Raw genomic sequence first — 144179 nt, 5'->3', positions numbered from 1 at the left:
ATGCCCCCTTTCAATGCAGTGACCAGCGTACATGCCCCCTTTCAATGCAGTGACCAGCGTACATGCCCCCTTTCAATGCAGTGACCAGCGTACATGCCCCCTTTCAATGCAGTGACCAGCGTACATGCCCCCTTTCAATGCAGTGACCAGCGTACATGCCCCTTTCAATGCAGTGACCAGCGTACATGCCCCCTTTCAATGCAGTGACCAGCGTACATGCCCCCTTTCAATGCAGTGACCAGCGTACATGCCCCCTTTCAATGCAGTGACCAGCGTACATGCCCCCTTTCAATGCAGTGACCAGCGTACATGCCCCCTTTCAATGCAGTGACCAGCGTACATGCCCCCTTTCAATGCAGTGACCAGCGTACATGCCCCCTTTCAATGCAGTGACCAGCGTACATGCCCCCTTTCAATGCAGTGACCAGCGTACATGCCCCCTTTCAATGCAGTGACCAGCGTACATGCCCCCTTTCAATGCAGTGACCAGCGTACATGCCCCTTTCAATGCAGTGACCAGCGTACATGCCCCCTTTCAATGCAGTGACCAGCGTACATGCCCCCTTTCAATGCAGTGACCAGCGTACATGCCCCCTTTCAATGCAGTGACCAGCGTACATGCCCCCTTTCAATGCAGTGACCAGCGTACATGCCCCTTTCAATGCAGTGACCAGCGTACATGCCCCCTTTCAATGCAGTGACCAGCGTACATGCCCCCTTTCAATGCAGTGACCAGCGTACATGCCCCTTTCAATGCAGTGACCAGCGTACATGCCCCCTTTCAATGCAGTGACCAGCGTACATGCCCCTTTCAATGCAGTGACCAGCGTACATGCCCCTTTCAATGCAGTGACCAGCGTACATGCCCCCTTTCAATGCAGTGACCAGCGTACATGCCCCCTTTCAATGCAGTGACCAGCGTACATGCCCCCTTTCAATGCAGTGACCAGCGTACATGCCCCCTTTCAATGCAGTGACCAGCGTACATGCCCCCTTTCAATGCAGTGACCAGCGTACATGCCCCCTTTCAATGCAGTGACCAGCGTACATGCCCCCTTTCAATGCAGTGACCAGCGTACATGCCCCTTTCAATGCAGTGACCAGCGTACATGCCCCCTTTCAATGCAGTGACCAGCGTACATGCCCCCTTTCAATGCAGTGACCAGCGTACATGCCCCCTTTCAATGCAGTGACCAGCGTACATGCCCCCTTTCAATGCAGTGACCAGCGTACATGCCCCTTTCAATGCAGTGACCAGCGTACATGCCCCTTTCAATGCAGTGACCAGCGTACATGCCCCTTTCAATGCAGTGACCAGCGTACATGCCCCCTTTCAATGCAGTGACCAGCGTACCTGCCCCCTTCAATGCAGTGACCAGCGTACATGCCCCCTTTCAATGCAGTGACCAGCGTACATGCCCCTTTCAATGCAGTGACCAGCGTACATGCCCCCTTTCAATGCAGTGACCAGCGTACATGCCCCCTTTCAATGCAGTGACCAGCGTACATGCCCCCTTTCAATGCAGTGACCAGCGTACATGCCCCCTTTCAAAGCAGTGACCAGCGTACATGCCCCCTTTCAATGCAGTGACCAGCGTACATGCCCCCTTTCAATGCAGTGGCCAGCGTACATGCCCCCTTTCAATGCAGTGACCAGCGTACATGCCCCCTTTCAATGCAGTGACCAGCGTACATGCCCCCTTTCAATGCAGTGACCAGCGTACATGCCCCCTTTCAATGCAGTGACCAGCGTACATGCCCCCTTTCAATGCAGTGACCAGCGTACATGCCCCCTTTCAATGCAGTGACCAGCGTACATGCCCCCTTTCAATGCAGTGACCAGCGTACATGCCCCTTTCAATGCAGTGACCAGCGTACATGCCCCCTTTCAATGCAGTGACCAGCGTACATGCCCCCTTTCAATGCAGTGACCAGCGTACATGCCCCCTTTCAATGCAGTGACCAGCGTACATGCCCCCTTTCAATGCAGTGACCAGCGTACATGCCCCCTTTCAATGCAGTGACCAGCGTACATGCCCCCTTTCAATGCAGTGACCAGCGTACATGCCCCCTTTCAATGCAGTGACCAGCGTACATGCCCCCTTTCAATGCAGTGACCAGCGTACATGCCCCCTTTCAATGCAGTGACCAGCGTACATGCCCCCTTTCAATGCAGTGACCAGCGTACATGCCCCTTTCAATGCAGTGACCAGCGTACATGCCCCCTTTCAATGCAGTGACCAGCATACATGCCCCCTTTCAATGCAGTGACCAGCGTACATGCCCCCTTTCAATGCAGTGACCAGCGTACATGCCCCTTTCAATGCAGTGACCAGCGTACATGCCCCCTTTCAATGCAGTGACCAGCGTACATGCCCCTTTCAATGCAGTGACCAGCGTACATGCCCCCTTTCAATGCAGTGACCAGCGTACATGCCCCCTTTCAATGCAGTGACCAGCGTACATGCCCCTTTCAATGCAGTGACCAGCGTACATGCCCCCTTTCAATGCAGTGACCAGCGTACATGCCCCCTTTCAATGCAGTGACCAGCGTACATGCCCCCTTTCAATGCAGTGACCAGCGTACATGCCCCCTTTCAATGCAGTGACCAGCGTACATGCCCCTTTCAATGCAGTGACCAGCGTACATGCCCCCTTTCAATGCAGTGACCAGCGTACATGCCCCCTTTCAATGCAGTGACCACCGTACATGCCCCTTTCAATGCAGTGACCAGCGTACATGCCCCCTTTCAATGCAGTGACCAGCGTACATGCCCCCTTTCAATGCAGTGACCAGCGTACATGCCCCCTTTCAATGCAGTGACCAGCGTACATGCCCCCTTTCAATGCAGTGACCAGCGTACATGCCCCCTTTCAATGCAGTGACCAGCGTACATGCCCCTTTCAATGCAGTGACCAGCGTACATGCCCCCTTTCAATGCAGTGACCAGCGTACATGCCCCCTTTCAATGCAGTGACCAGCGTACATGCCCCCTTTCAATGCAGTGACCAGCGTACATGCCCCTTTCAATGCAGTGACCAGCGTACATGCCCCCTTTCAATGCAGTGACCAGCGTACATGCCCCCTTTCAATGCAGTGACCAGCGTACATTCCCCCTTTCAATGCAGTGACCAGCGTACATGCCCCCTTTCAATGTAGTGACCAGCGTACATGCCCCCTTCAATGTAGTGACCAGCGTACATGTCCCTTTCAATGTAGTGACCAGCATACATGCCCCTTTCAATGTAGTGACCAGCGTACATGCCCCTTTCAATGTAGTGACCAGCGTACATGCCCCCTTCAATGTAGTGACCAGCGTACATGCCCCCTTCAATGTAGTGACCAGCGTACATGCCCCCTTCAATGTAGTGACCAGCGTACATGCCCCCTTTCAATTTAGCAACCAGCGTACATGCCCCTTTCAATGTAGCGACCAGCGTACATGCCCCTTTCAATGCAGAGACCAGCGTGCCGTGCGTGCCCCCTTCAATGCAGTGTGCCGCCCCCCCCTGACCAGTGCACTTACCTGGAGCCCTGGAGCAGTCCCGGAGTCGGCTTCTCTTCAGTCCCCCGGCGGCGTGTCTCCTCGGGTCCTCCCGTCTCCTCCTCGGCCAATGGCATGGGGTTTGCCTTGCGGCCAATCAGGAAGCGCGTATCGCTCCCTGATTGGCCAGGAGGAGGATCCGTGTGACAATAGCGAATTTTCATTCGCTATTGTCACACAATGGGTGGGCTCGGGACGCACTGCTCGGCGCCCCGGGTCCACCCTTTGCATTGCCTCTGGCTCTAATCAGGTGATGCAAAAAAAAAAAAGCCCCATTGAACTCCATGCGTCCGGCGCCCCTGCATGTAGATTAGGGGGCCGGATGCATGGATAGGGGGGGGCGGCGCCCCCAACGAACCGGCCGCCACTGTATATAGATGATTTTTACACTGTTTTCAGATATTTATTTATGCACTATAATTTAAATGCACTTTATTGAAGGAGAGCGCTGCACTTGTTTGTGGCTACATATAGGAGATTGTTTAGTCAGAGTGAAACGTGTGTGCAGGCATCTTAAAGGAGATTGTACTATCAGATTGTAAAGAAGAAGGTACAATCCGATTGTAATGTGTGTAGTCAGTTTTATAAGATCTAATTTTACTGGGCTTCAGTAGATTACTGTGAACTGGGCTGCCTTACTGAATAAGCTCATACATACTGTAGTCCATGGGAACTCTTTAAATGCTGTTCCAGATGTTGGTGCCAGAATCTTTAATCTGCCCCAACCAATTCAGGCCACGGCAGCTGACGGAAAACAGAAGGTAACTGACAGTTCTACTATGAATGCGAATGGCACATTACATAGACATTGGCTCATTATTCCAACTGTGATCATGTCAGGCTGCCTGCTGAGCACCTGGATAGACTCAGGCCTTGTTCCAGAACCACGCTCTGTGGGAATTCCATAGATAGATAATCAATAGATAGATAGATAGATAGATAGATAGATAGATAGATAGATAGATAGATAGATAGATAGATAGATAGATAGATAGATAGATAGATAGATAGATAGATAGATAGAAAAGATAAATACCGGTAGATATATATTGATAGAGAGAGAGATTGATAAAATAGTGTTAATAGTGATAGTAAAAAATAGCACAGAGATAGATAGATAGATAGATAGATAGATAGATAGATAGATAGATAGATAGATAGATAGATAGATAGATAGATAGATAGATAGATAGATAGATAGATAGATAGATAGATAGATAGATAGATAGATAGATAGATAGATAGATAGATAGACAATACATGGAGAGATTTAAAGATAGGTAGGTAGATTACATATTTTTGGTTTATCTGTTACTTGGGGAACTGACAATAATATTATTATAGATTGTTGTTATTATTCTCTTTGCAGTGAAATCCCTTCCTCACATTGGAGTAGAGGAATGGGCCCTCTGTACATTGGGGAAGTGTGCAGTCATAGGACGTGCACTCTGTGTACTCACTATCTCATGGTCACCCACCCACCAGTGTGCTTCATGTTTCTGTGAAATGTGAATCACCTCCCTTGATGGAGGGGGAACTCCTCTCTGAGGCTGGTTATGGGTTTTGAAATATAAATAAACTGTAGGTTGTACTGCCCACAGCAATTTGATTTCATCATGTCTATAGAGTAAGAGAAAGGGAAAAAAATGACTGCTTGCACAGATTTTAAATTACAATCATTGCAACAGGAGAAATGAGACCTCATAGAGGAAGGGATAGAACATTTTGTATGAATAAATCAGGCACAAATAAGCATTACCAAATTACATTTTGAGATTGAAAAAGTACTGCTTGCTTGCCCCAAATTAGAAAAACACTGCTGCTGCAGAATCCATCATGTCATCTAAAGCCATGGCAAGGACAACAAGTTCTGTCTACCAGTAACCTTGTGGACGTTTCACACCATTAAAGCCTAAGTTTAGCTAAAATAAAAAACAGAACAATTAGCACAAGGACATAACTTAAAGACAGTAGGATCGGTCCTTCTTTGTCCTGCCCCTGCAATCTTCTGGTGCCATAGGGGTAAATACAACTAAGAGACTCTCATAGGCTCTCATAAGAGCCTATCTATCTTAAGTAATGTCCATGTGTATTGCTGAGTCTTTAAGCACCCCACAAGGACTGTTTGGCTGGTGACCCTAGTGACCTCCGGGCTACTTTTCTGCAAAGCCAGGGCTCTCAGGATCGCCCTACCAAGGAGTCTCAGGAAAAGGGTGGCTACGCTTTGGAGACACAAAAACAATACTGCAAGAGGTCAGGGTTGAGGCGGAGGTCGAGGCAGGCAAGGCAATACCATGAGCAAGCATCAGTAATGGGGATGGAAGATACCGGCAGAGTCAGGCAACCTGGGTCAGTAATAACCAAGGCAGAACAGTGATAATTTCATGATATAGGTAGCTGCCAGGAAAGCACCATCCACCATAGGGGAATGAGTTTAGGGTACTTGACTAAGGTATTAAATATGGCTTTTTATAACAACTGCTTTACCAATACACTTTATACACTTTATACAATTTAAGATAAAAACCACATACAACAGGTTTGAGTTAATTGGCTATAGTAGCCTTTTATTAACCAAAACATAAATCACTAATAATAACAATAAATAACATACATGAACACATAGTGCATAAGAGCCGGTTCACACTACAGTACTCCGACTTGGGACACGACTTGTGTGCCCTCAAGTCGCCCCAAGTCTCTTGTCATCACAAGTTCAATGTAAATGAATGAGAGCCGTCTTAATATGCACTACTGAAGTCGCTCCGACTTCAGAAAAGGTTCCTGTACTACTTCAAAGCGACTTCTATCCGACTTGTGCACATAGACTTCAATGGGAGTTGCCTCTAAGTCGGATCCTTATCTTATTGACTTGTTATCAGACTTTCCAGGAAGAAGAAAAAGATTAGCCAGGCATTCCCCACAGACAAAGTCGCCTGTCATTTAAGTCTCTTCAAAGTAGTGCACAAGTCTCTTTCAAGTCTCTTCCAAGTCGCTTACAAGTCTCTAAACAAGTCTCTTCAAAGTCACTCTTAAGTCGCTCCTTCATGGGGTGACTTTTTGGTCGTGGTAGTGTGAACCGGCTCTAAAGAATGGAGCCACAAGGTCCTAATAGGCATCAAAACCAAAGGACAGTACCTGCGTTTCACTTCTCAGGTCTCCAGCCGCAAAACCACCGGCTCGGAGACAACTCGCAGATACACATCCCACCACCAGGGAGCCATACCTCCAACGGGTCCCTACACCGAAACCTTTTTGAGCCCATATTAACCTAAAAAGGACCTTGCACCCCACTAAACTCAAAACCAACTTCTCACCACCTCAGATACCCAACACAGCATAACCACCAAATCTAGGGTGGGAAGATGTTCCTTGCTGTCTCCCCTCCAATGGAGGACCACCCCCTTTTGTTAGCACCCTACTTCCTCCCAAACTCCTCCCTTCCCAAACTTTTCTCCAATCCACTTAATTCTTTCTACCTAAATATCTTACAACCTTAACTTTCCCTTTAACCCCTGTCATGCCGGCCCTTCGTTTTACTTATTTAACTCACACTGGTTCGCATAAAAACTGCCTGTAAAATGCCTATGAATTATTGGACCGTTTTTTCTGCACTTTTGCAGCATTTGCAGTGTGTTTTTTAAAGGACAGGTGACTCAAATACTGCACCAAAACGCTTAGCGTGTGCGTGTGCGTTTTTGAGACAGTTCCCATTCATTTTAATAGTGGGGAAGGGTCTTTGGTGCTTATGTTTTAACTCCCCAAACATGCTCCAAAAATGCTGAAAGCAGGCATTTTTATACCGCATTGGAAGCGCATTGCCCCAGCGTGAACACATTCATAGATTTTAAAGGGAAGCATTTTTCTTGAGCTTTTCAGTCGCTTTTTGTTTTAACACAAAAGTGCTTGAAAAACTCCTCAGTGTAAAAGCAGCTACATACCCACCTTCGCCTTCATGAATGCCTAGAATCAGGGACGCACGCTAACACAAGAGCACCTGCGCACTCATGCACATGTGCACAACACAATCAACCATAGCTGAAAGACCACAAACCAGTACGCGCAGGTGACACACTGCACATGGACCAGACAGATCAGACCCCTGGATGTACTGACATAGTTCCTAGAGGTAAAATAATATTTTCCCATCAACTTATGATTGACTTTCTGTTCCTAAAAAAACACCGCTCACACAATTCCTCAGCTCAGCATTACCTAAGTCCCCTGCAGGACACCTTGGCTCCAATTAATTGGTGAGCTGACACTTGATCTGAATGTTAATATCAAAAGATGAATCTGTATTTGTGATTAAACCCTGTCTCCTGTAGCAGCCCATCATTCTATTGAGTCCCATCCTTCAAGAATTTTCATAAGCTCCCCTAGGGCTCAAGATAAATTGCAGTTTTGAGTGATTCAGCAATTTCTATATTTTGTAGCATTGGAAGAGAGCCGTTGCTGATAGTAGCCATTAACCAGCTGCTTTTTAATTGAAACAAAAAACACTGAATATGTATTTATTTATTTAATGTGAGAAATTAGGATCTCTAAAAGAGCAGAAGACACAGCTTCAAACATATAAAAGGCTCAGTCTACCCAAAACTGATATTTGTGCGTTTTCTGGATGCTGTAGAGTTAAGGCATCTCACGGTTTCCTATAGTTCAGGATTCTATTGGTAATATCTGAGTTCTGCTCAACTGCTTTGCTCATTATGCAAAGTGGATCCCACCATCCCTATACTGAGTTTCCAGGCCTACACACCTGCTCTGCACTATATGAGGTTCTTCTACCATCCATGCACTGGAGTTCCTGGCTCTGCCCACTATTAAGGGTTTCCACCATCCACCAGAGTTCCACACACCTGCTGGAAGGTCTACACACCTGCTGTCCTTATTATGAGGGGTTCCCACCAACCCTGTGCTAAGTCCCTGGGTCTGCACCCCTGCTATGCCTATTATGAGGGGTTCGTTCCCAGAGCCATAACCTGCTGTGCCATTATGGGGGGTTCCCATACTCCTTACCCTGTGTTTCTGACTCTTTACACCTGCAATGTACATTAGGCTACTAGGAGTCTTTTTTTTTTTGCAGCAGGACAATTTTAATGAGCATGGCTAGGCCTACATTTCCTAGAGACAAGCAACACAGGCTGGGGCTTTACTACAAGAATTAAGATATTGCACAAGATGCAACAGTGCAAAAGAAGACACAAAGACAGTTTTAATCCGGGATAATATGCCTAACTGGTGTATGCCTAACTTATATTTTATCTACGGAGATAGGGCGGTGCGGAGAATGTGAATGATATAATACAAGGTAGTTTGGGTTCACACTGATCATGCACTTTTTTTTTTATTTCAAACAATGCAGTGAAATGCTTAACTTAAACATCCCAAACTGAAAAAACAAATAATTGAAAGTGCTCAAATACCACACTGATTGTCCAAAGAGCTAGCAACCACAAGTATAGATTCATAACTGACTCTAATTTCTCACCATGCAGTTTATCAGTTTCCAATACACTGACACTATAGATGCACTGTGTCCCCCCTCCCCTAAAGGAGTCTGGCTTATCCAAAATGTATTGGCTCTTCTAAGCCTGTAGGCCTTGGTTCAAAGGCCATGCAGTGCATTATGGTTCCACAAAAATATCTCAGAATCTGCACAAAAATCTACCAAACCCGTGAATCTCCATACAGCAGGATTCACCTCAAACCCATGATAGTAGTGAACCTGAATCTCATTCCTATTCAAGAAGTGCAAAACTTATTGACCCGGCCAATAATCCAATGAGCTTCTAACATCCTGCAGTGATATTCCAAGCAGCCTTATCAGCCCAGTTCATTTTCTCCTCCATGAACTACAGAACACCTCCTCCCTATGTAATGGAGATGAGAAGAGGGGTAGGAGTGTGAGGTCAAAATCAGTAAAGCAGCCTAGAGTGACAATCTTGCCCCTCTATAGTGCAGAAAGTGGGCATTGCCACCTTTACCCTAGGTTTACACTGCGTGTGTCTGCGGGTGTGGGAATAGCTGCAATTTTGCGGAAACGCAGGCACGGCAGCCAATTGAAATGAATGGACTGCCGTGCCTGCACAAACGCAGCCCGCAAACACGCAGAGATGTGAACCTAGAGTAGAAATGGAAGTGTTTTTTTCTTAGGATCGCTAGGTGAATATAAGAAAAAAAAAAAAAACCAAATGCAACCACCACATGTAAGGACTGGTAAACCACAATAGATTCTATTTTTGCTCTTGGATTAAGATAGGAAGTTGCCCTTTGCCATTCAAAACTGAAAAATACATCAATACTATAATTACATTGCCCAGTGAAAGGAACTTGACATCTAAAATCAAAACTTTGCAAAATTCAACTCCTCATTATCGAATGACCGTTTTCCTCCACAAACAGCACAGACTGAAGGGGACATTTTGGTAATAGCATTACAGAAATGTCACTTTCTCTTATTGATAAATAAAATCCATCATCTGTGAGGTGAAAAGATGGAGAATTATCAGCAACAGACTCTCCATCCCTCTGCGCAGATCCTCCCCACCTCCCCTCCATGTCATTAATGTGTAAAACGTGCAGTTGAGACCGCCGTCATTAGCACCATGCTGGGTCAGCGCACCTCGAACTTCGCGGCTGACATCGCTGGCTGTCTGCTGATTTTGATGCGGAACAAGGTCTGCTCAAACAAGATCACTTCAATCTTTTGTTTTATTGGCATTGTAACTATTGCTGTCACGTTTCAGAGAGAAACAATGTAGACTCCAGTGTATGTATTCGCTAAAGAATTGCTACACATACTAAAAAGTTCAACTCCAGCCTTCCCTTCAAGTAGAGCTATAGACAAAACTTTTTATTTTCATTTTGGATAGAGTAAGGCCCCTTTCACACAGGCGGACCGTTCAGATCCGCCTGTCCGTTTTTTTGGCGGATCTGAACGGATGCCCCATGCATCTCTATGGGGCATCGGATATCAGCGGAGACATGTCCGCTGATATCCGATCCGATCCATCAAATCTGGACGGATGGAAACCCTATTTTCCATTCGTCCAGCGGATCGGATGGGATCGGATGAGATCGGATGAGAGCGGACAGGCGGTCCGTTCCCATCCAATTCCCCTATAGAGAAGAGCGGGGACCTGACAGCTCTGTCTCTGCACACAGCGCGGAGACAGAACAGCCATCCGCCTGCTCAGCGGGGGATCGGCGGATCAATCCCCCGCTGAGAAAAATGGAGTCCGCTGACAGACTCCCCTGTGTGAAAGGGGCCTTAGGGAGGGTTATAATTGTCAGGTTTTTGTTCTTTTGTCATCTATGTCCCATTGGGGAGATTTCCCTTCACTTCCTGTCCCATAGATTGTAAGCTCTAACGAGCAGGGCCCTCTGATTCCTCCTGTATTGAATTGTACTGTAACTGTATTATCTTCCCCACACTGTAAAGATCTGCGCAAACTGTTGGCGCTATATAAAACCTGTATAATAATAATAGCCAAAACAGGAAGTAAGATAAAGTCTCCCTAAAGTGAGGGATTCCCGGTGTTCCGTGAAAAAAACCCTACCCGTGAAAAATCCCTACCCTCGTACTTCCGGTGCACCTATGTCATGGAACAGCTGAACAGCTTACCAGTGCGCATGCTCACTGCTCCGGAGGGTAAGGAATTTTCACGGGTAGGGTTTTTTAACGTTACACCGCATCAGCTGTTGCCGCGCATACATGAAATCATCTCCGCTGCAACGTGAAATCATCTCCACTCCTACCCCTGTGACTTCCCTGATCTCAGCTCCTAAATGTAAAAGCGGCGGTGGGCCTATGAAAATATAAATCACAGAGCCGAGATCTCCGTGATTTATATTTTCATACACCCGCCACTTTTACATTTAGTAGCCGAGATCAGGGAAGACACAGGGGTAGGAGCGGAGATGATTTCATGTTGCAGCGGAGATGTTTTAATGTACCCGCGGCAACAGCTGATGCGGTGTAACGTTACATAACACTACCCCGTGAAAATTCCCTACCCTCCGGAGCTGTGAGCATGCGCACTGGTAAGCTGCTTAGCTGTTCCATGACGTAGGTCAACAGGAAGTGACGAGGGTAGGGAATTTTCACGAGGTAGGGTTTTTTAACGTTACACCGGTGTTCTGTGAGAATAGTGAACCCATCAGATTAGGTAATGGAAGTATAGCACTACTCCCAAGGGAGCTGCTGGTTATGGGTTCCCCTGGGTTACCATTAGCAACAGTAGAACAATCTGGCATTTTCCAAGTGTTTTTACCTCAGACAAGAATCAGTCCAGTTTCTTGGACTGGTTTTTATGTTTTATTAGGAGCTTGGATAGGAGAAGGGATGAGTGGGATACTCCAACTGAACAAAACTATGCACAATAGGCAGGGACGACTTGAGTAAATGCCGGTTAACGCTGGTTACCCTTGGTATGCACGATACTGTTTTTCCCAAAGTCCTCTGCCCAGCAGCTCCACTGGTCAGCACACTGGATCCTCTGCAGCCCAGCTCCACTCCTGGTCTCTAGGCCGACCGCCTGAACCACCTTCCTCACTCTGCAGGAGGAGAGACAGTCGTCCACCTCCTCCTGGGACTTTGTTCCCGCCAAAAGACCCTGTCAGATGCTCCCACCCTATTTATGGCCAATCCCAGGATGTATTGCCACATGCCCTCCCACTGGGACTGCCCGGAAACAGGATGTGTCACTGGCTGGGTTTCCTCCACTGTCCAACAAGCTCCCTCATTGGATACAGTGGGGACACTCCCTCAGACCCAGTGACTCACACCTGGAAACATGTGACAGGCAAAACTAACAGATCAGCTCCCCTGATAAGCAGCAGGAGCCAAATAGATGATTTTACCTAGCACCCGTCTAGGAGGGTGCTACAGAAGTAACGTTCCGTCAGCTGCGCATGCATTCCACCGCTACCAGGTTTGGAAACCTGACAGAACACCTGCAATCAGAAAGGGGCAGCGGACATCTTACTACACCCAGCTTCGTCTTGAATTTTAGAGTAATTTTAGCAATAAAGTGAGCGTATATAAATAAATACAGTATCTTCACATCTGTGATGCTGTTTCGATGTTACATTTTGAAAAAATCTGGAAGCCAGCAGTAGGAAGGTGGTGGAGGCCATGTTGGTACACCCCACACTGCTCAGCGCTAAACCTCTAGGGCGGCTTTCAAAATGAAACATCCAAACAGCATCACAGATGTCAATATACTCAATGTATTTATTGCTTTATTGCTAAAATTACTCTGAAATTCAAGACATAGCTGGGTGTAGTAAGATGTCCGCTGCCTTCTTCTGACTGCAGGTGTTTTCTCAGATTAGCAAACCTGGTCACCAAACAAATGTCCCCACTGGAATATTTATCCTCTATTATTGTTCCGATGACAACCCAAAATATGGGATTTTCTTGAACTTTCACTTTGAATGATAATGATAAACAGGACAAATAGAGAGGGTCATTCTCCCTTGCGGGGTCAGAGGTAGCAATAAAAACCTGCCAGGTATTCTAATCTATCTCCACTAAACTAAAAATGTTTTCTCCTTTAGTTATACTTTTAGAGCTCCTCTCCCACATGGAAATTGCTTCCTTTATTTCACTGCACACTGTGAGCATCTCACAATGTAGCATTAGATGCTGCAGCAAGTCAGATACAGCCCACCAAATGTCCTGGCTTGAGGACGTCCAGTTCCATCTAGCTCTTTCCTCCTCAGCCAACTGTCTCTGGGCAACCACTTTCATTTATTGGGTTTAGGGTGTTAACTAGGGAGGTCTGCATGCAAATATGCCTAGGCACTCCCACTCCTCCAGACTGACATCCACCCTACAACACTCTTGCCATGCCAGGATGGTGACTGCAAGGTGGACAAGTACAGATCCCGGAACTATGCTGGGGACATCCCGCCATTTAATATAAATATAAACCAAATCACTAGAATCTCATATAAGCTTTACCATGGTAAACTATTTTCAAAAGTCATTTTTATGGCCCACTGTTGTCACCATTAGAAAACCAGCACTGAAAATGTCATGCAGCCATCGCTGGAGGGCATGTGAGCAGGAAGTGGTTGCAAAAAACTGCATGAGATCTGCAGTGCTAAAATGTAACAAAATGTATTGATCAGGTCTGCCTGTCAGTTTTGCCTGTCAGTTTTTCCAGGCAGATTGATCAGAAGGTGCATGCATTCCGATTGACAGGCCTGTGTCTACTTACACCCGCCTACCTCCAGGACCAATCTGGTCCGCTACAAAAAAACAGAAGATGACTCCATCCTCTTTTGTTTAGGCGAAGCGGATTGGAGGCAGCCAGGTGTAAACAGACAGCAGTCTATTTACTCCCTGGCCACCCATAAAGTGCAGCAGGCTCTGTCCACATCCACTCTGCAGGACTCGATGTCCTCTGGCACCCGCTAATCCTTCGGTACAGAGGGAGAACGGCGATCTGCCCATGTAAACAAGGCAGATCGCCGTTCTGTCAGTACAGAAGGCATGGATCCTGTGAAAAAGTGTCTGATTTGTCTACCGCAATATCACAATCCCACTATAAGTCGCTGATCGCCGCCATCACTAGTTAAAAATAAAGTTAAAAAAAAAATACAAATATTCCATAGTTTATAGATGCTATAACTTTGCGCAAACCAATCAATATACGCTTATTGGGATTTTTTTTTACCAATAATATGTAGCAGAATACATATTGGCTTAAATTTATGAAGAAATTCATTTTTTTCAAATTTTTTATTGGAGGTGTTTTATAGCAGAAAGTAAAAAATATATATTTTTTTTCAAAATTGTCAGTATTTGTTTGTTTATAACGCAAAAATAAAAACAGCGGCAGTGATCAGATACCACCAAAAGTAAGCTTGGCTGCGCAATTGTCTACAACAAAAAACTAAGAGAAAGATGGGGCTTTGTATGGGCAATTGGAGAGAGGATGATCACAATTATCACATCACACCATATAATTAATTAAAATTGCTCTCTTTATTGAACAGACATATATATATATATATAAATATAAAAAAGACAAAAAACAAAATATACTGTAACTACATAGAAAGACCGAATAAAAGCAAAACGCATATGTAGAAATATATTCCCATGGGGAATGCTGATACAGTGTAACTCATTAGATGTTACGGTTTTTAGATAGCATGGTCTAGGGTCCCCAGAAACTGACGCGTTTCGCAACAGGGCTTCCTCAGGGCCAGAGAGACCAAGGCAGACCAATATTTCCAGCTGTGATAGAGACCTTGGCAGGCACATGCGTTGAGGGGCATATGTAGAAATATATTCCCATGGGGAATGCTGATACAGTGTATCTCATTAGATGTTACGGTCTCTAGATAGCACGGTCTAGGGTCCCCAGCAAGCCGACGCGTTTCGCAACAGGGCTTCCTCAGGGCCAAAGAGACCAAGGCAGACCGATATTTCCAGCTGTGATAGAGACCTTGGCAGACACATGTGTTGAGGAGTAGATGTATGCAGGCAGATATATGCAAGAGGTTATATGCAAAAGAATAACTGCAAATATGTCGATTTTGGGGGAGAATTCATAGTCAGTAAGAAAATGGGGTGTTTGGTGTCTCAGGCCAAGGTAGTGGGACTTTTAGGGCAAGTAATAATATTACTACAAGTAAAAAAATATATAGTATCGGATTTATTCCGTTGTACATAAAGCATAATGATATATACATACATTCCAATAAGGTGGAGATATGTGTTTTGGGTATAGGCCCAATGTGATAAAGATAGAAAAAGAAGAACGATTCGAGGGAATCTGTGACATGTGTGATAGTTTGTGACAAAACTAGGGATAATGATCTCTGTGTTTCCTGTGTAGTCCAGGAAGTGGTGGTTCACAGAGTCCATCCCTGAATCTGACGCGTTTCGGCTTTCTTTTAGCCTTTCTCAAAGATTTTTGTCACCCAGCTGAAATATATAAAATCAATAACATATCTGTTATTGTAAATATTCATGTAGATTTAAAATACTGGAGTTTTAGTATAAGGTATTTAGGTACATACACTATGGAACTTTGTTTCAACAGACCATTCTCTGTGTCCTCTGAGCCTGCAGCAAGGAGTCGTGGGGTACCTCTGTCTGGAAGGATATGTGAGTGTAAGTACTATTTTAGATATTGATAGCCTGAAGTTACTCAATAATTACCATTTACTCACGCATTCAATATAGGTATTCATATATAGATGGCTTGGTGGTAATCCAGCAATATCCTGCGTGATCCTTTTCTAAAATAATCATAATATATATATATGTATGTAAGAAGGGTTTTTTCCACAATAATAGTATTTGTTTATTTGTGCGGAGTTTTGTATCCGCCTGGACCAACTTACATTTGGTAGATTTTGGAGGATTGCAGGATGGAAGATTCCAATGCCGCGAATAGGTTTGCAGCCTTGCTTCAATATGCCATTCTAAAGGAATTATAGATAATATAATTCCTATTTTATACATTGGTGGTCAGTGGTGAGTATTTTATTAAAAGTGACTTTGAAGGCTTATGGATCCATGAGGTCCATTTAAAAACTTACATTTGAGCAGGTATGGTCCCACTACTTTTGCCTGAGACACCAAACACCCCATTTTCTTGTTTGAAATAGGGACGAAGGCAAAACCTACTCCTACTATCTAGAGAAAAAAAACCCCCACCCCCTCGAATTCATAGTCAGTATCCTCTCAAAATTATCACGGGAACCCCAAGATTACAGGCACCAGATACGTTCCTCATCTAATATTACATCAAAGTAAATGGGGTCTCACGCAATTGTCAGTCAAAGTAAAATAGTGCCTTATTGCAAAAAATGGCCTGGTCAGGATGGGGGGCAAATCTTCCGGAGTGCAAGTGGTTAATAAAAATCATCTCTCCACTTCTTCTACTGCACAATGCCTATTGGGATCTGTAGTGTAAGGAGTCTATTCGTCCCATTATTTGTCGTCTCAAACTAGAACTCCCAAGATTCTCAGTGCTCTGCATAGAAGTCTATGGGCTTGCTTGGCTTTAGCTCTCCCCTGCTGGCCAGAGGAGAATGGTGCAGCATAACATCAGTATCTAAGTAGAGTAGAGGGAGAAAATAATAAAAGGCAATGTCTCCTTCTCCATATTGCTGTAGCCAAGCACCTGGCTACATATACATCTATTTAAAGTTATATTAAAGGCAAGTTTTTTTTTTAGTTCAATCTTACTTTATTGAAAAAGTTAACAATACAGTCTTGTACACATGTATTACAAGCAATAGGTATCAAACGTAATAGAACATATGGAAAGTATGATCAAATGTTAAAACATGCTCATAAAGCAGATCAAAAGTCAGTAGACATGTGAAACATAGAAAAACATGACAATTATAAATATACAGAGTACCAACGTCAACATCATGGGTGTCATGTAGAGTATCATGGGAGCATGTACGCAAAGGAGTGAAAGAATGGAGATAGAAAGGGGGACTGAAGGACTGGGGATAAGAAACACTACAACCAGGCTATGAGGTGTTGGCATCCGAACAACCTTCTGCCCGATAGATAAACTCAGAGGAGTAGCAGAACCTGGACCATGAAGTCAAGTAGAGAGAAAACTGCTCGTCCTTACCAGTTTCCTGAGCCAACAGACATTCCAGGTCCCTGAAATGGTCCATTTCTGTAGCCCAATCCCCCAGGGAAGGCATGGTTGTTGATCTTCAGTGCTGGGGAATCACTACTCCGGCCGCAGCCAGGAAGTGTGGCAGTACATCTTTCTTTACGGATTTGAAAGTTCCAGGAAACTTAGACTAACAGGTAACTTCAGGTGAGGGTTAAGTAGAGGTGGCCATCAGCTTGCAGTATTTTTCGAAGATTCGGTGCCTAAATTCCTTTATAGGAGGGCAATCCCACCAGAAGTGGAGCATGGTACCTCTGGAAACCAGGCACTGTCAACAGGTATCTGGTAATGTCGGGTTGAAGTGGTGTATAGTTTAAGGACATCTGAACCCTCTTGTCACCAGCTTGAACTCTTTTTCCTGAGTCTTAGTGTCTAGGGAGAGCGTATGTGTCAAAATAAAGCATTTTTTCCAATTCAGAGGACCATGTGAAATGCGGAAGGTCAGGAGAAGAAGCATTTAACAATAAGGAGTAAAGTTGGGAAACCACGTGTGTTGGAGGGTCTGCCTGCAAAAGCATAGCCTCAAATCCAGTTGGTTCAGAAGGTAGGTTTTTAAATAACAAACATGTCACGTTTACCTGCTGTGTGCAGTGGTTTTGCACAAAGCAGCCCCAATCCTCCTCTTCTGGGGTCCCCAGCTGATGCTCCTGGCCCCACCCTCCTGCCAAGTGCCCCCAGAGCAAGTTCTTTGCACCCAAGCAGGCTTCCTCCTGAGCCACTGCTCTGCGTGTCCATTCACACACAGAACCGTGGCTCAGCCCCGTCCCCTCCCTCTCCTTATTGGCTCACTGACCGTGATTGACAGAAGTGGGAACCAATGGCTCCCACTGCTATCTCAGCCAATGAGAAGGGAGAGTTCCCGGGAAGCAGAGGCTCTCCTGCACATCACTGGATCGCGATAGGGCTCAGGTGATTATTAGAGGGGGGGGGGGCGCAGCATAGAATGCATGAAGGTAAAAAACCTTAAGCTTTTAAAACTACTTTAAGCACTCATAATTAAAGAAAAGGGAAGTGGGTGCCTCATTCCACCTCACTATACCAGTAATAGAAGTATGACTTTATAAATTTCATCAGCTAAATGTTTTTTTGTAAAACACTTATACGGTTGAGCAACAGGAAGTTTTCTGGCCTTTGGTAACAGTCCTTTTCATAGATTGCAATCTCCCTATGGAGTTTATGAAAAAGGATATGACCCTTATGAAAAATGATATGACCCTTAGGGTCCTTTCACACGGGCGGTCCGTATATCCGTTTTTCATCCCATTTTTTTGCGGATGAAAAACGGACATAATGCATGTCAATGGGATTGCGGATGTCAGCGGATGACCATCCGCTAACATCCGATCTGCGTCCTTTCCAATCTGGCAATATCTTCCCACTGAACTGTGCCTGGTCAGCCTCCCAGTGTTGAAAATGAACTCAGTACTAGGCGTGAATGAGGCACCTTTAACAAAGTTGATTTAGCTGCAAAATTGCCAATTTCACTATCAATGCCGCAAAAAACTCTTATTTTTGGTCATGGAACTACAAAGATGAAATTTGCTTGAAAAATTATTTTTTGGTGTATATCTTCGATTGTCATTTGTGTATTCTATAAATCACTATTCACAGCACTGTCCCTTTCCTGCTGCCACAAATACAATATATACCTTGAATGGACAGAAAAAAAAAACTTTGCAAAAAAATCTGCAAAACAAATGTCCCAATGCAGTCCAAATTTATTTTTATTAATTTAATAATAATAATAGATTTTGAATAATTTAATTCATACATTTTTTTGGACTACATTGGGACATTTGTTTTGCGGATTTTTTTGCACAAAGTATTTTTTTGTCTATTCAAAGTATATATTGTATTTCTGGCAGCATGATAGGGAAAGTGCTGCAAACAGTCATTTACAGTTCTAACATCGGACATTAGTACAGCGATCTCCCCCCCCCCCCCCTTCCCCGCTGAGCTGTTGTGTTCTGACAGTGGGACGGCAGCTCCAGCACAACAATTCGATCAACGCTCTCGGAAGCCGGCCATGTGGTTGGGTTCTGTCGGACCAGCTGCCAAGCACACGGGCTAAATGTCGCCTGGCATTGAACGGGCCGATGGCCGATATTGCCTGGCATTCGGCCCGTGTGTATGGGGCTTTAGGTATGATTCATTTGGAATCACGGATCACAATCTCAGCAGGAGATATCAATAAGTGTTCCAGAGAGGAACAGTGTTTACTAGCTTACATCACATGCCATGTGCTTTATTAACCTACTGTTCTCCAGGGGTATAACAATAGCAGGACACATTAGCAAAATCATCTGTTCTAGTCAATTTGTCCTTGCATTATTGCTAATGCATTCTTACACAGTCACGTTGTCTCTTTTTCCCTGAAATAATTGAAGAATTTTCCTCCTATCACTTTGAATTTGGCAAACTTGGAAAATAAGGTGAGAAAAATTCTTGATGCTCCTTCTTGATGACTTTTACCTATCAAAAGTATTTTTAATTCCCACCCAGCGGGAAATTTCAGCATGAAACAGAATTATTTGGGGAAGAGCCGAGGGAAACGGTGACAGGGAGATTCTAAAATCCGGTTATCACTTCCCACACACCTACTGGCATCATTCTCCCCGGGAAAAACTGGAACGCTTCACTCTGTGGGGATTTAATGTGACGTTATTTTATGATCATTTTATAACGATAATCTCGCGTCGGTTTGAGCCACCAGAACTGCTTATATCCTTGTGCCCAAATCCTTAAAGCTGAACTCCAGGCAAACAGCTCAATACACAGATGGAATGCATATGTGGGAGCTGGTTTACCAACCAAGGGTTTGTATTTCTGTTTTACCAGTCCTGTGGTTACACTGCTCTGTACAACACAGCCCTGTCTGGCAAAGCAGGAGACGTTTTTTTTTCTCTGCTGCAGACCTATAGGTCTTCTCCTTCCCCTGCCTGTGACTGGATAGGAGAAGCAGCGCACTAGGGAGCTCATCTCTCTGTCATTCTGCTATCCCCTCCTATCAGCATGTTCCGTGTTAGCTCATGGGATCAGCAGCACAACTGATTGGCTCTTTGTGCTGCTTCTCCTTCCCTCCCTCTGAGCTCTGCTGTATAGGGACTGCAAGAAGCTGATACCAGGTACTTTCACTGCTATCATTTGTAAAATACATTTAATGATGTGTTAATTAACGCATTAGAAAGAATAAAGTTAAGATGCCTAATTTGCATTCTTGTCCCAGGTCATTGACTAAGAAGTATTAAGGCCACTGGATCAACATGATGATTAGGCAACATTTTCAGAAGGAAGAGGGGTTAGCAATGGTGACCTTCCTAGTCATTCAGTATAGGATTTCTATAAAGTAGAACTCTGGGCAACTGTTAAAAGAAACACACCACGTGGCACCTACACACCAGGCCACTTCAAGCGGACCATACAATGAAAAAATACATGAGCAGAGATGACTTCAGTGAAAACTGCATTTCAAAACTGTTAGTAAACTTTTACTAAAGTTACCTGAAAATCCATAGTATTCCTGTACTTTTCAAGCTTGGACTCAACTTTCCCACCTCACGCCTATCTATTGGCTCTTCGGGACAGCCACACAATGGATAGGCTTAGGAGGAGAAAGGAGGCGTGCGTAAGTTTTACATTTATATAAAAATATCTGTATATAATTTCAGGATTTATGTCTTTTTATTACCTGATCGGTTTACAATAAAGGTAACCTCTGCTTTTAGAGGTTTCCTCGCATGCTCAGTTGGAACTGTCAGTTTTTGTAACGTAAATGGTAGGCAGCAGTCTCTGCCAAAAATGGCCTTGGGCAACCCATGAATGTATACCTACTAACAGTGAAGCGTTTTTTTATATAAATTACCAAATGTAAACTCAGACAATGAAGGGGAAAATAAGACTTGACATAGGACAGGTAACAAGGGAGTAAAAACAATGGAACAGTATTAAAATATAGTACCATGTTTATTACATAGTTGCATTTGGTAGTAGCAACTATATAAATATGTATATATATTAATATAAAAAATTGGGTTCCTAAATGTATAAAAAGGGAGGATATTTGGACTTTGCATGAGGCAATTGACGAATAAATGAATCAAATATCAATATTTTTTTATATCATATTTACAGTTTTTATTTCATGTCATCATTAACTATTATATTACATATCACCATTTATGGTTTGCCTATTGATGTATATTAGGGAGGAACAACACATAATATGGAGACGCTGCACACCCCAATGTGACTGAAGAAAAAGAAGAGAAGGGCCCCCAGGGGTTTTTAAGCAGCATAAATTGGTGTGACTATGAGTATATAAAAAATTCCATCTGTATTGAAAAATTTATAAAATAGATTAAAAATTCAGAAGCATAAGCTATGAGCTCTGGTTACAAAGGAGCATATCAATGGTCATACATTGCTAAAAAGCAAGAATCAAAATCACAGATCATCACATTTCGTAGAGAGGACACCGACGCGTTTCGACCTGTACAGTAAGGTCTTCTTCAGGGAGTATGTGATGTCATATTGGTGATGAATGGCTAATGACCAGAGAACATTTCCATGGCTAATGGATCCTCCCCAGAAAAAAGGTTTTTTTTCCATACTCCTACAAGGGCGGACAGGGACATGCATTGGACTACAAGGAGTCACACATATGGCCCGCCATGTCGGGACAAGGCAGCCGCATTGTCTCTATTTCAGAAATGTGCTGGTAAAATTTTGCAGCACGGAGGTATGGGAAGCATGACCCTATCTACCAGCGTTCCAAGAGAGGTGAATGTACCTATTGATGTATTGGACACTGGAAGGTTCTGCTGTAGTATTTTATGTGTACATATATGAAATGTTCCTTACCCATGTACATATATGAACTATAACATTTTACCTATACATGTATGGTACTGCTGATACTTTTTGTAAATATGTAATAACCATGTTGTAACCTATTTTGATTCATTTATTCATCAATTGCCTCATGCAAAGTCCCAATATCCCCCCTTTTTATACATTTTGGAACCCAATTTTTTATATTGATATATACACATGTATATAGTTGCCACTACCAAATGCAACTATGTAATAAACATGGTACTATATTTTAATACTGTTCCATTGTTTTTACTCCCTTGTTACCTGTCCTATGTCAAGTCTTTTTTTCCCCTTCATTGTCTAGAATAGGGATGGAGATGCCTGTTTTACATGCACCTCATATAAAGTCCCCCCTTCCCCCTTCCCCCCCCCCCTTTCTCCTTTTTTTGTATACAAAACGTGCATATAAACAAGAAAGATCATAAATTAATAAATTACACAATCATAAATCATGTGCAAGAAAAAAAAGTAAAAAAAACGTGAAAACAATCTCATATATCATCCAATTAGATTGTAAGTAAAAAAATGTGAGAACAGTCCCATATGTCATCAAATTAAATTATTATTGTAAGTTTCTAGAAAAAACGTGAAAACAATCCCATATACCATCCAATTAGGTTGTTGGTAAAAAAAAAGTGTGAGAACAGTCTCATACTGTATATCTACCAATTAGATTTTAAGTGTCCAAAATAAAAGAACACCACCACAGCTCATGTGCCACAAGTAATGTTAGGTCTTCCACAGTATCAGTACACTGTGTATATGCATGCTGTGAATAGACAGTGTCTCTGTGCATTGTGACTGTTACTCCTTTTTATTCCTTTATAAAAAAAAAGTCACTGACTGCTTATGGCTTCTTTCACACGGTCCGCCTCCGCAGGCGGATCCGTGTTGCTCAGCGGGGATCAATCCGCGATCCCCGCTGAGCCGGGCGGATGACAGCTCCGTCTCCGCTTGCAGAGCGGAGAGGGAGGTGTCTCAGCACCCGCTGCCCTCTATGGGGGATCGGAGGAGAGCGGACCGCTTGTCCGCTCTCATCAGATCCGCTCCGCTCCGATTACTGAACGGATGGAAAAATAGGGTTTCCATCCGTCCAGATTTCAGCACAGGATCGGATGCGGATGGCAGCGGGTGTCAGCGGAGGTGTCTCCGCTGACACCCGCTGCCCCATAGAGCTGCATGGAGGATCCGATCAGATCCGCCTAAAAAACTGACAGGCGGATCTGATCGGACCGCCCGTGTGAAAGAGCCCTATGTCTTCCTTTCCTCCCCTTCCTGCAGGCTGCAGCCACTGCTGGGGCGTTAGATCATTGTCAGGATGTGGGGGGCAACTGGGGTGCTGGTAAACTTATCATGATTACCAGCCTCTACCTCAATAAATATAGTGAGTGATCGGTACTGATCACTCCTGTGTTCATTCATCACTGAAACATAGCTTACTCGTTTACTGTGAATGATTAGGAAGCTTGTGCGAGATTGCGTTTACCTGCACGGGGAAGCACAGCTGTTCTATGCATCCCCGTGCAGGCAGTCACAGTAATAAATTGATAAAATCAGTAGCACCTTTTATTTTGTTTCTACGGGTCATGTGCTTTCAGAAAATGTATGCTTTGGGGGGTCTTTTACAAACTCTGAAAGATATAAATGAAAAATTATAACCCTAATATTTTTAGACTAAATTGCTAATTTACAGTTTTGTGTATCTTTGATTTTTACGCAAAAAGGCCCACATAAATATTTACAAATATTTGTTATTTATTAATACAATTTTAGCTTTTATATTTAGTGGGAATTTAAGCAGAGTTTTGTACGTTTTGCTGTGTTTGTGTCCCCTAAAAAAGGATTTTAGTGTATTCTTATTTTGATAAACATGTTCGCAAATATCACAGGACCTAAATAATCCTGACTCCTTCACTCTATATTTCTTGGACATTACATAGTCCTAACCAAAGTGTTTATTATCTTAACCTCCCTGGCGGTATGATTCTTTTGGATTTTAGGTGCTGAAAGCGGTACCATTATTTTGCATGTAATTCTTGTGAATGAGCAGCCCAAACCAACTGTATACATTTATTATATATATTATATATATATATATATATATATATATATATATATATATGTATGTATACATATATTATGTATACATATATTATATATATATATATATATACGTGTGTATATATATATATATATATATATATATATATATATATATATATATATATGTATATATATATATGTATATATAATGTATACAGTTGGTTTGGGCTGCTCATTCACAAGAATTACGTATATATTTATATATATATATATATATACATATATATGTATATGTGTATATATATATATATATATATATATATATATGTATATGTGTATATATATACGTGTATATATATATATATATACATATATTTACATAAAAAGTACAGTAAAACTGCAGGAAAGGGCACTGGGGGGCAATGTAATGTGATTTTATTTTATTTTGAACGGTATCAGTGTGTTTGGTGCATTTTACATTTGAATTTGCCGCCGGTTCCACCCCCCGGCGGACGTCACGTCACCGGAGACGGAAGCCGGGGCTCGCAGACGATCGGGAGGAAGCTCCGCCGCTGCACACCGCTCGCAGTCTTCGCTGGATCACGGAGAAAAGGTAAGTAAAACCTCCTCCAGCATCCAGCGATCTTCTTAGCGCTACCCCGAGTGTGACTCGGGGGTTACCGCTTTTGGCACTAAAATCTTACCCCGAGTCACACTCGGGAATACCGCTAGGAAGGTTAACAGTTGCTGGTTTTAATGAAGTTCTTCTTTAACCTCTTAATGACTCCCCGGCGTAGTTTTAGGTTTTAGTTTTAGGAGGTCGGCTCTTTCCCGTGAAACTACATAACTGTATGTCGCTTTGCGGAACTGCTAGCGGGGGGCATGCGCCCATTTGCCACAGGGGATGCCGATCAGCAGGTCCAGTGGCTGCGATTGCCGCTGGGCACCCACAAACGCTCCTCGTGGAGACAGAACAGCAGTTTGCCATTGTAAACACGGCAGACCGCTGTTCTGTCAGTTATGAACACAGGGATACAGTATTCCTCTTATTTAGGAACACAGGTCTCTGTGTTCATGCAGAAAGCCTATCCCCCACAATTAGAAAGCACCCACACATTTTACCCTTTGATTGCCCCTGGTGTTGACCCCTTCCCTGCCAGTGTCATTAGTACAGTAACAGTGCATATTTTTAGCACTGATTACTGTAGTATTGTCACCGGTCCCCCCAAAAGTGTCAAACATGTCAGTTAGGTGTCTGATCTGTCCGCCGCAATGTCGCAGTCCTGGTAAAAATCGCCACCATAACTAGTAAAAAATAAATAAATAAATAAAAATGACATAAATCTTTCTCCTAGTTTGTAGACGCGATAACTTTTGCGCAAACCAATCAATATACACTAATTGGAATTTTTTTTACCAAAAAATTGTGGCAGAATACAAATTGGCCTAAAATGATGAAAATTTTGGATTTTAAATTTTTTTTATTGGGAATGTTGTATAGCAGAAAGTAAAAAAATTTTTTTTTTTTTCAGAAATGTCGCTATTTTTTTGTTTATAGCACACAAAATAAAAATTGCACAGGTGATCAAAGGTGAGGAAAGCTCTATTTGTGGGGAAAGAAAAGGACATCAATTTTTTTTGGGTACAGCGTCGCATGACCGCACAATTGTCAGTTAAAGAGGAAGTAAACCCTCCTCTGCAACTTATACCTATAGGTAAGCCTATGATGAGGCTTACCTATAGGTACTGTAAATATCTCCTAAACATGTACCGTTTAGGAGATATTTACCTTACATGCAGCCAGTGACGTCACTGGCGCATGCGCTCTGAAGGAACGGCCGCTGGTGCCGTTCCTTCAGAGCCCCGTGCCGTGACCGTCGGCTCCCGCGCGCGTGCGTGGGAGTGACATCACCGCGGCTCCGGCCAATCAGATGGCCGGATGCCGCAATCCCAGAAGACGGGCGACTGGACATGTCGCCCGTCATACAGGTAAGCGGGCTGCACGGCGGGGGCTCGTTCTAAGGTAAGTATTTCATAATGAGCTAGTATGCAATGTTTCTGTTTATGTGTTTCTCTTTCAGGCTGCAAAAAAAAAAAAATCTATGGGTTTACAACCTCTTTAAAGTAATGCAGTGCCGTATCGCAAAAAATGGCCTGGTCATAAAGGGAGTAGATCCTTCCAGTCCAGAAGTGGTTAAGGTTATCTCAGTCAGGCAAAATGATATATTTTTGTGTGCAAAAAATGTTTATTCAAATTTTTGTTTCTTAAAATGATCCCTTTGTTCTGGGCTTTATGTGTGTCTGTGAGGCTGTCAGTTGTGGTATAGTAATTAGGAGTATTTTGTGGGTACGAGGGCTGTGGCATATGTGTAGAGTGTATATAAGGACTAGGCTCAGATTATGTTTAATAATGACCACCATTTGCCATTGGACTTGTCTTCTGCTCAGTCCTAGGGTTTCTCAAGTCCTTCATAATACCAGGCATGCTCACAATTTTGTCACACTGTTTTGACTTTTTCATTGTAAAGCCAGGCAGATTACTGGTTATGGGCATGGTTATTTTTTACTTATTGTTTATATTTTTTAAATATTAATTCGCTTAAAGCAGAGTTCTGGCCACAAAAAAAAATTTTCAATAAAAATACCCCCCGGGACAGTCAGGGCTAGTACATTCCACAACTGATAGCCTCTGTACTGTTCCGGTTCGCACTTACCTGAAAGAAGAAATACTTACCTTTAAAATTTCTTCTCCATCGTTGCCATCTCGGATGTGGGCAGCTGAAGCCAGTGCTATCCTCTTCTGCGTCCTCTTCTCCCAGAATCCGCTCGTCACTTCCGGTGCGGCGCCGCATTCCTCCACAGCTTCTGGGCATGCTCAAAAGCTGTTTAGCAGGGAATGCGGTGCCGCACCGGAAGTGACGAGTGGGGCCGGTCCTGGCGCATTGATTCCTGGGATCGATGACGTTCAGCTCCCAGGAATCATTGCAAACCGGAAGAGACGGCGCGGGCCGCAGCCGCCGAGGGAGGAAGTGGAAGAAAGGTGAGTATATTTTTCTACAATAACAAGGTAAGTAAAAAAAAAAAATCGTAACTATCCATTTCTTTTTCAGGGGACAAATAGGAAGCTGATGGCCACAAAATCGACTACTGTCATATTTCAGGTTGTCAGTAAAAAAATTCACCCTGTCTGTAAATTTTCCATGTTTTGTTAGTGCAAAAAGTTGTGGGGGGTTGGCGACCCTGTTGGGAAGAAACCGAGCGGGAGCCAAACGGCCACACAAAGCAATTGGCCCCACAACTTCCAGGCATCTTTATTTTACTATGTAACCAGCAGGCACTACACAAAGCCACTGAAAGTAGTAACCACACCCAATTTTTTGGGTGTTTGGTGCATTTTCATGCTTCATGGGTCTTTTATAGAAGGGAGAGAAAAAATGCATTAAAAACACATGTACATTAATTTCTTATGCATTTTTACATGCATTTTCCATGAGCTGCCGCTGAAGTATATGGGACCAAAAACTTAATATACTGCACCAAAAGAAGTACCTACACTGCACCATGCTGCTTTGATATGTATGGGCACCATACAGAATAATTTGATTTAAATTTTTGCACATGGTAGCTCAATTACAGACACAGGAAAAATCACATTAGTGATTATGCCCCGTACACACGCACCGATTGTTGGCCGACCTATCGGCCGTCTTTTGTCCAGTGTTGTTGTGTTGGTTGAAATGTGCTCTAGACTGCACACGAATTTTGTCGGCCAACAACAACCAACTGCAGAAGTGATGTCATGTTCTGGTCTACTTTTCGTGTGTTTTTTCTTCTCTGAGCAAGCCCAGTCTTGCTCAACTGATTTTTGTCGGCCGAAATCTGTACTGACTGAGGAACAATTGGCCGTTCTGCTGACGGCCAACAAAAATTTTATTGCATGCACACCAGATTTTGTTCGGCGAAAAGTCGCAGTCGGTTGTCGGAATCATCATACTAACAAGCCGATAATCGGCCGATCGGGCGGCGGCCGAATATTCACGGCCAACAATCGGTATGTGTGTACGAGGCTTTGGACTCAGTTTAGATCACATTCAATCAAATTGAGTTGATCAGGGTGCACAATTATCAATTGTTTTGCATCGATTGGCATCACCGAGATGCTTTGTTCATGAATACGATCATATCAAGGTGAAAACAACGATGTGATTGATAATTTATGATGTAAGCTAAAATTGTATCCTAAAGTATAACTAAAGGCATACATTTATCCATAGCAGCATACATGTGACAGCAGCCCCGCCTACTTCTGCCCACAGGACCAGTGTGTAGCTATAAAGTGTTAACACCCACACAACAGCCCATTGCAAACAGTCATTAGCTAGCCTTAACAGCTATACCTAGTTCCTTAGAAACCAACAATGGTAGAAGGCTCCAGCGGACATTTGCCTTGTGGTTCCAAAAGTTAATTCTAAGGTTCCACTGAAAGTAATTGCTGTACGTTCCTCCAGCAGCATCTGAACATCTTGGGCACCTTGTACAGAGGTGTCAGCTCAGAACACAGGCAGGACAGCCAATCAGGTTATATTATGGCTCATTTTTTCATCACTACTGATGGGCTTAGTAGTCCTCACCACAGCTGTCTTTGGCGTGAAGCCAGTAACTTACTTATTTTCTTATGATAGAATTTGCTGAATCTTCCCACCCACCCTGGTAGCTAGTTATTAATCTTTTGCATGTATGCTGCCATGGAGGCACCAGGAAAACAGAAAATTGTATCATACTTACTGTAATTTTCTTTTCCTGATGCCTATCCATGGCAGCATAGTGAACCCACCAGTTTGTTCCTAGCGATGAATAGGGAATTGGCTGTTGTGTGGGTGTTAACTTGTTATAGCTATGCACTGGTCCTGTGGGCAGAAGTAGGCGGGGCTACTATCACATGCATGCTGCCATGGATAGGCACCAGGAAAAGAAAATTACGGTAAGTATGATACAATTCTCTTTTTTTTTCTTTTGGATAGAGTGGAGAGGGATTAGAAAACATTCCTTGTTATTGCTGTGCGTGCCTCCATTAAGGAGATTCACCCTCTCTATTTGTCCTGTTTATCATTTTTATTGAAAGCGACAGTAAAACAAAATCCTACATTTTAGGTTGTCCCCAGAAAAGTAATAGAGGGGAATTTTCAATTCGAGACACTAGTTCTGTTGACCTGGGGGTCCCAAAGGAATTTCTTGAATTTTCAGGGATTTCCCCACACTTCTTGTTTGGCTATGGAACAGGAAGTGAAAGGAAATCTACGCAATGGGACACAGATGGAGAAAAGAAATCTGACAGGGGTTATAACTAGTGATCGACCGATATCCTTTTTTTAATGCCGATACCGATATTTTGGTCATCGGATATTTCAGACATGTAAAAAAGTTTTTCTTTTAATTTTTTTTTTTTTACCAGGTAGTCCTTGTGGAGGGATCTGGGGGTCTAAAAGACACAAAACCCCTTCTTGGCACTGAAAAGCATTCAAAACGTCAAGTATGGCTGTTTTGAATGCTGTCAGTTTTTTGAATGTGGCGCAGAGTACCCGGAAGTGATGTCATGACATTACTTCCAGGTTTTTTACATGGAGACCCGATCAGAGCCGAATGTGGCTTTGATCGGGTCTTCGGTGGCCATGCAGGTAGGATGCCCGGGTCTCCCGGTGGGACCGGAGACCCGGGCGAGCTGCGGAGGGCTGCGGGAGGGGGGGACGTCCCCTCCCGCTCCTTGTAATGACAGCCGAGCGGCTTCTCAGCCGCATCGGTTGTCATTACAAGACAGCCGACCGTCTGCTATGGACGCCAGTACCAGGGTGATGCCTCTAGCTGCAGGCATCACTCCAGTACATGCACTTTCCCGAAATATCGGCAATATCGGTAACCTCAGGGGCCGATTCCGATAAATCGGGGAAAGTGCATATCGGCCCCCGATATATCGGTGGTGCCGATAATTGGTCGATCCCTAGTTATAACCCTTCCTTAAGCTATCCAAAATAAAATAAAAAAAGTTTTGTCTATAGTTCTACTTTAACTATCAAAGAAAATCCACAATTGAATCTTAACTAATAATCATAACCCACTTCCCCGTGTGGCATATCGATCAAATGGGTTGTCGACTATAGTTACATTTTTCCTAGAGACTGATTGGAAAGAAATCGATCATTTATCAAACTGTGTATGGCCACCATTAATGTGGGAATGGGATGTCCAACAAGCTCATTTTAGGTGTGATGGTCAGGTAGTAAGGTGTGGCATGGGAGGAGGTGAAGCTGAAGCCTATCTGATACACATTGAGCTGGACTTCTTTCCAGTGTGCGCTTCTATCCTTTTATTTCACAGTTTGTCTATAGAGTGAGACAGACCCCTTTCAAGTTGGCACTCGGCAGTGTTTGGAATCACTGGATTGAGGACAGCGGAACTTTGGGGTTTTAATGCCATTTAAATTCCTTTATAATTTGGGGAGTAACGTTGCTGAAGAACAGTGCAGCAGTGTGAGAGCAGCCGTGTCCTCGATCCTTATAAAGCAGTCCAATAATTGGGTATATGGTGTGATAAGACATTATTGTGAGCAGTTTGCTTTTAATAAATTGGCAGCTGGGTTATTACACATCCTGGTGTGGGGGCCTGTTTGCGTATTTGATTATGTACGTGCATCTAATAACACGCTCAGCGTACATAGGCCTGTGGTGTTTGTTTTGAAGTGTCGGAGCTTAATATATGATTATTTCAGGGAGGACCCAGCTGCCAGCTTCATCACCCACCCTCTGCGTGATGGCAATTTGTGTGCAGTCAGTTCCTGTCTGGCCCCAGTGCTCAGAAAGGCCTCAGGGTGCTGAGCTGTTCGGGAACATTTCCTTGGGCCTACTGAAATATTTAAGCCTTGCTTGTCACGTTTTGGTATTCTGCATTTCATTAGCCCCTGCCGAGCCCTGCGTTCATTCCTGTCACACAGCCGAACGGGAAGCTATTTTCTCACTGGGCCCTGGCAGGTTGGCACTCAGCTAACCCCTCAAAGCCCCCCTTTGGTTCCCTCGCCTATAAGTGGCATTTAAGGGCTGAAGAATCTGCTCCAAATGCTTTCCATATTAGTTCAGCCCCGTGATTCCCAAATACCAGGATCCCTTCATGGCTTGCAGGCAGCCAGGGTGTGCACGAGAGAGAGAGAGAGAGAGAGAAGAAAGAAGACGAGACAGTGAGAGAGAAAGAAAGAGAGAGAGAAAGACAAAGAGACAGGAAAAAAGAGGAAGAAAGAAGATATAAAAAAATAAGAAAAAGATAAAGTAAGACGAAGAGACGGTGAGAGAGAGAGACAGCCAGTGACAGACAGAGGAAGAAAAAGACAGCAAGAGACAGGGAGAGAATCAGAGAAGGAAGAAAAAAACAGCAAGAGACAGGGAGAGAGAAAGAAAAAAGAGAGAGAAAGACAGATAAATAGACAAGGAAAAGGAGGAAGAAAAAAGAAAAGACAAGAAGATAAAGAAAAATAAGAAAAAGAGAAAGAAAGACAAACAGACAGAGAGAGAGAGACAGCCAGTGACAAGGATAGACAGGGAAAGAAAAAGACAGCAAGAGACAGGGAGAGAATCAGAGAAAGAAGAAGAAACAGCAAGAGAAAGGGAGAGAAATAGAAGAAAGAGAGAGAGAGGCAGTGAGAGATAAAGTGGTCAGAAGGAGAGAAGGAAAAAAGAAAGAGACAGACAGTACAAGAGATAGGTGAGGGAAAAGATCCGAGAGAGTAAATAAAAAGGGGGGAAGATAGCAAGAGAGAGGAGAAAGAGATAAAAGAAAGGAATGAGGAGAGGAGAGACAAAGTAAGGGGAGATAGGTGAAATAGAGGAAAAAAGGCGTCAGAGTGGAAAGAGAGGGATAGTAGAGAGAGCAAAAAAGCAAAGAAAAATAGGAAAAAAGAGTGAAAGAGAAAAGAGAGGAAAAGTAACAGGAGCAAAAGAGAGCGAGAGAAAAAAGGAGAGGGGTGAGAGAGAAAACAAGGGGCTGTGATAGCAAATAAGAGGAGAGAGAGATAACATCAATAGAGAGAAAGGGGAGAGAGAGAGAAAAGTAGAAGAGAGAGCTGAGAAAGGGAGAAAAGAGAGTGAAAAAAGAGAGGGCGAGAAAAGAAGAGAGGGGGTGTGCGATAGGGAGAGGTAAGGTAGAGACAGCAGAGAGAGAGAGTAGGAGATAAGGTGAGAGAGATACAGAAAAGAGTGGAGAGAGAAAGAGAGAGTGAAAGAGAGAGTAAAAGAGAGAGTGACAGAAAGAGTGGAGAGACATAGAGAAGGAGGAAAGGGAGCAGGGAGAGAGGAGGGAAGAGAGCGTGAGTGGGACAAGAGAGGGATAGGGAGGGAGGGAGACAGTGAGTGTGGGAGATAGAAATAGAAAGGGAAGAGGGTGAGAGGAGAGAGAGAGAAAGAGACACCAGTCCAGCTTGATTTCACGCACACAGCATCCAAATGGGAGCGGACAACAAACACAAGCCATCCCCAGCCAGCCAAGAGCAGCCGGCGAAGGGCCAAGGAGAAGGCCAGGACAAGAAAGCCGACCAGAAAAAGCAGAAAAAAGAGAAGAAAGTCGCCAAGGCCGGACAGCAGGATGATGCGCACACTTGCTGCGGCTGCCGCTTCCCTCTTTTGGTGGCCCTGCTCCAGCTGACCCTCGGCGTGTCCGTCGCCATAGTGGCCTTCATCATGGCAGCGAACTGCTCCTCATTACTAGTCAGAGACACCCCACACTGGGCCGGGATTATTGTAAGCAAATCTGGTTGCTGCATGATCCAGCAGGCAATAACCCCATGTGCATGTCACGCTCACTTAACCTCTTCTGCACCAGCGCACTAACAAGGATGTGCAGGGTGGTGGGCCGCCTCAGGATCGGGGTGGAGTGGTGGTTGGTGGGGAGAGGGGGGGGCACAGATAACCGAGGGGCCTACGAGCAAAAAGATTAGGTGACGCACCCGGTTACCCTTTGCAGCGTTGAGTAGCCCCGCTTCTGCAAATTGAAGTGGAAAATGTCCCAGACGCTTTGCAATTAGCAAGCGGATGGTGTGTGCCGTTACTAAGGCAACCAAATTTAAAGAGCCAGCCGGGGACCCCGCTGTGCATCGCAATTCAATATTTTCTTGGCTAGACAACAGCTGCGAAAGGGGTTAATCGTGACATCCATTGTGAGCCTGAGAGCCCTGCAATTCTGGGAATACCCATCACCCTATCCCCGTCCATTGTGCTCCGACACGAGCGTCTGCTAACCCTTTCACTGCCACATGCCCAGTCTCATGCCTCTGTCAGTGTTACCCAACATTTCAAGGGACCTTTCCCGATTCCAAAGATTTGTCCCTCAAAATCTTGTCTCTGGAAGGGGGCCTATTTATAAAAAGTAGAAACAGTCAGATTGACGCTTTTTGGCTTTAAATGTTAATATTTAATTTTTGATTACAAAAGCTTAATCAACAGTTTTGCCTGTCTTTTTAATCACTTTATTTGTAACTTTAATATTTAACCCAATTTTTTTTCTTTTGTTCCGTTAATTAATATTAAACCCCATTTATTTTCTTTTGTTACGGTAATTAATATTAAACCCCATTTATTTTCTTTTGTTATGTTAATTAGTATTAAACCCCAGTTTTTTATTTTGTTACGTTAATTAATATTAATCCCCAATTTTTTCTTTTATTTCGTTAATTAATATTAAACCCCATTTTTTGTCTTTTATTCCATTAATTTCAATGTGTATATAAAGACAGTGAATTTGGGACTTTGGTCACAAAAATAGCATTCCACTTTTAAATGGCAGGCGTGAGTGCTTGAAATGTGATCCTGGCTTCTTTTTTTAAAGCCTAACTCCAGCTAAAACTTTTTTAGCTTTGGATAGAACAGGAAAGGGTTAGAAGGCTCAAGTCTTTCAGTTGCTGTATGCCGCTTTTCAGTTTCAAGTCAAGTTTTTTTATTGCCATCTGTGGAGGTTTCCCCTCACTTCCAATCTAGACAAAAGTTTGGGAAATGTCTGCAAACCATGTTTTTACCAAAGTAGGGAAGGGTTTGAACTTCTAGCGATGTTTTTGTAACAGTGGCAAGCGCTCCTCCATTTCTTGCATAACAAGGACAGGAAGTGGTGGGAAATCTCCTAAGTAGGGGGTCACAAACAAAAAAGCTGAACTCTGGGCAAAAAACCTTTTAATATACATTGTGAATACCAAATGCCTTTACAAATCCAGATATTTTCTTATTAAAGTAGCAGTCGTGTCATTACTGTACTGTATGTGTCCTGTTCAGAGATTAGAGGTGCGGGTGGAACCCAGCAGGCCCCACTCTCTACAGTCTGCCTGCAGAAAACTACAGAGGGGACAGAGACAAGACCAGTCATCCTGCACAAGGAGAGAGAGCAGCAGTGACTGGTCTTTATTACAGGAAGCTCCTGCACAGAAAACGGAAAATTGTATACTCACCTTTCCATAATTTTCCTTTCCTGGTGCATCTTCATGGCAGCATACAATGGGGTTGTGGCTCCGCCCCCATTGTATGCTGCCATGATGTGCTAGGAAAATGGAAAATTGTATACTCACCTTTCCATAATTTTCCTTTCCTGGTGCATCTTCATGGCAGCATACAATGGGGTTGTGGCTCCGCCCCCATTGTATGCTGCCATGATGCGCTAGGAAAATGGAAAATTGTATACTCACCTTTCCATAATTTTCCTTTCCTGGTGCATCTTCATGGCAGCATACAATGGGGTTGTTGCTCCGCCCCTATTGTATGCTGCCATGATGCGCTAGGAAAATGGAAAATTGTATACTCACCTTTCCATAATTTTCCTTTCCTGGTGCATCTTCATGGCAGCATACAATGGGGTTGTTGCTCCGCACCCATTGTATGCTGCCATGATGCACTAGGAAAATGGAAAATTGTATACTCACCTTTCCATAATTTTCCTTTCCTGGTGCATTTTCATGGCAGCATACAATGGGGCGGAGCCACAACCCCATCGTATGCTGCCACGATGCGCCAGGAAACAAAGTTTAGCGCTGGATGACTGCACAGCTCTGAGAAAATTTTCCAAAGAACACCAAGATATACCACATGAGCCTCTTGTATTTAAATAATATTTGCTTATCCCAGGGTTCAGCTTTACCTTTTCCAACTGTGTCCAAGACTAAAAAGAAAGGCTTTATAATAACTTTGCTCATTTTGCAATTTTTGTTCCTAAGAGGCTTTTATAATATGCACTAATTCCTATTCAACACTTTTTTCATTGAATTAACTTTTCATTTTTTTTAGAACTTCAAGTCATAGCTTTATAAATCGCAGGGAATAAACTGGTCAAAAGCCCCGAGAGGCAGGGAGCTACAAAACAGAATCTGATCCCAAATGCTTTTTAACCACTTACAGACCATCCGCCGTACTTTTACGGCGGCAGGTCTGCTCTGTCCTGCAAAGCGATGTACCTGTATGTCGCTTCGTAAGACAGCTAGTGGGGGCGCGCACGCTGCCGGAGGCGTGTGCACGCGCTGATTGGCCACAAGGGGAGCCAATCAGTGGGTCCGACGGACGCGATGTCCCTCGGGCACCGGTGATCGCGCCCCGATGTATACACGGCAGACCGCCGTTCTGTCAGTGATGAACACAGGGATCCTGTGTTCCTCCTATTTAGGAACACAGGTCTCTGTGTTCATCCAGCAAGTTCATCCCCGAAACAGTTAGAAAGCATTCCCTAGGGACACACTTAACCCTTTGCACGCCCCCAGTGTTAAGCCCTTCCCTGCCAGTGTCATTAGTATAGTAACAGTGCATATTTTTAGCACTAAGTACTGTAGTAATGTCACTCATCCAAAAGTGCAAGTTAAGTGTCTGATCTGTTCTCTGCAATGTCGCAGTCCCGCTAAAAATCGCTAAACGCCGGTATTACTAGTAAATAAATAAATAAAAATAAATCTTTCCCCTAGTTTGTAGACGCAATAGCTTTTTCGCAAACCAATCAATATACACTTAATTAAGATTTTGTATACCAAAAATATGTAGAAGAATACATATTGGCCTAAAATGATGAAAAAATTTGACTTTTAAATTTTTTAAATGGAAATGTTTTATAGCAGAAAGTAAAAAATATTGTTTTTCTTTTTTTCAGAATTGTCGCTATTTTTTTGTTTATAGCGCAAAAAATAAAAATCGTAGAGGTGATCACCAAAAGGAAGCTCTATTTGTGGGAAAACAAGGTCATCAATTTTATTTGGCTACAGTGTCGTATGACTGCGTAATTGTCAGTTGAAATAACGCAGTGCCGTATCGCAAAAAAATGTCCTGGTCATTAAGGAGGTAAAACCTTCAGTGGTTAAAATCGGCCCCCAAAAAGGTTCCAGGTTCCTTGCTTGATCACCCTTACAATAAAATGTATGTTTTTTTTTTTAATGTTATATCAAGTTCCTGCTGTCTTCATTGTCTTGGCTTTTTATATTAAAGCAGAACTCCAGTTCAAAATAACAAGATAGAAGTTAGTAGCTCATTAAAAGAAAAAATAACAAGACAACTTTGTTGCTCTATTCACCCTCAAAGCAGAGATTCCCCCCACTATACTATTTTATTTCTGCTGCCAGCATCAGTCAGCCCACACAGGTCACCCCGGGCCTACCGTAGCCTGTGACTGGACAGTGAAAGGAGAAGCAGCACAGCGATTAGCTCGTGTCTCTGTCACTCTGCTCTCTCCTCCTTTTAGCATGCTTCTTTTTAACACATCAACTGACTGACTCCTTGTACTGCTTCTTCCTCTCACTCTCTAACCCTCCTGAACAGGGACTAACCGAGGTCAAATTCAGGTTGTTAAGCTGTTTGCATTAAAAAATACATTTAATGATGTATCCATGAAAACAGAGCTGCATTAATTTGTGTATTTTATGTCTGCCTACAGTTCAGCTTTAATATACTACTAGAGTGGTGCTTGAAACTGCATGCCGCTGTTTTCTATGGCAGGCCCGTAAGTGTTTTTCTGAGAAAAATGACTTGAGCAATAAACTGCCATGTTACACGAAGAGAGCAAGGAGTAAAATAGTTTGTTCTTAAAGAAACAAATTGTAGTTTCAGATGCAGTGGGGAAGGGTTCCAATCCCAGTCAGGTTTTCATCACTCTCTGTGTCCCTACTGGGCAGATTCACCTCTCAGTTTGCCCTCTGTCCAAAATGATGGGAAATACAAAATTTTGCAATTTTTCAATTAGGACACCTGTTCCAGTGACAACTTTGGAAAGATTCTCCCTACTTCCTGTTGTGTCTTCAGAATAGAAAATGAACAGAAATGTCCCCATATAGTTCTCATACAGTAAAAAAAAAAAAAAAAAAAAACACCTGATTGGCATTCTAAACAGTTGCTAATCTATCAAAAACTAAAAGAAAGGTTTTTGGCTGTAGATATACTTAAAGGACAGTAAAGGCCCGTACACACGTACCGATTGTCGGCCGTAAATATTCGGCCAACGTCCGATCGGCCGATTGTCGGCTTGTTAGTATGATGCTTCCGACAACCGACTGCGACTTTTCGGCTGAACAGAATCTGGTGTGCATGCTATAAAATTTTTGTAGGCCAACAAAGAACGGCCGATTGTTCGTCAGTCAGTACAGATTTCGGCCGACAAAAAGCAGATGAGCAAGACTGGGCATGCTCAGAGAAGAAAAAACACACGGAAAGTTAACCATCACATGACATCACTTCTGCAGTCGGTTGTTGTTGGCCGACAAAATTCATGTGCAGTCTTTAGCACTTTTCAACCTACACGACAGCACCGGACAAAAGACGGCCGAACGGTCGGCCGACAATCGGTGCGTGTGTACGGGCAATCAATCAGAATTTATCTTGCTCTGGCCTGACTTCAGAAGACTGAATTGTGGCTTGTTGCTGTGGGTTATCATACCTAAAAATTTGCACTGTGCCAGTTGGGTCCCTGGATAATATTAAAAAATGCTGGCAGGTGTGAACTACCAATCAGGTCCAGCTGTCCAGCTGAATCCAGACAGCTTTCTCAACTTTTAATCTTATTGGTGACTGAAAAGCCATTATTAATCACAGTTCCTTCAACCCTCATACACAAAATGATCTGAGAAAAACAGCCATTGCCCATAACAGCCAATCAAATTCATCCATTAATGCATCCCGCACACTATGGGAAAATAAAGAGAGTATCTTATTGGTTACTGTTGACATTATTAAAAACAGTAATGGCTTCAGTACCTTCTGAAGACTCAACTCAGAACAAAGTTTCAAAATGTGTTCTAATTTTACTGGGACTTCACCCACCGCATTTTTTCTCCATGTTAGCAACTCTGACGCCAGAGGCAGCCAGGAACCTAACATTTTCTGAAGGAAGTCAGCAGTAGCAGCCTATGCATTTTCAATATCAATACAGCTAACTGATAAGTTGCCAGGCTAAATCTAATTTTCATGGTCACGTGTGAATTTGGAAACTTTGTCCCTGGAAATGCTGTCCTAAAATGTGACTGGTTCTGCAATAAAATTCCCCTTTTTCACAGCTAAATACACAGTCATCCCATCACTCTCTGCCAAAATGAATAGCCATCAGGGTGACATTACTATTAGTAGTACAATGTGAATGCACCAGTGCCATTGGTCCATAGAAGTACAAAATGCCCCTGTGTTGGTGGTCATTGGGAAGAATGATGCCTCATCTCGAGCTTCATTGAAAGGAATGGTGCCTCAGGCATCAGTTAGAGGAATGGTGCCCCTTAGGTATCTGTCAGAGGAATAATGCTCCAGTGTTGGTGTTAGTGAGAAGAATGCCGCCCCATTGGTATCAGTGAATGAAGGGGTGCCCCGTTGGCCTCAGTTAGGGGAATGTTGTTCATTGTTGGTGTCAGTGAGAAGAATGGTGCCCCATTGGTTTCAATCAGAGGATTGTTGCTCATTCTTGGTGTCGGTGAGAGGAATGGTATCCCATTGTTGATGTAATTGAGATGAATGGAGTCTCAACGTTGTAATTGGAAGGAATGGTGCCCTACTGGTTTCAGTCACTGGAATAGTGTCCCATAGTTAGGACACTTAATTTTTGGTGTCAGAAGAATGGTGCCCTATTGGTGTCAGCAGGGTGGGGGCACAATGGGGGCTTCAGCAGCTCTGTTCCGTCACTGACAGAAGTGACTGCAGTGTCACTTCTGTCAGAACGAGTAGGCATCTCAATAGCTTCTGGAGGAAGGATTATGCAACCAGCTGTTGGCGGAAGAGAGCCGACACCTACTCAGAAAATACCTTGGTTTCAGTGTGATGCTGCAAGAAAGTGAAGCCCTTATATGATATATCACATGACCAAAAACGGGAAGAAGGACAAGCTGCCTTCACACCTGACGGGCATAATGCTGGGAAAGAAATATGACGTGAATGAGTACACAGAGCGTGGGAGGGGAGCAACTTAACCCTACACCTCCACTCTCCTCCTCAGAACCCCCCACCAGGAGACTCATAGCCTCCTACCACCCATAGAGCCCCATTGCTACCCTTCCTCATTTAGAGGCCCCTGGGTCCTTTAGTTCCATGCACCCTACAGAACCTACATCCCACTGACACAGATGCCAAAGCAGTCCCTTTTCAAACTGTCACCATCAACACAGGGAATTTTTTTTTCTTTCAGTAACACCACCAAAACAGGGACATTTTTTGCTTCCAGTGACACTACGGACACAGGGAGATTTTTTCCTTCTGGTGACACAACTGATGCAGAGACATTTGTTCCTACCAATGACACCACCAAAGTTGAGAAATTGTTTCCTTTCAGTGATACCACAGACACAGGGACATTTTTTCCTTTCAATGACACCACCAAAGTAGGAACATTTTTTCTTTTTATTGACTGATGCAGCCGCCATTTTTTCTTTCAGTGACACTCCTAATAGAGAGATATTTTTCCTTCCAGGGACACGACAGATGCTGGGACATTTCTTTCTTTCACCATTGTTAGCCCTATATTTGGGCACTGATTAACAACTTTTCAGTTTGCTGCAGTGCACCACAACAATTAGAGTAATTTCAGCACATGCCAGAAACATTAGATACATTTCAACACCCGCCTCTCATAGCTTCACCTCCTCCACCTCGGAGGTGGTGGTGGGGGGCGGTGCAGATTACCATCTTTACTGGGGGCACTGGATGACCTTGCCCTGTTGTTGGTATCAGTGAGTGGAATATGTCCCATTGGTGTCAGTGAGAGGAAAGCTACCCATCAGTGTCAGCAAGAGGAATGGTGTCCCATTTTTGGTGTCAGCGAAAGGAATGCTGCTTCATTGTTGGTGTCAGCAGGAGGAATCATTTTCATTGTTGGTGTCAGTGGGTAGAATAGTTTCCAGTTGTTGGGGCTATGAGAAGATTAGCGCCCCATGTTTTGTGTCATAAAGGTGTCAGCAAATTAGTAGATTTTTGAATGAATGTTTGTAAGAAAATTCATACAAATATTCATACAAGGTTCTTTTTACATTCGGTTACTGGGTAAATGACACTCGAAAATACTTTAAAATGTATTTACTTTTAACATTCACTTCGGGGAACAAATGTAATTTCCCGTATACAAAGCACATACACTGTTAGAAATTCATTTGAAAAAAATGTTCCATCCTGTTCTGATTCAAATTTTCTCCTTACTACGGTCAAAAATGTGCGTTAATTTGACGCTGTATGATTAAAAAAACCAGAGGAACGTTCTTAAAATTAAACATTTCTAATGAAATTCTAATAGTGTATAGCAAAATTAACTTCCCTTTTATTGGTTTCAGTGGGTAATGTGACCCCATCCCAATATTGATGTTTTGTGACTACTTAAATACACTCCATGTTCCATACTGCTCCTCCACTGGCTGGGTGACAGGATCACAGGGTACGACGAGACCACTGTACACAAGAAAGATGCATTACTTAGTCTCTTGAGTTCCAGTGCCCAGAAAATGCTGCCAATCTGCATTTAACACTTCATTTGGACAATCAATGAGAAGACTCTGCATGTAGGGCCTGGTGTATGGTTTATTGGGCCTCTGTTCTAACCCCTCCTCGCTCTATCCAAGATAACATGAAACTTTTTACCTATAAGTTTACTTGTTTAAAGCATTCCTGGACTTTATTTTTTGTTCTCATTGTTGACATGGGTGTCTTCTTGCTTGGGCAATTGTTTCTTTTGTTGTATGATCAGAACTGTCATGAGTCCATTAGCTAAGAAAATATTGGAAACCACCGTAGTGGCTTTCGTGAGGAAACCTGGAGTGGCAACATTTGTATTGTTTTTCAGTTCTGCTATTAGTCATGAGCTCATCTAAAATTTTAAATTTTGTGGTCAGAAAAGGTCACCAAAAATAGGGCATATCAGTCATAATGATTTTAAAATGTGCTGGAAAATATTTATGAATCGATGATCAATTTCTGACATTGTCAATTTCGCATGTCAAATCGAATCAATGTGAACGTGGGCAGAGGGACGCACAGACCTCTACAGGCTAGACGATGGCACCCTGACTGCCATTAGTTATCAGGATGAAATCCTTGGACCCATTGTCAGACCCTACGCTGGTGCAGTTGGTCCTGGGTTCCTCCTGGACAATGCCCGGCCTCATGTGGTGAGAGTATGCAGCCAGTTCCTGAAAGGATAAAGAAATTGATACTATTAAATGACCCCCATGCTCTCCTGACCTAAATCCAAAAGAACACCTATGGGACAGGTTGCTCTTCAGTCTTTTCAGGAGCTCAGTGATGCCCTGGTCCAGATCTGGGTGGAAATCCCCCAGGGACACCAGCCGTCGTCTCATTAGGAGCATGCCCCGAAATTGTCAGGCATGCATACAAGCACGAAGGGGGCCATACAAGTACCATTTTACCGAGTTGCTGCAATAAAATTCCAGCAAAATGGACTAGCCTGCTGCATCATTTTTTTTCACTTTGATTTTTGGGGTGTCTTTGAATTCAGCCCTCTGTAGGTTGATAATTTTCATTTCCATCAAACGTTCTGGCATCCTTTCTATCCTAACACATTACCCAGTCCATATCAGTATAGGATGTGTTTTCCAAGTGTTCCTTTAATTTTTTTGAGCAGTGTATATATATCTATATATACATATAGATATATATATCTATCTATACAGTATATAGATATAGATATATTCATCTATATATATAAATATATATATATATATATGTGTGTGTATATATATATATATATATATATACTGTATACTGCATACTGCACAATGTATGTGTATATATATGTATATATATATATATATATATATATAGTATCTAACAGAAGTGAGTACGCCCCTAATATTTTTTAAAATATTTTATTATATCTTTTCATGTGAAAATACTGAAGAAATTACGCTTTGCTAAAATGTAAAGTAGTGAGTGTACATCTTGTATAACATTGTAAATTTGCTGTCCGCTCAAAATAACTCAACACACAGCCATTAATTTTTAAACCGCTGGCAACAAAAGTGAGAACACCCCTAAGTGGAAATTTAAAAATTGAGCCCAAAGTGTCAATATTTTGTGTGGCCACCATTATTTTTCAGCACTGCCTTAACCCCCTTGGGCATGGAGTTCACCAGAGCTTCACAGGTTGCCACTGGATTCCTCTTCCACTCCTCCATGACAACATCACAGATCTGGTGGATGTTAGAGACCTTGCGCTCCTCCACCTTCCATTTGAGGATGCCCCACAGATGCTCAATAGGGTTTAGGTCTGGAGACATGCTTGGCCAGTCCATCACTTTTACCCTCAGCTTCTTCTTTAGCAAGGCAGTGGCCATCTTGGAGGTATGTTTGGGGTCGTTATCATGTTGGAATACTGCCCTGCAGCCCAGTCTCTGAAGTCATGCTCTGCTTCAGTATGTCACAGTACATGTTGGCATTCATGGTTCCCTCAATGAACTGCAGCTCCCCGGTGCCAACAGCACTCATGCAGCCCTCACTTTTGTTAGATACTGTATATACTGTATCCCTCTCTCTATATATACTGTATCCCTCTCTCTGTATACTGTATTTCCCTCTCTCTATATACCGTATCTCTCTTTCTCTATATACTGTATTTCCCTCTCTCTATATATACTGTATCTCCCTCTCTCTTTATACAGTATCCCCCTCTCTCTATATACTGTTTTTCCCTCTCTCTATATACTGTATCTCTCTATATATATATACTGTATCTCCTTCTCTCTATATACTGTATTTCCCTCTTTCTATATACTGTATCTCCCTCTCTCTCTCTATACTGTATTTCCCTTTCTCTATATTCTGTATCTCCCTCTCTCTATATACTGTATTTCCCTCTCTATATATACTGTATCTCCCTCTCACTTTATACTGTATCTCCCTCTCTATACTGTATTTCCCTCTCTATACACTGTATCTCACTCTCTCTATATACTGTATCTCCCTCTCTATACTGTATTTCCCTCTCTCTATATACTGTATCCCTCTCTCTATATACTGTATCTCCCTCTCGCTATATACTGTATCCCTTTCTCTATATACTGTATCTCCCTCTCTCTATATACGGTATTCCCCTCTCTCTATATACTGTATCTCCCTCTCTCTATATACTGTATTCCCCTCTCTCTATATACTGTATCTCCCTCTCTCTATATACTGTATTCCCCTCTCTCTCTCTCTCTCTCTTTCTCTATATATATATATATATATATACATATATATATATTGTACTTCCCTCTCTATGTATAGAAGATCTATCTCTTTCTCTCTCTTTTGGGACCCCCTGGTGCTCTCTCTGTACCTCAAGAATATGGTTCTGTCTCTACGCCAGTCATCTGTAGTATCTCTGCAGGCTGCAGCCAATGGTCAGTCATGGTGTGGCCCCTGAAGCTCCTCCCCGAGTGTCAGTCTGGACCCCACCCCCTCCCTGCTTCTTTCTTCCATTCAGCAGAGCGGCCAGCACAGCCATGTGTGTACAATCACTGTGCGCCACTCGGGAGGATCAGGGCTGAATCAGCACTGCAGGGGGAGGAAAGCAGTGACCGCTGCCCAGGCCTGCAATCCCGGGATAAAAACAGGGACAGACTTGGTCCGGGGATAGTGTCCTCAGTTCGGGGACTCTGCCCTCGTCTGGTTACCCTATGCTACACTGTTTTGGGCATTTTATAGCAACCTAATAAAGTAATAAAAAAAAAAAGCCAAGGCCATGTGACCAGAGCCACTGTGATCCTGAGGGCACAAAAAACTCCAGGTCATAAACAGAGTTTATTTCATGTCGGGTTGGTCAGCTGATATTGTCAGGCTGTTGCTGGCTCTTCTTCAACCTCCGTGCTAATTTCACTACAGATTGGCGTGAGATCTGCTTAAGGGAGTTGGCAGATTCATGGCACCAGATCCCTGCCCATCCCTGCACTGCAATTTGTACCCTGACCCTTAATCTCTAATAATACGCCGTGTGTCAGTGCCTCGAAAGCTAAATTTAAATTACAAGGAAAAGTGCTAACTAAAATGTAACAGTTAAAGGGAAACAATGGAGTATATTTAAAGTATATCTAAACCCAAGACTGAAACTTGTAATATATTGCACATTATCAGTTCTTAAAATGGTGGTTGCATTAGTTTACTTTTTATTTCAAAATTTTTTTTTCTTTAATTTTACCTTGTGATTTTTCCCCTACTCCTGTGACCAGCCAGCCAACTCCTGTGAACAGCCATTGGCTAAGAGCGCTGATCGAATGCCGATCGGCAGAGCTTTTTTCGGTCATGCCCCTTTGACAGAATTGGATTTAATAAAGTTATCAATGGTAATGCACAAGGTGGTTGCGCATCACCAAATCTTAGCCATCCAGCCATTTATTCTTAGGACGAGTCACATTGCGTCCAAGCTGGAGCAGATCAGTTTTGCTTGATGTTTCGTATTAAAGTGAGTATCCATTTGGCTTTGTGGATTTAGTAAAGTTATCAATGGTTATGCACAAGGTGGTTGCGCCCTCCTGTGTGCTTTTCGCAGTTTGTATGGAAGACTTCATTGTCAGTGAAGGGCTTACCCTTGATTGGCATTGTAAAAGGAGGAGAGATTGAAGATCTCCTTTGGGTTGAGTGCTGAAGTGTTTTTCTGGATCACCAAATCTTATTTCAAACCTGGTGATACTAGCAGTCAGAGGCAGCAGTGCCTTAGATGATCTCACACTGTAAATATACTGTCCAGCTGCTCAAGGCACAGGATGTACACAAATAGTGCTCTTGCACAAGCATATGGACGCACAGAATAAATTACAGCTCTTATGGTGCCCAGGAGTCAGAGCTGCAATGTATTTTTGCCCATAGACATGCATGACAAAAAGAGTTTATGCAGCTATATATCCAAAAACGCAGGCACTTGCATACAGTCATATTTTTTTAAAACAGAGCTGTCGAGGGGAGCTGCCTGCAGAAAACTAGAGGAGTGGGTGGAGACAAGACCAGTTCACCCTGCACAAGGATGGAAAGCAGCAGTGACCGGTCTTTATTATAGGGAGCTCCTACACGAAGGCAAAGTTTCACAGTGGAATACTGTGCAGATCCACAAAGCACACCAAGACTCAAATAAGAGTATACGTTTCTTGTCTTTGGACAACATTTGCAGATTTGAAGGTCAGATTTAATGCAGAGTGCCTTAACGCATGACGCTATGTTGAGTTAAAACATGTTTGTACATTGTCTGATTGGGCCCTCAACCCAATGGAGCCCATCCAACTATAAATTGTAACAAGCTCTCATTTTTTTGAATTTTTGATCAAGGTGTCACTGACAGGCTGGAGAGTGACTTAGAAACATTTGTGATTACAGTGGATCTTGTTCTGTTATGCCTGTACAGGCTAATGAAGTATCAATTGCACCAAGTGAAAGATGTTCCAATTTTACTGGAAGTCATATTGTCTTTCTACAGCTGTCTACAGTTATCTACAATGGACAGTGTGGAATGTTACCCCTGTGTGCTGCCATTCCCCAACCCCTACATGCCCTGTATATCTATTGTGGTTAAATTAATATCCCACTTTTAAATTAGAGTTCTTTACCTCGAGATAAGTTGCAAAATTTATGAAGTTGCAAAACGTTCCCCTTGTGGTCAACACACATCCGTTTATTTTTTATGTTTTGCGACACGATGACACTATTGGATAAAAATAGTTTCTAATTATAGGTCATCTTCTGATCCTTATTGATAGCTATTTTTTTTTTTTTTAGGCTGTCTACCTGTCTGTTTGGGAAGTATGTGAATCAAGTAGATAGAGGTAGGGTATGTGCTGCACACTGAGATTCATCTTAGAATATCTTTAAAAGTTCACAATGTATGCACTTCTCGGTCATGTAAACACTGTGATTGGCTGTCAAAATGATCACTTGATCAAGAGCCAACCCTACCAGCTCTCAGTCATAAGCAGTGACAGGGACTTGTTGGTGATAGGGCTGGGGATGCCAAGTGTGCACACTCCCAGCACAAACAAGGGGCTCTAGCTTTATGCAAATACAGTATCTCACAAAAGTGAGAACACCCCTCACATTTTTGTAAATATTTTTTTACACCTTATAATGTGACAACACTGAAGAAATTACACTTTTCTACAATGTAAAGTAGTGAGTAGTAGTAGTGAGTGCTTAAATAACAGTTCAAATTTGCTGTCCCCTCAAAATAACTGAACACACAGCCATTAATGTCTAAACCGCTGGCAACAAAAGTGAGTACACCTCTAAGTCACAATGTCCAAATTGGGCCCAAAGTGTCAATATTTTGTATGGCCACCATTATTTTCCAGCACTGCCTTAACCCTCTTGGGCATGGAGTTCACTAGAGCTTTACAGGTTGCCACTGGAGTCCTCTTGCACTCCTCCATGATAAGATCACGGAGCTAGTGGATGTTAGAGACCTTGGGCTCCTCCACCTTCCATTTGAGGATGTACCACAGATGCTCAATAGGGTTTAGGTCTAGGGACATGCTTGGCCCGTCCATCACCTTTACCCTCAGCTTCTTTAGCAAGTCAGTGGTCGTCTTGGAGGTGTGTTTGGGGTCGTTCTCATGTTGGAATACTGCCCTGTGGCCCAGAGAGGATCATGCTCTGCTTCAGTATGTCACAGTACACGTTGGCATTCATGGTTCTCTCAATGAACTGTAGCTCCCCAGTGCCAGCAGCCCCAGACCATGACACCCCCACCTCCATGCTTGACTGTAGGCAAAACACACTTGTCTTTGTACTTCTCGTCTTTAGAAGAGGCTACCTTCTGGGACGACAGCCATGCAGACCAATTTGATGCAGTGTGCGGCGTATGGCCTGAGCACTTACAGGCTGACCCCCCACCCCTTTAACCTCTGCAGCATTGCTGACAGCACTCATATGTCTATTTCCCACAGACAACCTCTGTATATGACGTGCACTCAACTTCTTTGGTCGACCATGGCGAGGCCTGTTCTGAGTAGAACCTGTCCTGTTAAACCACTATATGGTCTTGGCCCCCCTGCTGCAGCTCAGTTTTAGGGTCTTGGCAATCTTCTTATAACCTAGGGCCTAGGCCATCTTTATATAGAGCAACATTTCTTTTTTTTAGATCCTCAGAGAGTTCTTTGCCATGAGGTGCCATGTTGAACTTCCAGTGATCAGTATGAGAGAACGCGAGCGATAACACCAAATTTAACACACCTGCTCCCCATTCACACCTGAGACCTTGTAACACCAATGAGTCACTTAACATCGGGGAGGGAAAAAGGCTAATTGGGCTCAATTGGGACATTTTCACTTAGGGGTGTACTCACTTTTGTTGCCAGCGATTTAGACATTAATGGCTGTGTGTTGAGTTATTTTGAGGGGACAACAAATTTACACTGTTAGTGTCGGTTCACACTACCGCGACTTGTCAGGCGACTGGTCAGCCTGACAAGTCGCGGTCCATTCTGTGCTACGGGAACCATTCTAATAGGAGCAACTAAAGTCGCTCCGACTTAGAAAATAGTTCCTGTACTACTTCGGGGCGACATCGGAGCGACTTGGATTGACTTCCATTATGTGAAGTCCGTGCAAGTCGCGCCGAAGTCGCGGCGCACGCAACTTCACAGGTCACCCCCGAAGTCGTGCCGCGGTAGTGTGAACCGGCACTTATACAAGCTGTACACTCACTACTTTACATTGTAGCAACATGTAAAGTGTTGTCACATGAAAAGATATAATAAAATATTTACGAAAATGTGAGGGGTGATATTGACTTTTGTGAGAAACTGTAGGTATGTGGCACCTTGGCGGTATTGCTGACTACCATGCTGCCGCATATATATGCATTCGGCCAGCATTTCGATTAAAGTAGATGTACACACTAACTCTGTGGTTGTCAAATTATGAAGTATAGGGGGCTCAACTCAGAGGAAATGGTCAGAGACTGCGAACATTCAACAGGTATGAATGGAGACTGAAGATACACTACAGGAGACAATCAGACCCTGGGGATATGTAATATATGACTGCTAGAGATCCTGATCATATAGCTTCTTTTCAGGTGAATACTCTCACCACTGACTGCTGGGGTCTGTAGAGGGCCAAGTGCCAAATGGACGCACAAAGACCCTAATTGAATGACACTTGGTTTGCTAGAGAACTGTGAGTTGTAAACAAATTTAAACATTATTATTGACAGAAATACTTGTTTTCACTACTGTTCATCCTTTGTTGCATCTCACTGCTGTTGATCTTCTGAAGCCTCTTTGTAGCCACTTTGTTTACATGCATGCCAACGATGGCTGCGTATAATTTCTCAGGATGATTTTTCCGAGGGTGACCACTGTAGGACATGCCTGTGTAATGTGTGTTGAAACAGCTGTACTGTATGTGTTTATGGACCCCCTCAGCGCATGGCTTGCTATGGGGGCACACGCAGTAGAACAGCCTTTTTTCAACCAGGGTGGTGCCTTGGCAAATTGCCTAAAAATTGCCAAAAATATTGTATACAAGACGGCGGGTGGATGAAGCCTGCCTTTTAGTTACACAAAGCCACAGGTTTTCATTGTGCACCATTACCATCTACTAGCTGCTGACCTCCTAACAACCAATGACATCATCAGTTGATAGGGAGGATGTCAGTCGCCTGTATAGCATCATTGTATGACCCTCCCCCGCCTCTCTCCATCAGCTTTGGGGGTCACATTAGCTGAGTGATGGAGAATAACTGAGGAAGAAGAGAAACACAGGAAAACTAGTCAGTACCAGTTTGCACCTCTAATATTGGGTCTCCTACATGTGTGGATGTTGCTGCATTATGTAAATTATTAGAATAGTTTTTACATTTTAGGACGGTGTGCCTCGAGATTGTCCATAATTTTAAAGAGTGTCTTGACTGAAAAAAAGTTGAGAAACACTGCAGTAGAGGATGAACGGAGAGTGTCGGCTGGAGATTCCAGGGATGGAGGTAAAGGGCCACTCTGTGCAATACCCTTGCACAGAGCAGGTCAGTATGACCTCTATTTTTAGTTTAAAGCAAAAAGATATTTGACTTTAATATAACTTTAAAAAGCAATGTTACATCAAAGTAAATCTAACTCTAATTACTTGAAGCAGAACTTTATCCAAAAAAATGTAATGTTCTTTAGTAAGGAACATGCATTCCATATTAATAATTATGCTACCAAAATTAATGTGCGCTGTAAATTGCCGTCAGCATTGCTCCTGTTTCCTCTTGCTGGAGGCCACCATTTTGCTGAAGCCCAGAGCCCCTGAACAGTAGTAAATCATAAAGGAACTAAACACATTGATATAATGGTTTTAATGGTTCAGTTACATTGCTGGAATGCTGGGATTGCTAACTGTAACATTTGCTTGTGTCCTCATCAAGTGGCGGGTGTGATAACTAATCACATGTACAGTAGCATGGGAGTTGCAGATCAAACAGAAGCCGCTTTCTTAGGCTGACAAGGATAGGAGGGTTATTTAATTCTGCTTTAAGGCTGTCAGCAGATCAGCCTCTACAAACTCAGCAGTACCTAGAAATGGGGAGCAACCAATCATGTGCAGAGCAGGGTGAAACAGCGTACTACTGGATTTTAAACAGTTATTTTTAATGTTTTACACAGCTATACCTGCAAAAGAAGCCAGCCTAAAGTGATCTAGCAGGACTTTTTTTTCTGACTAAAGTTCCACTTTAAGTAGGAGAGAGGAGAAAACCTTATACTCACCTTATGCTCCGTACACTCCACCAGCAAACAGACTTCCAGTACAGTTGTACAGACTCTTCTGTACTGAATGTCATACATGCAAATTGTTTATGATACACAGTGATTTAGCAAAATGTAAACCAGATTGGATTTAGATTTATTTCAAGGCTGTTTTTTTTCTTGTTTGCTGTTGAGGACAATGTTCTTCCAGAGGTGCAAACTTAACTCATAAAAAACGTGAAGGCAAGGCTCCTTCACCAACTTGTGGTGTGTGACTTTCAATACCTTCCTGCATTTACCAAACCCTCAATCCTTCCACCGTTCTATACACCCTCCTTGCGGCTCCCCGGGGGAGCCTGAGTGTTTATTTCTTTCTATCCAGCAGAGTAAGAATTTGAAATGGTGTCATACAGAGAGATGTCTAAACACTGACAAACTTGTGACATTTGGACACATGACAGGACTTTAAATTTGCTTGAATCTGACAGATTTCTGCAGTGGGCAGAGTACAACACAATAACATTTGTCAGAGGAAAACTTCATTTTAAATTTAGAATGTAGACAAATCTGAACAATTGATTTAATTATGCAGGCTCCTACACTTCATAGTAGTATGCAGGAAAATTGTACAATCAGATTGTATAATGTATTGTGCACTTTAAAAATTAACCACATAGCATTGGGCAGCTGACTAGATATAGGGGACTGCATATAATACTCTGCAATAGTAATGCAGAAGATTGTCGGACTCTGTGGACATACTAGAGAAGTTGGTCAAATATTAAGGACATTACTGGTGATGGTGAGAGACTGGGGACATAACTACAGGAGATGTACAAAGATGGTGGACATACTAAAGACTTAGCTACCTGAGATGGTCAGAGGCTGGGGACATACTAAAGGAAATGGTCAGATGCTCCTGGCTTGCTACAGGAAATGGTGAGGGACTAGAGGCAAGCTACAGGAGATGGGCAGAGGCTGTGGGCATAGAGCGCCATAGACTGTGGACATCCTACAGGAGTTGGACAGAAATTGTGAACACTCTACAGGTGGAGAGAGGCTGGGGACTTATTAGAGGAGATGGCTTGAAACTGTAAACATCCTATTGGAGATGGTCAGAGACTGCAGAAATACTACAGGAGATTGTAAAGGCTGTGGATATTCTACAGGAGATGGTCAGAGACTGTGGGCATAGTATAGGAGATGGACAGAAACTGTGAACATTCTATGGCAGGTGGTCAGAGACTGTGGACTTACTACAAGAAATGGCTAGAAATGGTCTAGAGATGGTCAGAGACTGGGGACTTAGTACAGGAGATGGACATAAACTGTAAGCATCCTATTGGAGGTGGTCAGAGACTGCAGACATACTACAGGAGATTGTCATAGTCTCTAAACATTCAACAGGAGATGGTCAGAAACTGTGGGCATACTACAGGAAATTGTCATAGTCTGTGGGCATTCTATAGGAGTCAGGGACATACTACAGAAAATGGACAGAAACCATAACCATTCAGGAGGTGGTCAGAGACTGAAGACATACTACAGGAGATTGTCATAGTCTGTGGACAATCTATAGGAGATGGTCAGAGACTGTGGGCATACTACAGAAAATGGACAGAAACCATAACCATTCAGGAGGTGGTCAGAGACTGCAGACATACTACAGGAGATTGTCATAGTCTGTGGACAATCTATAGGAGATGGTCAGAGACTGCGGGCATACTACAGGAAATGGACAGAAATCATAACCATTATACAGGAGGTGGTGAGAGACTGCAGACATACTACAGGGGATTGTCATATTCTGTGGACTTTCTAAAAGAGATGGTCAGAGACCGAGGGCATACTACAGTAGATGAACATGAAATTGTAAACATCCCATAGGAGATGGCCGGAGACAGCAGACATAATACTGGAGATGGTCATAGGTTGTGGACATCCTGCAGGTGGTCAGAGACCATGAACATTCTACAGGAGATGGTCAGAGATTGTGGACATCCTACAAGAGATAATTAGAGACTAAAGACATAGAACAAGTGATGGTCAGAGATTGCAGACATACTACAGGAGATGGTCAGAGACTGTAACACACTAGGAGACCGGGGACATGTTATATAAGACTGCTAGAGATCATTGCCTTTGCAGTGCCTTTACACATCAATGCGCTCACTTATAGCCGCTGATTAGTGGGTACCACCGGTCCTATTGTACATTGCCCGGGCCAGCATGGTGACTCGGTTAGCAGGGGGAATCGAATGTGGGCAGGTAGGGGGAACCAATTGCCCTGTATGGCTCTCTTTGCAGCAGCTAAAAGCCGGGTTCTCCTCCTCTACCCCCTGCTAGATTTCAGCTGCTGCAGAGAGAGTTATAGAGGTTGCAGGTTGGGCCTCCCCCCGTCGCACTGATCACCCTTTCTGTTCACCATCCTCCTCCTCCTGCTGCCCAGGCCCCCCTGCCCCCACCCACAGCTCTTCTGGCTTCACTTCTCTCACTCTTGCTGGCTGCTGCAGGTGCACAGGGGGGTATTTTAGGATTTCAGGGAGGACAGCGATAAGAGGCTAGTAAAAATGCCCCTTGCTTTCCTGAATGAACACAATGAGTGATCAATGCCAATCACTCACTGTGTTCGTTCATAATAAAATCATAATAAACTGTGGTTACTGCCTACTATGCTTCAGTTTGTGAATAAACATGAGTCTCTTTCCAGAGTGCTTTCTGTTAATTCACTGTCCAGTGCAGCTGAGGCTGCAGAGAAAGGGACTGAGGAATTAATGTCGTCAGTCCCTTTCTCTGTTTCAAAAAAGAGACAGTAGGGGTCTGTTTAGACCACTGATACTTAACCAAAGCCCCCTTCCCATAGACCTTAATAAAAAATAAATAAAAATAATTTAAAGGAAATTGTAATAAAAAAAATAAAAAAAACGAATTTAGAAAATAAGGGCTCATTTACACACGTTCTCTGGCTCATACAGTGTGAATGAGCGCTTTGTGCAGCTGCAGCCACCTGTTATTCTAGCCCCAAATGCACACCATTTGTGCTCAGGGCCATATACCTATAAGCCCCATTCACACTGGGGCGACGCTACTTCGGACCGCGACCTCCGAGGTCGCGGTGCGAGCAGCGCGCCGCGACCTCGGAACGGCCGCCACGGACTTCATAACATTGAAGTCTATGGCGGTCGCCTCCTGGTCGCCCCAAAGAAGCTCCCGGACCCTTTTTCTGAGTCGGAGCGACTTGTGTCGCTCCTATCAGAACGGGTCGGCAGCTTCCCTATGGGAGGCGACCTGCGGCGACCTGTGAGGCGACCAGGTCGCCTCACAGGTCGCCCCAGTGTGAACGGGGGCTAAAAGACCTCATTCACACTCAGAGCTTTATTTATTAACACAATACAGCTTTGTCTTAGCAGGGTTTTTTTAAGTTCTATTGTGTTGTGATTTTAGTGTTTTTTCTTAGAAAAAATATCTATCATTTTGAATTCTTTAGGTGATCCAGAGAAAAAAGGAGGGTAAAATGCCTGGAGAGACCCATATAAGTGTAGTAGTGTACAGGTTATGGCTAAAATCCGAGTATTATTGGTGTGTATCCTCACATTTGAGATATTGCAAGAGGCCAGGTTGTGAATCAAGCAACTTATTTTCAGGCTTGTGGAGAACATATCTGTATGATCAAGTACTAAGCAGTAGGGTAAAAGTATCGGTGCCGATGCAGAGTATTTTCACGAGTACTTTGCGGTGCGATCTACGTCCATATAAAATGAAGGGGTGCAAATCGCAATGCAAAGAATCGCATGCAATTTGAACAGGAATGCTGGGCAATTTCTGTTTGAATCACATGTGGTTTCCCGCACTGCTCTGGTGTGATTCCAGGCGGAAATCACCATGACAAACAAGGCAACACACAGGAGCAGTGGGGAATCAGCATGTGATTCGGACAGGAATTGCTTTGCATTCCTGTTTAAATTGCATGTGATTATTTGCAGTGTGATTCATTTTGTATGGACACAAATTACATTGCAAAGTATCGATACTTGGTATCAGTGTGTACTTGAACGAAAGTATCAGTACTCATACTCGCCGATAAACAAACGGTATCGGTACAACCCTACTGAGCAGTATTGGGATTCTGGTAGATAACAGAGATAGAGGTTAGGAGATTCTCCCTGTGGTGGAAGAAGAAACTTTGAAGTATTCTATTGAGAAGGTAGTTATTTATTGTCAAACCACTAAATAAAAAATTTAAAGTGAAAAATAAAATAAAATGCATGCAGATGACAGGCTAATCGAATATCATTTATGAGTTATGCAGCATTAGTACTGATCGCTATTGTCCCTTTTTAGAATATATAACTTACATAAAAACAATGTTTGGTATAAACAAGGTAACTGAATAAATCGATAGCTATAAATAATAAATAATCAAATAAATAATTCATTCATTGGCTATGGGAGTGAGGCACAATGTACATGTCATTGCAGATGTTGAATGAATCTGATAGAGAATGAGAAAGATGATACTTCAGATGTGCATGAAATTTGAGTTTGATAGTTGTGAGTGAAAAAAAAAGGAAGTATTCCAGTGAAAATAAATGATCCAAACAGTGGTAAAGGCTAATATTCGAAAGATAATAAAAGTTATTTTTGGTTATGAAAAATGGTGAGGTGATATGAAAAATGGTGAGGGGGTGCTTGCGTTCCAGCAGGCTTAACCACTTAAGCCCCGGAAGATTTTACCCCCTTTCTGACCAGGCCCTATTTTGCGATTCGGCACTGCGTGACTTTAACGGACAATTGCGCGGTCGCGCGATGCTGTACCTAAACGAATTTGATGTCCTTTTTTTCCCACAAACAGAGCTTTCTTTTGGTGGTATTTGATCACCTGTGCGATTTTTTGATCATGCGCTATAAACAAAAAAAGAGCGACAATTTTGAAAAAATAACAATATTTTTCACATTTTTTTATATGAAATTCCCCAAAAAAAATGTAAAAATCAAAATGTTTTAACATTTTTGGCCAATTTGTTTTCTGCTACATATGTTTGGTAAAAAAAAAATCACAATAAGCGTTTTTTTATTGGTTTGCGCAAAAGTTATTGCGTTTACTAACTAAGGAAAAGATTTTTGTCATTTTTGTTGTTTTTTTTTTTTAACGAGTAATGGCGGCGATCTGCGATTTTTTTTTGCGGGACTGCGACATTGCGGCGGACAGATCGGACCCTTGACTGACATTTTTGACACTTTTGGGGTTACCAGTGACATTACTACAGTAATCAGTGCTATACATATGCACTGTTACTGTAAAAATGACACTGGCAGGGAAGGGGTTAACTTTATTGGGGAAGGAGGGGTTAAGTGTGTCCCTAGGGGCGTGTTTCTAACTGTGCAGGGATGTGGCTTTACATGTAACAGCAGAGATCTACGGTCCTACATAGCAGGACCGTATGATCTCTGCTGTTACACAGGGAAGAATGACAGGCGGCTTTGTTTACATTAGCCGCCTGCCTTTCTCCCTTCACAGCGGACGATTGCGAGTGACCGGCGGACATCGGGTCCACCGGTCACTCGCGCAGAGGTGTCCGTGAACGAGCGGGGGCGGGAGCGCGCATCCGGCGGCTCGTGCTCGCCCCCTATTGGCTCACAGGCTAGTGACGTTGATGACATTGACAATGAACTTCTTGAATTTGCCCCCTTTGTGTTTGTTAAACATACAACTGAAAGTGTGTGCTTATACCTGCTTGAAAAATTAAAGAAATACCCTTAGATCCAGGCTGAAATCCTTTGAGCCGCTAACTTTCTGTCTTTTCTTCAGCATAATCTCAACTCATCTTATTAGCCCTGCCTAAGGCTGTCTAAGTCCTACAGAACATCTCCCCCTGTATGCTATGGAGATTATTATTATTATACAGGATTTATATAGCGCCAACAGTTTGCGCAGCGCTTTACAACATGAGGGCAGACAGTACAGTTACAATACAATTCAATACAGGAGGAATCAGATGGTCCTGCTCATTAGAGTTTACAATCTAGGAGGAAGGGTCAAGTGATATAAAATGAAATAACGGTGGGGGGGAGGAGCTGATGGAGAAAATTAAAGTACAGTTGGTAGGTGAAGGCAGGATAGGCTTCTCTGAAGAGATGGGTTTCCAGGGATCGTCTAAAAGCAAACAGAGTAAGAGACAAATGGACAGATTGGGGAAGGGAGTTCCATAGGATGGGAGCGGCTTGGGAGAAGTCCTGAAGGCGAGAATACGAGGAGGTGGCAAGGGAGCTTGAGAGCAGGAGGTCTTGGGAGGAACAAAAAATTAGTAGGTTGGTATTTTGGGACTAGGCTAGTGATGTAGCTGGGGGCACAGTTGTGAATGGCTTTGTAAGTTATTGCTAGTATTTTGAATCTAAAACAGTTGTAAAGGCAAAAGGTTTTATATCTTAATGCATTCTATGCATTAAGATAAAAAGCCTTCTGTGTGTAGCAGCCCCCCTAATACTTAACTGAGCCCCCTCTCTATCCAGTGATGTCCACGGGTCCCTGTCCTGATTGGCTGGGACACAGCAGCGGCAACATTGGCTCCCGCTGCTGTCAAAGTCAGTTAGCCAATCAGAAGAGAGAGGGGGTGGGGCTGAATGGCAGCTCTGTGTCTGAATGGACACACAGGGCTGCAGCTCGGTTTGGGTGCCCTCGACAGTTTGGAGAGGCCAGGAGCACAGAAGAGGGACCCGAGAAGGGGAGGATCCAGGCTGCCCTGTGCATTGCACAGAGAAGGTAAGTATAACATGTTTGTGTTATTAAAAATAAAAAAGCGCAAGACTTTACAATTACTTTAATTAGTTGGGTGAGCAGGAGCCAATGGTGGCATTGACATAGGGGAGTAGCAGACACTGAGCGGTTGGTCAGGTGGATGAGCCTGGCAGTAGCATTCATAATAAACTGAAGAGAGGATAGCCTATGTAAAGGTAAATCAATGAGAAGGGAGTTTCAGTAGTCAAGGCGGGAGATGACCAGGAAGTAAATTGGGAGTTTAGTGGTGTCATTGTTTAGAAAGGAACGTGTTTTGGAGATGTTTCCGAGGTTGGGGCGGCATGATTTGGACAGTGATTGAACGTGGAGCCGAAAGGATAGTTTAGAGTCCAGGAATACACCAAGAACCCTGGCATGCGGTGATGGGCTGATAGTTGTGCTATTGATCTTCACAGAGAGATCAGGGGAAGGGGCTCATAAGGGAGGATAAATTATGAGCTCGGTTTTGGATAGCTTGAGTTTGAAGAAGTGGTGTGACATCCAGACTGATATGTCTGTTAATAAATTAGTGATATGTGAGAAGACTGAAGGAGTGAGCTGAGGGAGATGAAGAAAGGGGTGGTGTTCTATAGCCCTAACATGTCTTTGGGTGACAGCACTGCTCCTCCATGGACAGTACAGTGAGTGAGCATTATCGCCCTGTGTAAGGCCAGGTGAAAATAAAGCACAAAACCCTGAAATAAAATAATTGAATGTAGCCAGGACATCCAGGGATTGGTGAGGTTCTTGGGTTTCACTTTAAGATGCAGAGCACGCATTCCAATGCCTGTGCTATTTCTGGTTTGTTGCGTTCCAGCAACCACGCATGTGGTTACAGGTGCAATCTGTATTAGACTACGAGGGCTGCAATTGACAGGATGGTTTATATCAGACCAGACACGAGGAAGTGAAAAGTAAAATGGATAATTAAAGTAACTAAATAAATAAAACTGGAAGTGCATAAAACACAGATATTTGTATATTAAAGGGGAAGTATTTTTGTGATAGTAGCAACTTTGTGCATGGTGCCAGTCATAATGTTATTGAAAGACAAAAACACAAAGTACATATTATGTAATAAAATGAGCACATAAAACCCATGATACTGAGAGAAAACATTAAAAATTGGTACTATAAAATAAAGAGACCTGATAAAATAACAGAATGTAATAAAAAAACATAGCAAAATATAATAAAACTTTGATGAAGATTATGTATACAGAATAATGAGCATGAAACCATGAATATTTAAGGCTCTGAGATCTATGTGTTCTATTGGGGTTACCGTCAGTCATTTTCCAGAAAAAAGAAAAAAGAAAAAAGTTTATGAAAAAGAGCATCATTTATGGAATTACTATATTTGTTTTCTATTTCTATTTCACATTTGTTTGTCATTCCTTCTGCATATTGGAGGCCATATGGGCATTCCAACAGATACCATTTATAGTCAGTGTCACAAGCCGCAAAGAAACAAATTTAATAATTTGATATGTTGGGTATCTATTTACTCGGCCTTTATTGTTTAAAAAAAAAGGGTAATTTATTGTGTTTTTGTGCCCACTTGAATTAACTTTAGTGTGTTTTTACTGAAATGTTGTGTTTCCTAGACCTTTGCTGTAATATCATGTGACATAAAAAATTGGAACTACCACGATTTCTTTCTCTAGGGTGTCTGCTTTTAGAAAATATAAAATGGGTGTTTTATGTAATCTTCAGGTCTAGAATGATTTTTTAAACTTGTGTACAAAAATGGCTCTGGTAGTGAAAGGGTTAAAAGATAAGTTCACCTTCAGCAACATGTTACATGTTCCGCCTGTTTTTAGAGTGGAACATGTTTCCGCTCCTGCAGTGTCTCTTTGTGTGACAGCAGTACAGGGAGAAGTTCCCAGTACCAGCTGTCACCTTTTGAAAAGAGTACTGTGAATGAATCAACTATAAGTACCGACATCCTTGGTAGCTGTCAGCTTGTAGTTCTAAATAAACACCTACGGCACTGTTGAGCGCTGTGGTAGTTCAGTGATTCCTCCTGCTAGTGTGAAACAGCCTGGCTGTATGATGTAAGATGTATAGGCAGACAGATTATACTGACAGTCTGCAGGAGTCCTGCATTGCACCAGCCTTCTGCAATGCTTTCCAGGATCCTAAAAAAAAAAAAAAAAGCACATTTTTTTACCTGCAAAAAATGTGCATTTATTTTTTATTTTTTAACCACTTACTGCAAATCGACGTAGACCTATGTCGGCTGCAATAAGTGGCTGTACCAGGGTGATGCCTGCAGCTAGAGGCATCATCCCGGTACCATTTTTTAGAGCCGGTGGTCGGCTTTCAGGCGGTACAGACCGATGTGGCTCAGGAGCAGCTCGATCGTTACCCCAGGTCTCCCGTCCCACCGGGACAGCTGGTTTGATTCCCGATCAACAGCTGGTTGGATTCCCGATCAAAGCCGGATTTGGCTTTGATTGGGTCTCCGATGACGTAACCCGGAGGCGGCATCCATGACATCACGTTCGAGTTACTCGGCTGCTAAAGGCGCCGAATTTAAAAAGTAACTGTATTCAAAAATGCAATTTTCGGCATTTTGAATACATTGAAGTGCAGTAGAGTGGTCTAGGGTCTTTTAGACCCCCTATCCCTCCATAAAGAGTACCTGTCACTGCCTATTGCTGTAACAAGGGATGTTTACATTTAAAAAAACCTGTGCTAAAATTAAAAAAATAAATAAAATAAATAGGAAAAAAAAATGTAACCGCCCCTGTCGCTTTGAGCTCGCACACGAAAGAAAGCGTATACGGAAGTCACGCCTGCAAATTAAATCGCTGTTTAAACCACATATGTGAAGTATCGCCGCTATCGCCAGAGTGAGAGCAATAATTTAAAAAAAGAGCTACTCTGTAACTCTAAACTGGCAACCGTTAAAAATGTTTAAAGCATCTCCTATGGAGATTTTTATTGACCGTAGTTTGTTGTCATTCCGCTGGTGTGCGCAAATTTAAACGGTAACATGTTGGGTATCTATTTACTTGGCGTGACTTCATCTTTTACAATATACAAACAAATGGGCTAACTTTACTGTTTCATTTTTTTAAATGCAGTGAAATGTAATTTTTCCCAAAAAAAAATTTGTTTGAAAGACCACTGCGCAAATACCGCGTCACAAAAAATATTGCAATGACCACCATTTAATTCTCCAGAGTCTTTGCTATATATATATAGATATAGATATAAATATAGATATATATATATACACACATTATATATATGTATATATATATATATATATATATATATATATATATATATATATATATATATATATATATATATATAATGTTTGGAGGGTTCTAAGTAATTTTCTAGCAAAAAATACTGATTTTAACTTGTAAACCACATGTGTCAGAAATGGGCTCGTTCCTTCAGTGGCTAAAGGTGAACTTATGCTTAAGGCCCCTTTCACACAAGGGAGTCCGTCGGCGGACTCCGTTTATCTCAGCGGGGGATCGCTGAGCAGGCGGGTGGCAGCTCTGTCTCCGCGCTGTGTGCAGATTTAGAGCTGTTAGGTCCCTGCTGTTCTCTATGGGGGAATCGGAAAGGGAACGGACCACCTGTCTGTTCTCATCCGATCCCATTCGATCCGATCCGCTGGACGAATGGAAAATAGTGTTTCCATCCGTCCAGATTTGATGGACCGGATCGGATGTCAGCAGACATGTCTCCGCTGACATCCGATGCCTCATAGAGATGCATGGGGCATCCGTTCAGATCCGCCTGAAAAATTGACAGGCGGATCTGAACGGTCCGCTAGTGTGAAAGGGGCCTTAATTGAGCAGACACCGAAGCTTGATTTGACCCAGGTGCTTCCATGTGTGAGGGTAACCTAAAGGAATAGAGTTGTTTTTTTTTTTTTTTTATTAGGGCCAGTAACTCATTTACTCACTCAGCAGATGCTCCTGTACTAAGAGCTAAGAGAGCCCGAGACTCCCCTTTCCTGACGAGCACCTAATTGGTGCTTGTCACACTGCAAGGTCTCTCCCCTTCCTGCTAGTTCCCAGGCTCGATGCTGAAGATAGGCAGGGAGGTGAATAGGAGATAAAGAAGACAATATTTTTAAAAATTTACGTTTAAGCTGCCATTAAGCCCTTTTTGTTTTTAAAATCCCCAGGAATTCCTAAAAGCACCTCAGATATAAATACAGTCTTGATTAAAATTTTTTTTTTTTATTAGGACAAATAGATTGTCATGAGGAACAAGTAGATTGGGACCCAGAATTAGTCCCTTGGACAAGTTTTTTTTTTTTTAACTTTCCATACCCCTGGGTATATTTTAGTGTTGTTTGACAATAATGCCTACTTTCACCAGATAAAGCTTCAAAACTTCTGCTTTCACCATGTATTCCACTGCTGACCTAACTTCCATTCTTTTGAGGTAAAACCTCTCTCTCTAAAGCACAGAAGATTGTCAGTGACAAGAGTTAGTCATAGACAAAGGATGTACTTCTGGGGATATTCCAAGGCTACTAACACTGTACAGAGGTGGTCAGAGACTGGGGACTTTCTACAGGAGATGGTTGTAGAATGGGGACATAATACAGGAGATTTAGTACTGGAGATGGTCAGAAACTGGTGATATTCTACGGGAAATGGTCGTAGACTAGGGAAATTCTACAGGTGATGGCCATAAACTGGGAACATTGTACAGGAAATGGTCATAGCTGGGGACGTAATACAGGAGATGGTCATAGAATGGGGACATTATGCAGGAGATTTAGTACAGGAGATTGTCATTGACTGGGGACATTGTACAGGAGATGGTCATAGACTGGGGGCTTAATACAGGAGATGATTAGAAATGTTTGGCATACTACAGTAGATGGTCATGGGGATGTAGTCTGGGGATGTAGTACTGGAGATGGTCAGAGAAGATGGATATACTATATGAGATGGTCGGAAACTGTGGACATATTATAGAAGATGGTCAGAGTATGAGGAGATACCACAGAAGATGATCACATATCAAAGATGGTCAGAGAATGGAGACAACATTAGTGTGCTTGGCAACTGGACATGTGCTGCTGGAGATGGAGACCTGGGAAATGTTACTTAAGACCGCTAGAGATCACTGCCACTGCAGCCCATTTAGATATCTTTGCACCCACTGCTGACTGGTCGAACCAAGGGTTACACAATAAGTATCAAAATTACACCTGCAACCTTAGGCAACTGGTTAGACACCAGGGCCTTGGAACCATCAACATCAGTCCCTGCCTTGGATGCAGCAAGTGGAAATCAATGTGCTCAAATGAGACTGCTGATAACATTAGGTCACTACTGAGTGATATCAGTAAAGTTCAGGTCATAGGCCCAGTTCACACTGCCGCGACTTCAAAGTCACGCAACTTTGAAGCCAGTTTCCCAGCACGACTTTGGCATGACTTGCCTAAGACTTCTTTAACAGAAGTCAATGCAAGTCATGCTGAAGTTGCACCAAAAGTAGTGCAGTAACTTTTTCAAAGTAAGAGCGATTTAAGTTGCTCCTATTAGAACGGTTCCATTGCACTTAATGGGGCGCGACTTGTCATGCGTCTTGTGCTCTCAAAGTCAAAGCGCATGTAGCACCAGTGTTACCGGGGCCATAAAGTGGATTTTTTGTAAATATTTGTAGCATAAGAGGACTCAGAAACAGGACAACGCTGTGCAGAATTAAACTCTTTCTGACACTTGTATCAACTTGTTGTTAACCTGTTTTTGGTGGCTGGTTGGCTATGAAGTCCAAGAAATAGCAAGTGTCTATAAAGTGGACATAGCATTAGATATACAGTATTTGTGCATTGATAAATTCTTAGGAAAATTCCTACGACAATTTTTAGAACATTCTCTTGGAATATTTGAATGTCATTCAAAAGATTTTGTTTGCGTTTAACCTTTGATTTTGGAAACAATAGACTTTACCGACCGAATACCACACACTGATAGAAATTTGTTGGTTCGCGAAAAATTTTCCATTCTGCTTTGAATTTTTTTGCTATTGGCGTTGAAAATAAACATTGATTTGATCCACTGATTAGAAAAACAAACACACTTTTTAGAACTTTTTTTTCTTAAGAATGTTTTTCTAAATTCTTATCTTAAGAAATTCTTACCTTCTTACCTTACCTTCAGTTTGCACATCTGCCTTCAAAATACTGATGGTAACCTCCCAAAATACCGTTAGATCACATGACTAAACATGATAGAATGGAGACACCATAAGTGTACTTTCACTGATCACAATTCTAGGAGTTGCTGAACAGCCATAACAAGTTCATTAGGATCAGGAAGGACTGTGACTAAAAAAACAAAATGTGCCTTTTGTAATGATTTACAGATATTTACATTTTTTTTTACAGAATTGTATTAATGTTTTAGCATTTATCTCCACTAAAAGTACAAAAAAAAAAAAAAAGAGAAGTACAGGGTGCACAGTGAGAGTGTGATGGGCAGAAAATGAGTACAAGGTGACGGGGAGTTTTAAGTGAAATCGTTCTTTATTGACGGGAAAATGTCTTTCTCGCTCCGAGTCACATTTATCGCCTTTACGAGCTGTTTTCAGGACATGTGCCGGAGACGGCGCTTCTCATAGATGAAGCTTTTGTCGAGTCCTCATGTCAACAACATAATGAACAGTGAAAGAAACAGATTCAAAGCCGTGTGATTGTCACAAGACCTGCCAGTGATGGCTTTGATGTTTCGGCAAATAACAGCCGAAGACAAGTATATTTGGAGTGCTAAAAAGTCTAATATTAGTCTATTTGTTGTGTTTTGTGCTTCACCTAGGACATTTAGGGACATACTTAAAGGGAGAAGCAAAAAAGAAAATTCTTCTCATTCATTTCTACCCGCCAAAGAGCCTAAATGTAAAATCTTCTCTTTTTTGCAGTGTATCTAAAGCCAAAACATTTTCTGTACTTATGGATAGAGTATAGAAACGGTTAGGATCCCATCAGAGTTTTTTGTTTTTCCATCTTTACTTCCTGTCTCAGAGACACACAGAGGAAGTAGTAAATGTCTTTACCACTTGCCTACTTGGCACCCCCCTTCCTGCCCAGGCCAGTTTTTAGCTTTCAGCGCTGTCGTACTTTAAATGACAATTGCCCGGTCATGCAACACTGCACCCATAACACATTTTTATAATTTCTTTTTTTGCACAAATAGAGCTTTTAGCACTGGGTTGTTTATTTTTTGCTGAATAATTAAAAAAAGACCGACAATTTTGAAAAAAATATTTTTTTTGTTTAAATTAGTTTGTTATAAAACTTTGCAAAAAGGTAATTTGATAGGTGGCACTGATGGGCACTGATAGGTGGCACTGATAGGCGGCACTAAAGGGCACTGATAGGCAGCACTAATGGGCACTAATATGCAGCACTTATAGGTGACACTGATGGGGAGGCACTCATAAGCACTGATTGGCAGCACTGGTGGGCACCGTAGAGACTGCACTAATAATCAGGACACTGATCAACAGTGCCCTGATTATCAGTGTAGATGTCCCATTCATACAAGCCGGTTTTCGTCTATACTCTCCTCACGCTGTCAGCGTGAGGAAAGGAATGCCGATAAACAGCTTGTGTTTACATTGTGATCAGCTATGATTGGACACAGCTGATCACAAGATAAAGAGGAGCTAATTGGCTCTTTACCCTGATCTGTGACCAGCTGTGTCCGGAGGATGTCATATGACGCCATGCCAGAACTGGCCAGTCATGCTGTAGCTGTCATTCGGCTATAGTGCAGTCGGCAAGTGGTTAAAGCAAAGGGTTGTCCCCTCTTAGACAGTTGTCACCAGAGCAAGTGTCCCGGTTCGAAAAGCATACATTATTGGAAGCTTATTGTCTACTTATCAACATTATGATCTTGAACCCCAGGACACTGTTAACCCCACCCATGGACCATATTTCTTTCACCCACTTTATAGGTGGGCATGTCTGAATATTGTCCACTTTATGGGTTTGTCCTGTCTGAACCCCGCATCTTAGTATACAGGGACCATCTATCACGCCCACTTTACTGGACTTTACTAAATATGCAGGGTTGGCCAACTCCTAGCACCATTTCTCACAAGTAATGCCTTTTGTGTTATTATGCATGTGCAGTAACTCAAATATGGCTGATGCTGCAATTGTAGGACATAGCATCGATGGGACAGAAGGCCAAGATGCAGGACGGTTTTGGTATGTTTGGCAGAATTGACATGTATGTATGTGAAAACTCAAATTTCTGTGTTCCCATTACTTTGTGGACTGGAAACAATGGTCACCAGGACAGATAGAGAGGGTAAATCTCCCTGGGAGGTACAGACAGTAACAAACTTCTAAAAAGGTTGTAACCTTTCCTTACTTCATCTAGAGCTAAGAAAAACGTTTTAACTTTACATACACTTTAACCTCTTATTGACTTGTGACCATGGCATGACCAGCAAGCTTGGATGTCCTTCTATAGGGGACCCATGCTCCACATACTGACATCTAAATAAACAATGTAGCATTAATAAATTAGACTGACAGCCAAAGTTGATAAATTTTATTGTTTGAAATAGATTTAACAGATTGAACGAACAATTGCGAACAAATAAAAATCAGTCAAAAACAGAAACCCTATTAATCAATTTATTAGAAATTGATCAGATTGTGATTTCAATAAATCGTTTACCAAGCGGTCCTTTAAATTACTTGTTTTTAATTGGGGAATGGTCAGATCACTCCGCATATGGTCAGCTTTCATTGGCCTCAATTTTCCTACCACAAATAGTATGGGTTTGGTGCCATCTGGGTGGAGCACAGTGTTCCAATTTCTTTCTTTCTACCATCTTGAGAGGTGAATGAAACATGATTTGCCTTCCTAACTTTTTTTGCTTTTTCGGTCAATTTTGTTGTTGATGTGATTGTTTTGTCAAATTTCTGAATTTGTCACAAGGGAGTCAGCAGACTGGCAACACGAGAGGGGTCATTTTGGTTCACAAATTATCATCAGAAAAATGTGTGTTCTTTGTACATAGGGCGGGGTTGTAGTTTAACCAAGAATATCCAGGATCCCGGACGTGTGAACTGTAAACACGCCGTCGAGGTTTGCCTTAAAGGGCACATATCACAGAGGCATAATTCTACAGCATGATTAAAGTCAATGTGTTTGTTAAAGTTCACAGAGAAGCATTTACCCACTTCAGGAAGCTATCTCAACAGAAGGCATGTGCTGCAGACATAAAGAATAGGTATACCAAACAGACCCTTGAGAGACCCACCACACAATAATATATACAGTAGGTATCCATCATAGGATTTAAATATCAAAGAACTGAAGCTCTGATCACTGGGTAATATCATAATCAGTCCCAAACTAGGGCTTCCACATATGCACTACAGGTAAAAGCACAGAAAAATCAAGTAGTTTTAAATGCTTATATTATTTTAAAATTATTATTATTTTATTATTAAACTAGTTTGCGCTACAAGAAATCCTTAGGCTACACTGTAGCAGTGATACAGCCGGAGGTGGAACTGAGGCTTTCCACGTAAAAATCTCTCCCCTAGTTAGTATTTGGCTGTACTCCTGATAATGTCAGAATGATGAAACACGTAGGGCGGAGCTCATGGCTCAGAAGAGAGAATGTGGAATTCTTTGTGCTACTGGCTTAAGTTGATTTTCTCTCAGTGCAGCTAGGCCGTGGACTTGGGACCTGAGGGGAGGTGGCGGCTTGGCACTATGATGCGCCTGCTACTAAGACATGTGAATGTGAATGCATAGATGTTTTAAATCAATACATTTTTAATGTGGTCTACACTATGAGGCTTTTTTCTCTTTGTTGATCGGAACTCGACTGTGTGCTGTTTGTTATCAAATCCATTAACCACTTACCGTCGCTGCATATTTACGTCGACAGTGTGGCTCTCCCAGGCAAAATCACGTTAATAGGCGTCATCTGCCTAGGAGGCCACTAGGGGGCGAGTGCGTGTGTCAGGCGGCTCCAATTGCCATCTGACACCCCCGCTGACAGGGAAGGACAGACGGCTGATGTAAACACAGCCGTCCGTCCTTCTCCCTGCAATGATCACAGAGACCATGCAATCCTGCTTTATAGGATCGCATGTCTCTATGATCATTTCAAAAGCCCAACCCCTACACAGTTAGAATTACTTCCCTAGGCTTACATTTAACCCCTTGATCACCAATAGTATTAACCCCTTCCCTGCCAATGGCATTATTACAGAAACAATGCATATTTTTAGCACTGATTACTGTAGTAATGTTACTGGTACCCCCAAAAGTGTCAAAAATGTCAGTTAGGGGTCCGATCTGTCCGCGGCAATGTCGCAGTCCCGCAAAAAATCACCGCTATTACTAGTAAAAAAAAAAAAAACAATAAAAATGACATAAATCTTTCCTGTAGTTAGTAAACGCAAAAAATTTTGTGCAAACCAATTTAAAATACGATTATTGCCATTTTTTTTTTTACCAAAAATAAGTAGCAGAAAACAAATTGGCCTAAAATGTTAAAGAATTTAGATTTTTAAATTTTTTTGGGAATGTTATGTAGCAGAGTGTGAAAAATATTGTTTTTTTTTTTTTTTCAAAATTGTTGCTATTTTTGTTTATAGCGCAAAAAATAAAAATTGCACAGGTGATCAAATACCACCAAAAGAAAGCTCTATTTGTGGGAAAAAAGGACGTCAATTTCCTTTGGGTACAGCGTCGCACGACCGCGGAATTGTCCATTAAAATAACGCAGTGTCGAATCGCAAAATAGAGCCTGGTCATTAAGCAGCAAAATCTTCCGGTCTTAAAGTGGTTAATCAAACACAGTGGCAGTTGTTGATCCAGATTTCAGGTTATATAAAGCTCCAGTTGCCCTAATATATTAGAGCCCCTTTGGGAGGTGAGCAAACACCCTTGGGGCTGGGGGTCCATGGTGGTGGCTCTCATTGTTGTTTCAGATTTGAAGTTGCACAATTGTTCTGGACACTCTAATTGGACGTTTTGTTTTGTTTTAGGCACTGGAGATGTGGTCATAGACTTTATTGTAGTTTGCACTATTTAGAGGAGTGGATTGTTCCTTTAAGCTATCTTTTTTCCTTTCAGGTCAGTGTGGTGGCCATTTTAGGCTTGATATTGCTCTGCCTCCCCTATCAGCCGGATGAGAAGACATCTGGGCAGTTTGCCTTAAAGGTAAGAAGAATCCAAATGATTCATCCTGTAATAAAAAAAAGAACTTGATATGATTCGTGCATGTTAAAGGTTTGCTGAGTAAGCTAAAGCTGACCTCCAGGCAAACAGCTACATACACCATCAAAATATATACAGTATATGAAAGGTATTTTTCTTGGCAAAGGGTTTGTGTTTTTATCCATCCAGTCCTGAGATTTGAAAAGCCCTGCCATACAGCAGAATCTGGAAACCTGAACTGCAGTTAAAGAAGAACTGCGGTCTGCTCACATAATTTAATAATAAAAACATATTTGCCATTCTGAAGCTTCCCTCCAACCATTTTGCACATTATTTTATATATACTGTGATTCTGTACTTGCCAAATATGCTGCAGAAATCTTCCTCCACTAAGTCTGGCTGTAGCCATTTTAACTGTGGGCAGCTGAAGCTGCGGACTGTTCACTTCCTGGATTTACACAGAGGCACACACACATATATACATATATATACAGGCACACATACATATATATACTGTGTATATATTTATATATTTATATATATATATATATATATATATATATATATGCACAGTATCTCACAAAAGTGAGTTCACCCCTCACATTTTTGTAAATATTTTATTATACCTTTTTACGTGACAACACTGAAGAAATTACACTTTGCTACAATGTAAAGTAGTGAGTGTACAGCTTGTATAACAGTGTAAATTTGCTGTCTTCTCAAAATAACTCAACACACAGATATTAATGTCTAAACTGCTGGCAACAAAAGTGAGTACACCCCTAAGGGCAAATGTCCAAATTGGGCCCAAAGTCTCAATATTTTGTGTGTCCACCATTATTTTCCAGCACTGCCTTAACCCTCTTGGGCATGGAGTTCACCAGAGCTTCACAGGTTGCCGGAGTCCTCTTCCACTCCTCCATGATGACATCAGGAAGCTGGTGGATGTTAGAGACCTTGCGCTCCTCCACCTTCCATTTGAGGATGTTCATTAGGGTTTAGGTCTGGAGACATGCTTGGCCAGTCCATCACCTTTACCCTCAGCTTCTTTAGCAAAGTCACTGTACTGCAACTCAGTTTTAGGGTCTTGAAAATCTTCTTATAGCCTAGGCCATCTTGATGTAGAGCAAGAATTCTTTTTTTCAGATCCCCAGAGAGTTCTTTGCTATGAGGTGCCATGTTGAACTTCCAGTGACCAGTATGAGAGAGCGAGAGCGATAACACCAAATTTAAAACACCTGCTCCCCATTCACACCTGAGACCTTGTAACACTAACAAGTCACATGACACCAGGGAGGGAAAATAGCTAATTGATGCTATATTAGATATTTTCACTTAGGGTTGTACTCACTTTTGACGCCAGCGGTTTAGTCATTAACCGCTTGCCGACCGCCGCACGACTATTTACTGCGGCGGTCAGCCCCTCACAGGCAAAGCGACGTAGTACTACGTCGCTAGCCTGTGAGGGTCTCAGGAGCGAGCGCGCGCCGCCGCAGGCACGCTCCCGCGTGGTCACGAGCCCCCCCCCCCTGCGCGTGTGACCGGCGGACCCGATCGTCCGCCGGTCACTCACGATCGTCGGTGGAGAGGGAGAAAGGCAGGCGGCTAATGTAAACAAGCCGCCTGTCATTCTCCACTGTGTAGAAATAGTGATCATACGGTTCTACTATGTAGGACCGTTGATCCCTGTTCCTACACCTCAAGCCACAGCCAATCACAGTTAGAATTATGCCCCTAGGGACACACATAGCCCCTCCCTCTCAAAAAAAGTTAACCCCTTTACTGCCAGTGTAATTTTACAATAACAGTGCATATTTATAACACTGATTACTGTAGTAATGTCACTGGTAACCCCAAAAGTGTCAAAAATGTCAGTCAAGGGTCCGATCTGTCCGCCGCAATATCGCAGTCCAGCAAAAAAAATCGCAGATCGCCGCCATTATGCGTTAAAAAAAAAAACAACAAAAATGACAAAAATCTTTCCCTTTGTTAGTAAACGCGATAACTTTTGCGCAAACCAATCAAAATACGCTTTTTGCGATTTTTTTTTACCAAACATATGTAGCATAAAACAAATTGGCTGAAAATGTTAAAAAATGTTGATTTTTACAGTTTTTGGGGGGGAATTTCATATAAAAAAATGTGAAAAATATTGTTATTTTTGCAAAATTGTCGCTCTTTTTTTGTTTATAGCGCATGATCAAAAAATCGCAGAGGTGATCAAATACCACCAAAAGAAAGCTCTGTTTGTGAGAAAAAAAGGACGTCAAATTCGTTTAGGTACAGGGTTGCACGACCGCGCAATTGTCCGTTAAATTCACGCAGTGCCGAATCGCAAAATAGGCCCTGGTCAGGAAGGGGGTAAAATCTTCCGGGGCTTATGTGGTTAATGACTGTTTGTTGAGTTATTTTGAGGGGACAGCAAATTTGCACTGATAGTGCCGGTTCACACTGATCCGACTTGTCAGGCAACTTGCACTATTTTTTTGCAAAGTCGGAGCGACTTGCATTGACTTCCATTATGGGAAGTCGTTGCAAGCCCAGCAGAAGTCGCGGTGCACGGGCGACTTAATTAGTCGCCCGAAGTCGGGGCAACTTTGAGTCGGATCAGTGTGAACCAACACTTATACAAGCTGTACACTCACTACTTTACAGTGTCATTTCTTCAGTGTTGTCACATGAAAAGATATAATAAAATATTTACAAAAATGTGAGGGGTGTACTCACTTTTGTGAGATACTGTGTATATATATACACACACAGACAGACAGACACACATGCACAACTGCTTGCCTGCACATTTTTTCTTTATGGGTCTCTGCAATCTTCTGTTATTTCCACCCTTATCCAGCCCCCTCCAGCTCTGCAGCTCTCATTGGTTCTCCTATGCCTCACCCCTCCTACCTTGCTGGCAAACTCTCACCGGAGTTAGAGAGAGAGCTGTGCATGATGTCATTAGCCTGGGCTTTTTACCAGACAATAAAGAGGAAGTTGGCTGTATAAGGTATTTACTGACAGAAAGAAAATGTTTTACTATCCAAAGTTAAACCAACAAGGGCCAGTGTTGGGGGTAACTAGTTACAAAGTAACTGATTACAGTAACTACATTACTTTTTTTGGTAACTAAGTAAAGTAACTAGTTACATTACTAATATTGGTAACTACACTACTTTACTAGGCTATAGGAGGTAATTACACTACTTTACTAGGCTATAGGAACGCGCTTTCCTGCGTTACCCAAGCCGTGCGATACAATCGTTATTTCGAAGAACAGAGAGGGATGAAGTTTATGACTTTTTGTTGCACTTTATGTTTTATTCTGTTTTTTCAGGTTTTGTTCTCATGTTTCCCAAAGCCTGTGTTTATACAATAAACTCTATGCAGAAAGAGTGCCATGTATCTTCTTCTACAAGGTCAATTAAGAAAGAGAAAAGTAAAGTAATAAGTAGTGAAGTTACTTTTCAAATGCAGTAACTAGTAAAGTAATCTCATTACAATTTACAGAAGTAACTAGTAACTAGTAACTAGTTAAATTTTTTGAGTAACTACCCCAACACTGACAAGGGCAGAGGATTTAATAGATGGAAAGATGAAAAAAATTACTGAAGGTCGGCTTTAGGAAACACAGCTTGGTCACTTGCCCACCCCCAGCCTGTGATTGGTCAGTGAAGAAGCAGCAACAGACTGATAAGTGCATCTCTCTACTTACTCCTGTCAATATATTACTTGTCAACACAGATGAATGTAGAACACCTAATCGACCTCAAGTACTGGCAACCCCCCCCCCCCCCTCCTTTCCTAGTCCAGGTGCTGCCAAATTCAGTTACCTACACTTGCTGCATTGGAAATACATTTATTGATTAAAAAAGTTACTTTTTTCATGTTGGGGTCGAGTTTAGCTTGCAAAAAATGCACTGATCATATTATTGCAAACTGCAGGATCTTAGTATAAACAGCAGGCAAACAGCTAAAGAAATACTTAGATGTACTGTATATGCTGTTGTACCTGCCAAAGGATTTCTATTTTTTCCTATGCAGTCCTGAGATTTACACTGCTCTGCCACACAGCACATCCCTGCCTGGCAGGGAAGAAGCTAGGAGTTTTCTCTGATGCAATTTAGCAACACTTACATTTGTAAGCAGCACATTCACATACTGCTTGCAATAATAAAAAAAAAATTACACTGCACAAAATTAAAGAAACACTTTGAAAACACATCAGATCTCAATGGGGAAAAATATCATGCTGGGATATCTATACTGATATGGACTGGGTAAAGTGTTAGGAACGAAAAGATGCCACATCGTTTGATGGAAATTAAAATTATCATCCTACAAAGTGCTGAATTCAAAGATGCCCCAAAAATCAAAGTGAAAAATGATGCAGCAGCCTATTCAATTTTGCTGAAATGTCATTGCAGCAACTCAAAATGGTCCTCAGTAGTTTGTGTGTATGCATGCAAGACAATGTCGGGGCATGCTCCTAATGAGATGACGGATGGTGTCCTGTGGTATTTCCTCCCAGATCTGGACCAGGGCATCACTGAGCTCCTGAACAGACTGAGGTGCAACCTGGCCGCGTCGGATGGACCAAAGCCTAATGTCCCAGAGGTGTTCTATTGAATTTAGGTCAGGCGAGCATGGGGGCCATTTAATGATATTATTTCTTTCATCCTCCAGGAATTGGCTGCATATACTCGCCACATGAGCCTGGGCATTGTCATGCACCAGGAGGAACCCAGGACCCACTTGAGCTGCATCCATTTGTGACTTTTGGATCAGCCTGGAGTTCATCTTCAAAGCAGTATTAAGACCAAAAGAAAATATTTTTTATGTTGCAGTTTGCCCTTTCTTAGATGTTGTGGCTGCATTTGTTGTTTTTAGCCTTTTTGCAATATTTTTATCTTGTAGATTTGTTAGTCTGGCCAGTGTGGTCTCATGCACAGGGCTGTACAACATGCAGAGCCTATATAATAATGACAACCCTAGAACCAGCTGCTGTACACAGCCATCCATTGTTGTAAATTAGAAGAGGTGGCTATATGCAGTTGTACACTGGGGGCTATGTGCACTGGGAGCTATGTGCACTGGGCGATATGTGAACTGGGCACTATGTGCACTGGGGGCTATGTGCACTGGGCGCTATGTGCACTGGGCGCTATGTGCACTGGGTTCTATGTGCTCTGGGTGCTATGTGCACTGGGAGCTATGTGCACTGGGAGCTATGTGCACTGGGGGCTATGTGCACTGGGAGCTATGTGCACTGGGTGCTATGTGCACTGGGCTCTATGTGCACTGGGTTCTATGTGCTCTGGGCGCTATGTGCACTGGGGGCTATGTGCACTGGGAGCTATGTGCACTGGGGGCTATGTGCACTGGGTTTTATGTGCTCTGGGTGCTATGTGCACTGGGTGCTATGTGCACTGGGCTCTATGTGCACTGGGTTCTATGTGCTCTGGGCACTATGTGCACTGGGAGCTATGTGCACTGGGCACTATGTGCACTGGGGGCTATGTGCACTGGGCGCTATGTGCACTGGGCTCTATGAGCTCTGGGCGCTATGTGCACTGGGAGCTATGTGCACTGGGGGCTATGTGCACTGGGCGCTATGTGCACTGGGAGCTATGTGCACTGGGGGCTATGTGCACTGGGCGCTATGTGCACTGGGTTCTATGTGCTCTGGGCGCTATGTGCACTGGGCGCTATGTGCACTGGGCTCTATGTGCACTGGGTTCTATGTGCTCTGGGCGCTATGTGCACTGGGTTCTATGTGCTCTGGGCGCTATGTGCACTGGGCGCTATGTGCACTAGGGGCTATGTGCACTGGGGGCTATGTGCACTGGGGGGCTATGTGCACTGGGGGGCTATGTGCACTGGGGGCTATGTGCACTGGGGGCTATGTGCACTGGGGGGCTATGTGCACTGGGGGCTATGTGCACTGGGGGCTATGTGCACTGGGGGGCTATGTGCACTGGGCGCTATGTGCACTGGGGGCTATGTGCACTGGGGGCTATGTGCACTGGGGGGCTATGTGCACTGGGGGGCTATGTGCACTGGGGGCTATGTGCACTGGGGACATGCGCACTGACACATGCTCCGAAGAGTACAGATCTCCCACTGACTGCAATTCATTTTTTTCTAGCAGCAAAAACCCAACTCAGGGTGATCCTATAGCTGCTACAAATCACATGGGCCTTAAACCAAACATTCACTTTTTAGCTGGTAACACAAGGCAGGCTTCAACACTGTATAAACTGATTTTTTTTCTTTCTCTCTTTCTGCTTAGTTTAAATCACAGTTTTATTATTGAGTTATTGTTGACAGTCCATGCTCTCTGTATCCAGAAGGCACTTCCCAAGGAGAACAATAATATAAAGCTCCATTTATGATCGTATTATTACATTTTTGTGCTTCCATTTCCAGTTTATTGAGCTAAGTGAGTATATTGGTTTTTCTTTTATAGTGATTAGCAAATCTTCTTGCTGGTATTGTATTCAACCCTTCAATCTTCAAATTCTCATGGTGGGTCTGTATCATGAAACCCCCTCCCACACTTATGGGCCATACACACAATGAGATTATCAGACGAATGATCGTCCTTTTTTTTTTTGCATGCTAATCTCAGATCAAAACTGAAGAGTTCCCAAAAATTACGAAAATTCTCATATGACGGAAAAAAAATTTGATGTAATGTGTTGTAGTGTATTGTATTTTCCAGGGCTTTTTGTGAATATGTGCAGGTACTCCCCTCTTCTGAGTCACCCCTTGTCTCCACTCCCTACCAACCTCAGAGTGCTGTCCTTGGGTTCCACCCTCTACCACCTCCCAGTATCCCCCCTTTTAGATAATACAGAACCAAGTATCATGTTGTGGTTCTAGGTCATTTGTATAGAATTTGTTAATGATAACTAGAAAAGCAGTAAAGTAGATCCCCTGGAATTAGCAACAATAGACCCCCCAACAATAGACCCCCCTAGCAACAATAAATCTTCCCCTGCAACAATAGAAAAAAACAGTATAATAGATCCCCTGCAATCATCAGCAACAATAGACCCCCAATAACAATAACCCCCCAACAACAATAAATCCTCCCCTGCCACAATCGCCCCCCCCCCCAATAAATCCTCCACTGCAACAATAGACCCCCCAACAGCAATAGCCCCCCAGCAACAATAGATCCCCCAGCAGCCAGCATCAATAGGCCCTTCAGTTCACCCCACTGACCCCAGCACCCCTTTGCCATTGCATACATTCAGACTGGAGGTGCCGGAACTGCGTTCCCCTGTGTTCCTGCTGAAAAGAAAGCCCTGGTATTTTCGAACGACAGCTGTACTGATTAACTGCTTCAATACCGGCCACTTTCACCCCTTCCTGCCCAGGCCAAATTTCAGCTTTCAACGTTGTCACACTTTGAATGACAATTGCGCGGTCATGCTACACTGTATCCAAATGAAAGTTTTATCATTTTTTCACACAAATAGAGCTTTCTTTTGGTGGTATTTACCAAAAATAATAATTTTTTTAATAAAAATGTATTTATCACCACTGGGTTTTTTATTTTTTGCTAAAAAAAACTAACAATGACTGAAAATTATAAAAAAAAAAAAAAAGTTTTTCTTATTTACATTTTTAGGCTAAAATGTTATTTTCTTAGTTTGTGTCAAATGTTTTCACTGATGTGTGCTGATGAAGTGGCACTGATGGGCTGCGCTGATGGGCACTGATGTGGCGGCACTGAAGGGCACTAATTAGGTGTCACTGATGAGGAGGCACTGATAGGTGTCACTGAAATGTAGCACTGATGAGCACTTATAGGAGGCACTGATGGGCAGCACTAACGGGCAGCACTAATGGGCATTAATGGGCCGCACTGAAGGGCAGCACTGGTGAGCAGGCACTGAGAGGCAGCACTGATTGGTGTCACTGATGAGCACTGATTGGTGTCACTGATGGGCACAGACTGGCATCACTTGCTGGACACTATACTCTCCAGATCCTTGTTCCACTGAAAAAACGGCACTCTCCCACAGTCCACAATTGAAAACTGCTGGAGCATGGGGGTGCCAGACTGGTCTTGTGCTAGGAGGATCGGAAGTTTAGGTAAGTTTAGGTAAGTATATCTCCTTTCTCCTCTCCTCTGGCCAAAAACAAGCAGGTAACACCACGCAGTGCGGGCACAGCCATACTGCATGGGAAAAGGCAGTTCCCAAAGATATTGTAAAATCAGATTTATGAACCTAATGATGACAGGGTGCTCCCAAATTGCTTTATGCCTATTGACCCATTTAGTTGGTGACCAGAAGTCACATGAGCATAGACAAGGCAGTAATCAAGCTACTCAGGGATCCAGTGTTATCTGTACGTGAGTGAAGGTTTTCCCCTGGGAGAGTGAATTGGCATATTTGGGTCAGTGCCACACCTAGTAAAGATGCTAGAGGATCAGGATGACAAGACAGGGAACAATCAGCTATTTCACTTGCGACAGGTTTGCATGAAAAAAAAAAAAAAATCTCCTGTCAACTAAATTAATTTTATGGTGTTCCTTTATTATCTCATTAAATAAATCTTTAATCTACCAAGCGGTATTAAAATATCCCCTCGGGGGCACTGAAATGAAGTGATTTGTAAGTAAACCAGTTGACCAAAAAATGTCACCTTTGTAATAAAACCTTATCCGAGAAGTAATTTTCAGGCCAAAATGTGATTTATACATGTTTTATGTCCTAAAACATTATTAACCCATTTGGAATTTTGCAGTGCTAAACTGTAGGAGGGGTGGGAAATATTTTTATAGAGTGCGGTATTCACTCCATACCATTTAAGGACAATATGACTTAATAAATTCCCGCATAGTACGGAACATAAGAACATTATGAATTTTCTATTGTATTGTGCAGGCTGTGCCACTACTCTACCACTAGGGGCTTGTTAATTACCTGAACTTTGATAAAAACCTTAAAGAGGAAGTAAAGCTTCCTCTGTAACTTGTACCTATAGTTAGGCCTATGATAAGGCTTACCTATAGGTACTTTAAATATTTCCTAAACACGCACCGTTTAGAAGATATTTACTTTGCATGCAGCCAGTGACATCACTGGCGCATGTTCTCTGAAGGAACGGCTGCCCGTGCCGTTCCTTCAATGCCCTGTGCCGTGAATGGTGGCTCCCGTGCACATGTATGGGAATGACATCATCGCAGCTCCGGCCAGTCAGATGGTCGGAGGACACGAACCTGGAAGGAAGATGGGTTAACATGTCGGCCGTGTAAGTGTTGTGCGGACGGCGCTGGAGGGGCTTCGATTTAAGGTATTTCATAATGAGCTAGTATGCGATGTATACTAGCTCATTATGCCTTTGCCTTTCAGGTTTTTATTTTTTTAATTTGTTTTTGGGAGGTCTATAACCTCTTTAAGCCTAGTACATACTAGTAGTTTTTTTTGCGTTCAACCCAGCAGGGACCCCAAACCCCCCCCCCCCCCCCCCCACCAGCCAAAACACTTTGTTTAGTGCTCTTACTTATTGGCTGAGAGCGCTGATTGGGAGCGGGTCCGCAGACCTTTTTCAGTCATGCCCCTTCAACAGAAGCCGGTATTCTATCAGAATACCGCTACCCATCAGAAAATGCAACGGAAGTGACATTGTGAACAAAATAGCTTATTGTGCATGCGCTATGCATTCCAAAATGGCCGCTATGCATTTCAACAGGTTTCCTAATCTGCCAGAACATGAAGGCAGCAGCGGACATTTTCTTACACCCAGGCAAGTCTTCAATTTCACACTTATTTTAGCAGTAAACTCACCTTATATACTAAAATAGACTATTTCACCATGACCAAGTGAAATACTCCATTTCAGTATATAATCAGTTTGGTGTTGAGCAGTGTACCAAGATGGCCGTCACCACCTTCTGCTTGCAGGCTTGTCGCTGTATTTACTATGATATTAATAATACTATAATGATAAAAATGTAGTACTGTATTTCAGTATAAAATAAGTGGGTGTAAGAAAATGTCCACTGCTGCCTTCGTGTTTTGTCAGATTAGGAAACCTAGTGGAATGCATAGCAGCCATGTTGGAAGGCATGGCCCATGAGCAGTAAGCATTTTTTGCTCAGAAGGTCACTTCTGTTACATTTTCTGATGGGTTGCAGTATTCTGGCAGGACTCTAGCCCAGCTGCAGTACAGACGGGCTGAATGTCATAAGAAGGGCTTTAGTCTACCCATATAACACAGCCGGGGGTGCTTACAATGGTCAGCTTTTATTCATTTGGTTTATAGCTTTTTCCAAAAGAAAGTAAAAAACTGTTGTTGTAACCACTTAAAAAGTGTTAGTATTTTGTCTGTTATAAGCTACATGTCCATCCAAGACTTCAGTTGGGTATATACAGTGCCTTGCAAAAGTATTCGGCCCCCTTGAACTTTTCCAACTTTTGCCACATTTCAGGCTTCAAACATAAAGATATAAAACTGTAATTTTTTTTGTGCAGAATCAACAACAAGTGGGACACAATCATGAAGTGGAACAAAATTTATTGGATATTTCAAACTTTTTTAACAAACAAAAAACTGAAAAATTGGGCGTGCAAAATTATTCAGCCCCCTTAAGTTAATACTTTGTAGCGCCACCTTTTGCTGCGATTACAGCTGTAAGTCTCTTTGGGTATGTCTCTATCAGTTTTGCACATCGAGAGACTGAAATTTTTGCCCATTCCTCCTTGCAAAACAGCTCAAGCTCAGTGAGGTTGGATGGAGAGCGTTTGTGAACAGCAGTTTTCAGTTCTTTCCACAGATTCTCGATTGGATTCAGGTCTGGACTTTGACTTGGCCATTCTAACACCTGGATATGTTTATTTGTGATCCATTCCATTGTAGATTTTGCTTTATGTTTTGGATCATTGTTTTGTTGGAAGACAAATCTTCGTCCCAGTGTCAGGTCTTTTGCAGACTCCATCAGGTTTTCTTCCAGAATGGTCCTGTATTTGGCTCCATCCATCTTCCCATCAATTTTAACCATCTTCCCTGTCCCTGCTGAAGAAAAGCAGGCCTGAACCATGATGCTGCCACCACCATGTTTGACAGTGGGGATGGTGTGTTCAGGGTGATGAGCTGTGTTGCTTTTACGCCAAACATAACGTTTTGCATTGTTGCCGAAAAGTTCGATTTTGGTTTCATCTGACCAGAGCACCTTCTTCCACATTTTTGGTGTGTCTCCCAGGTGGCTTGTAGCAAACTTTAAACAACACTTTTTATGGCTTTCTTCTGGCCACTCTTCCATAAAGGCCAGATTTGTGCAGTATACGACTGTTTGTTGTCCTGTGGACAGAGTCTCCCACCTCAGCTGTAGATCTCTGCAGTTCATCCAGAGTGATCTTGGCTGCATCTCTGATCAGTCTTCTCCTTGTATGAGCTGAAAGTTTAAAGGGACGGCCAGGTCTTCGTAGATTTGCAGTGGTCTGATACTCCTTCCATTTCAATATTATCGCTTGCACAGTGCTCCTTGGGATGTTTAAAGCTTGGGAAATCTTTTTGTATCCAAATCCGGCTTTAAACTTCTCCACAACAGTATCTCGGACCTGCCTGGTGTAGTCCTTGTCCTTTATGATGCTCTCTGCACTTTAAACGGACCTCAGAGACTATCACAGTGCAGGTGCATTTATACAGAGACTTGATTACACACAGATGGATTCTATTTATCATCATTAGTCATTTGAGTCAACATTGGATCATTCAGAGATCCTCACTGAACTTCTGGAGAGAGTTTGCTGCACTGAAAGTAAAGGGGCTGAATAATTTTGCACGCCCAATTTTTCAGTTTTTTTATTTGTTAAAAAAGCTTGAAATACGCAATAAATTTTGTTCCACTTCATGATCGTGTCCCACTTGTTGTTGATTCTTCACAAAAAATTACAGTTTTATATCTTTATGTTTGAAGCCTGAAATGTGGCAAAAGGTCGAAAAGTTCAAGGGGGCCGAATACTTTCACAAGGCACTGTACTAGTAAAATTTACAAAAATTCTTAGAAAAATGTGTATGAACTTTTTGATACAAGTGAATGTCATTTGAAAGTAGTTCAATAGATTTTGTTTGCTTTTAACATTCTATTTTGAATTAAAGAAAACCACATACAGAAAATACATTTCCATTGCGCTCCTTCAAATTTTCTCGTCACTGCGATCGAAAACTAACATTGATTTGACCCCAATAATGATTAAAAAAATTAACATACGTTCTTATGATGAAAAATGTTGAACTGAGTTCTACCAGTGTGAAACCCAGCTTAACTTGCACAAACCAGACAATGTTGCAGTGTGATTTTACTGCATCGTCACTCTATTGTAGGACATAAAAAGTAATGGCAGGATCAACCAGTAATAAAATTATGTTACAGGGGGACTTAGAAAAACAAAAATGGCTTTATTAAAGTGCCTAACCCTATGTTAGTTTTTTAAATAAATTTTTTATTTATTTAAGACTTCAGATAGGCGTACATAAGTAGTTCAATGTCATTAAAGTGTTACTAAACCCTTGTTTTTAATGTACATAAAAATAACAAACATGTTATACTTACCTGCTCTGTGCAATGGTTTTTCACAGAGCAGCCCAGATCCTCCTCTTCTCGGGTCCCTGGCCAGCGATCCTGGCCCTTCCCTCCTGTCGGGTGCCCCCACAGCAAGCAGCTTGCTGTGGGGGCACCCAAGCAGGAGTGCTCCCTAGACACGACTCTGTGTGTCCATTCACACACACAGAGCCGCGACTCTGTCTCCTGATTGGCTCACTGGCTGTGATTGACAGCAGTGGGAGCGAATGGCTTCCACTGCTTCCAAAAGCTAATCAGGAGTGCGAGTCCCCGGAGAAGCAAGGCTCTCCTGGACATCGCTGAATCGAGAGGCGGCTCAGGTAAGTATTGTGGGGGGGCTCCTGCACACAGAGGGTATTTTACCTTCATGCATTGAATGCATGAAGGTAAAAAAAAACCTTGTGCCTTTACAACCACTTTAAATGTAAAGTGGTATACCAAGTAATAGTCTAAATATTATGACATATGTTTTCACACCTATATTTAAATAAAACACACCTGGAAAACCCAGGTGACTATGTTTTACCCTTTTACCATTTAGCCTTGCACATCAGAAAATTTAGGTTTTCTTCATATATGATGGGCATAAGGTTTGGGGAGGTCGATGGAATACATAACCACTCAGTGGAAACGAGGCAATAGATAATCTTAAGTTAGAGATGGTTCTCCATCGAGCTCCATGAAGTGGCATCTGGCTATCTGGAGGGAGAGGGTATTGGGATAATAAGAAAGGAGGGGGGTGCAGGGCCTGTGGAGTTGGGTAGGGGGTTTAAAGAGGGTGGAAGAGATGGCTAGTTAGCAGTTGTAAACGGGTCAAGGGTAAATTGGGTGGCTGACATTTCTAGGGTCGAGCTGTGGAATATAGTGAGATGGTGGTCGTATCATCACCTTCTACTCGGAAGTAGGTGTAATGTATTCTGTTTAAACACAAACTCCAGCCAGTAGAACCATGTAAGTGCAAAGGCTTCTTTGGCAGCACAGTGGCTAAGTGGTTAGCACTTTCACCCAGCAGCAAGCACTAGGGTTGTGGGTTTGAGTACCAATCACGGCACTGCCTGGAGTTTGCATGTTATGCCTGTGTCTGTTTCCTCCCACACTCCAAAGACATGCTGGTAAGTAAATTGGCCCTAGTATGAATGTGAGTTAGGGACCTTGAATTGTAAGCTCTTGGAGGGCAGGGATTGATCTATAAGTACAATATGTATGTAAAGCATGTAAATTGACAGTGCTATATAAGTATCTTTAATAAATGTTTTCCTTCAACACCTTTGTTATCTTTTTTTTTTTTTTGGTGTCCAAGCAGGGGACATAGACCCCTCTATTGTCCAAGTAACCATACATTTTGAGTTGTCATCTGATCATCCTCTGATTCACACAACTGTTGGAATGCCAGCTCTCCAAGATAGGAATTCTGTTCACTTTGGGGAAATGTCTTTCCATTTCCAGCGTACATGGCAGTATTAATAAAGTTGAATAGTGTTCATTTGCTTTGCCAAATGCTTCTGGTGGAAGTGGAGACCCACACACTAGTGATATACAGAAACCAATTATTTTCTTGGTCCAACACTGAATACAGAACTTCAATAAGGTCAAGTAGGCTGTTTAGGAATGACACCGTTCATTAGGGACCTTAAAGAAGATGAAGACCCTGGAAGGGACCTCTGCAACTATAGCAGGAAAAGGCAAAAAAGGGACCACTTGCAAACATGGTAACTACAAAAACACTGCAAATGTGAGATACATTTTTAAAGAAAGCCAGTACTAAAAAAATGAAGGGGGCTGCTATTGCTGATCTGCTTCTAAAAATGATCTGGGTCCAATATTCTTTGTGTCACTGACCCAAAACATGTATACTAACTCCAGGTCATTGACTAAGAATTATTTTGTAATTATCCTGTTCAAAAGGAAGTCAACAAAAGCAGCCTACACATTTCTAATAGTGCAATATTAGATATAGTAAAGATGTAATAATCCTAAAGTTTCAAAATTGCAACAAAAAAGTTTTGTGCAAAAATAATCTATATTTAACACAATACATTAAACTTTGTTCCTAAATCATATATTATGTTATGTGTTAATAAATTATCCTTCCTATTGCTTCACTCACTTTATCTATCTATCTATCTATCTATCTATCTATCTATCTATCTATCTATCTATCTATCTATCTATCTATCTATCTATCTATCTATCTATCTATCTATCTATCTATCTATCTATCTATCTATCTATCTATCTATCTATCTATCTATCTATCTATCTATCTATCTATCTATCTATCTATCTATCTATCTATCTATCTATCTATCTATCTATCTATCTATCTATCTATCTATCTATCTATCTATCTATCTATCTATCTATCTATCTATCTATCTATCTATCTATCTATCTATCTATCTATCTATCTATCTATCTATCTATCTATCTATCTATCTATCTATCTATCTATCTATCTATCTATCTATCTATCTATCTATCTATCTATCTATCTATCTATCTATCTATCTATCTATCTATCTATCTATCTATCTATCTATCTATCTATCTATCTATCTATCTATCTATCTATCTATCTATCTATCTATCTATCTATCTATCTATCTATCTATCTATCTATCTATCTATCTATCTATCTATCTATCTATCTATCTATCTATCTATCTATCTATCTATCTATCTATCTATCTATCTATCTATCTATCTATCTATCTATCTATCTATCTATCTATCTATCTATCTATCTATCTATCTATCTATCTATCTATCTATCTATCTATCTATCTATCTATCTATCTATCTATCTATCTATCTATCTATCTATCTATCTATCTATCTATCTATCTATCTATCTATCTATCTCTATCTATTATTTTTCAAAGGTAAAATAGAGCTATTCCTCTTAGATCTTTTACTTTAAGGGCAAACCCTCACATCAGCAAACACTCTTTGGTCCATGCTCCTGATGGTTTTCAGTAATGTGGCTATTCCAGATGGCAGCCAATGAGTTTATTATTCAGGTGGAAGATTCCCTTCCATCTTCTGAGAAAAAATAAGGAACCTCATTAATTAACCATTCAAAAGTTACATTTTTTTTTTTTTTTTAACAAATATTGTCTTTTTTCTTTTTCAGCTCCTGTATTTCCTGCTGAATGCCCTTGGCATTATCATCTGTGTACTAGCTGTGGCCTTCGCAGCTCACCATTACACCCACATCACAAAATATTCCTGCAAGATGGCAGATGACTCCTGCCAGTGCACATTGGACCCGTCTGACCCACTAAGTCGTACTTTTCTTTACCAGACTGTGGCCCACTGCGACATGGTCACCACCACTATCAAGCTCTTAGTCCTTCTGCAAATCGCACTGAACTTACTGCTGTCCCTTGTCTGCCTAGCCGCTTGCTTTGTCATGTGGAAGGATCGTTACCAGGTGTTCTACGCAGGCACCTGGTTTCAAGGCTCTGCCACCAATGAGACCCCACAACAAAAAGTATAGCATCCTGTACATAGGACTTAAGGACTCTATAAACCCACCTTCCTGCAAGAAAAGAGATCATGTCATATTTATACAAGAAATTATATTACAGCAGGCAGTGCAAATAGACTGGGGTCCCATTACAGAAGAGAGGACCCATTCAAAAGTATTATTATAATAAGATTCCTCCATTTTCTGTGACCACTAAGTAACTGCCATTTGTAACCTCCCTTTATGCCATCCATTAGCTTTTTGGCTGAAGTTTCGGTTCTGTCTCTGCAGGAAGGGAACCATCTGTTGCTGGGTAACCACCTACTGTATGCCTTATTTTGCCTTGGATGACCACTTAAACTGCAAAAACAAATTTTATGGCCATTTCTAAAAAAAAAAACTCTTGAATGTAAAATAGATCAGGGGCTTTGGTGTTTACACATCTCCAAACCAACCTCTCTTTTCCTGGATAAGGTGCATCTGTTGGACTCCTTGGAAGGTCAGGGTGTTGGGGAAATGGAAGACATTTCAGATGAATAAGGCTGTAAGTGAAAAGATTTGGGTGGGTCTGAATGTAAGGTTGCCCCCTAGTTGATAATTTACTAGCCTGGTTGATAAAAATGGGACTTGCATTCAATTTTATTAAAGGAGGTCATAAAACTGTTTACGTTTTTCCAAGTGGCAACCTTGTGTGGTGGTGCTTAAAACTGAGAGGTAAATTGTTTATTTCAAGCAAAACAATGTATTTTATTTACTTTATACTTATGGGAACCTTTAGCGTGAACTTTGAAGCCATATCTATGCTCTGAATTGTACCCATGGGTTACCACAAGTTTTGGGTCAACCTGGGTTTAGGGTAACTTAACCAAAAGATTTAGCAGGTAAAAATGCTAAACGTTAATAAACAGGTGATTTTTTGAAATAAGTGATAATTGTTTTGTTTTTTTTATTGACACCTAGCTATGGCCAGTTTTTTAAGTTTTGGATGGTGTGCAGCTACACAGGCAGGAATTGAGACAGATACTCCAAAGTGAGCGCAGACAGCAATAAAATGTTTAAAGAGATTCTGGCCTCTCTCCACTCTACTAACGTTTTTTTATTGGCGTCATGTTCGCTCTGGACGATAGCAACCAGAAGAAATAGAAGAGATGAATTTATTTAAATGGGGACATAGACAGCAAGATAAACCAGAGAAGGGTTCAATTCTAACCATCCCATCCCGTTTTATGCTAGAGGTACACATAAAAAGCAGACAGAGAGGGTTTTTTTGGAAAAAATCGATAAAGCCTGACTAAAAATTACCATGGTGTAAAACTACAGATAGGGGATTATAGAAATCCTCATGTTTATTCATCCACAGCAGCAAAGGTGTAAGGGTTAATCCTCACGTGATTGGTGAATATCTGCAGGCGTCCAATCAAGATCCCAATCACGTGAAATTCGACCTGAGAGTGTGTCATTCACGGGTGAAGGGTCCAGAGATTAACAAAAGCCGCAATTAACGCCAATCAATTGTGACTCACTCCTGGCAGTCCTCTGATAGGAGAAAAGAGTTATATTGTATTTTGATGGAAATCTTCCATAACACTAGCTTGTGGTAGTTAGTTACATTCTACTAGACTTGTTCTGTAATGTTAAAGATGTTTTAGAATTCATCCAATCTACAATCTGCTGTAATATGTGTCAGGAACATACTCCAGTGCTGAGATCCACACAAGTAGCACAAACACCTTAATACAACCATCATGAAACATGTCAAGGAAGATGTTGATTGTCCAAGAACAGGATTGGAAGTGTAAAAGTTGTGGAAACACCCTGTCCTAGTTACAAATTGCTATCTTTGGTGTCAGGAAGTGTGCATAGGTATAAATCCTTCATTCACAGTGCTGAAGGTGTAAGCTGTTGGCAAAATATGAGTCCGGCCAAGTATCTTCCTTGCTCAGCCTTTGTCTCTACACCACGTATTTCAAGTACAATGATAATTTCTACAGAAATAAACATATAATTGCGATGGGATCACTTATATCTCTTATTGTAGCTAATTTGTATATGGAGGAGGTGAAGAGGAATAAAACCAATTGTAGCCCTCATGACAAATGACATTCGCACAAAAAGGATATTGTACTAAACCCGAAGGTAAATAAGAAAAGCAGAACCTTCGCTAAGTGGAAGAGTTGGTTTGATAATAAAGTTAGGCCCCTTTCACACATATGGACCTTTCGTTCATGGATGAACAACGGACATCAATGCATTCCTATGGAAAAAGGGATGATCATTCATTTACATCCATTCTCATCCGCTTCCATCAACATCCGTTTTTTTGAACGGATGACAAGTCATCATATTGGGGGACTTCAATTATCCCGATGTTGACTGGGAAGAGGGAACTGCACACTCATTAAAGGCCCGTCATTTCATGAATGTCTTACAGGACAACTACATGTCTCAGTCGGTGGATTCTTCTACTAGAAAGAATGCATTGTTAGATCTATTAATTACGATTGACCCGGGTCTAATCACAGATGTAGAAGTGTGGGACAGCTTGGGTTCTAGTGATCACAGGATGATCACATTTAGCGTAAATCATAAGATAGCAAGGCAAGAGGGGAACATAAGAACCCTAAACTTCACAAGGACAAACTTTCCCGAACTGTGCTCAATAATAGAGAAAATAAATTGGGACCAAACCCTAGGAACATTGAACACAGAAGAAAAATGGGAATGCTTTGCGAACATATTAAACTATATTATCTCACAGAGCATTCCAACGGGAAATTAATTTAGAAGAGCCAAGGTCAAACCAGGGTGGCTAAATCGTAATGTAAAAAAGCTTATTAGAGAAAAGCAAAATGCCCTTTAAGAAATATAAGGAATTTAATAAGAAATGTAAAAACAAAATCAGGATGGCTAAAGTTGACTTTGAGAGACACATAGCAGAGGAGAGTAAAAAAGAAACCCTAAGAAATTCTTTAAATATATTAATAGCAAAAAAGCGAGCTCTGAGCATGTTGCACGCATAATTAACGATGATGGGAGGATGGTTACAGAGGACACAGAGATGGCAAATGTACTAAATGCTTTCTTCTCCTCAGTTTTTACACAGGAAAATGAGGGGTATACTGACCATGACTGTATGGTTAGCAGCACATCACAGGACCTGCTGCTATGGCTAACAGAGGGTGAAATTCAAGGAAAGGCTTGATAACATTAACACAAATAAATCACCAGGACCGGATGGCTTGCACTCGAGAGTACTCAAAGAACTCAGTAGGGTTATATCTAGATCGTTGTTCCTGATCTTTGCAGACAGTATTTTGACAGGCACTGTACCAGGTGACGGGAGGAAAGACTATGTGATACCAATATTCAAAAGAGGGCAGAGGCATATTCCTGGAAACTATAGGCCGGTCAGCCTGACGTCAATAGTATGTAAATTACTGGAAGGGATGATAAGGGACTATATCCAAGAATTTGCTAAAGACAACAGTATCATCAGCAGTAATCAGCACGGGTTTAAAAAAGGACGTTCTCAAACCAATCTGTTAACATTTTACGAGGTGGTGAGCTGTGAGCTAGATAGGGTGAAACCTGTGGATGTGGTGTATCTGGATCTTGCTAAGGCATTCAGTACAGTTCCCCACAAACACTTAATATACAAACTAAGGTCTACAGGCATCGACTACAAGGTTTGTTCTTGGATAGAAAACTTGTTACAGGGGCGTGTCCAAAGGGTGGCGATAAATAACGCATACTCAGACTGGTCTGGAGTGGTAAGTGGGGTCCCCCAAGGCCCAGTCCTGGGACCAATTTTGTTCCATTTATTCATAAATAACATTGAGGACAGGATCATTAGCTCCATCTCAGTTTTTGCGGATGGCACAAAAAATAGGCAGGGCAATAACTTCTCATCAAGATATAGAAATCTTACAGAATGACCTGAACAAAATAACAGAGTGGGCAACTACATGGAAAATGAGGTTTATCTTTTTATTTTATGCCAGGAAGGCGATAGTGCTCAAGTGGAAATCAGACACAGCCCCTAATCTGCCCTTCTGGAAGCATTTAATCAATAAGGTTGTATTCCCCCCCCCCCCATACAAACCTACCTATTTGATCCGGGGTTGCCCTAGGAGATTTGAGAAGGTCTGGCCCCCCACGCGCAAGCAACGCACATTTACGTACACCATACATGGGTGCTGAACAATAGTCCAATCATCACAATCTCTCATGTGTAAACATCGGGTGAGTCTCTAAACATCCAGAACGCAGTAGCTCCAAAGGATTGAGAGATAGTTGTCACCAACACCTCCTCAATTGGATACCGCTTCCTTTCAAGTGAACACTTACCAGATCACAGCAATTATAAAGCGTTTAGCAATGTATGGTACCCAGAAGACTCTCCACGGACAGGGCTATTCTGATATCTGGGTAGGCACACCACACGCTATTATAGCCGTCCAAAATGAAATAAAGCACAAAATCCATAGCGTAATCCCGTTTCGCAGAATTTATTAAAAATAGCCCCCCCTATATAAAACACACTTACAAACATAAATATTCATCTGAGGGTGATAATTGGATTATTGTTCAGCAGCCATGTACTGTATTGTTGTATTTTAAACAAGTAGTGTAATTCATGGGATCGTCTTATTGGATTTATGCATACAGCTGTATTAGTTTTGAATTATTGGTTAATGTTTACTAATTTTAAGCACTTCTTATAGAGTACATACATGTAAAGTATAGTATGCACTTAATACTTGGTTGGGGCTCCTTTTGCATAAATTAATGCATCAATGCCATGTGGCATGGAGGCGATCAGCCTTTGGCGCTGCTGAGATGTTATGAAAGCCCAGGTTGCTTTGATACAGCCTTCAGCTCATCTGCATTGTTGGGTCTGGTGTCTCTCATCCTCCTCTTGACAATACTCCACAGATTCTCTATGGCAGGAGTTCCAAAACTGTGGGTCGGGACCCACTGGTGGGTCGCGAGCTGCATTTGCGTGGGTCGCGCTGACCTGGAAATCACTGAGAGCGGGCCCGCTTAAATTGTGCTGTGCGAGCCCGCGTAAATAACAGAGAGCCAGAGCAGTCCAATCGCGACGGATTCAGGACCCCGCCCATGCAGTTTATGGAGACTGGTCTGCATTTCCCGCGAGGAGGATACTTGCATCAGTGAGTACGTATGTGGGCTGTTATGTAGGCTATGTTCATGGGGTGCAGAGCCAGCTCCTCGGTCCTGCTGGCGGCAGCGGTAGTGGCTAGTCTGGCATTGGGGTTCTCTCAGCTATAGCGGGCAGAGATGGCAGCCTCTGTGTCATAGGAGGACCAGGTGGCCCGGCGGTGTCAGGAGTTTATGGCAGCTTTTGTGACCGCAGTAGAGGATCTGAAGGAGAAGAGCCAGGGCACCAAGACTAGCATAGAGCTCCTCATCATGGAGAATCTGGGTGAGGTATGCTGGGCCCTGGAGAGGGCAAACAGGGGCTTCACCTTCACTGTGGACTGCTGGGAGAGGAAGGAGGGTGAGTGCCATATAGCCTGCTGATCACTGTCCTGGGGTGGTTGATTTCTGTCCTCTGCCTGCCTTATACTGTCTATGAGGGTGCTGATTACTTACATATATGCCACACATGCCATGGGTTTCTGACCCCTCACTTAGAACATCTGGCAAGTGTATTCATTAATAAATTGAACAGTAGTAAATTGATATTTTTAATTTAACATCCCCCTCCCTTTAAAATATACATTATTATTATTATTTGCATTTATATAGCGCCAACAAATTATGTAGCGCATTACAATATTCAATTACAAGCAAGTGGGTCCCGAAAAATAACTATTGAAAAGTGGGTCTCGGCCCAAAAAAGTTTAGGAAGCCCTGCTCTATGGGGTTTAGGTCAGGCAAGTTTTCTGGCCAATCAAGCACAGTGATACCATGATCAATAAACCAGGTATTGGTACTTTTGGCAGTGTGGGCAGGTGCCAAGTCCTGCTTGAAAATGAAATCAGCATCTACATAAAGCTGGTCAGCAGAGGGAAGCATGAAGTGCTCTAGAATTTCCTTGTAGAGGGCTACGCTGACTTTGGACTTGATAAAACACAGTGGACCAACACCGGCAGATGACATGGCTCCCCAAATCATCAAGGAATGTGCATTTCATGTAGAAATCAAGGTCTGGAGAAAGAGTGGAGAGGCACAGAATCCAAGCTGCATGAGGTCCAGTGAAAAGTTTCCACAGTCAGTGATGATTTGGGGAGCCCGTGCCGTTCCTTCAGAACACATGCGTCCACTCATAAACAACTGTTATGAATGGCAGCCATTCATGATAGCATTGTTTACTATTGTGATCTCTGTGATTGGCCACAGTGATCAAATGGTAAAGGGTCAATCACAGTGGGGGCGTACAGCTAGGGGGCGAACAGCAACAAGTCTTATACCTCACAAGAGAAAACTGGCAGGAGTGCAGAGAGAGGGAGAGAAATCAGTTCCTCTGCCAGCTCTGAAACTGTTTAAGCTGCTTCTTTTGGCGGTCACTACCTCACACCACCACATCTCCCTGACCTCTGTGACATCATTCACCACCGCTCTCAGACTTAAAACAAAGCCAATAGAGCAGTGAATATTACACCTATAGAATATTTGTACTGTTTAAGCAACATTGCCCACGGCCTGGCGCAGAGGGTACCCAGTTTTAGGAGGGTTTACCATCCAACATTCAGAGTCTTCCAATCCATGAGAGACTGAACATGGAGGGGTTGTGCGGTACGGGAGATATACTTGCAGCAACCAAAGTACTTACCTACTGAAATCAACAGGTGACCTGGAGCATGACCAAAAAAAAGAACACTTTTGTGGGGGAAGGGCTGTCTTTTATTACACTAGGAAGAGGTGGTTCTGTGGGTTCCAGAGGAGGTGTTAGGCCAAATGTGTGCTGACATGAGGTAGAATGAGGAAAACTGTCTACAAGGGGATGTCGTTTGCTTTGAAAGGATCTTCTCTTACTTTCAACTGTGTCTCTGGGACAAGAAGTGAAGAGAAACCTCCCCAATGGGACACAGACCTCAAAAATAAAAAAAACTGACAAAGGCCTTAACCAATTCCCATACTATCCACAGCAAAAAAAAAAAGTTTGGGCTCTGCATACTGTATACTTTAAGAAAAAATTAGCAGAAACTTCCCCATAATGAAGAAGAAAAGTATCGCATGAACACGTGAAGGAAATGGTACGCTTAATGATATTATAATTTCACAGAACAGCGTCCGTGCGGTTGAATCATGACTTTCTGCAACAATTCCATGTACGATGAATCACACCAGTTCACTAGCCCAGCATGAGATATGTACCTTCCATACATCATTTCCTGGAAAGAGATAAAAATATACTTGCATCTTTAGTTTATTTTTTTCTAAAGAGAACCAGTTCATCTTCTCTTGTTCTGATAAACTATGCAGAAACTGCAGCTATTTCTGCTTTTTTTACTTACAGTCTGGAAAGGAGTCACGTTTCAGATCTCAACTGTCAAACCTCACAAAATAGTATTAAGTCTTGTGTCACTCTTATCTGCCCCTAGCAGCAGGGCACTTACAAAATAAAGATTACTTTGTCCCCTTTAACCCCTTCATCGCAGGGGTCATATTTCACATGTTTGTGGCTAGAGTGATTGCGGGTAGAAGACCTAAACTGTATAACTTTATATAAATACATACAATATATATAGAGTATCTCATAAAAGTCAGTACACCCCTCACATTTTTGTAAATATTTTATTATATCTTTTCATGTGACAACGCTGAAGAAATGACACTTTGCTACAATGTAAAGTAGTGAGTGTGCAGTTTGTATAGCAGTGTAAATTTGCTGTTCCTTCAAAATAACTCAACACACAGCCATTAATGTCTAATGGCAAAAAAATGAGTATACCCCTATGTGAAAATGTCCAAATTGGGCCCAAAGTGTCAATATCTTGTGTGGCCACCATTATTTTCCAGAACTGCCTTAACCCTCTTAACCCTGCCTTAACCCTCTTGGGCATGGAATTCAACAGAGCTTCACAGGTTGCCACTGATGTCCTCTTCCACTCCTCCATGATGACATCACGAAGCTGGTGGATGTTAGAGACCTTACACGCCTCCACCTTCCATTTGAGGATGCACCACAGATGCTCAATAGGGTTTAGGTCTGGAGACATGCTTGTCCAGTCCATCACCTTTACCCTCAGCTTCTTTAGCAAGGCAGTGGTCATCTTGGAGGTGTGTTTGGGGTCGTTATCATGTTGGAATACTGCCCTGCAGCCCAGTCTCTGAAGGGAGAAGATCATGCTCTGCTTCAGTATGTCACAGTACATGTTGGCATTAATGGTTCCCTCAATGAACTGTAGCTCCCCAGTGCCAGCAGCACTCATGCAGCCCCAGACCATGACACTCCCACCACCATGCTTGACTGTAGGCAAGACACATTTGTCTTTGTACTCCTCACCTAGTTGCCGCCACACACGCTTGACACCATCTGAACCAAATACGTTTATCTTAGTCTTCAAAGGGCAGTATTCCAACATGATAACGACCCCAAACACACCTCCAAGATGACTACTGCCTTGTTAAAGAAGCTGAGGGTAAAGGTGATGGACTGGCCAAGCATTTCTCCAGACCTAAACCCTATTAAGCATCTGTGGGATATCCTTAAACGGAAGATGGAAGCGCGAAAGGTCTCTAACATCCACCAGCTCAGTGATGTTGTCATGGAGGAGTGGAAGAGGACTCCAGTGGCAACCTGTGAAGCTCTGGTGAACTCCATGCCCAAGAGGGTTTAGGCAGTTCTGGAAAATAATGGTGGCCACATAAAATATTGACAATTTTGGCCCAATTTGGACATTTTCACTTAGGGGTATACTCACTTTTGTTGCCAGTGGTTTAGACAATAATGGCTGTGTTGAGTTATTTTGAAGGAACAGTAAATTTACACTGTTATACAATCTGTACACTCACTACTTTACATTGTAGCAAAGTGTAATTTCTTCAGTGTTGTCACATGAAAAGATATACTAAAATATTTACAGAAATGTGAGGGGTGTACTGACTTTTGTGAGATACTGTATTTATATATATATATATATATATATATATATATATATATACAGTATATACACACACAAAAGATGACTTGGCTTTTTTTTGTTGCACATAACTGTTTTGTTTGCCACTGTTGCACATACATATTCACCTGAGTGGTTAATTTTGCACTGGAGTGCTGCATAATTATTTATATTATATATTCTGTGCGATGTGTGGCTCACATGTTAGTATGGGCTGGCTCTATTTAGAATCAAGAAATGTAAATTTTATTTTAATTATAAATAATCTTTTTTAAAAAGATATATATTTTAGTTTTTAGTTTTATTACACTGACACATTACTGAGCATCCATGGACATAACATAAAAAAACTATATCTGATGCTAGGTCCAAACCACTTGCTGACCAGGCCTTTTTCTGACACTTGTTTACTAATATAAATCTGTCGTTTTTGTTAAAAATTACTTAGAACCCTCAAACATTATATATTGTTTATAGCAGAGACCCTAGAGAATAAAATGGCGGTTGTTGCAAATTTTTATGTCACGCAGTCTTTGCTTAGTGGTTTTTCAAACGCAATTAAAAATAAAAAAAATGCACTTTAATGAATAGCAAAGCAAAACAAAACAAAACATAATCTATATCCTTTTTTGTATACTATGAAAGATAATGTTACACCGAGTAAATAGATACCTAACAGGTCATGCTTTAAAATTGCGCGCACTTGTGGAATGGCGCCAAACTATGGTACCTAAAAATCTCCATAGGTGCCACTTTAAAAATTTCTACAGGTTACCAGTTTAGAGTTACAGAGGAGGTCTAGTGCTATAATTAGAGTTGAGCGAACACCTGGATGTCCGGGTTCGGCGGGTTCGACCGAACTTGGAAAAAAAAGTCCGAGTTCGTGAACCGGACTTAACCCGAACTTTGCCCCAATCCCGAACCCCATTGAAGTCAATGGAGGCCCGAACTTTTGAGCACTAAAATGGCTCGAGGGCTGCAAATGGCAGCAAACTCGTCTTAAGAGCATGGCAAGTGCTCTGCAAACAAATGTGGATAGGGAAATAAATTAAAATAACATAAAAAACAGAAAAATAAAAAATAATCATCTTGAATGATGTAGGAGGAGGACGAGGCCCATATGGAGTAGGAGGTTGAGGTGGCGGTGGATATGGCGGTGGATATGGAAAGGTTGGGAGACAAGGATTTCGGGCACTAAATTTTCATAAAATTGCTTTTTATTAAATAAACACTTTAAAAACGTCTAGTAATACAAGCAGATGAAAAAATCTACATTGAACATAAGACCAAAAACGGTCGACAGTATGAGATACAATATTACATGAGGTACTGGACCTTCATATAGTATGAGAACAATTGTGTACAGAACAAGTTGTATTATGCATACATCCAATGTGATATACTTCAAAGCAGACAGAGCCTGCCGGCGGACACCTCGATGCTCAAGGTGCCAGTCAGCAGGGTCGACTGAAGTTTACAGTAGATACATAGTATACATTACTCGTGACAGTTTGCTCAACATGTTTCGCCTTCTTGATGAAAGCTTCGTCTGGAGCTTACTAATTGCTTTGTCTGTACATTGTATATTCTGAACTCTTTTGGTACTATAACGAGGAGGACTAAGAGACGGTCACGGAGCTCATAAATTGGGGAGCCGATATTCACACGGAGTGTAAATACAAACGCTCCTGTATGTTTGTATCGGTCCTGCGGAATACTTTGTTTAGATAAGGATAATTAGACCTGCCTTGTAAGTGGCAGACACCTGTTGAGCTATATTCCGTCATAGATGTCCTCCCCGGATGGGGAACCGCCGCCATAATGGTGTCTGCCACTTACAAGGCAGGTCTAATTATCCTTATCTAAACAAAGTATTCCGCAGGACCGATACAAACATACAGGAGCGTTTGTATTTACACTCCGTGTGAATATCGGCTCCCCAATTTATGAGCTCCGTGACCGTCTCTTAGTCCTCCTCGTTATAGTACCAAAAGAGTTCAGAATATACAATGTACAGACAAAGCCAGAGGCGTAACTAGAACCTTCAGGGCCCTGATGCAAGTAACCATGAAGGGCCCCCCAGACCCCTGGCCGGGGCCCTTACCTTCAAGCCCAGGGCTCTTCCCACTAATCCTGGGGCTCTTTACACTCGTTGCATGGCCTTTTATTATGGTCCCGCAGCAGGATTCTTTCACAAGTTCTGCAGTGGGCCCCCTTCCTGCAATCTTGGGGCCTCCCCACAGTGGTGCAATGCCAGGGTCCGGTCGCAAGTGTGACCTTTGCGATCCTGGAAGTTCACCTACTGGTTTGCTACCGGGCCCCCTGGAGCATGGGGCCCGGTAGCGATTGCAACCCCTGCAACCCCTGTAGTTACACCCCTGGACAAAGCAATTAGTAAGCTCCAGACGAAGCTTTCATCAAGAAGGCGAAACATGTTAAGCAAACTGTCACGAGTAATGTATACTATGTATCTACTGTAAACTTCAGCCGACCCTGCTGACTGGCACCTTGAGCATCGAGGTGTCCGCCGGCAGGCTCTGTCTGCTTTGAAGTATATCACATTGGATGTATGCATAATACAACTTGTTCTGTACACAATTGTTCTCATACTATATGAAGGTCCAGTACCTCATGTAATATTGTATCTCATACTGTCGACCGTTTTTGGTCTTATGTTCAATGTAGATTTTTTCATCTGCTTGTATTACTAGACGTTTTTAAAGTGTTTATTTAATAAAAAGCAATTTTATGAAAATTTAGTGCCCGAAATCCTTGTCTCCCAACCTTTCCATATCCAATGATTTAATGTAGGATAGGGGCATCTTCAGGTGATATATATAATGACCCAGATTGCTGCTATCTGGTGAGTCATGTGTTTTTGGAAATTTAGGATATGGCGGTGGATATGGCGGTATAGGTGGAAGCGGCGGCGGCAGTGGAGGAGGAGGACGAGGTAGCCAACACTGGTTTTGGTTTTTAATAAAAAAAAATTTAAATTCGGGTACACCCCAAAAGAGTAAGAAAGATCAAATCCAACAATGGCTGGGTAAGGCCAGTATACATGTCTATTCTGCACAAGGTACGGACAAGTCCTGTGGGATCCATGCTGGTTCATTTTAATGAATGTGAGCTTGTCCACATTGGCTCTGGACAGGCGGCTGCGCTTGTCTGTGATAACACCCCCAGCCGTGCTAAATACACGTTCAGATAATACACTGGCTGCAGGGCAGGCCAGCACCTCCAAGGCGTAAAGTGCAAGCTCAGGCAATGTGCCCAAATTGGAGACCCAGAAGTTGAAGGGGGCAGACCCGTCATTCAGTACGTCTAGGCGTGTGCTAGACTGGTCCACCATGTTAGTGAAATGCTCCACCATACTGCTCCACCATGTTAGTGAAATTCTGCCTCCTGCTAAGACGTTCCATATCAGTTGCTGGTGTTGCTGCTTGTTGTGGCGTGCTGACAAAGATTTTCCACATTTCGGCCATGCTAACCCTGCCTTCTGAGGTGCTGACGGTGCCCTGGCAGCGTTGACGACCTCTTCCTCCTCCTCCCCTGCCTTGTGCTTCCACTGTGCCCCCGCTGTCAGGTGGGAATGCCACCAGCAGCGCGTCTACCAGCGGGCGCTTGTACTCGCGCATCTTCCGATCACGCTCCAGTGAGGAAATTAAGGACGGTATGTTGTCCTTGTAATGGGGATCCAGCAGGGTGGCCACCCAGTAATCAGCACAAGTTACTATGTGGGAAACTCGGCGGTCGTTGCGGAGACACTGCAGCATGTAATCGCTCATGTGTGCCAGGCTGCCCAGAGGCAACGAAAAGCTGTCCTCTGTGGGAGGTGTATCCTCGGTATCCCCCCAGCCACGCACCAGTGATGGCCATGAGCTGGCCTGGGTGCCACCCTGCTGTGAACATGGTTCTATATCTTCCTCCTCCTCATCCTCCAGAACTGTGCCCCTGCTGGACAATTGTGTCCCTGGCGTTTGTGGGTGCAGGAACCCACCCTCGGAGCCACTTGCGAATGACTGCCCTGAAAGCCTTGGAAATGTTACCTCTTCATCCTCCTCCTCCTCATCCTGTGCCACATCCTCATCCTCTGTGCCATCATCGCCCAAAGTGTTTTTTCAAGAAGGCATAGAAGTGGGATAGTTAAGCTGAGAATGGCATCATCGGCACTGGCCATGTTGGTGGAGTACTCGAAACAGCGCAACAAGGCACACAGGTCTCGCATGGTGGTCCTATTATTGGTGGTGAAGTGGTGCTGTTCCGCAGAGCGACTCACGCGTGCATGCTGCAGCTGAAACTCCACTATGGCCTGCTGCTGCTCGCACAGTCTTTCCAGCATGTGCAAGGTGGAGTTCCCCCTTGTGGGCACGTCACATATGAGGCGGTGAGCGGGAAGACCGAAGTTATGCTGCAGCACTGAGAGGCGAGCAGCAGCAGGGTAAGAACGCCGAAGGTGCGCACAGACGGCCCGCACTTTCTGCAGCAGCTCTGACATATCGGGGTAATTTCTAAGGAACCTCTGCACCACCAAATTCAGCACATGCGCCAGGCAAGGGATGTGTGTCCAACCGGCTAGGCCCAGAGCTGCTACGAGATTTCGCCCATTATCGCATCACCACCAGGCCAGGCTTGAGGCTCACTGGCAGCAACCACTCATTAGTCTGCTGTTCAATGCCCCTCCACAACTCCTGCGCGGTGTGTGGTTTTTTTCACCCAAACAGGCAAGGTTTAAAACTGCCTGCTGTCGTTTACCCCTGGCTGTGCTGAAGTTGGTGGTGAAGGTGTTACGCTGACTGGAAGAGGAGGCGGTAGAAGATGAGGAAGCGGAGCAGGAGGAGTTAGGAACAGGAGGCAAACTGAAGCGCCCTGCAATCCTCGGTGGTGGAAGGACATGCGCCAAACTGCTATCCGCCTCAGGCCCAGCCGCCACTGCATTTACCCAGTGTGCTGTTAGGGAGATATAACGTCCCTTACCGTGCTTACTGGTCCATGTATCCGTAGTTAGGTGGACCTTGCCACAGATGGCGTTGCGCAGTGCACACCTGATTTTGTCACCCACTTGGTTGTGCAGGGAAGGGATGGCTTGCCAGGAAAAGTAGTGGCGGCTGGGCACGACGTACTGTGGGACAGCCATAAGGCTTTTAAAACTCTGCGTCTCCACCAGCCGGAATGACAGCATTTCAAAGGCCAGGAATTTTGAAATGCTGGGATTCAGGGCCAGGGATCACGGGTGGGTAGGGGGGTACTTCCTCATCCGCTCCAGTGTTTGGGAGATAGAAAGCTGGACGCTTCCACGGGACATTGTGGAGATGGTAGTTGGTGACCCGGGTGGTGGTGTTGCTGGTTGATCCTCTGTTTGTGGGGTGGCAGGTGCCACTGTCACTACAGAGGTGGATGAAGAGGCCGAGACTGCAGCAGCAGAAGAGGAAGCAGGAGGAGCCTCGCTTCAGGCTCTGATTGCACAGCGTGCAAACCACTCCTGTCCTGTCATCATCACATTGTCTGAAGAACTGCCACGCTAGGGAACTCCTGTGAGCTGGCTTTGGTGTGCTCGGCCCCTTGCTGCGTTGGGCAGTAGCATGCGTAGTGTCTAGGGCATGGCCGCTCCGCTTTTGCACCCTGCTCCCTCTTCTGCTGTGCTGGTGGCTCTGTGCGACCACCGCCTCTTCCTCCAAACTACTCAGGTCACCTGCACGATGTTCATTCCATGTGGGGTCGAGGACCTCATCGTCCTCCACATCATCTTCCACCCAGTCTTCACCCCTGCCCTCCTTGTCGGTCTCCACAATTCGGAATTCCGCAGCAGTTGGCACCTGTGTTTCCTCATCATCTGAGACGTGCTGCGATGTTCCTCCCATGTACTCACCTGGAGACATAAGTGGTTGGGCATCGGTGCACTCAATCTCTTCCACTTCTGAAGCAGGGCTAGGTGGATGGCCCTGGGAAACCATGCTAACAGAGTCATCAAAAAGAAGAAGAGACTGCTGTATGACTTGGGGCTCAGACTGCTTGGCTGATTTTCAAGGGGGTGAGGTGAAAGATTGATGGACATCGGCTGCAGGTGCCAACTCTGACCTTTCAGCAGAAGACTGGGTGGGAGACAATGTGAAGGAAGTGGAGGCACTTTCAGCAACCCAATCTACTATCGCCTGTACTTGTTCTGGCCTCAACATTTGTAGAGGCAAATTAGGCCCTGCCAAATACTGCTGCAGGTTCTGTCGCCTACTCGCAGAAAAAGGTGTTTCACCTGTGCGTGTAGCTGGCACAAATCGACCACATCCTCTCCTTGCAACAGGAGCTCCACCAGCAATACCACGACCCAGGCCACGTCCCTTATTTGACCTTCTCCTCATATTTATCGAATTTTGGATCTTCCCCGAAATGGGTTTTTATTGATAAGCGGAATACAACAGTATGCAATGGGTGTATCTCACTGTAACATATGCAGAGAGGGCCACAATTAACTTTTTTCCCCCCTAAATGGGTTTTTATTGCAATGCGCAATACAACAGTATGCAATGGGTGTAGCTCACTGTAACATATGCAGACAGGGCTGCAATTAACTTTTTTTTCTCCTAAATGTTTTTTTTTTTATTGCAATGCGCAAAACAACAGTATGCAATGGGTGTATGTCCCTGTAACATATGCAGACAGGGCCGCAATAAACTTTTTTTGCCCCTAAATGTTTTTTTTTATTGCAATGCGCAATACAACAGTATGCAATGGGTGTATGTCACTGTAACATATGCAGACAGGGCCGCAATAAACTTTTTTTGCCCCTAAATGTTTTTTTTTTATTGCAAAGCTGAATACAACAACAGTATGCAATGGGTGTATTGCACTGTAACATATGAATGAAAATCTGATAAATAATTGTCCCCTTAATTGGTGCTTGTTGAATAGCAGATTTGAAATGCAGTGTCTGTCTAAACGCTGTAAGTCACAGTAAAATATGAAGGAAAAATAATTATTTTCCCCTTACATTGGTGCTTTTTGAAGAGCAGGTTAGAAAAGCAGTGTCTGTCTAAACACTGTATGTCAAAGTTAAATATGAAGGAAAAAAGTTTTTTTCCTTTTTAAATGCAGATTAAGCAGACCCATATGCACTGAGCTTGCATTAAATGTGCAGCACCGCACGCCTAACAGACTGATAAAAGTTTTTTTTTTCTCCTTTCTCCTCCTCACTGGGCTCAGGTCAGGGCATAAAGATCGTGCACTGCACCCCCACACAATACAATCAATGTAGATCGCTGTCTGATTAAAGAAGATTGTTCCTATGCTTTCCCTCAAAGTAATCTCCAGCCTGACCCTACAGTAATCTCCTATCTCTCCCTCCGGGCAAAAAGATTGTGCAATGCATCCCCATACAATTAAATCAATGTAGATCGCTGTCTGATTAAAGAAAATTCTTCCTATGCTTTCCCTCAAAGCAATCTCCAGTCTGACCCTACTGTAATCTCCTATCTCTCCCTCCGGGCAAAAAGATTGTGCACTGCACCCCCACACAATCAAATCAATGTAGATCGCTGCCTGATTAAAGACGATTCTTCCTATGCTTTCCCTCAAAGCAATCTCCAGTCTGACCCTACTGTAATCTCCTATCTCTCCCTCCGGGCAAAAAGATTGTGCACTGCACCCCCACACAATCAAATCAATGTAGATCGCTGCCTGATTAAAGACGATTCTTCCTATGCTTTCCCTCAAAGCAATCTCCAGCCTGACCCTACAGTAATCTCCTATCTCTCCCTCAGCAGCATCAGGAACCTCTCCCTAGTATAGTTATAGCAGAATGACGCGCGGCGCTATGTGACTCCAGCTTATATAGACTCTGGGTCACATGCTGCACTGGCCAATCATAGCCATGCCATTAGTAGGCATGGCTGTGATGGCTTCTAGTGCACACTAGTTAAACGCTTGCTGATTGGCTGTCTTGCACCTGTTGAAAAAGCGCCATTAAAACCTCGCCAAAACATCAAATAACGTTACCGAACAACGGACAGTACCCGAACATACAGTGAAATGTTCGGGTTCGGGTTCGGGTCCGGGTACGGAATACTCAAAAGTCCGGTACGAACCCGAACAATACAGTCCGGGTTCACTCAACCCTAGCTATAATTATTACTCTTGCTCAGAGGTTCACAGCAATACCACACGTGTTTAATTTTTTCACTGTTCCTTTAAAAAATGTTTTTTTGATAACTTTATTGCTATGTAAACATCCCTTGCGATAACCATACAGCATGACAGGTCCTCTTTTTGGAGAGATCTGGGGTCTAAAAGACCCCCAAATCTCTCCTCTACACTTAAAAACTAAAGACCAAAAAAAAAATTTTTTTTAATCTTTTGCTAAAAAAAAAAAAACGGGGGGCCGGAACCAGAAGTAACATCATAACGTCGCTTCCTGATCAACCAGGTAAACCCAAAGACCACCGGAAAGAGACTGGGGGTGGGATGGAGGGGGTGGGAGACAACCAATTCCTAAAGTGATCCAGCAGTGAATCTGCAGTTTGGACCACTTTTATGAGAAAGATGCCTGAGGAAAAAATGAATACTGGGGTTATAAAAACTAGCTGCAGCCTTAGCCCTAGTATTAAACGTCAAAGTAATGACGTATTTTCCCAGTTAGGCGGTCGGCAAGTGGTTAAGGCTGGATTTCAGGTAACGCTAGTTGAACTGACAAATTGGTTTATGACTTCTGAGGGAATTCATAAGTAAACTAGGGCTGTTCTTATAAATTTCACCGGGGTGATTTTCTCATTAGGCTGCTCCGTCTCTGAGCGGTACCACACCTACCAAGGTTTCAGTAGAATTATATCCATTTGTCTCTTTTTGTGTATTTTACACTTATAACAAAGCCAGAGGAAGAGGAAGCAGCTGAGCCGGGGAGGTCAGAAAAAAAGTTATTTTAATAAAGCAGAAAGCGGTGCCAAAAGTCTCAGAGTCACAATACAAACACTCTCATATCCTCTAAGCTGTGTCTTCTGGTTTTGTATCCTGAGCTGTCTGAGAGCAGAGATAGTGCTTATCAAAGTCAGGGCTGACCATGAAAAAAGACCTCCTTTTAGAGAGGAAAGTATTTGGAAACTGGAGCAATGAACTACTCTTATTGGGCTTCCTTTGGTCTGTTAAATATACAGTTGAATCTGTTTTGTTATATCTGTTCAATAAGTTCAAAAAAGTACCTACTGGTCCTGCCAGCCGTTCAAAGCTGTCCTGTGCGCACTACGACACTACGGTGTTATCCTACTACTATGTCTTGTGTTATCCTAGTCCTATAACTACAGAACACCTTCGCCCTATGTTATGGTGATGAGGGTGAGGGGGTCTGCAGTCCTACTACACCTTCTGTCCAATGCATCTTGGACAGAATAAATGTAGATAGCCCTGTTTGTTGACAGAAGAAGATCAAGAAAAAGGATGAGCTAAGGTTCAGGCTGAACCCAATTTGGCCTGGACCCATAGGAAACTGTTACATGATACTGTCACATGGGACCAGCAATCAGCTGTGATTGTGGGATTCCTCGCCCTGCAGCCGCAATATAATAAAGCAGCGAGGTTGCTGGAGATACCATGACCGTATGTCCACACAAGCACTGTGTTTGGGTAAATCCACCAAACACTGTATATGTAACTGCTTACAACTTTACTTCTAAGAGACTTAATGCTGAGGGATCAGCAGATATTTAATCATCCACATGGCAATATTTCGTCAATGATGTTGTCCAAATGTGGTCATGTGGCCATATACAGAAAGGTCAATGAAGTCCCCAACATCCTTGCCCCTTTGTTACTTGTGGCTGTGGGCGGGGAAATTTCATGACTGCAGCTGACTGGGCCAGTGGCCTGCTACCACGTGACCGTTTCCTATGGGTTGGGCTCATTCCTAGTCAAGAACATATGTCTACACAGTCAATATACTGTATGTGAGCAGATTGATCCACCAAACACTGCATTCATATCTGCCTACAATGTTACTTCTGGGAGACCCAGCACCAAGGGACCAGCAGGTGAGTAACGAATGACAAAGCTACAGCCTATCTCCCAAAAGAGATGTCCCATAGGAGATATCCCAATGGTGATGATCACTGGTATAAGAAATAGTTAACTATCATGAATGGCTTTCTTTTCATTACAGCTTGCTTACTGTTGACATGCTGTGATTGGCTACAGCTAATCACATGGTACAGGGAGCTGTGATTGGCCTATGCACCATGTGATAGCTGTGGGCCAATCACATCATCACAAAAGAAAGCAAAACTGTCATGAATGGAAGACATTCATGGCTGTTTTGTTTACATTGTAATAATGTAATTGCTATGACATATCATAGTGATCACATGATACCCCAGCCAATCAAAGCAGTTAGGTACCGAATGTCGTGATCCGCTGTGTCTACCAGACACAGTGGTCAAGGAATCATGCTGTTGCGCTCCCTAGTGAACGTGCACCAAGACGGACCAGTACGCCGAGGGGCCTGCAGCTGCCGCATGCTCGCAGTACATTTACTGTGATTGGGTCAGGAAGTGGTTAAAGCCTAAATCTATGTTTACTGTATTCATTCATTCATTTGTTTGGCCCAATCTGGCCCAAACTATTACCTTCACTAACAGTGTGCTTGCTGGGAGAGCTGTATAAACTGTATGTAGCCTTAGTTATATACAGTACAGGATGGGAGCTTCCTGTCCCACTCCTGGAGAAAAATCAAGTCAGGCTAACTGGTCCTCACCGGAAGCTTTGTTTTCTTTGAATAAATACATTGGCTGGATAGGAGAGGCAAGAGTCACAATCTCAGCCTCAACCAATCAGAGGAAGTTTTCTATTCATTCATAGAACACAAAGCTTCCTGTGAATGGCTGTGAAAGCGCTGCTCAGCCCTACCTGATTTTGTTCCCGGAGTTGGATGGGAAGTCTCTATCCGATTCTGGAACACAGTGCTGTATCAGGGACGTGCGGTGAGCTCAGTAGCTGGTGAGGCACTGGCTAGTATCAGAGCCAGATACAACCCCAACATTATTTAATGAACCAACCCAACATCAACATTTAGTGAATGGAAATGCATGGCGAGTTGAAATACTGGCCATGCATCTATGGGGTCATGGCAGGACAGCAATAAAAGTAATAGGATTGGCCAGTTAAGCGGGTAATGCTGATAGGTACATTTTTTAAAATTTTGAGGATTGGACAGTTAGTAAGCGGACAAGAGAATTGGCTAATAATTAAAAATTTCAAACCTTGAATTCCTAGAAAAATAAGGCAAAAAAACGTTGGTAGCATCAGTCAGCGGGAGCAGACCAAGAGTTTGTCCCGCCCTCCCACCCCTATGTCAATTTTATTTGTCTCTATCTTTTGTTTTATTGACATTGCTGAGGTTGTTTGTGTTTATTTTATTAAACAAGTAATGGGTAACTTGGGCTTTAGGGCCAAGTTACGTATTGAGTTAAGTATGTGTTAATGGTTCGAGCTCTAGGGCTGAACTATGTTTAGGCTGCATTCACATGTCAGCGTATGATCGCGGGCAGAACCGCCGCGGTTCCGCCCGCGATTCGGAGATTTATTGAAAATCGCGGGATGCCTAGCGTTGCCCGTTGATTTGCAATAGCCCCCCAAACGCCGAGCGATGTTGCCGCGATTTACGCCCGCCGAATCGCGGCAACATCGCGCAAACAAAATCGCGGGACGCAATACGCTCCAAAAAAGTACAAGAGCTTCTTTGGAGCGTATTGCGTCCCGCGATTTTGTTTGCGCGATGTTGCCGCGATTCGGCGGGCGTAAATCGCGGCAACATCGCTCGGGGTTTGGGGGGCTATTGCAAATCAACGGGCAACGCTAGGCATCCCGCGATTTGCAATAAATCTCCGAATCGCGGGCGGAACCGCGGCGGTTCTGCCCGCGATCATACGCTGACATGTGAATGCAGCCTTAAATTTTTGTGTAAAAATTTAAAAATAAAAGGCCTCTGCCATTTGTTACCACAATGCAAGTCTGTGAGTCATAATAATTTAATTTAAATTAAGTAATAAGTTAATTGTTGTTGTTCCTTCTATGGCACCATAAACCCCCACATCACAGAGCGCTTTGAGATGAAAAATATAATCTTCATCTTATACCAATTGGCTTACGCTTAAAAACCTGCGCGTCAGGACACAGGCAGTCAATCAGATTCCCCCAGGCAAATAAGCGTCTGGTGAAAGGAATCTATTGGACAGCAGATTTTTATTTTTTATTTCTGCATTCTATAACAGCCCTGTAAATGCTGAGATTTCACTGGTCAAGTACAGTGCTGTTACAGAATACAGAAATAAAATAATAAAAATGACACTATGCTGAGCATAGCTACCAACAGTCCTGATTTCAATATACTGTACCAAGTCCTTATGTTGGTTAAATTAGTAAACTGTGAGAACTAATGACAGTGTCATAAATAATCTGTATAATAAAAGAGTCGAACCTGAACCATTCTCTGATTTATATATTATATATAGCATCGTCATTAGTTCTCATAGTTTACTAATTTAACCAGCATAAGGACTTGTTTTAGCATATGTAAACGGTGTTCATACCACACATGTGAGGTATCGCCGTGAGCGTTAGATTGAAAGCAATAATTCTAGCACTAGACTTCCTCTGTAACTCTAAAAATGTAACCTGTAAAAATTTGTAAAGCGTCACCTATGGAGAATTTTAGGTGCTGAAGTTTGGTGCCATTTCACAAGTGTGCGCAATTTTAAAGCGTAACATGTTAGGTATCTATTTACCCGGCGTAACATCATCTTTCACATTGTACAAAAAACTTGGGCTAACTTTAAGGTTTTTGTTTTTTATTCATGAAACAGTTTTCCTCCCAAAAAAAAAAAATGCGTTTAAAAATTGCTGCGCAACTACTGTGTGACATAAAAGTTGCAATGACCACCATTTTATTCCCTAGGGTATCTGCTTAAAAAAAAAAAAAAAAAAATATATATATATATATATATATATATATATATATATATATATATATATATATATAATGTTTGGGGGTTCTGAGTAATTTTCTAGCAAAAAAATGATGATTTTTACATGTAAGAGAGTGTGTCAGGTCTGGGTGGCAAGCAGTTAATTAAGTAATATGCAGTACAAATAATTATTATATATTGTTTTTAAAGGTACTTTACTATATTTTCAAAAACTGTATTGAAGCAGGTGGCTTAATGGACACGTTACTAAAATTTGAAGTTATAACTACTTCAAACCAGTAATTTTACAGTAAATAGAAAAATAATAAACTATGTTATGACATATAGCATAATTATATATATATATAGTACCCTACAGGTAGGTGCTAGGCAAATGTAGAGTGGGCCTTGTCTGCCTAACAGCAGGGCATGATTTCTTTTTGTTAGGGTGTCATGGCTTCCAGGTGTGCCTGCTGAGAGGGGAGTCTCCCCACTGGTTCCTGTGAGAGGCTTCTCATAGGGCAGAGGAGGAAACCCAATCAGGAGATACATTCAGGCTTGTATCTACCCCAAGAGGCAGATTCTGCCGCAGAGGATTCTGGGGGAGGGTATAAGTCTGAAGGGGGTGCTGAGAACCAGCAGAGAGCGAGAGGGGTCCAGTCCCAGGAAAGCCTACACAGGTCGTGAGTACTGAGGATTGCCCCTGGGGAGTCTACCTGAAGTGTTAGAGGAGGCCGCTACGGAAGAGGTTCAGGGATCCAGTGTCAGTTAGCTGCAAAGGGGGTATCTAGGTTGAGGACCCTGAAGTAACAGAGGGGGTACATAGTCAGTGGACCCCAAAGAGCTAAAGGTTGAAGGGGGCACCTGCAGTTTGGGCCCTGAATTGTACAGAGGATCAGTTGAGAGTTGCAGCCATACAGGAATTCACAACAAGCTACCTCAAGCCAGTGCAAGGCTGGAGGGAGAAGTCAGTGACTTTGCAGTACAAGTAGTGTTTGTAGCTCATTGTTCTACAGTCCTGGATCTTCAGGACTCAAGTTCGAGGATCATGCACTTCTTTCAGGTTACGGTGTGTTCTGAGTGTCAGTGAGCGTTGGCTAGCGTCAGCTGGAATCAAGGCAGCGTTAACAGACATTTTTCTGAATAAATTTTTTCCCAAGTTGTACCTTAGGCCTAAAGGAGTATCCCACTCATTCCCTTCTCCCATCCCCTTAAATCTAATAAAACCACAAAACAAAGATGCCGGAGTTGTCAATGTGTCAGTTCTCACACACAGGGTCGCAGCTCACATGGGCTGGAGAGGTAACCGGTAACGATGGCAGACCCACATCAGGCTCAATGCCTGGAAAACCTGCTGCATATATTATTTTGCTTGATTAAAAAAAATACCTTTTCAGCAGCAGCAGATTCTCCCTTTTAACTGTGTGAGACACCTTATAACCAGGGCCGGTGCTAGACTATTTTACGCCCTAGGCAAGACCAGCTACTTGCACCCCCCCCCCAAAAAAAAAGAAAAAAAAAAGGGAAATGGTTAAAAACTCCTCTGTGTCATGCCCAGTGACCCTGATCTGATGCTTCCTCCCATATTCCTCCATGTCACACCCGGGGATCCTGATGTCCCTCCATGTCACACCCAGGGACCCTGATGTTTTTCCATGTCACACCCTGGTACCCCAATATTCCTCCACATCATGTTGTCATATCCACTGACCCCAATGTTCCTCCATGTCACACCCAGGGACCCCTTATTCCTCCATGTCATGCTGTCATACCCAGTGACCCCAATGTTGCTCTATGTCAGACCCTGATGTCCCTCCATGTCACACCTGGGGACCCTGATGTTCCTCCATGTCACACCCGGGGACCCTAATGTTTCTCTGTGTCACATCTGGGGACCCCATTCCCCCATGGCACACCCAGGGACCCCAATTCCTCATGGCTCACCTGGTGACCCCTAACCCCTGTTACACCCGGTGACCCCTGTCCCCCATGTCACAACTGGTGACTCCGATTCCCCATGGCACACCTGATGCCCCCGATTGCCTTTCATACTAGGGATGCTCCATGTAACACCCAGGGACCCCGATCCTCTGTTCTGGGCACACTCACTGGGCGGTATGGAGAGAGTGGCCCGCACTCTGCCCTCCTTCACTGTGATCCTGCTGATTCCTTCTCCCAGGACACTCCTCTCCTGGACCACAGTGCTCACCACAGCTCCTGGTGGAGGGAAAAGCAGCAGTCAGAGAGCTCCACACTTATTTCATCGCCAACCTCCTCAGACCCTTCCGCTGCCTCGGCGCTTCTGCTCCAGTAAAGGTTCCGTCCTCCAGTGCCGAGCTCTTGCTCAGGTTCAGCTCTCCTCAGCTCCCTGCTTAATACCGACCCAGGGAAATGAATGGCTGCCCACCAGCTCAGTGCAGAGAGTCACTTCCTGCCCGGGGTTAAGGCCGCTCAGCTCCAGCCGAACCGAAGAGGATCATCATTCAGGCAGCACGCTGGTGGACTCACTTCCTGCCTCTTTGGGCCCCCTAACAGTGGTGGAAAGCCAGGGCCTGGTAGTTCCGCACTGCCCAAGACACCTGGCATCTTCCACTGCCCCTTCTTCCTCCCCCACGGCCGCCCCTCCCCTCAGCTCACAAGGATCATTCATGATGGAGAGAGAGTTTGTACTCATGGCTGCGCCCCTAGGTGGCAATGCGCCCTAGACGGCTGCCTAGTTTGCCTAGTGGAAGCACCGGCCCTACTTATACCTATAAACCCATATTTTTTCCCTGTGGTTAGGAGGACTGGGCTGGAAGGGAGCATTTGTCTTTTAGACACATACCTCCTTCTATGACACTGCAGTGAGAGGGGAGCCTCCACTTCAGCATTTTTATTGGACAGCTTGAACCAATGGTGCTTTACCACTGGTCCAAGGCTACAAGCTGTCCACTCAGCTCAGTGCCTTTGACAAGAAGTAAGAGGCACTGTGAGCTGAGCTCATCCTCTCAGTCTGCTGCAAACAGCATGTGCCAGCTTGTATGTAAACTGGCCCCACAGTATGTAGCTTCTGACAGGCTGCCGCAAGGAGCCCCGTATCTCTGGAACCATAGATTCTAGGAGCCCCAGATATAGTGATTGCAGGGTCCTAGGTTTAGTAACACTTTAATGCAGAGAATGCATTAAGGTAAAAACACTTCTGCCTTCAGAACCACTTTAAAGAAAAGTTCCAGTCGTTTTTGTGTTTATCAAAAGTCAACAGCTACAAAAAGTGTAGCTGCTGACTTTTAATAAACACCCACCCACCTGTCCCATGATCCAGCGATGCGGCCACCCGAATCGTCTGTTCTCTCCTTCACTTCTCCCCGGCACTGGCATCACTGGTGTGAGCACCCTGCTGTGACAGCTTGCAGATTCTCAGCCAGGTGCGCAGTGCGCATGCGCGAGTCGCGCTAAGCCTCCCTAATGGTCGGGCAATCTTCTGGGACCTGTGACGTGTCCCAGAAGATTGCAGGGAGGGAGAACTTCCACTTAAGTCGCCTAGGCCGCCTGAGAGGAAATGAGAGCTGGGTACCTGTCAAAACTAGGTACCCGCTTCCACCTCCCCCAAAAAATGACATGCCAAATATGGCATGTAAGGGGGTGAGGAGTCGTCAAAGCAGAACTTCCACTTTTGGGTGGAACGGCACTTTAAGCTAAGAAAAAAGTATGCTTGGCAGCAAAATCAGCCCCCATACAGAACGGCTGTCGAGATAACACCCCAGATACAGGCCCCCTCTTCCATTCACACTCCATGCTGTCATTTCCAAAGTCATACATGCAGGAGAGCAATCAGTGCAGGGACGCACAACCTAGGATTGCCTATGTTTAATTAGTGGTGTTTTTCCCGGCTTGTTTTCTCTCGCCGCTGTTGGCCGTGACGCAGTTCAGTTCTGTTGACGGCTACGTTTCCCTTTTGACAAGAGCTTGTCAGAGGGATTAGTGTCAGCTTGCGCCTGGCTGCGGTGCGCTGACTCGGACGTGCAGAATAGAGAAGTGGATATTTGTGTGCAGCGAGCCCTCTGTCACAGCTTGTCTCTTTCACGTGATCAGACCGTGCTGGCTGGCAGCCCTGGCAAGAGTGAAGGCTGTGTGTTGTGTTACAGCCTTAAAATAGAGTCAGGATGGGGGGGAGCTGGAGACACCGCTAATACTGAAGCCAGGCAGTAAAAAGTTTAAAAAAAAAAGATGTGCTTGTTGCATCGTTTCCAAATATCCTAATTTTAATGTTATGTAAACCCAAAATCTGTATGATTGGCATCACACATACTGTTGTCTTTAAACTGAAGTTTAATCTGCTTAGATTTTGTTTTTTATTTTAACATTTTGAAATAAAATGTTTCTGTTTCTTTCCTTATTATAGATCCAGTGATGTCATAATTGTGTCCCTGTTCTCCTCTATGCAGTGTAGGCAGATCATGGCTGGTGGGAGGGGCGGTATATAGCTTCCTGAAACACACAACATCTTGCCTCAGTACTCCTCTCTCTCCTCTCTAGAGCCCTGATTCAAGCAGTGCAGAAGGTATAATGCAAATATCAAAAAGTCTTGATGGGTTGGGTGTCAGTTGGTAGTGGGCATTCCCAGGAAGGTGGTATTTGCATGCAGAACATCGCAGGTACTGGCCACATGTGGTGCTGAGCCTCCATGATGGACAGAACAGAAATCCAATGAATGAAAGGGGAAGGTCAAGGAAAGTCTGGCTGGGGAGAAAAGCGCTCCACTCCACACCAGTGACTTTTCCTAGGCTGCGATGATGTCATCAGTCTCACACTGTGCAAGGGAGGTGTAGTTCACAACGAATGGCACAACAATGCACCAATGTACATATGATATGTTTTACTGCCAATGAGCATGATGGCCTGGTGTGAAGCAGCCCAATAAAAAATTCATGTGTATATTTTGTGACATCATAAAAACAGGATACAATCTGCTGAACTCTAAGTAACTCCCTGTAAGCTGCTTCGTAGACTCCCTGTAAGCTGCTTCGAAGACTCCCAAAAAGTGATATTTCACCTATAGGTAGAGTCTGGTTGGCATCTGCTGGTATCTAATACATATAGGGAACTCCAATGGTGAGACCTCCCAAACCCTGCTATAATTCCAAGCTTTGTTGCCACCTATATTTGTGTGTTTCTGCTCATCATTTTAATGGGCACAACAGGTGTGCAGCGTTGAGAATTCACCACAGGAATGGTGGCAGCCCCTCGTAATGGGCACAGCAGGTGTGCAGAGCTGGGAACTCACCACAGGAATGGTGGAAGCCTCTCGTAATGGGCACAGAAGGTGTGAAGAGCTGGGAACTCATCACAGGAATGGTGGGAGCCCCTCATAATGGGCACAACAGATGTGCAAAATTGAGAATTCCCCACAGGAATGGTGGGTGCCCTCGTAATGGGCACAACAGGTGTGCAGAGTTGAGAATTCACCACAGGAATGGTGGAAGTCCCTCATAATGGGCAGAGCAGGTGTGCAGAGTTGAGAATTCACCACAGGAATGGTGGAAGTCCCTCATAATGGGCAGAGCAGGTGTGCAGAGTTGAGAATTCACCACAGGATTGGTGGGAGCCCCTCGTAATGGGCACAGCAGGTGTAAAGAGCTGGGAACTCATAAGAGGAATGGTGGGAGCCCCTCATAATGGGCACAACAGATGTGCAAAGTTGAGAATTCACCAAAGGAATGGTGGGTGCCCCTCGTAATGGGCACAACAGGTGTGCAGTGTTGAGAATTCACCACAGAAATGGTGGTAGCCCCTCATAATGGGCAGAGCAGGTGTGCAGAGTTGAGAATTCACCACAGGATTGGTGGGAGCCCCTCGTAATGGGCACAGCAGGTGTAAAGAGCTGGGAACTCATAAGAGGAATGGTGGGAGCCCCTCATAATGGGCACAACAGATGTGCAAAGTTGAGAATTCACCAAAGGAATGGTGGGTGCCCCTCGTAATGGGCACAACAGGTGTGCAGTGTTGAGAATTCACCACAGGAATGGTGGTAGCCCCTCATAATGGGCAGAGCAGGTGTGCAGAGTTGAGAAATCACCACAGGATTGGTGGGAGCCCCTCATAATGGGCACAACAGTTGTGCAGATGCAGGAAATCAACACAGGGATGGGGGGGAGCCCGTCATAACGGGCACAGCCGGTGTGCAGAGCTGGGAACTCACCACAGGAATGGTGGCAGCCCCTCATAATGTGCACAACAGGTGTGTACATGCAGAAAATCAGCACAGGGATAGTGACAGCCCCTCATAATGGGCACAGCATGGGAATGGTGGGAGCCTCTCATAAATGTCACAGCATAGGGATGATGGGAGCCCCTCATAATGGCCACAGCATCGGTATGGCGACAGCCCCTCACAATGGAAACAGCACAAAGATGGTAGGAGACCCTCATAATGGGCATAGCACAGGGATGGTGGAGCCCCTCATAATGGCCACTGCACAAGAATGGAGAAAGCCCCTTATAATGGGCACAGCAGATGTGCAGAGGTGAAAACTTAGAGCAGCAATAGTTGGAACTCCTTATAATGGGCACAGCCGATGTACAAAAATGAAACTTTGTACAGGGATGGTGGGAACCCATCGTAATGAGTGCAGCAGACCTGTAAACTTACAGAGATATCACTAACAGAGTCTCCCAGAGGCTGCAGGAAATGTAACTCTCCACCACTCTCCACGCAGCCACCAAACACATCAAATTTTGGTTGACTGACCCTCTTAATGATTAATAATTGACATAATCCCCACAATGTGCTTTTTTCACCACAGACATGATGGGAATGAAGATAACACGACTGTAGTTGGCAACAGAACAGTCTTAGACAGAATTGTCTGTTTTTTTGCCAATTTGTGGCAGGCAGAGGGTTACCCAGTCCTTGTCACTCGCTCCAGGCTGTCTCACTAACAAACAGCTGTCTGAGCCCGTGGGCAGGTGCTGCTGTATTCCTGGTGAGAGATGATAATGCTCTGAGTGGTAGGAGTGTTAAAATAGTCTCCAAGCAGAATATAAACTAGACGTGGGAGAGCAACGGACTCAAGAATTTGACGTGGCACTGTCGATAATGAAAAGGTCACCTCAATATCACAGCTCATCAAGATAGAAGAAATAAATACATACTCGGACTTCTTACTGTTCTATATTTACCTGCACTGATATTCCTGCATAGAAACACTTACCAATGTATTATCGCAATTCTAACATCACTGAGAATGCAGCCTATCCACTCACTAGAGGTTAGTGACATCACTTAGAATGCAGCCAATCCATTCACTAGAGAACGGTGACATCACTTAGAATGCAGCCAATCCATTCACTAGAGAACGGTGACATCACTGAGAATGCAGCCTATCCATTCACTAGAGGTTAGTGACATCACTTAGAATGCAACCAATCCATTCACTAGAGGTTAGTGACATCACTTAGAATGCAGCCAATCCATTCACTAGAGAACAGTGACATCACTTAGAATGCAGCCAATCCATTCACTAGAGAACGGTGACATCACTGAGAATGCAGCCTATCCATTCACTAGAGGTTAGTGACATCACTTAGAATGCAACCAATCCATTCACTAGAGGTTAGTGACATCACTGAGAATGCAGCCTATCCATTCACTAGAGGTTAGTGACATCACTGAGAATGCAGCCTATCAATTCACTAGAGGTTAGTGACATCACTGAGAATGCAGGCTTTCCATTCCCTAGAGTTTAGTGACATCACTGAGAACAAAGCCTATCCATTAACTAGAGACCAGTGATATCACTGAGAATGCAGCTTATCCATTCACTAGAGACCAGCGACATCACTGAGAACAAAGCCTATCCATTAACTAGAGACCAGTGACATCACTGAGAACAAAGCCTATCCATTCACTAGAGGTTAGTGACATCACTGAGAACAAAGCCTATCCATTACCTAGAGACCGGTGACATCACTGGGAATGCAGCCTATCCATTCACTAGAGGTCAGTGACATCACTGAGAATGCAGTTTTTTCCATTCACTAGAGACCAGTGACAGCACTGAGAATGTGGCCTATCCATTCACTAGAGACCAGTGACATCACTGAGAACAAAGCCTATCCATTAACTAGAGACCAGTGACATCACTGGGAATGCAGCCTATCCATTCACTAGAGATTAGTGACATCACTGAGAATGCAGCTTATCCATTCACTAGAGACCAGTGACATCACTGAGAACAAAGTCTATCCATTAACTAGAGACCAGTGACATCACTGAGAATGCAGCCTATCCATTCACTAGAGGTCAGTGACATCACTGAGAATGCAGCCTATCCATTCACTAGGGACTGGTGACAGCACTGAGAATGCAGCCTATCCACTCACTATAAACCGGTGACATCAATGAGAATGCAACCTATCCATTCACTAGAGACCAGTGACATCACTGAGAATGCAACCTATCCATTCACTAGAGACCAGTGACATCACTGAGAATGCAACCTATCCATTCACTAGAGACTGGTAATCAGAGGCGGCTCTAGGCTTTGTGAGGCCTAAGGCAAAACTTGGACATGAGGCCCCGCTCACGCCCATAATGGGAAAATAATTCAAGCGATAAAAAATAACTGTATAAATTGCATATATTAAGAGCCTTAAACATCAAGTATGTATGTATGTATGTATGTATGTATGTATATATATATATATATATATATATATATGCTCTTACATCACAGTCCCCAGAATTTCCTATAGGTCATGATTCCCTGAGTCCCTCCTTACATTAGAGTTCAGTGTCCCCCCTTACATAAGAGTTTTCCTTTAAATCAGATTCCCCCCAGCATCTCCTCCTTACATCAGAGTCCACAGAATTCCTCTTAACATTAGAGTCCGCCTCTTAAATCAAATTTCATAGAGCCCCCTTTACATCAGAGTCTCCAGAGTTTCCCCCTTAGACTGTAAGAGGGAACTCTGAAGACCCTGATGTAAGAGGAGTTCTGGGAACCCTGATTTAAGGGGGAATGCTGGAGACTCTGATGTAAGGAGAGTTCTGGGAACCCTGATTTGAAGGGGAAAGCTGGGGACTCTGGTGTAAAAGGGAACTCTGTGGTCACCAAAGCTCCCCCTTGAATCAGAGTTTCCAGAGACCCCCTTACACTTCCCTTCCTCAGTCCGCCACAGTCTAGGGCACGACAAGTCCTACTGCAGAAGGCTGCCATACCTGAGTCCCCACAGAGGGCACTGTAAATTCCAGCATAGTGCACTGCCATTCCTCCCTGAGGAATGGAAGCCTGCTATGCTTGGACTTGTACTGCTCTCTGTAGGGGACTGAGGAACTACTGCCTGCTATGCTAAGACTTGTAGTGCCCTCTGTGGGGACTAAGGCATGGCAGCCTGCTATTCTGGAACTTGTAGTGCCCTCTGCGAGGGACTGAGGATTCCTCAGTCCTCCACATTCTAGGGCACTATAAGTCCCTCATAGTGGGCTGTCATTCCTCAGTCCCTCACAGCTGGGGGGAAAAAACAACAGAGTTAAACATCTAAAGGACAACTCCAACCAAAACTACCAATAATGTACATATGCTATATAATGTCACAGCCCCGCTACCCCTCACCTTCTACCTCGGGTGCTGTCATTGTGTAGGGCAAAGGGCTCCAGCTCTACCATGTTTGGCTTTGATGTCAGATATGCAGGACTGGCTCAGCTCCACTCTCTTTCCACTCTCTTTCCTGGCAACTGACTCTGGCGTCACGGGGGGCCTCTCCTCCTCCCCCAGCCAACCAGGGGCCCTCTCCTTCTCCCCCAGCCACCCACTGGCCCTTTCCTTCTCCCCCAGCCACCCACGGGCCCCCTCCTTCTTCCCCAGCCACCCAGGGGCCCCTCTCCTTTTCCTCCAGCCACCCAGGGGCCCTCTCCTTCTCCTCCTCCAGCCACCCACTGGCCCTCTCCTTCTCCTCCTCCAGCCACCCAGGGGCCCTGTCCTTCTCCTCCAGCCACCCAGGGGCCCTGTCCTTCTCCTCCTCCAGCCACCCAGGGGCCCTCTCCTCCCCGAGCCACCCAGGGGCCCTCTCCTTCTCTCCGAGGCACCCAGGGGCCCTCTCCTTCTCCCCCAGCCACCCAGGGGCCATGTCCTTCTCCCCCAGCCACCCAGGGGCCATGTCCTTCTCCCCCAGCCACCCAAGGGCCATCTCCTTCTCCCCCAGCCACCCAGGAGCCATATCCTTCTCCCCCAGCCACCCAAGGGCCATCTCCTTCTCCCTCAGCCACCCAAGGGCCATCTCCTTCTCCCCCAGCCACCCAAGGGCCCTCTCCTTCTCCCTCAGCCACCCAGGGGCCATCTCCGTCTCCCCCAGCCACCCAGGAGCCATCTCCTTCTCCCCCAGCCACCCAAGGGCCATCTCCTTCTCCCTAAGCCACCCAGGGGCCATCTCATTCTCCCCCAGCCACCCAGGAGCCCTCTCCTCCTCCCTCAGCCACCCAAGGGCCATCTCCTTCGCCCTCAGCCACCCAGGGGCCATCTCATTCTCCCCCAGCCACCCAGGAGCCCTCTCCTCCTCCCTCAGCCACCCAGGGGCCTGCTCCTTCTCCCTCAACCACCCAGGGGGCCTATCCTTCTCCCTCAGCCACCCAGGTGCCCTCTCCTTCTCCTTCAGCCACCCAGGGGCCCTTTCCTCTTTCCCTAGCCACCCAGGGGCCCTATCCTTTTCCCCTAGCCACCCAGGGGCCCTATCCTTTTCCCCTAGCCACCCAGGGGCCCTCTCCTTTTCCCCTAGCCACCCAGGTGCCCTCTCCTTTTCCCCTAGCCACCCAGGGGCCCTCTCCTTCTCTTCCAGCCCCCCTCTCCGCCCCTAGCCACCTAGGGCCTTCTTCTTCTCCTCCTCCTCCACCAACCATTCTAAGACTCTTCCAACTTCCCTGGGGCTACTCACCCCCTTTGCGTATTAGACACCACAAATCTATGACCAGCCTACAGAGTGACAAGTTCGGAGCCTGGTTACCTGTATGTTCCTGGGCCAGGGCAGAGCTCTCCTCCCAGAGCAACAACCGATGATAGCAGAGTGAGCTGACCGGGCAGTCACTTCCTACTGATGCAGGACAGGTACACGCCCACCGATTCCTTCACATCTTAGGATTACATGATCAGACGGCCAATCCCCAGGCAGAAAAGGCAGGGTAAGTGTCAGCAGACAACAGACACCTGGCAGCCGCAGTGAAGGGACTGCAGCATATTGCTGCAACTTTTATATCCGAGGATTTAAAACAATCTTTTACTTGGGAGATTTCTCTGACTGCGCCGTTCTAAATGTTGTCGCTCCGCCACTGGCCTTAAGGCCCCTGTAGGTGCGAGGCCTTAGGCGACCGCCTAATTTGCCTAATTAGAAAGCCGCCTATGCTGGTGATATCACTGAGAATTCAGCCTATCCATTCACTACAGATCAGTGAAATTACTGGGAATGCAGCCTATCCATTCACTAGAGACTGGTGATATCACTGAGGATGCAGCCTATTAATTCACTAGACTGGTGATATCACTGATAATGTAGCCAATCTATTCACTAAAGATCAGTGACATCACTGAGAATGCAGCGTATCCATTCACTAGAGACTGATGATATCACTGGGAATGCAGCCTATCCATTCACTAGAGACCAGTGATATCACTGAGAATGCAGCGTATCCATTCACTAGAGACCGGTGACATCAATGAATGTTCTTCTCCCCGGGGGGTGGAACCGAAGGTAATCAGAGCAAGAAATGTCATCAGCACTCCACGTATCTCTAGAACGGGTCCAAAGCTTTGTTCAGTGATCACATCATTATAATAAAAGCAATATTTCGGAGCCTCACAGGACCCCTTCATCAGGCCAGTGACTATGTCGTCATCAGGCATGTGACCTCACAAACCTGAGGGTCACATGCCTGATGACCACATGCTCACATGCGAGGCTCCGAAACATTGCTTCTATTATAATGATGTGAAAGCTAAATAAAGCTTTGGACACTTTCTGGAAATCTGTGGTGTGCTGGTGACATTATCTTGCTCTTTACTGTACTCAACTCAGGGTACTGCAGCTCCAGCTCTTCTTCCCCTTCTCCTATTACTTGGTCCAGTAGGCGGGGTTGCAATTAGCTATAATTTAGCCTTGCCTACTGGACCAGGGAATAGGAGAAGGGAGTACTGTGAACAGCCCAGAGAGAAGGAGAACAGAGGTTAGTAGTGCAGAGGTGAGATGAAGGGTCACTATCTACTGTACACTGTACTCTGAACATTGAACCCCTGGCTTCTGGAGGACCTGTGTCACCTTTACCAGGTTCCACGTGTAATAACTGGTTGCTTTGCGTGTTGAATGAGTGCTTGGTTACCCATGTTCTGGCTCCCTCTCTAATGGACGGATTCCAGTAGCAACCAGAACCGAACCCGCCTAACAGAGATCCCTGGCCTGCTCACATATGTTTTAAAAGTGAAGGAGTTAACGAATGCATGCATGAGGTTCCCACTATGTACACGGCCATACCCCATTCTGTTACTGGGAGTGAGGTAAAAGAGGTACACTGGACATGTGGAGAGAGCATGGGCCCAGCCCGTGCCTCCTAATGCAACATACATCAAGTTACAGGGTGTAGTAAAACTCTTTATGTTTTGCTAATACACACAATGATGGCTCATCTCTAAGTCAGGGAACTACCTTAATGTTAGACTTTTTCACATGACTGAAGTCTCCACCTGGTCTCAGGTTATAATGAGTGCGCTCTGCATGAAAGGTACGTTGCCCTGTGTGCAGGGTGAGTAGGCCCTATTGACAAGTGAAACATTACGGTGAACCATTTGCGTCCTCCATTACCTCCTTTCCACACCCTCCTGGCCAGCTCTTTAACACCTTTTAGCCCAGCCTATAGCAGAATTAAGTCTGGGCGGTAGCTTTCCCATCCTGACTGGACGTCATAGGACGTCCTCTCAGGAAGCACCACGCAATCTGTTACCGGCTGTGTCAACAGGACACAGCCAATGACTGATTAGTGTACCGGCTCGCTACCAGTACCATGTGACCGCCGTGACCAATCACAGCAGGTCACATGGCAGTTGTACACAATGGATGGCTTCCTTTCATTCAATTTGTTGCTAGCTGTGATTGATCAATTTGATCACATGGTACAGACAGGGCCAATCACAGCCCATCTGTACCATGTGATTAGCTTTGAACAATCACAGCTAATCAAAGCAAAACAAACTAATTGGATCAGTTTTATTCAGTAAAATGCTTGCTTATAGCAATGTAATTTACTGCTATAAGCAAACAGTATGTATAAAAATAAATAAATCAATCAATCAATAAATCCTGATCACTATGTTAACATTATATTGCTCTGGTCACAGTGTGTCAAACAACCCCCCCCCCCCCCAAAAAAAAAAAAGAAAGAAAAGAAAAAGCATTTAATAAAAAGATTATTTTTTAAATGATAACTTTTTTTTTTTTTTTTGCATACTGTCACCAGTCAGTGTTTCTGATCATCACCATACCATTTATATGATGGTGCTGTACTGCACTGGTGATAGTATATAAAACAAAAAAAAATTGTGAACATTTCTTTGTTTTCCAAAAAATGACAAAAAACCCACAATGCCTCCTACTAAATACCTTGGACTGTCTACTTTTCAAAAAAGGGTAATTTGGGGGGTATTTGTACTGTCCTGGCATTTTCAGGCCTCAAAAAATGAGATTGGCCGTTGTTACATCAGGATTGTTCAAATTTCAGATATACAGTATATACTATAGTTTGTGGACTCTATAACTTTCCTACGGACTAAATGATATACACCGATTTAGGTTGTTTTCACCAAAGAAACGTAGCAGAATATATTTTGGTCTAAATTCATGAAAAACATTTATTTATTTGCAAAATTTTATAACAGAATAAAAAAAAAAACACATTTTTTTTTTCAAAATTTTCAGTCTTTTTTTGTTTTTTTTAGCAAAAATAAAAAAAAACCCAGTGGTGATTATATACCACCAAAAGAAAGCTCTAGCTGTGTGAACAAAATTATAAAAGTGGGTACAGTGTTGCATGACCGTGCAATTGTCATTCAAAGTGTGAAAGCACTGAAAGCTGAAGATTGTCCTGGGCAGGAAGGGGGTAAAATAGAATTCTTGTACTTACCGTAAAATCCATTTCTCTGAGTTCATGAAAGGACACATCGCTCCATAAATCATAACTAGTGGGTTATATTGCCTCCTCCAGGAGTAGGACTAGGCAGGACAAAAAACACCTGGCTATGCCCATGGGCCGTCCTCAGCTGGTATATAACCCCCATCTCTGCTCTAGGTAATCAGTTTAGTAGCAAGCAGTATTAGAAGTCTAAGAACTCCATAGAGGGGTGGGTGCTGTGTCTGTCGATGAACTGACAAGGACATTTTATGATAACTACATAAATCCCATTTTCTCTTTCGTTCATCGATGGACACAGTGCTCCATAAATCATAACTAATGGGACGTCCAAAAGCAGTGCCAAAAAGGAAAATGAGGGGTGGGGAAAATAACCCGAGGCTAAACATAAGATCCCTTAGCCAGGACACGGGAGCCTTAACCGCGTCACAGGAGCCCCATCTGGAAAAAAAAAAGGTTTAAAGAGAAAACACCCCTTAAGAAGGAACAGCCCCTCTTAAACAGCAGCCTGCAAAACTTTGCGGCCAAAAGAAGCATCCGCAGATGACAAAGTATCTACCTTATAGAATTTTGTGAAGGTATGCACGGACGACCAAATGGCCGCCTTGCATACTTGCGATATTAAAGCCTGATGGCGGAAGGCCAAGGAAGCACTCAGTGCCTGAGTAGAATGCTCCATGACAAGGAAAGATGGAACCTGACCTTTAATGGAATAGGCCTGAGTTACCGTCTGTCTGATCCATCAGGAGATGGTAGCCGAAGAAGTGGCCAGCCCTTTTCTTGGTTCATCCGTAACCACAAAAAGCAAGTCTGACCTCCGAAAAGACTCAGTAGCTGCCAGATACACCCAAATCGCACGAACCAGTTCCAAGGTATGCAAGGCAAGTTCCTTGGGATGAGCCGGCTTGGGACCCAAAGAATGCAACACAATGTCCTCATTCAAATGGAAGTCAGGGACAACTTTGGGCGGGAACGATGGACAGGGACGAAGAACCACTTTATCCCTATTGACCACAAAATAGGGACTGCGACAGAATAATGCCGCCAATTTCGATACCCTGAAGGCCGATGTAATAGCCACCAAGAATGTCACCTTCTGGGATAACGTAGGCAAGGTAATCTCCTGAATATTCTTAAATGGAGGTTTCCAGAAAACCGAAAGAAATACATTTAAATCCCATGGCGGCAAAAGAGAAAGTACAGGTGGAGCTACATGGCGAAATGCCTGAATGAAGGTACTAGAGTAGGAGGTCACTGAAAGAGTATTGCCAGGGCAGACACCTGGCCCTTGATGGTACTCAAGACCAACTTCTGATCAATGTCCTGTTAAAGAAAGGTTAAGATCCGAGCCACATAAAAGGATCGAGGATGAGCGCCAATCAACTCTCACCAAGAAATGTACACTTTCTGCGTACGATGGTATATCTTCCTGGTAGACGACTTCTTTGCCTTCACCATAGTAGGGATCACTGATCCAGACAGACCTCTATCCCTCAGCAGGGCCGCTGATAGGGGGGGACCACCAGCCCTCTTGTAGGGGGCCCGAGCACACAAGGGGGCCCACACAGAGAGGGGGATTAGTGATGGACAACAAATACAGAAATCTCCAGCATCTGAATCTGATCTGTCCCTCTCCCTGCTATCAGCTTTTATCTGTTGAGAAAGAGACAGTCGTCCCTCACTAATCCCTCTCCCTGTGTGGGCCCCCCTCCCAGCACTTATCTCTGCTCAGAAGTTTATTTGTAAATTGTAACTTTGTTTCTCTCTCTCTGTCTCTCTGATCACTGAGCTCCAACTGCCCAGCCTGTATATTTTTCTCATCTCATCTTCTTTTTTATTTAACATAGTTTTTTTTTTAGATTTAGCAGGAATTATGCGAGTTATGTTATATTTGTGTCTGATAATAGTGATTTTGTTGTAATTTTAGCTAAATATATCTTTAATATTTTCTTGGGGGGGCCCTGCCAGGTAGTCTGTACGGGGCCCCGCGATTTCTAACAGCAGCCCTGTCCCTCAGTACCTGGCTTTCAATAGCTAAGCCATTATAACCAGCGACTGTAAAGCAGAATGGTAGATAAGCCTTTGGGACTACTACTCTTATCTAAGAGAAAGCCCCCAAGGGAAGTTTAAAGCCACTAGGATGATTGGAAGATCCTCGCTCTTGATTCCTCGGAGGAACTGTGGAAGAAGCCTTAGCCGAGGGTGATACTGGCTTTACCGTGGTCCTTGGATGCCTGTGGCGTCTGTCAGAGGACCCCGTGACTTCATCACGAACTTCGGTATCCTCCTGTGGAGCAGCATGTAAGACTTTGCAAACAGAACTGTCTTGAAGGTGGATACCACCAGACTCAGAACCTGTATGCAAAATGGGAGAGAGAACTATCTGTGTGACAGCAGCCGGTGAATCACAGCCTGTGGTTCCTGAAGTTTGTGCAGAGGAGGGACCACCCTGGTCAGAAATAAAATCATACATAGGTAAATCAACTCCCTGGACAGGGAGAGGGGGGACCTTAGGTAGTTCAGACATCACCTGAACCTTTGAAGAAATTAAATCCGCCCAAGGAGACTCAAGACTTACAAACCTGAAAAGGACAAGCTTTGTCCCCCTTTCTGGGTACCCCCAAAAGAAACATTTCTCGGATCTCCCTGGCGCTCAAGAAGTCCACAGGGCCAGAAACCAGCGAAGAAGTTCCTCCCACCCTAATAATGGGTGAGGGCAGACCTTCATGCTGAAGGAGTCTTGTCTGGTGTTCCAGGGAAGCTAGCTCTAGCTTACCCGGCCAAGGTTGCTTGGAACCTCCCGGAGAAGATTTTATTTCCCTTATTTTCTGGCCCTCTGCGGTGAGGCTCCTTCCCTTTCCTTCACTGTAGGTACTCTTCCCCCCCCCCATAATACCCTTAGTGATGTCATCCAGGGTAGCCCCAAACAAGCGATCGCCTTTGAAAGGGCAGATCAATGAGAGCTTTCCTAGAGGCTTGGTCTGGGGACCAATTCTTTAGCCACAGCACACTCCTAATCACCACCATTGAAACAGAAAGTTTGAACAGCACAGGAGCTGTATCCAAAGCTGCATCACAAATAAACTGCAGCCCATGAACCAACTGTTCCGCTAAATCAACATAAGCAGTGGGGACCTGCTCGCCCCCCAGGCCCTGGCGCAAAAGCTTGGCCCATTCAGTTAGGGTCTGAGACACCAGGGCTGAGGCAAAGAGTGGCCGCAATGCCGAATCAGCCATAGTAAACATGCTGCGTGCCACATACAAAATAATAGAAAATAATAGAATAGAAAATAAGAAAATAGAATAAAATAGAATAGAAAAACAATAGAATAGAAGAAAGTATAAAGAATATAACCATCTTCTGAAATTTGGATTTAGAATAGAATGAATTTGAAAAGAAAAGTTTAGAATAGAGAAGAATAGAATAGAAAATAAGAGAATAAAATAGAAAAGAATTGAAAAACAGTCTATTTATATTTTATTCTATTCTTTTGATTTTCTTTTCTAGTCTTTTATTTTCCATTCTATTATTTTCTATTCTATTCAAATTAATTCTGTTCGAAATATGAATTTTGGAAGATAGTTATATATTTTTTCTATTTTATTCTATTTGTTCTCATTTTCAAATGGTCAGACCAATAGACTAGAGCAACAGCTGCATTTAAATGGAAAAAAAATTGAATTTGAATACGTTTTCAAATTCAAATACTGATTCAATTTTTATTTTTAAAAACTTTTCGAATGTGGTCCTATTTTTTAAAATTGGTTACATTTTTCAAATTTGAATACAAAACTAACTAAACAAATTCAGAAAATGAATAAAACTAATGTAACAAATGTAACATTTTATTTATTTTTTTATTATTTGTTTTATTTATTTGTTTTATTTAAATAATGAATCAAAATGAAAATAAACAAATGTTTTCGTCCTGCACATGTCTAAGCTAAATACACATACTGCAATACATATATGAAGGATTTATTACCTGCCAAAAGATTTGTATTATTGTCCATCCAGCATTAGACTTTACATAGCTCTGCCACACAGCACAGCTCTATCTAGCAGGAGAGGAGATTTTTTCTGCTTTACTTTCACTTAGAGGCCTATGACTAAACAGTTAAAGGTAGAAGCAGCACAGAGATGAGTATTATTTCTCTATCACTCTGCTCTATCCTAGTTGGAAATTCGGTATATAGTCCTACAGAACAGACAGTACACAGTCCACATGGGCTTTGCTGCTTAACTGCAGACAGGAAAAGGTAACTTTATGCAGAGAGAAGACATAGAGTTTATCATAGAGCAGCTACAAACTTATAAACACTGCCATCTACTGGCTGATGTAGTTGTTGCACAAAATACATTAATTCCAACACTATTAGCATGCCCCTTGCACTGCAGAACAACTAATTAACTCCTTGTGCTGCTTCATTCCCTTATAGTCTGTACTCTGCTGTACAGAGACTGTAGTGGACTGAGAGAAGGTTAAATCCAGGTACTTACACTGCTTGCAATGTAAAGAATATTTGTATGTATTATCGATTACACAACTGCACTCATTTGTATTTTTTATATCTGCTTAGAATTTAGCTTGGAGTCGGAGAAGTGTTAATTCATCTTTTATTCTCCAAAAAAGAATGTGCGCATTAAATCCAAATTGAGAAATGACGTTCTATTTACAAGCTGGAAATACCCGTTCCTGCACAACCACCCATAGGTGTCAGGAGGATCATTTCCTAATTCACTGCCGTGGGAAATCTGGGGGTTTTAAACCTTTTATAGAAGTCATTATTAATCTCTCCTGTTTTTTTCTTACAAGACATAAAAATTCAATACATTTGTTCCTGGCATCGGGACTCCAGCACCGGTAATTATAGCACCAAGAACAAATTAAACAGCTCCCCTAGGACCTCTTTCCTAAAAAGAAAAAAAATAAGTATCTCCTTTCTAAAGTACTTATTAACTCTCCCTTACCTGAACACTTAGTCTCCATTCACACCTGAGCGTACTATTTTCAGGTGTTTTTTTGGGCGTTTTTCGGGTGTTTTTTTTGGGCGTTTTTTCAGGCATTTTTTGCAGGTGTTTGGAGGCAGGCATTGACATCTTACAAAAACGCTTGTAATCTACCAAAAAAGAAGCTCATGTACTTTTTTTATCTTCAGGCGTTTTGCTTCAGGCGACAAAACGCTCATACAGTATGTGAACAGGGGCCATTGAAATGAATGGGATTTTGCTTGTTGGGCATTTTGAGACTTCAGAGATGAGCGTTTTAGGAGCTGAAAAACACTCAGGTGTGAACAGGGCCTAAACGTGGATCTAAAGTCAAAACTTTTCATTTTAGAGAGGAAGTGTCACATTGCTGTCTGTCATGGGCGTCCGCAGAACTTTTTTCACGGGGGGGGGGGGGGGATGCATTATTTTTAAAGCATTTGTTAACCTAAAAAAAAAAAAAAAAAAAAACAAGATCCTGTTCCCTTAAAGCATGTTATACAGCACAGTGCTTGTCCTGTGTAATTTGGCCCCTTCTATCACCTAAAATACCTGGCTGATCCTGCCTGGCTATGTCCTCCCCTCTGTAAACTGACCACAGTATACCATGGCTACTGAGCCCTGACACTGTGGTCAGTTTACGTGCCTCCATCACCTGCAGCCATCTTGTCCTCCTCTGTCCTCTCTCCCCCCTCTGCTCCTGTGTCAGTGGCCACCCCCTCCCCTCCTGCTGCTGTAGTTTCATTTAACCACTTCAATACAGGGCACTTTCACCCCCTTACTGCCCAGGCCAATTTTCAGCTTTTAGCGCTGTTGCATTTTGAATGACAATTGCGCGGTCATGCAACACTGTACCGAAACCAAATTGATGTAATCTTCCCCCCACAAATAGAGCTTTCTTTTGGTGGTATTTGATCACCGCTAGGTTTTTTCTTTTTTGCTAAACAAATAAAAAAAAGACCGAAAAGTTTGAAAAAAAAAAAAAGTTTTTTTGTTTATGCTATACAATTTTGTAAAAAAATATGTTTATTCCTGCACTGATGAGGTTGCACTGACAGGCACTGATGAGGAGGCACTGATGGGGTGGCACTGATATGCGGCACTGATAGGCGGCACTGATAGGCGGAACTGATGGGCACTGATATGTGGCACTGATAGGTAGCACTGATATGCAGCATTGGTGGGCACTGATAGGCGGCACTTCTGGGCACTGATAGGCAGCATTGATGGGCACTGATAGGTGGCACTGATGGGCACTGATAGGCGGCACTGATGGGCACTAATGGGCACTAATAGGTGGCACTGGTGGGCACTGATGGGCACCGATAGGCGCTGATGGGCAGCACTGATGGGCACTTATAGGCGGCACTGGTGGGCAATAATGGGCACTGGTGGGTGGCACTGATAGATGGCAATGATGGGCACTGGTGGGCAGCACTGATGGGAGGGCACTGGCGGGCAGCACTGATGGGGAGGGCACTGGGGGGATCCCTGAGCCCTGATTGCCATCCCTGGTGGCCATAGTGGACATCCCTGGGGTCATGAGTGGGCATCCCTGGGGTCATGGGTGGGCATCCCTGGTGGTTCTAGTGGCAGCCCCTCCCCCCTTCGTGGGTCTGCACTGGTAATCAATGATCTGATTACCAGTGCAGACCCCCCCCCTGTCAGGGGAGCCGCCGATCGGCTCTCCTTTACTCGTGCCTGTCAGGCACGTACTGAGGAAAGCCGATCAACGGCTATTCCTGTGTACTATGTGACCAGCCGTGATTGGACCGGGGGCGCGCAGAGCGCATTATCCTGCCGCCGTCATATGACGTCCGGTCCGGATAATGCAACCACATTCCCGCCGTCAATCGCCTATAGGGCGGGCGGGAAGTGGTTAAAGTTTTATATCCTGTCTACAGTCTGTTTAATAATCCTGTGTGCCCCTGTGTCTGTGTTTTATAAAAAATTTTCTGAGCGCCCATCGCTGCTCACGTGACCCGCCGCCTCTCTCCTCCTCTCCCCTTCCCTTTCTCCTCCCCTCCAGACTGACGTCAGCAAGGAGTCCTCGGCCCCACCCGTGGCAGGTAGCTATCAGACGGGGAAAGGAGAGAGCCGACGGGTAACATGAGCGGCGCTCGGCACTATAAAAACTGGTAAAGAATGGCTTATTTTTTTTTTTTTTAAACACAGACACAGGGGCACACAGGATTGTTAAACAGACCAGGCAGGATGGTATAAAGTGGCCACTTTAAAGGGGAAGTTGAGATTCCAGGGGGGGGGGGGGCATTTGCCCCCCCTTGCCCCTACCTGCGGACGCCCATGCTGTCTATGTCCCCAATAGGGACATTCATCCTCTCTATTTGGCCTGGTAACCACCATCTCTGAAACGGAAAGTAAAAGGAAAAATGTTAAAGTTGTCAACAGAATAGATATAGATAGGAAATCTTTCAAAGGTGACCCCTTTTCCAGTGACAAATGTCAGACAGGGGATTGCCCCTTGTTTTGCAAGACTCCCTCTTACTTCCTGTTGTTTTACTGGGACAGGAAGTAAAAGTAATTCTTTCCTGTGAGATTTGATAATATTCGGTCTGTATATTTCTGACCTCTGACAATAATGGTGTATTTACAAAGATTTGTATAGTAATTCTCCCTTTGATAGTGTGTGAATGTGAATTGTGAAAAATGATTGATATTAGGGTATTTCCTGTGCTAGACAAATGTTTTTCGTTCATTTGAAAAGGAAAATACTGCATTTGGCTACAAGATTGCAATTAGTATCATAGGAAATGTCTATTATAATTAGAACAAAAAAAGACAATTTACCCAAGGACTTTTGAGAGTGGTGCTCAGTATAATAGTACAATGGTATAAAAAATGTATTATATTTACATAAAAAACATCAGATACTTGTTCACATTCACTGTGTAAAAGTAAGGTTTGAGATTTGAGATGACAGTGCAAATGAATAAAGATTCATGAATTATGTTGGCGTCTGGAATGTACGTTTGTTAAACGGTGACCTTACTTTTACACAACGAATGTGAACATGTATCTGTTGTTTTTTATGTAAATCTAAATAAATTTAGTATTTTTTTACACTTGTTGTACTTTTCTTTACCCACTCTCAAAAGCCCCTAGGGCAAATTGTCTTTTTTTGTTGTCTGGGAATATTGGGGACTGAGTGCTGCTCTGGTCTGAGCACGGGGGCCCCTTTTTTTATTTGTCTATTATAATTTGCAGGGCTTTTTTTCAGCTGGAACTTGGTGGAACTCAGTTCCACCACCTCTGACTCAGGCCCTCTGCTCCCTGCTCATCCCTATCACTTGTAAACACAGAGTTTCTGGCTTCCTGTATTTTCCAAGTGCAGTATGAGGACAAAGGAGATGCCAGTGCCTGAGGTGCAGTGCAAATTCTGACACCCTGACTGAATGATCTCCCTGCAAGAGGTGAACCAATCTACAGTGTGGGGGAGGTACTAGAGAAGAAGAGGGGTAAAAGTGAGATGTGGTTGGGGGGGATACAGAGGTAAGCAGCTGTGGAAGAAGGCTGAACTCTGTACTGTGTGTAGTGCACCCCTGAACCCTGCACTGTATATGTAGCATACTCATACTCCCGAACTCTACACATAACAGACCCCTGAACTCTGTACTCTGTGTGTAGTGCACCCCTGAACTCTGCACTGTATATGCAGCATACTCCCGAAATCTGCACATAACAGACCCCTGAACTCTGTACTCTGTGTGTAGTGCACCCCTGAACTCTGCACTGTATACATAGAATACTCCCAAACTCTGTTCATAACAGATCCCTGAACTCTGTACTTTGTGTGTAGTGCACCCCTGAACTCTGCACTGTATATGTAGCACACTCCCGAACTCTGCACATAACAGACCCCTGAACTCTGTACTCTGTGTGTAGTGGACCCATGAACTCTGCACTGTATACATAGCATACTCCCGAACTCTGCACATAACAGACCCCTGAACTCTGTACTCTGTGTCTAGTGCACCCCTGAACTATGCACTGTATATGTAGCATACTCCCGAACTCTGCACATAAAAGACCCCTGAACTCTGTACTCTGTGTGTAGTGCACCCCTGAACTTTGCACTGTATATGTAGCATACTCCCGAACTCTTCACATAACAGACCCCTGAACTCTGTACTCTTTGTGTAGTGCACCCCTGAACTCTGCACTTTATACATAGCATACTCCCGAACTCTGCACATAACAGACCCCTGAACTCTGTACTCTGTGTGTAGTGCACCCCTGAACTCTGCACTGTATACATAGCATACTCCCGAACTCTGCACATAACAGACCCCTGAACTCTGTACTCTGTGTGTAGTGCACCCCTGAACTCTGCACTGTATACATAGCATACTCCCGAACTCTGCACATAACAGACCCCTGAACTCTGTACTCTGTGTGTAGTGCACCCCTGAACTCTGCACTGTATACGTAGTATACTGCCGAACTCTGCACATAACAGACCCCTGAACTCTGTACTCTGGGTGTAGTGCACCCCTGAACTCTGCACTGTATACGTAGCAAACTCCGGGACTCTGCACATAACAGACCCCTGAACTCTGTATTCAGGGTCCTGTGCGAGTTGTATCCGAATGCGATGCGAATTCAGCCATACAATCTGTCATACGGCGGCTGGTCGGCAAGTGGTTAAATATCAATGAAAAATGTTTACCCAGCATCGGAAATAACCTAATAACATTTGTTTTTTTTGTTTGTTTTTTTGCCTAATTAGCACAGAATAATGTGAATGCGCATGCACCTTTACTGGGAAAATTGCTATGTACATTTATTATAAATACATTCAGTCTGTTTTCCTTAAGTCTTTGACCAAAGGATGAATAGTTCAAGTCAAGAGTACTGTCATCTTCAATGAGGGTTACAGTCTTCAGGTGACAATAGACTATCATTAGATGTGAGAGTTGTGCCTGGAATCCTTATCTGTGACTTAATTGTCCCAATGACTTCTCTAAAGCAGGAAATGCAGGGATTAAAATGTAGCCATTTCAGGAGAGATCGGTCATATTTCGATCAATGTTTGGGCTGGCTGAGTGTACCCAAGTGGATCCATTGATTGACTTGGGTACAACCAGCATGTGGGATTTTTCTACATACGATGCTAGCAGTAACCATTGTATTCTGCCAGCCAGGAACGCTCCTTCCGCCCCCCCCACGGAAAGAATACAATAGCGCAGCGGGAGGCACAGTCAGTGTTGATAGGGAAATCAAGTGATCTTCTTTCATTGTGTCATATGGCCAGCCTAAAATCTGATCTCCTAATAGCTGTTGACTTTGAGGTCCCTTTCCCACTTGTATGACCTGAAAGTTGCTCGACTTTGACGCGACTTTGACGCGACTTTGCCGTGCGACTTTGACGCGACTTGAAGCATTGCCTGTGTAATCTTGAGGTCTATGGACATCAAGTCACATCAAGTAGTGCAGGGAGTACTTTGAAGTCCCTGCAACTTGAAGTTGCACAGATACGAATGGTATTTATTGGAAATCATAGCGTACAATTTGTCATGCGTCTTTGTGGTCCCAAGTCACAGGACAAGTTGCAAAAGTGTGAAAGGGGCATTAATATTAAGACACTTACCTGTCCAGGGATCCCGCAATGTCAGCACCCCAACAGATTTTCAGATCAGCTCTCGGGTGCTGTCGCTGCCATTCATGGTAAGGGAAACCAGCAGTGAAGCCTTTCAGCTTTTCAGCCGTTTCTCTACTGCGCATGCGCAAAGTGTGCTGTGCTTTTTAACTGCCCCAGCGGCGAAGGAAGGAGGAGTGGGGCAAAACTTCAGAGGGACTTCGCCGCGGTGGAGTCTCATGAAAGTGGGGACGGGTACCTGTCAAAAACAGGTTCCCCTTTCCCGCCTCCCCCCTGAAAGGTGCCAAATGTGGCCACTGACTTTTTGCTATAATTCAGCAACAAAAACTTGACAGAGATCCTAACCTTTCCCTATTCTAGCCAAGACTATAAAAAAGGTTTGCTTTTAGATACTTAAACTCAACTTAAACTTTGGATATGACATAACCAGGAACTCTATTTTTCCGGGTGTTGTGGCAAAACTCTCCCTAACTTGTGGATTATGTAACTTTTACTGGAAGTCCTACGCAATACAACACAGAGCGGAGGTTATATAATCCCATAGGGAGTGGAACGGCATGATCCATGTTCAAGTGTCAAAAGGTCTGAACTTATCCGTAGTTAAAATTGTCACCCCCACCCTTTCCTGGGGGAGGATAGTTTAGATCAGGGTGGAACCCTAGAATTCCTCCAGAGATTGCTAGGGGTTCCTTGAACAATGTTTGACCCTCAGATAAGTAACTATTGACACTAACAATGATCAGTAACCACTTCCCGCCCGGCGTATAGTAAAATGATGGAGGGCAGGATGCATTCTCGTCCTAGGATGACGTCATATGACCGTTCACCAAAACTGACGCTCTTGCACGCAATCACAGGTGCGCCTTGTTCCTAGGACACAGGGCGACCCCCAACTCGGTAAAGAGCCTATGACGCGGCTTTTACCTATGTGATCGGCTCTGTCCAATCACAGCCGGTCACATATAAACAAGGAAGTGCCGTTTATCTTCTCTCCTCAGCTCACACTGGCTTGTGTGGTGAGGAGAGACGATCAGCTGCATCTTTTTGCAGGAGAGACCTGTTCAGGTAATCAGGACACTGATCATCAGTGCCCTGATTACAGTACAGCCCCAGCAGTGCCCATCAGTGACAACAATCAGTGCCAATCAGTGACACTAATCAGTGCCCATTAGTGACACCAATCAGTGATGCCAGTCAGTGCTGCCTCTTCATGCTTCCTCATCAGTGCCGCACATCAGTGCCCATTAGTGCCGCCCATCAGTGCCACTGCCACCCATCAGTGCTGCCTATCTGTGCTGCCTATCATTGCTCCCCAGTGTCACCTATCAGTGCCACTCAATAGTGCTCATCAGTGCTGCATATCAGTGCCACCTATAAGTCCTCATCAGTGCCGCATATTAGTTACATAATTTGTGATGATTAAAAAGTCATCAGTCCATCCAGTTCAACCTAAGATGTGTGTGTGTTTGCTGTTAACCGTACATTGTATACCCCTGTATGTTGTGGTCTTTAACCACTTAAGCCCCGGAAGATTTTACCCCCTTCCTGACCAGGGCCTATTTTGCGATTCGGCCCTGCGGGACTTTAACGGACAATTGCGTGGTCGTGTGATGCTGTACCTAAACGAATTTGACGTCCTTTTTTTCCCACAAACAGAGCTTTCTTTTGGTGGTATTTGATCACCTGTGCGATTTTTTGATCATGTGCTATAAACAAAAAATGAGCGTAAATTTTGCAAAAATAACAATATTTTTCACATTATTTTATATGAAATTCCCCCCAAAAAAATGTCAGCCGGGCACACATGCTGGGGTGTCCGTGACCGCGCGGGAGCGGGAGCACGCCTCCGGCGGTGCGCGCGCGCTCCCTGGAGCCTCACAGGCTAGCGACGTAGCCCTACGTCGCTTTACCTGTGAGGGGTTGACCGCCGCAGTAAATAGTCGTGCGGCGGTCGGCAAACGGTTAAGGTGCCCATCTAATAGTTTTTTGAAACTATCGATGCTCCCTGCTGATACCACTGCTTGTGGAAGAGAATTCCACATCCTTACTGCTTTGACAGTGAAGAACCCTTTAGGTATTTTAAGGTTAAACCGTTTTTCCTCTAGTTTTAGTGAGTGGCCACGTGTCTTATTGTATTCCCTTTCTCTAAAACGTTTGTTCCTTATGCTAGGGTCATCACCAGTACAGTATTTGTACATTGATATCATATCCCCTCTCAATCGTCTCTTCTCCAGAGAGAATAAGTTCAGTGCTTGTAGTCTTTCCTCATAGCTGATGTCCTCTATTCCGCTAATTATTTTTGTTGCCCTCATCATTATATTAGTGCCTCCTCATCAGTGCCACCTAATCAGTGACCTTTAGTGCCTCCTCATCAGTGCCACCTAATCAGTGACCTTTAGTGCCTCCTCATCAGTGCCACCTAATCAGTGACCTTTAGTCCCGCCTCATCAGTGCACATAAGTGCCACCTTATCAGTGCAGCCTGTCAGTGCCACCTCATCAGCGCACATCAGTGAAGGAGAAAAATTACTAAAATTACAAAATTTACTGACAGAAACACTTTTTTTTTTTTTCTTTTTTAGAAAAAAATTAAAAACCCAGTGGTGATTAAATACCACCAAAAGAAACCTCTATTTGTGCGAAAAAAAATGATAAAAATGTAATTTGGGTACAGTGTTGAATGACCGCGCAATTGCCATTTAATGTGTGACATTACTGAAAGCTGAAAATTGGCCTGGGTCAAAGTGTCCAGTAGGCAAGTGGTTAGAGGTATATACAATATATTGGAGAGTATTCTTCCCACTGACCACCAATGTAAGAAAAAGTTTACCCAATGGCCATCAAAGTAATGAAGCCCCTCTTCCATATACCACAAATGTAAAAGGGTTCTGCTACCAATTTTAGGTAGCCTATCTCAAATGATCACCTACTCTATACATTGGAGGATTTCACTCACCACCAATATAAGTGGGCAGTGGCACTACTTAATTGATGACTATGAGCTAGAGATACAGTCATTATTACCAGGGGTTCCCTAAGTCCTTAAAAAGATTAAAAGGGCAGATTTTTAAAAAAAATAAACATATTACTGTATACTAACCTGCTCTGTGCGATGATTTTCCACAGAGTAGCCTCAATCTTCCTCTTTTCAGGTCCCCTGCCAGCGCTCCTGGCTCCTCCCTTCTGCCAAGTGCCCCATAACATGCCGCTTGCTATGTGGGCACTCGTGCATGCTCGCTCCCGAGCTGGCTCTCTGTGTCCATTGACACACAGGGTGCGGCTCAGCACCTTCCCCCACTCTCTCCTCACTGGCCATGAATGACAGCAGCGGGAGCCAATGGCTGCTGTCTCTCGGTTCAATGAGGGGAGAGGGAGTCGAAAGAGCTGCCGCTCTCGTGCACATCGCTGTATTGAGATCAGGCGCAGGTAAGTAACTAAATCCTCATAGAAGTGATAACATGTTATTGTAATTGATTATCCAACTTTTTAAATCTGCATTTTTTATTAAAATAATTCATACTGATCTTGCAATGAAAGTCCCTGTTATGTATTTTCCTGTTATAGGATGACAACACTCTTGTTCCTGTCTCCAAATTATTCTTTTGTGTTGTCACCCTTTCAGATATCCCTCTGGTTGTAGTATGGTCCACTGTTGTCACTATCAGGAAGCTGGTCCACAGCAGGATATTCAGTCAGACACTGTACTATTAGCCTCAATTTTTACAGTTTTACCTTTGTAGAGAAACTTCCCATTTTACCCACTATGCTCAGATGAAGGCGGAGTCCCCTTTAAAGTGGTTCTAAAGGCAGAAGGTTTTTTACCTTAACGCATAAAAAAAACCTTCTGGGTGCTGGATCAACCCCAGCCCCCCCTTCCATCTCCCCTCCACTTATACTTACCTGAGCCTCATCTCAATCCCAGGGGCTCTCCCGGGTCTCTTTCTCCTCATTGGCTGAAACAGTAGCAACTGCCATTGGCTTCTGTTACTGTCAATCGCAGCCAGTGAGCCAATGAGGGAATGCAAGGAATGGGGCTGAGCTGTGCTTAGGAGCTCAGCAGCGTGGCTCAGGAGCGAGCCTGCTCAAGTGCCACCATAGCAAAAGGCTTGCTATTGGGAACACTTGGCGGGGGTGGGGGGAGCAGGGCTGCTGGCAGGGGACCCAAAAAGAATGGGATCGAAGCTGCTCTGTGCAAAACCATTGCACAAAGCAGGTAAGCATACCATGTTTGTTTTTTTCTTTTAAAAGACAACCTTTAAATTACTTTAAAGGAGATTTGAGCCGGTTCACACTGCCGCAACCTCTAAGTCGCCTCATAAGGGGCGGCTTCTAGCGCGACTTTTAGCGCGACTTTTAGCGTGACTTCAGCGTGACTTAGCGCGACTTCAGCGCGACTTGTGAATTGTTTGACGCGACTTATATGATAGACGACTTTGTACGACTTTGTATTTGGCCAATCAGAATATGATGGTTCTGGGTCATGCTCAATCACACAAAAAAAAGTTCTTAAAAATTGTCGTTTTTGATAGAGAGCTAATTATTGAAAAAATTATTGAAAAAAAAAAAAGAGATTTCTTTGGATTAGTGTCTGGGGGGTCTAAAAAGTGTACCTGTGAAGTTTCAACTCTGTAGCATGTCCAGAACCAGACAAAAAAGAGCATTTTTCTTATAATTTTTATTAGCACATGAATATGTCTTCTCTCCACCTGGCCGTTTTTTGTTGCAGGCATTTATCGGGCATTTTTGGAGGCAGGCATGACTTTTTTGGATTTAGTGTCTGGGGGTCCAAAAAGTGTCCCTGTGAAGTTTCATCTCTGTAGCATGTCCAGAACCAGAAAAAAAGAGCATTTTTCTTATAATTTTTATTAGCACAGGAATATGTCTTCTCTCCACCTGGCCGTTTTCCTTGCAGGCATTTATCTGGCATTTTTGGAGGCAGGCATTTCTTTTTTTTGGATTTAGTGTCTGGGGGGTCCAAAAAGTGTCCCTGTGAAGTCTCATCTCTATAGCATGTCCAGAACCAGAAAAAAAGAGCATTTTTCTTATAATTTTTATTAGCACAGGAATATGTCTTCTCTCCACCTGGCCGTTTTTCTTGCAGGCATTTATTGGGCATTTTTGGAGGCAGGCATGACTTTTTTTGGATTTAGTGTCTGGGGGGTCCAAAAAGTGTCCCTGTGAAGTCTCATCTCTGTAGCATGTCCAGAACCAGAAAAAAAAGCATTTTTTTTGGCGTCTCTGGAGGCAGGCATGTCTTTTTTGGATTTAGTGTCTGGGGTGTCAAAAAAGTGTACCTGTGCAGTTTCAGCTCTGTAGCATGTCCAGAACCCACACTGAACCCACTGAACCCACACTGCTGTATTAATAATTATAAGAAAAATGCTTTTTTTTTCTGGTTCTGGACATGCTATAGAGATGAAACTTAAAAAATAGCGCAATGCAGTATCACAAAAAATGGCCTGGTCATTAAGGGGGTAAAACCTTCCAGGGCTGACGTGGTTAAGGACTACATATCCCATGATACCTTGCCGCCTGCAAGCAGTGATACCTGTACTGACTCCGCCTCCTGAATCTCCTCCCCCATCACCTCTGTAGTTCAGAAGGCAGATCAGTTCAGCAGATCAGAAAGGTCACAGCTGATAAGGAAGAAGTCTATGGGCAAATGATCCGCAGGCAGGTAAGGGGTCCAATGTTCTTAAAAGCTGATAGCAACTACCCAAATCCTACCAGAGAACTGTAATTCCAGTGCTTCATTCTTGGGCCTTGAATCCCTCCAGCTGTTTGCCTGTGTTACCAGAGCTACCCTGGTGGAGGAATGTTGTTTATGAGGACTAGTGCAAGTAGCTGCTTATGTTCTGAACTGTTTTACTAAGTAGTGATTCCAAGCTAGAGTCTCTGTTGGCAGTGATGTTGAACCTTGGCACCCCAGATGTTTTGGAACTACATTTCCCATGATGCTAAACTACACTGCAGAGTGCAGGAGCATCATGGGAAATATAGTTCCAAAACATGTTGGGTCCCTTCACTGGGAGCCTTATAGAAACTATACTATACAGACACGTTACCCTGAATGGGTCACAGAGACATTATTAAGCCGAGTACACACAATGAGATGATCGAACGAGTAATCGTTTTTTTTTGGGGGTAAGAGGTTACCAAAGTAGCAAAATTCTAGTACGACAGAATAAAAATTCAGAGGTGACGTACTGTACTGTATTTGTATTGTATTTTTGGACAAAAACTGTACTGATTAACCAGTTCTGGACCAGAAGGATTTGCCCCTTTAATGACCAGGCAATTTTTTGTGATTCAGCACTGCGTTACTTTAACGGAAAATTGTGCGGCCCTGTGACACTGTACAAAATTAAAATTGATGTCCTTTTTTCCCCACAAATAGAGCTTTCTTTTGTTGGTATGTGATCACCTCTGCGATTTTTATTTGTTGCACTATAAACAAAAAAATGGACAATTCTGAAAAAAAAAAAAAAACAATATTTTTCCCTTTCTGCTATATAACATTCCAAAAAAAATGAAAAATTAAAAATTTTCATCCTTTTAGGCCAATTTGTTTTCTGCTACATGTTTTTGGTAAAAAAAAAAAAATCGCAATAAGTGTATTTTGTGTGGTTCACGCAAAAGTTATCACGTCTACAAACTAGGGGAAAGATTTATGTCATTTTTATTTTATTTTAATTTTTTACCAGTAATGGCGGCGATCTGTGATTTTTAGCAGGACTGCAACTTTGCGGCAGACAGATTGGACCCCTAACTGACATTTTTGATACTTTTAGGGGGACCAGTGACATTACTACAGTAATCAGTGCTAAAAATATGCACTGTTATTGTAATAATGACACTGGCATGGAAGGGGTTAACCTAGCGGGGATTAAAGGGTTAAATGTGAGCCTAGGGGAGTTTTTTCTAACTGTGGGGGGGGGGGTGGTAGGGCTTGTGAAATGACCACAGAGACCTGTGATCCTATATAGAAGGATCACAGGCGTTCTGTGATCATTTCAGAGAGAAGAACGGTCAGCTGTGTTTACAACAACTGACCGTCCTTCTCTCTTAGCGGGGATCGATCGTGGGTTCCCGGCGGCAATCGTGGCCACCGGTCCCATGGATTGGCATCCCCGCTCCCCTCTCCCCCCCCCCAGCACCACGCGCGTGACCGACGTAGAGTTACGTCGTTTTGTGCAGCCGAGCCAGCCTGCCGCAGTAAAACTGCGGCGGGCGGTTGGCGAGTGGTTAATGAAAATCGTACGATCTGGTATCATACGAGAAAAGTTTTCATGTTTGTCCCTTTTTTTACGAACAAAAGCTGTGTACTAATGATCAGATTATTATAAGATCCCTTTGCACTGTAGTTTTTGTACGATTTTTTGATCGTGTGAACGGGATTTTATGCAGAGTCCATGTTTATGCAGTTTTTATAATCAGATTTACATGTATTCTGCAGTGTATTCATACTCTTTGCCATTGGAGTTATTGATTGTCCATTAGGCACCAGAATGAGACCCAGTAATAGAAATGGGCAGACAAGCCCCCTCTCTTCCTTTACAGTTATAGTCTATGATTAGAGGTGTGGCTGTTACTCAGCTCTGCCAGCACAGAGTACTACAAGGGAGAGCATATAACATCAGAAAACAATATTTTAAGTCGTTTCCAAGTAAAAACCAGTCACAAATCAAAACATTTAGGAGTACGGGACTATAAAATGATAGTAAGGTGTGAAGCTTCAGCTGGGAATTAACCATTTTGGACTGGGAAGTTGCTTTGCTAGACTGCAGGAACACTTAGAAAGCATAAAACAATCTCCCATAATTCTATGTCTGTCCTAATGTCACATTACATAAGAATTTCAACCAGACCGGTTCTTATCTTGTTCTGTAAATCAAACCAAGCACCAATAAAAACTCCCATATAGTAAATATTTTGTTGTAAAGCTCTCACTGGTGTTCACAAGTGTCATGATGGCTCATGCAGAAGGAATTTGCCACTTACACTACCTTCCCTGAGCCAAATTCCTGCGGCTGTGGATGCACAAGGCACCTGTGTGCTGAGAGAGAGAGGACATGAGTCATTTTCAAAGGGCTTTTCTGGGTAAAACCAATATACCAAAAGCTGGTCGATGATGGTGGTGAAATAAAATCACACAGCAGCCGCTTTTATGTGTTGGGACCAATAAAGTGCCAGTTCTAGGTGGCTGGGTTGTTGGGAGGTTAGGATGTTCTAAGTAGAAAGGAGAGAATAAGAGAATAATCAGAGAAAAAAAAAAGGTGAAAATAGACCAGCAGGGCCGGTGCTAGACAATTTTGCGCCCTAGGCAAGACCAGCCAATTGCACCCCCCCAAAAAAAAAACTGTACACATTGCCCCCCTTCCTGCACATTATGCCCCCCCGACCCTATACCCCTTTAATGCTACACCCCCGTCCTGCACACACTGCCCTCCTTTAATGCTACACTCCCCTTCCTGCACACACTGCCCCCCTTTAATGCTACACCCCCTTCCTGCACACACTGCCCCCCTTTAACCCTACACCCCTTTCCTGCACACTGGCCCCCTTTAATGCTACACCCCGTCCTGCACACACTGCCCTCCTTTAATGCTACACCCCCCTTCCTGCACACACTGCTCCCCTTTAATGCTATACTCCCCTTCCTGCACACACTTCCCCCCTTTAACCCTACACCCCCTTTAACTCTACACCCCCCTTCCTTTACACACTGCTCCCATTTAACCCTACACCCCCTTTCTATACATACTGCCCCCTTTAACCCTACACCCCCCCTTCCTGCACACACTGCCCCCCTTTAATGCTACACCCCCTTGCTGCACACACTGGCCCCCTTTAACCCTACACCCCCTTTAACTCTACACTCCCTACCTATACACACTGCTCCAATATAACCCTACACCCTCCTTCCTATACACACTGCCCCCTTTTAACCCTACATCCCCCCTTCCTGTATACACCCCCTCTCTAGTGGTGACGTCCACTGGGGATGAGGAGGTGACAGGAGAGGAATGTGGCACTGGCCATGGCTGCACCCTAGGTGGCAGTGCGCCCTAGGCGGCTGCCTAGTTCGCCTAGTGGTAGCACCAGCCCTGTAGACCAGTACTAAAGACAGGTGAAAACATTGCCATTACTTCTTCTCTTTCCAGAGATCTAGCTCCAGCTCCATTTCTTGTATAGAATTTCATTTTTGCCTGTTACTCCTACCTCTTCCACAACCTAAGCACCTAACAATGCCATGATGAAAGACAAATATCATGGAGGGACAGTAAAGCTTACACTCTGAACCCTCAAAAGAGAGGGGCGCTGTAAATTTTACCTTTTATAAAAGTCGATGCCAAGGCAACCACCTAGCACATTCTGCAATGCAATAGGGACTTCAAAACAATTACGATACCATGGACTTGTCTCAGCAATAGGTTCTTCATTTATAAGGTTAGTTTGAGGGGCTGCATCTAATAAAAGTTTTGCTTTAATTTAAAGTGTTAAACTTTCGTAAGCGCTCAAGTGTCTGGCTAGTGTTTCCTTGTTGCCCATAGAAAACCATTTCAAGTTTCTTGAAAAATGTGACTTTTAATAAGCAAGGTTAATTTTAGATGATATATTCCGGGTGATCCGGAGTCACTGATCTCAGATGCATTCTGGGCCTTGTAGGTCATGTGCTAATGAGAAGATATTCCGAGCCATGGAAGCGGTAGCTCCATAACAAATGACAGAGGGAGGTTTATAGGGCAGGCTGTGTGATTCATACCACAGTGTGCTCATTTTCTCCCATATCACAGAGATAGCTGAGAGACGATTCATAAGACCAGAAAATAGGTCACTTAGGATGCAGACACGGACTGCACGTTGGCCTAAAGTCTGCGAGTGTAGCTGTGACTCCCAATTATTACATAGCGTCATGTCACCCCTGTGGTGGCCAAATACAAGGCAGCTGCCCAAGTAGGAAAGATAAAATGACAAACTAAAGGATTTAAACTTTTCATCTTCATGGGGAACTTAGTACAGGATGCAGAAACCTTACCAGGTTGATCAGGGAATGGCTGCTGTCACACAACCTGCAGCTGGTGGGCCACATGTGGCTGTTGGGTACTTGCTGTATGGCCCTTGGACCCCATCAGTCTGACAATTCCTCTCATATGTCTGCAGTCCTCTCGAGCATTACATATACTGGACATACTATAGTTGAGGACACCCTTATCCTTTGTAAATAACATCCACTGCATTACAGACGCTAAATAAATTACAGCATTGATACTCAGTAGGTATTCAGTGGTGGTGACCAAAGTTCAATGGTGGTAAGCCCAGCAAGCAAATATAGGCTGCAGATTGCTGATCGAGGAACCTGATTCATGAACTAAAATGGGGTCCTTTGGTAAGTGTAATTTCTGGCCCAGGCTCTGTTCCGTATTTCCAGAATTACATGAGCTTCTTGGCTTTTGCTGATTCAGTGGGGATCCTGTTTTATTGGACGGCCAGGATACAGAGAGAGCTAAAATAAGTAGCTCTGTCATGTATACAATTTTATTGTTCTTGGTCTTTTTTTTTTTTTTGGTGATGAAAGCTATTTAAGATAGTAAATTCTTGGTAATATGGCACTTGTAATATAACTTGTATCCATCTCTGTGATGTTAAAGTGATTGTAAAGCTTTAATTTTTTTTTAACATTAAAATAATAAACATGCTACGGATAAGAAAATAAAGGTGTATGGTGCTGCCTAGATGTAAAGAAATTATACAAAATATCTAATGATAATATCACATCAATAAAAAATGAACAATAAATATTAAATATTTAAGTGACATCAGTGCAAAAAAGTGCAATAGTGAAATATATAAATCCGTCACTTGAACATAAATGGTATCCAAAAGAATAAAAGTGACACAGTGTGCCAAAATAAGTGGTATGAGGTGAATTAATCACTATGAATAATTAAATAACATAAATAATCAATTAATACAATATCGAAATCCAATATACAGTGCAAATAAATGTAAACAAAGAGACTAGCGTAAAGGGACTGAGTAAAGTCTCAAAAAATATATATATATATAAAGGTGACTAGTGCGAAGGGGGCCAGGTGCACATCAATCAATAGTCCATAATGGTGATCAAATACGTATAAAAAATATATATTATAAATGGAGTCCCAAAAATGCAAATCTTGAAATGATCCAAAGGTGACTTGTGCAGGGGAGGAAACTATAGTGCTCCCCTCTCAGTAAAGACCGCACTCACCAGATATAAGTACCCCCACAGGGGTAATAAGCGTAGTAATGCTCAAAAGGGTATTCCCATCGGATCAAGGGCATCAGTATTGGTATATATAGGTATCCAGTTATACCTTCCCCCACGGATGGTAGGCAAAGTAATGCTCACAGGTATATATCACACTCGCTATTTTTTTCCCCCCATTAATAATAGTAAGTGAGTCACATAACTGAGCCGCCTTGTGTTCCCGCCAATGTCATCGCATTTGGAAGACTCTGTCTAATTTAACTGCCATTGATTCTCACATAGCCTCTGTTTTATGCCCTTGGCAAAGGTCATGATGTATTTTTACTGCTGTAAATTGCTCTGTATTGAGGGGGGATGGGGGATGAGAAGTGATGAGCTCAAATCCCAGGTTCGGATGAGCTCAGATTCGGATTTGAGTCTGAATCTGCCTGAACTATCCCACCAGGAAGCTGTCAAAGCTGATAACCAACCAAAGGCAGCAGAGACATTCCCCACCCCATAGCCACATGTATGCGCCTCAACCGCCTATGATTGGCTGCCAGCTATGACAGCTTCCTGGTGGGATAGTTCAGGCAGGTTTGGACTCAAATCTGAACACACCTGAGTTCATCGCTAGAGATGAGCTTTTTTGGGTTGTGGGAGGAGCTCTGTACTGTGGGACGGGGGAAAGAGCTGTGTAGTGGTGTTTCTTCCAGTGAAACCACTGGCGCATATACTTTTTTTCCATTCAGTGACACCACCAACCTGGGACATTTTGTCCTTTCAGTGACATCACTGACTCAGGCACATTTATTACTTCCAGTGACACCAGTGACTCAGGGACATGTTTTCCTTTCAGTGATACCAGTGACTCAGGGACATTTTTCACTTCCAGTGAAATGACTGACTCAGGGATATGTTTTCCTTTCAGCAGAACCATTAACTCTGAAATGTTTTTTCCTTCAAGTGACACCACTGACTCAAGGACATTTTTTTCTTTTCTGTGACATCACAGATGCAATGGCATTTTTTCCTTCCAATGACACCAATGCCTCAGGGACATTTTTTTCCTTCCAATGACAATCCTGGCACAAAATCACGTGATTATGGAAAGCATGAAAAACACGTGTCCCGCTTGGGTTGCCATTCATTGTTAACCTCCCTGGCGGTATGATTATGTCAGGAATTATATACCAAAAGCGGTACAATTTTTTTCATGGAAATATGGCGTTATGTATTATAGGCCTACAATTCTTAGTAATTACTGACTTAAACCTGACCAAAACAAGAGTCTAGTAGACATCCCAGATGTGATAAATTTGAAACACAAACGCATGAATTATAATAGAATCAATAATATAATTTTATATATATATATATATATATATATATATATATACATATATATATATATACGTGTGTATATAGGTATGTATATATATATATATATATATGTGTGTGTGTGTGTGTATATATATATATATACACACATATATACATATATATATATATATATATATATATATATATATATGCATATATATGTGTATATATATATATATATATAATATAAAATGTGTTATGTGTTTGTGTTTTGTGCAATGTTTTGAATTTCCCTCCCTAGTTCCGCTCTCATGCAGCATTGCTGCTGCAGGGAACGGAACTAGGAAGTCATCACACCGACGGACTCTCGGCGGGACTCTCGGCTGGCGATCTCATCAATGAGAGATCATCGCTGGATCGCCAGGAGAAGGTAAGAGACACCGCTGCGCTCTCTGCACATCCACCCCGAGCATGACTCGGGGATACCGATCCTGGACTAAAACATCCACCCGAGTCACGCTCGGGATTACCGCCAGGGAGGTTAATGGC

At 43.4% G+C, this 144179-nt stretch overlaps 1 protein-coding gene across 1 annotated transcript; it reads left to right on the top strand.

Annotated features, from left to right (window-relative positions):
- The first annotated feature begins 32469 nt into the window (after positions 1-32469).
- SSPN (sarcospan) lies at positions 32470-84808 on the top strand. The gene is made up of 3 exons (XM_082256997.1): positions 32470-32910; positions 68169-68255; positions 83963-84808. The coding sequence occupies exons 1-3, from the start codon at positions 32617-32619 to the stop codon at positions 84326-84328; spliced, it is 747 nt and encodes a 248-aa protein (XP_082113123.1). The 5' UTR covers positions 32470-32616; the 3' UTR covers positions 84329-84808.
- The last annotated feature ends 59371 nt before the right edge of the window (positions 84809-144179 follow it).

The sequence above is a fragment of the Pelophylax lessonae genome, assembly GCF_965119305.1.
Source record: "Pelophylax lessonae genome assembly, chromosome: 4".
Taxonomy (NCBI): Eukaryota; Metazoa; Chordata; class Amphibia; order Anura; family Ranidae; genus Pelophylax; species Pelophylax lessonae.
This window is presented reverse-complemented; position numbering and strand designations above follow the sequence as displayed.

What these genes read in the sequence shown, in the direction of transcription:
- SSPN (XM_082256997.1), top strand. Translation starts at nt 32,617, where the DNA reads ATGGGAGCGGACAACAAACACAAGCCATCCCCAGCCAGCCAAGAGCAG. An exon ending in CACACTGGGCCGGGATTATT is followed by an intron (nt 32,911 to 68,168) that starts GTAAGCAAATCT and finishes TTTTCCTTTCAG; the next exon opens with GTCAGTGTGGTGGCCATTTT. An exon ending in CTGGGCAGTTTGCCTTAAAG is followed by an intron (nt 68,256 to 83,962) that starts GTAAGAAGAATC and finishes TTTCTTTTTCAG; the next exon opens with CTCCTGTATTTCCTGCTGAA.